Consider the following 139012-nt stretch of genomic DNA (forward strand, 5'->3'; position numbering starts at 1 on the left):
CAGCATTCTCCTGGAGAAGCTGGCAAATCGTGGCTTAGACAGACAGGTGCACTCTTTGCTGCGTAAAAAACTGGCTGGATGGCCGAGTCCAGAGAGTTCTGGTAAATGGAGTGAAATCCAGTTGGTGGCCGGTCACAAGCGGAGTCCCCCATGGCTCAGTTTTGGGGCCAGTCCTGTTTAATATCTCTACCAATTATCTGGATGAGGGGATTGAGTGCTCCCTCAGTAAGTTTGCAGATGACACCAAGTTGGGCGGGAGTGTCGATCTGCTCGAGGGTAGGAAGGCTCTGCAGAGGGATCTGGACAGGCTGGATCGATGGGCCCAGGCCAATTTTATGAGGTTCAACAAGGCCAAGTGCCGGGTCCTGCACTTGGGTCACAACAACCCCAGGCAACGCTACAGGCGTGGGGACGAGTGGCTGGAAAGCTGCCCTGCAGAAAAGGACCTGGGGGCTTGGTTGACAGCTGGTTGAATACAAGCAGGCAGTGTGCCCAGGTGGCCAAGAAGGCCAACAGCATCCTGGCCTGTATCAGAAATAGTGTGGCCATCAGGAGCAGGGAGGGGATCGTGCCCCTGTACTCGGCGCTGGTGAGGCCGCACCTCGAATCCTGTGTTCAGTTTTGGGCCCCTCACTACAAGAAGGACATTGAGGTGCTGGAGTGTGTCCAGAGAAGGGCGACGAAGCTGGTGAGGGGTCTGGAGCACAAGTCTGATGAGGAGCGGCTGAGGGAGCTGGGGTTGTTCAGCCTGGAGAAGAGGAGGCTGAGGGGAGACCTCATCGCTCTCTACAACTACCTGAAAGGGGGTTGCAGAGAGGTGGGTGTTGGTCTCTTCACCCAAGTGACAAGTGATAGGACAAGAGGAAATGGCCTCAAGATGCACCAGGGGAGGTTCAGACTGGATATTAGGAAAAATTTCTTTACTGAGAGAGTGGTGAAACACTGGAGCAGTCTGCCCAGGATGTTAGTGGAGTCACCATCCCTGGAGGTGTTCAAGGAGCGTGTGAACAAGGCATTGTGGGACATGGTTTAATGGGCATGGTGATGTTGGGTTGATGGTTGGACTTGATCTTACAGATCTTTTCCAACCATAGTGATTCTGTGATTCTGTGTGATTCTGTGATCTTCTGGGCTTTCTCTTGAACATGGGTCTGAGTCCATGGCAGCCTCCACCCAAGCAGGGACTCCACCGGGGTTTGCTCCTGTACCCATGGGCTGCCTACCTGGCCCTAGGAGTCTGCCAGCACAGGTTATTTACAGGAGAGCAGCCCATTGTTTCAGGGTTGCAGGAGCAAGAGAAAATGCTCACTTTCGTTGTGACCGCCCACCTTCTACGACAATTAGTACTGCAGTAATGACAATAGTAAGGGTGAGCTTCTTATAGTGCTTGAGTGATCTTTAGTGGAGACAGGCTTGATGACAGCAACCTCAAGATGTCTGAAATACCACAGGGATCCTCTAATGGGATTCAGGAATGCCTTTATCCTCATTTACTGGCTACAAGTGGAAAGACATATGATTTTAATTTTAGCTAGCTCTCCACCATTTCAGAAAGATATTTACAAAAGTATAAACAGACAGAACAGCTCTGCAGAACAACAGCTCATTGAAGTACCCCACAGCATAAAGAAACCAAAATGCCACAACATAGGATCTACCAAATAACACTTGATGGAATACACAAAACCAACCACAGAATGGTTTCGTGCTTAATACATGTGTTTTCATGTATTTTTTTCTGGCTGTGTAGGTGGATTTGTGCCTCTCCACCAAATAGCCAGTGGAAGGTAACTGCTGGACTAGGCAGCTACAAATCTTTTTTTAAAAAAAAAACATGTAAGCTGCTTTTCTTCTGATCATTTTGTTGAATCCTATAACAGGTATTTTTTTATTATTTATTTATTAATTAATTAATTTATTTATTTATTATCTTTCTTTTTCTTTTTCTGTTTTAACAGGTGTTCTTGGTTGCCGTGGGATTTGAGCAGCATTTGTTATACTGAAGGAAACAGATGAAATAATATTCACATTTCATGTGGCCAAAGAAATTATAGTATATGTTGAGGAAAGCGGCCCTACTATTGCAAACCTGAAGGTTTCCGAGTACAGTAACAATGAGAAGAGAAGTGGAAAGTAAATTAGTAGGATTAAGAGGAGGATCACAGTTTGGAACAAATTAGGCTTATTGCATTAGCAGAACAACTATGGTGATGTGTGAGGAGGCCTAGAGAAACCATCAAGGACAGTTTGGCATTGAAATAGCTCCTGGTGTTCAGAGCACCAAGGATACCAAATGCTTTGTACGTTAGTCCTGCTAGTCAGGGGTAAGGCATGGAAGGGACAGAGCCTAAGCCCCACTGGACATTTTACAGATTTTATCTAATTTTATTTTTTTAATTGGCTGTGTTTTGTCTATGTAGCCAAAACCTACAAAACCAACAAAGATTGCTTTTAAATAATGTGCTGAAAGTACTGGTAAGGTCCCTCGCTATAGGGGTTTCCAGCCTTTCAGTCATGGCTGTTGCATCTGACTGTGTAAATATGGTATGGCTTGCTTGTTAAGGGCTAAACTCTCTCGTTTTCTAAATAAATTCTAGATGCTCCAAACCTGACACTGCAGGAACCCAGAGCTTCAGGGAGAAGAGGATGCTCAGCCTGAAAGTTCATGCTGGAGTAGGACGGTATGGGATTTTGCCTCTGGCTGCTATCTTGTTGTTTGGAAAGACATTTAATTGTCCTTAAGCATTTTATTGTCAAGAATATCTTGAAACTGTGATGGGAGAAAAAGAACATAGCAGGAGGAAATCTGGTTCATGCATCCTTTCAGTAGCCCAGTGTTTTGTAAAAAAAAAAAAAAAGAAAATAGGGATAAGGGGTATTTATTGGTCTTGAATTGCAAAGAGCTCCTCTTCTATCCCCAAAGCCACCCTTGCCAGCACACAGTTCTTTCTTACCTCATGCATATACCTGGAAAGAAGAGGAAAAGAAGTATCTATCAACCCTTTGACACTCTTTCAGCAAAGTACCACTGCATCCCATCCCCGGCTTGGCCACTGCTGGAAAACATGACCTGACGCACGCTTGGTCACTGCACATTGTTGCAGAGGTCCTGAGTGTCCATGCAGCACCTAGAGAAGATGACACATGGATTGCACATGGAGAAGGTGCTCACCTACATCATGGACTTGTCAGGCAGGGCTTTTGAGACCCAGCACTCCTGCTCTTACCTGTGCGAGAGGGGCAGTGGTACTGCTCTAGTGCATGAGGGGTTGTGAGATGAGTGACATTACAGGCATAAAAGCACTCGGACCCTGTGGTGAGAGAGGTCACAGCACTTCAGACTGGTCAGCTGAGCTGAAAATCTTAAGGGAAATCTTGCCTTATAGAGACTAATAGGGATAAATACATGAACAGCTGCAATTTACTTAGATATGTAGAGTACCTAACATCATATCCCTACCTAAAAAGCAGGGGACAAAGCAACGAAATACTCTTTGACATGTGACATCGCTTATTAGCTCAGAGTTGTAACTCCACAGGACACTCACTGTGTGAGTGTTGCTTATGTTTTTGTTTGAATGTAGAGATTGTGAATGTCCTGCCTTGTGCATACAGGTACACATGTGTGCATGCAGGAATCACAGAATCACTAAGGTTGGAAAAGACCTGTAAGATCATCAAGTCCAACCATGAAAAAAAAAAAAACCAAAAAAAACCACCAACCAAACCACACACCCACAAAAAACCAAAACCACCCACAAACCACAAAACACACCACAACCCACACCAAAAAACAACCCACCCACACCACACAGCACCATGCCCATCAAGCCACATCCTACAATGCCACATCCACACGCTCCTTGAATACCTCCAGAGAGGGTGACTCTACCACCTCCCTGGGCAACCTATTCCAATGTTTCACTACTCTCTCAGTAAAGAACTTTTTCCTAATATCCAGCCTAAACCTCCCCTGGCGCAACTTGAGGCCATTTCCTCTTGTCCTGTCACTTGTCACTTGGGAGAAGAGACCAACACCCACCTTTGATGGGCCATCAGGCCCCATAGACTTATGATGAATGTACTTGTGTTCCCATGAACACTGAGACTTCTCCAGCAGAGCTGGGGGGTCCCAGTCCACTCCCAGTAACCCCACTCAGCAGGCTGCATGTAAGTATAGCAGTGATGCCAGAGGGTTTGCTTCCTGGCAGTACTGAGTTACTTTCATTGCACATTTATGCAAATTTACCTTCCCAAAGTGCTACTGGAAAAGTCAACAGCGGTGTCAGGGGTTGTGTTAGCTTATGCTCTTTCAAAGCATTATTTGGCACAGCATAGCACTGAGCAGAGAGTTGCCTCGCTGAGCCCAATAGTACTGAATGTCGAACAGGAAAAGATAACTGAGGTTGACTGCATAGAGTTTTCTGTTTGCTATATTGGTAATGCTTCGGTCTAGATAATGGTCTATCTCAGCGATTAAATTGCTGTGTTAACTGAACACCAAACACTGCTAAAAAACCCAAAGACAAATGCATTTTAAGCTTTCACCATTCAAAAGTGTTGATTTTAGCCATAACAATCTGGTACTGAGTGAGACCATCAAATGAAGGCACAATCATCAGCAGCTCCAGAGACAGCTTTGCAGTGCTCATGATAATGGTTCACTGGATGCAGGGAGCTGACTGCAGAACAGGCTTCTGCAGCAGTTAATGGATGGATTGCCAAAGGAGAGCACTAGGTAAAGAGCAACAAAATTACATGGAGAAGTTGCTCCTTTAGGGTCCTCCCTCCGTGCCTGGTCACAAAGCTGCAGGGCATAGTACTGCCAGGATCCCTTCTGCTGGCTGTCCCTGAAAGTCACTCACTGAGTTCATTTGTCCAAGATAGGAGCCACCTGGATCTAGAAAATAGGAAACAATTACTTGTGCTGGCACAAATTTCCATTGTAACCATGGGAAAGTAACTCAAGTCTCAAAGCAGCAGTGTAGGATCTCCTAAGAGTGTAGGAGAATAAATCCACTACATGATTAGGTGCTGTAGCAGTGGAAACGCAAAGAAGTGAGAGTCGCAACCGGAATGGCCATCACTCGTAAGAACAATGCCACCAAAGTACAGCATGTCTGGATCAAAGTAAGGGTGAGCTGGAAAGCAAATGCCAATGTACTTTTAGGCATAGTAATCCCTGAAGTTGTCAACAAGAAAATTTAGAGAAGTTGTTCCATGCGTTATCGCCACAAGAGCAGTGTTTATGGATAAAGCAGTATGTTTACAGCTTAGTAAAGTAGAAGCTATACAGTGAGAATTAGACTGCAATTGGACAATGGACTTCAGGTGTACTAAGGACTGTGTCCATGAGGTTTCTTAGGGAGAAGATGAGGTTTATTGTTCCACAGGGAATGTAGATAGCACCCAGGAGGCTGAGGCTTGGAGACAGAGGAGTGAGAAGAGCTGCCCAGCTACGGCTAACCGCAGAACAAAATTCCATTGGTGAGGATAAGCACAAAACACAAAAATTGGTGTAAACATAAATCTATCCTTCCTAGGAAAAAAATGAGTAGCAAATTAAGTACAGCCACTTGTGGTAAGAGAAATCAATAATAGTTATTAGACAATGAAAAACCTCCTCCCATCTGGAAAAATATTCTTCTGCCCTCAGGCTCACTGCATGTTGAGCTTCTCACCAACAGGTACAGAGACACCTGTTTCCTTTCAGCAAAAGGGAAAGATACAGCTGTAAAAAGACTAGTTATCTTTCCTAATATCTAAAAGCTTCTAGGAATTTAATTACTAAGATTCTTTTCCTTCTGTATACAAAATTATATTTCCTGGCTATCTTTTCATTAAATGTCAGTATTCAGTAACTGTATTAATTCTCTTGTGTTCCCCAATTATCTTTTTCAGTAAAGGTCTCTCAAAATCAGTCCTTTAGAAGGAAATCACAGAATATTTTTGGGACAAGTGACAGTAGGTTTCTCAGTCAAATAATGAGGATGGCATTACTCAGGGTATGGCTGGACTTAAGACTAGTTTGCAGCTGGCAAATGTCGGGGCAGTAGAGCAACAACAAGTGTGTCACTGCAAAGCAGATCCAAAGTAAGTTTATGAGAGCAGCCACTAGATTTTGCAATGAAAAAATTACAGATTTTATTCCATACTGTACCTTTGGCTCTAGAACAAGCATAAATTTAGGAACAGAGCTCAGGAAGCAGCAATCAGCATGCCAGTCAGGAGACTGCACAGAAAGAGCTTAGGAGAGTAACTCTTAGATCTCACAATAACAAAATTAGGAACTATAGTAGGAAATCCATTTGAAATATTCAGCATTAAGTTCAACATTCTAGCAGAAAAGAGTGTGCCAAATAAATGTATTACAAAGCTGCTCAGTTTCAAGAAAGGAACTGCAGAAAATAAAGCAAACTGTAAAGCAAATTAAAACTTCTAAGGCAGAAAAAAAAATAAGAAGCCTACAAGCAGCCAGGGAGCTTTTAAAAAATACTGTTAGAAGCCAAAATAAATCGTGTGCCACGACTCAAAAAGAAAACAAAGCAAACCAAGCCCTTCATAGTTCACAGTCCATAGAAGTTAAGGAGCTTTCAAAAGGAAAACATAGTCATTTAAAAAACTGAAAGGTTCCTTAAATGGGAATGACAGGAAAGTTTCAAAAAGGGATTGGGGCAAATTCATGGATGACAGGTCTGTCAGTGGGCTCTGTAAGGCATAGGGAAGTGCTCTTGAACATCCCTGACACAAGCAGGTATGCTGGGGGAACAGCATAAGGGGAATGGACTGCAAAGTGGGGCCAGGCTTGCATGCTTTCCCCAACTATGCTGCTGTTCACCTAACGAAAAACTGGGTTAGGTGAACCACTGGCCTGAGCTGGTAGCATATTCCTTAAATTCTTATCCTAATTTAGGTTTAAGTTTTTGCTGTATTAAAACCTACTGAATGTCACTGAAAAAACAATGGGAAATAAGTAGAGATATTTTTCCATAGTAGAAGTGCATCCCTAGGAATAATGCTAAGTCTCACTCTGGTAACTAGTAAGGTTGGGGTGAGAAAATTTGTTCCTTAAAGCAAAAACTAAAGACAAATAGCAGCAATGGCATTTTGAGATGACCCCAAGCCCTACCCCAAAAAAATTTAGGACAGTAGATTTCTTTCCTAGAGTTTCTGAGAAACTTCTCATAGTTTTCTGTCCATGAATAAGGACAAGGGTTAAGATAAGAGTTATATTCAGTGAGGCTGAAGCAAGGGCATGTATTCACTGTGGCATTCTGAGCTGCCCTGAGTAAATTTAGGTCAACAGCTGTTTGTTTTGTTGGTGATAAAATTGGGAATATCATTTCATGGGTATCACTGAGGCAAGCCTGAGCCTAAACAAGGAGTTAGGGTCTCATGCTTGAGAAATGTTTGCCAGGGGAAAGCAGACTCCGGATTAATTTAGGAAAGGGACAATAGCCACAGGACTTCTCAGTGACAAAATTAGGAAAGCCTTCCCCATGAGGTTCCTAAATCTGCTCTTGACCCAAGGATAGGGTTACAGTAAGAGTGCAGTAAAACAGAAGTCTAAACTCTAAAGGTAAATTATGAGTGGGATTTGCAAGTGTAGGCCACAGTAAATGTAAGTCTCTGGCGTGAAGGTGCTTCAAGTAGTACAGTTAGAAACTTCATTCTGCAGGGTACTACTTCAACCCATGCAATGCTGAGTTTGGGATTAATTTTTTGATCTAGCACAGTGGGATCTAAGAGCTATGGCAGCAATGAGGAGCAAGAAGTGAATTCAGGACAGTAGGTTTTAGCTTCCAAGAGACAGAAAAACAAGTTCCACTGGGTATCACTGAGCTAAGTCTAAGTCTAGGGTTAGTCCAGGTACATCAAAGCAGAAGCAGAATAACAACAGTAAGGATGTCACAGGAAGGCAGACCTTCCCATTAAGGGTTAAGTTTAAGGGTTTGGGATGAGAGATAAAAGTGATCTATAGAGAAGAAATTACTCTGCCAAATTAATTTTGTTGGCTAGTCCTCAAACTACATTTAAAGTGCGTTGTTCTTGGTATCATAGGTTTGAATTTGAGTTTCCATCTGAGTTACAGAAAATTAAAGAAGGTATTCTAAGAAAGCCACAAGGTTAAGCTGTGGCAGCTTCCAGGATGGTGTATTTATGTCTGAGAATGAGATATTTGCCATGAGGGATCTGGGAAAGTGAAAACTCACAAAGCAGCAAAATTCTCTTTTTAAAAATATGTTTGGAACACATGGATTGCTGTGGAGCATCCCTGGACACATTACAAGGTTCCCATAAAGAAGTCCCCACACAGTTTCTCCAGGACTTGAAGCAGTACTTTTAAACTGCAGTCAGAGGGACGGCAGTACCTAACTCCACAAGGACAAACCTGACCTTAGTGAATTACATCCTTGATAGTGGGAAAATACTACACAGCTTCATAATGGAAGAAAATGGCATAATTCCCAAAAGACCTGGCTCTAGTATTTGCTTTAAGTTTCCTAAAGCTGTCTTCCCACTCCAAAGCAAATATAATTAAGATGGTTATGAAGTGTCTGCACACAATTTGCAGAGCAAAATGCTTTCAGTTGCCTCTGCCAATCTGTGACTGCAAACGGTTACCTTACCTTTACATTTAGCTAAGACTTGAAAGCTCCATTACACGTCTCTGCAAGCCAACCTTGTCATTTTTATAAGTGAAAAGAAAGGAAAACCAAGATATCTCTAACATTCGGTATAGTTGTAGGTATACTAGAGGACGGGAATGCTTAGAGATTCATCATTTACCTTCATGGTTTGTATGAGTAGAGATTACTGGCATCGTCATCTTTAAATAGAGGGAAGCCTGGACAGGCCACAGATTCCAGCATGCCATCTTTCATACAGCCTTCTATTTTGACCCAAAAGTTCTGGTTTAGGCTTTGCATTTCTTCTGTACTTGTTTCCCAATCTCTTCATTGCGGTGTGACTGCAACAACTTATTGAGATCCTTCTTGAAAGCACTGGTATCAAACATACAAAGACCATAACTTTCTACCGGATTTACATACTCTCAACAACTCTGCAAGCAATTATGTCCTTTACCATGTGATGCAGCAGGTTAAACCCCCAGATTTCTGAATTCCTGAAGCCCTTGTTTTCTCTCGTTGTTTCACTCCAGCAAAAAGTGGATGTTTTTGTCCCTTATCAATGTCAAGAAACTGACTCATTTTCTTTAACTAATGACTTTATTCGGCAAAATTCCATTTTTTTGTTGAAAATTATTCTCCTCTTGACTTGCACAGGGAATGTGAGTGGGATCATCACGGTAATTGTTTTCTTGGTGTTGAGGAAAAACTTCCATCTAAAGACTAGGATGGAGTGGCCGTATCTCCAATTTAAGGAAGCGTTTCCCTGACAGTTTACCCCTAGTATCCACTTGAGTCCAGACTAGTCCAAAGGGGGGTTGGTTTTGTAGAAGCTATTTGTGTTGAAAAAGTTTGTGCCATACACACAGGACAAGAGAATTTGAATTTAGCAGATTTTTATTTTCTAAAAAAACCCCTGGTTTTTTGCAAGGGTTTTTGCAAAAGCATCTGATGTGACTGGAACTCTGGCTATAAACTTTTAGGGTTAAATGCGGAACAAGGAAATATTCTAGACTATAGCAGTCATGAAACTGCTCAGTTGTGTATTGTGAGTGGGTATACTGGTGAGGCTGTTCATTTTCACACTAGGTTTTCTCAGCACTCTCTCTCTCTGAAGCATTTCTTAGATAGAGGCTGCAGTTATGTGCTCCTAGTGTACCTCAGACTCTGCAAGACTTTAAATTAATTTTAGAGGAAGAGGACCCAGGGAAATAGAGAGGGATTTGGACTTCTAGTAGGAAGAAGAAACTAAATGTACTCAAAGGAGAGACCTCCCATGCTGGAAATCTGGAATTCTCCCACGATTTTCTGAATCTTTTGAGTAACTTCAAGATGGGGATATGAAAACGGAGAAGGGAGTTGTTTCCACTAGGTAGGAGCACTTTGTGCTTCCAGCCAGATCAGACTTACAGAAAAGCCCAACAAGGAAGGATTTGTATGCATCATCCCTAACCCAATTCCACAGACTTAAAGGATCCATTAAGCATCTGGATGCTTTAGGGCTTTTTCAAACACAACTCAAATGTGTTGAAGCTGCAGATTACTCCAGGCCGTACATAAATCTGTGCTGAAGTCAGAGGGAAACCTGCTGCATGTGCAATTGCTCCATGTCCTCACTAAACTATGCGGCAGCGGAACATTAAATGGCATGAAAAGCACTTGTGGAACGGTGATTTGTTACACTCGTTACCTCTGACCTGCTCGTAATTCAGTGCTGAAGGCATACAGCTCACTCTACTCATGACCCTCCCATGTGGCACAAGTATTCTTTGCTCTGTGTTTTACTTACATGCATCTCTGATTTTCCCAGTGCTTCAAAAATGTTGATGAGATGCAAAATATCAGAATATCACAGTTCCTACAAGACATCTCGTCCCCTACCAAGGAATCAGACTGTGAAAATTATCCTATCCTTTCTTTGCTTGGAGTGTGGCTTTACTCTGAAACATGAAAAATGTCATGTCATCTCCATTCCTCCCTGTTCTGTTCCTGTTCTGAACTTAGAGTCACGTCTGGATGCTTTAGCGACAAAATTATAATTTTTTGTTGGCTTTCATTCTAGCCAGCACTCAAAAGCTATCTGGGGTAAGTGAGAAGGGGCCATCTTCAATTATTTTCTCTACTTTGCTGCACAATAGAAGTAGTGTACATTAGCCAACATTTTGTTACTTTGCTCATGAAATAATCAGATTCATACCAAAGTGACTGCATCATTGAGACAAACAATATCCAGAGTAACAGACTTCTAACTTTTTTGCGCATGAAAAAATTTGGGCTTGTTTTCCTCTTCTCACTTCTGAGAATACTGAGACAATTTTGGCTAATGCACACACTTTTTAAAATACTGTCCTTCTTAGCTGATGAAAGGAAGAAAAAGGGATGTCTTCTTTGCTGGAGGAAAATGACACATGTCATAAAGAAGGACGTGCAGCACTCTGCTGGGTAGAACAGTTCTTCATGCTAACAACTGGCAGCTTCTTCCTAACCTTCCCAGTTTCTGACTGAGTATAGAAAATATTGCTAAGACACTTGGGCAGTTTTCACATTTTCCTGGTGTCTTGGAATCCTATTTCAATTTAGGCATGGCACAAAGTTTTCTTGTGAAACTGTGTGGTGCAGAAGCAGCTGAGGTCATGTGAGTACATAAGAAATAGTTATGCATGCATGCAATAGGCAAAGCTTTGCTCTTTGAGCTGAAGATCAAGGAAAAAAGAAAGGAACAGCTTGCTTCTTCAAGCATGGAATGAGCCAGAGACATAAAATAATTCTGTGTACACTTTATGTTCAGTGCAGAGTCATGAGTGGCAAAGAGCGTGGACTCCTGTGGTGCTGTTTGCATGAAGAACAAGCAGAAGGTATCTTTACATGACTTTCACTTGCAATCTGGAAGGAGTTTTTGCTTTAAGAAAATGGGTATTGGAAGAAATAAGGAGAGGCTGAGTGATTCAGAGCATATTCTGTTCTAAACAAGAGTTTCCTTCCACTACTGACTGATTAAATACAATGGTTAAATATGGCAACCCAACTGCTTGGGGTTCTAAGGATTGCAAGGATTTAATTAAATTTGGGATAATCAGTTACACAACTGCAACATATAAGGGATAATTAGCCCTTGGCAAAAAGCAATGGACCAAAGCAGGAGTTCCCTTTCTCCCTCTGCTGTGTAAGCTTCCACAAAGTGACAAAACGACAAAACTCAAGGCCAAGGAAATGTTCATTAGAAAACTTGCTCGCCTTTCCTCGTGATACCGTGTTTGTCCCACTAAAGCCAATCTGTGGCTTATAGCTGTTGGCAATGCAAATAGTTGCAATGGCAGCTTTGCCTGTTGCTACAGCACCAGCAGAGCTTGCAGCCCTAGGCACGGCCCCACTATTCCTGCAAGCTCTGCTGTCTGTATCACAACAAGCTGACAGAGGGAAAATATCCACCACAGCAGAACCACCCCCCCTCCAAGTCCACATGTTCACCACGTGTTTTCCTGCCTCACCCTTTGAAGACTCTGCTGGGAGCATCTGTAAATGTTTCCTGTCCATATTGGAGGAGGCAGTGGAGTCTTGCACCCTTGAGTCAAACTCTGCAAACTCTGCAAGAATCTCAACCTGCTACTGACTTAGATCTCCAGTGGTAAGCAGCACCAGCAGAAGGGTTGAGATAACCCTTCCCCAAAACTATGGACCTTGTTACAAATGCCAGTGTGTTGATAAGGAGTTAACCACCCTGGTGCACTGAAGTGATTGCAAAATGAATATGAGATGAGCATCACACCCCAAATCTGTGCTGGGGAATTACCAAAAAATCACTCAGGAATGCCGCCTTGCAAAATGGGTGGGAAAAGGAGTGGGATGGATACAAAAGGAGTGCATCCATGCCAGCAGTGCTCTGTAGCCTAGCTGGCTGAGAGACAGTGACAGAGAGGCTGAAGAGCCACTGGAAAGGTATGGCAGCTCACCTCACAGTTGTTTGCAGTGAAGAAATCAGGGAGTTGTGTTTATGAGAGTGTCCTCCAGGAGAAGCAGCAGACTGACATTATTTCTGACAGAGCAATGCAGACAGCACAGTCAACTAACAATAGCTGCAATTTGAGTCTCATTTGGATCTGGTAATATTTTATAACAAGAAAATTAGCCTGCCACGTGAATAAGGAGGAGTTACAGGACTCCCCACAAAGGTAGCAACAGGGAGCGTGCTGCTGCCACGAGATAAATACATCCAGCCTGCTGTCAGGTGCCTAGAGAAAAAGAGGACAGCAAGGAGTAACTTGCATGTGTTATTCCGGTGGTGATCTGCCCCCAGCTTTTCTCAGAGGCCTTTCAAAGCATTCAGGAACTTAGTTCTGCACATGTGCAGTGCAGTCAATTTGAGGTTGCACAGTGGTGTATGCCCTTCAGGGAACTATTAGATGTGTTGAGCACATAAAATAGGTGTGATCACAGGTTACACCCATGGCTTAACAACTGTCTCCCATCACCTGGCCAGAAAGGCTGGAAATTTTACTATGTTATTTTTATATCTTCCAAAGAACCATCTATGTAGGGTGCATGTACTCTAAGCAGCTAACCTTTCTTTTTTTTTCTGAGAACTCCTTAGAACTTGGACACTGTGACACGTTGTGGCAATGAGCTGTACCTAGGAACATATGTAGTGTTAAAAGTGGAGAGGCAGTGTCTCCTTGTAAATGACACTCAGTGTGGGAACTTACCTTTTTAGCTTTGCTTTCTCCTTAACTGCTGATTCTGTCTCTTCTGAAGATGAGATCAGGTATCTGTCCTCCCTGGGAAAAATTCTTCTTACAGGTTTCTCCTACACACCTTCCTTTACTTGTGCCTCTGGGAGACTGCTATGTTAAGCTGAGTGAATACTGCAGATATCTTTCCTGTTCTTAATTTCACATCTTTCTTGTGGTTTCTGTTAGCTGTTACTGTACTAGTCAGGTAAAATTTTTATCTTCTTGATGTTGTCTGCTGAGAAGCCAGTTTTTAAGGATAATCTCTTTGGCATAACTGAATCTGAGCTTTGTTTGACCTGTTTTTTCTTTTTCAGGTGTTCTGCTTTTACTCCTCACTTCTTGGAGGTGGTGTTCAGCAGCATGTCAGCAATGAAGTCTCAGTCATCTCAGCAACTATTGCCAATCCACACTCACTAGGATTTGTATTGTCAGTGCACACATTCATGGTTTGCAGTGATTTCTTCAAGCTTTGAAAGCCAGTGATTTGTTTTGCATACACCTACAATGGGCTAAGTGGATGTATCTGGTCTACACACGGCTGAGCCTGTATCCAGACTGTTCCCAAAACTTTCCATCTGTTGCTCCTTTTACCCCATCGGGTGCAGCACTTGAAGAAAACTTTTCAGACTAAATACAGCTCATAACTCATTTCCAGACATGATTGTTCCTGTGATCACATTTTGGGGCATTCTGACAACAATTTTGTGTTTCCAGTGTGCCGGAGGGATCTTTTTTCTTTCTCAGGCATTGCTGCCGAGCTCTGCCATGATTCCTTTTAAGTGGTGGATGTCACATATCACTAGCATTACTGCTAAGACTTTTTGACTGCTGCTCTATTGTTTTTCATCTTCTCAATTGCAGTTTGTATTTCTGACATTTCTATTGGAGTGATATTAATGATATCTTGGCTAAGTTAACATCTTTCACTGGATGTTGTATTAAGGTGGAATTAACTGGAAGTCCTGTGCCTTTTACTTTTTTTTATCTTTTCTGTTTCATTCTACCCAAATCTGAGGATGTTTTCCACCTTTGCTTTCTATTGGCCCATTTCTTCTTTTGCAGATTGTCACTTGGCAGAAAGCTCTGCATTTCCCCACTTTACTGCAGTTTCTGCTTCAATCATTACATCTTCACTTACCTTTTTTGCATTGTTTTTCCCTGCTCTGACTGCTTCCTTGGGCACTTCCTCCCCACCCCCAGTTTTTCGCTAGCTTTGCAGGAGTTTTCATTGTGGTGTTTTTCTTTCCTGAGAAGTTTTCCACATCTCTCAGCTTCTCCCATTCTTGCTCACTGGGTCAATATCCAGTTGTTCCGCATGCAGGTTGAATTGCATTATCTCTGGATAATGTCAGTTATTCTTCCAGTGTGCCTTTTCCCCTTCCTCTCAAATCCATTCCTCAGTAAAGTAGGAGCTTCTCACAGGACTGTCTTTCTTTTCCAATACGTGCTCTGCCTTTTGTTACTGCATCTACTCTGCATTTTCCATGGAGTTTTCCCCCCAGTCTCTAAAGGTTTAGATTCTGTTTCAGAAGAAAAGTTGGAGTCATAAAGGTGTGTCTGTACTTTCAGTCTAAGGAGGTGGTTAGCGTGGCACAGATCTGGTAGCACCTCCTTCGTCACTGTGCCAAGCAGATTAAGTTAGTGCCCTTTATATTGTAGGAACAAGAAGGTATAACTCAGAATAAATCTGAATGTTGATACTTGAAGCATCTGATCAAGCATTTTCTATGGCTGTGTCCTGTGGAGACATTTTTGGAGGTTAATTTCAAACTGACCTGTGCAGGTGCAATCCTCACGCAGTCACAGCTGGCTGGTGTGCTACTCTCAGCCCCCTTCAGCTGTATTGTTCATTGCAGGAGCCTAGCTGCAGTGTTAGGTCAGCTCTCTTTACCATACAAAACTGCTTAAAATAAAATCACATATTTCTGAGAACTGACTGTTCCTTTTATTGTGACTGCAGGAATAACAGTGCAACATGATCTCCTTTGTCACAGAAATTATAATGCCTTCTGGCTGAAGGACAGGAGTTCTGTTTCTGCTTAATGGCTCCTCCTGCCAACTTTATTTGTGCTGAGTAGTGTCTTGCTTGGCAGATTCTGCTCTTGAAACCAAAAGAGGAACCTCAGAATGAGGAAGGGCAAAAGGATTGGTCCCACTGTTACGTATTTATTCCTAAAGCTTTTGCTCAAAGTGCTGGACAATGCGTGCAAACCTTAAAAAAAAAAAAAAAGAAAGAAAGAAAATTTAAAAAAAAAAACAACCACACCAGAAACCAGAAACCAGAGCATTAGGAAACTGTTCCATTAGGAACTCAGCAGGAAGGTTAAAAGTTTAAACAACTGAAAACCAGAGTAATAGACAACAGTTAGAGATTGTGGGGCAGATGCATATGTACAAAAATAGTAATGGAGTATGTTGTCAAAGACATAATACCTCTAGTTCAGCCGTACGTAGATAGGCATAGCTCCAGGGGAATAAACCAAACTTCACCCACTTAAACTCTGAATTCATCTTCCTGTGTGTTCGTACGCAGAATCTGGATTTGAGAAAGGAGGGATGTTACTTGTGCATGTTTGATATATATCAAACATAAAACCTTTGAGTTTCTTTTTTAAGGTGTATTTTTATTTCCTTTAACCAGAGAGAGCAAATTTTGCACAAGTCTAGTTTCTTCCTTCTGGCACTTGGGAGCTCCAGAGTCCTGTTTTCAATTCTTAGCTCTGACAGCAATTACATGCACGACTTTGAGCAAATCACTAAATCCCTCATTTCTTAAGAGGGAATATTACTGTTCCTTACCTCCCGCTCTCTGCAGGTCTTGCTTATTTAGATCGCAAACTACAGACACTATGAATTTCTGTTCTAACATATACATATCTGGCACAATACAGTCCTGATAAGCATGACCGGAGCCTGGGAAGTAGGAGTGAGAATAGGAGGTGCTGCTGCAGTAAAAATAATTTCCAGATCCACCGGTAAAGGACTAGGATGCGGTGAAGGGTAAGCAAGCAGGTGAGCAAGAGACAAGCGCTTGAGCAGACATGAGTCACAAGAGCTTTCATGCAACCTATTGCTCACTTCAGCACAAGGCAAGTGCTACACAGTTTAAAATTAAACAAAAGAGCAGAGATGTGCAGTTACTTCCTGGCGTTTTTTTCAACCTAGACACAAACCCTCTAACACTGCTATGGCTTGTTTTTATTTGTGCATTTATTTGTTGTAAAGGAAAAAGGGCTTTCCCACCCATGCTGATGATGCTCCATTCTGGCAAGGTCAGTACTAGTTGCTCCTGTCCTGTGCACACCTCTCAAAGCCGCAAGAAGGTGGTCTTGTCTGTAAACCACCCTGAAGAACTCATTACAGGCAATATTCAGTATGACAGAGATGTTTATCAGACTTAGCTTAGAAGTCTTTTACAAAGCCTAAACTGGCTGAACTGACTGGCATTATTAAGTAGACTCAGATGAAGAGACAAAGGAGGTCAGTGACTATATGTACTTTGAAAGGAAGAGGCACGACTAAGGAGGAGGAATATGTGTCCTTGTGTGTGCACATTTCTGCTTCAAGCAGTCACCTCAACCTTTGAATGCCAGCCTGCCTTTTTTCACTGAAATGCTCAGGTACACTAATCATGTATTGATCAAACATTAACGTCAAATCTAAAATCAGTCATGGCTACAGGACAAAACATGTCTTTTACTGCTGGCAGAAGAGATGGTTTTTTTTTTTTTGCAAATTTATGACATCACTGGCGACTCTAGTATTTACAAAAATGAAACTGAAATATGCTTGCTTTTAAAACATTCATCTTAGGGGAGGTTTTCAGGTACAGGGAAAAATTTTTAAAAAACAATACAACTCGTATGTGCTGCCCCCTTATTCTTGTAGCATATAGATGACTGTAAAATAGAGGCAGCCACAGTCCTTGGACTAAATGGAAATTTTGTCTGTTCTCCAGAAAACCTTGTTTGCAAGAGGAAACAATGAAACCCATGGGATACTACTGCAGAAAAAAGGCTTTTTATTATTATTTCATTATGCTAGGGTGTTTTTTTTGCAAAATTCAGTTTTCTTCCTGTCTTTATAAATCTCTGCTTCATAATCTCAGAACATTATACAGCCTTCCAAGATTTCTGCTGTATGGCCAGTCTTTTTGCTGTGTGTTATTCAATCAAACGCATCTCCTTAGCACTGTTGTTCTGAATGGTGGCAGCCAAACTAACTATGGTGGAGTTAGAAGAGGGTTTGATAACTGGGTTTGCATCGTTGGTGTTCCTGATCCCCAGTTCTAAGCTATCCGTATCCCACATGCTCTGTGGAAAAGAGGAGGAGGGACGTTTAAAGTTAGGCTGTTTTCAGATTTGCTGCAGGGTAGAAGAGGGACTTTATGAGTTACAGCTGTGCTTATTTGATGGTTTCCTGGCTTTTTACAGTTCTGCCGCCCGCAAGCCGTGAAGTCTGCCATTGCACAGCGGTGGGCGGAGCTTTTACAGCGCGGCTCCAAGCTGTGACTTGATCATTCTAAAATCCCGGCACAGGCTTTGTTTTGTTGTTGGAGATTGGCCTCCTTTTGTCACAGAAGCCCCTATTTCACCCCCTTGTTCTGCGCCCCTGCACCGCACGTACCGTCTTCTGCATTGCTGAAAGTCAGGCGTGACATTTCTACTGCCAGTTAGCAAAGTGAGGCAAGTCTCGTGGCCATGATGTCATCAAGGACCTCTAATTCATGTCTGTGACATTATGGCAGTGAAATGCAAGTTTACACAGAGCTTAAGTGAAACCAGGACAATGTCTGCATCAATAAGAGTGGGTAGCAAGGCTATTACGTGGTTAGTAGTAATGATACTCGATGCCAATATCCTTTGTATGTCATTTGAAAATGACTCAAACCCAGGAGTCACATGCTTCCAACAGCCCAAGATGTACGGGGTGGCAGTGTATCAACCCTATTTTTCTTGGGTTTTTTCAACTGTAACACTGGTGGGTTCCACTGAAAACTGATGTTTCACTCTGCTAGAGACTGCCAAAACCCGGTCTCTGCCCCAGGGAGTTTACAATCCTTGCTGGTGCTTTCACAAAGTTTTGCACTGATGCTTTCAAAGCATTTGAAAGGAGCATAGAAGTCATTCTAACTTTTTTTGACTGCAGAGATTAATTTCAGAGTTTTTCAAAGCTCCCCTCTGTACCCCACATTTTGAGGGACTCTGTTCTCAGTTTCACCCTCCTTGAAAGCTCTGACCCTGAGCTCCTCCAGAAATCCTGGGAGCTGGTCTGGATTGCAGCAGGTGCCCAGCTCACAGATGGACCACAAAGCTGCACATGCCACCTTCCTCCCCCAGTTCTCCTCCCTCAGCCTGGTGTCCATCACTCCTAGTTGATGGGAGTTTCGAAGGATGGTTATTTTTTAGAAGACAGATGCTTTTTTTACAGGCAACCCTCATCATCCACCTGAAGATAATCCTCCTCCAGATAAAATCCATGTGTGGGTAGAAGAGAAGCAGATTTCTTGTTCTTGGTAGTCTCTGGGAGGCAGAGTGGAAGCTAGAGTGGGACGGGAGACAGAGAGGCATATGCTCATCATGCCACGGAAGCTGAAAGGAGCTCTTCCTGCTCTGTACAGGGAGCATCCTTGCTCTGAGAGCAAATCTGCTATTTCTTATACCCAGAATCTTCTTGTACTTCCAGCAATGTAAAGCCAATAAATCTTTGGCATAACAAAGCCCAAGCTCCTGACTCAGTAGGAAGCAGAATGGGGAAGTCCTGCTGCCTTTTATTCTTAAACTTCACCCCAGGGAGCACGGGTATTTGTTCTGCTGAAAGAGCAGCGTGAGGAGGGTTGCAGTTTGAGGAGCAGCACTGCGCGCAATCCCTGCTTGACTGACTGACCAAAAGAGCATATGGAAACCACCCATCCATCCCAAGTCACAAGGAGTGCCTTCCTCCAGGCTTCCCGGGAATGTGCTAAAATACAAGGGTGTGTTCCTATTTTGAAGACTAGGGATTTTGTTGTGTCGCACTCTTTTGAAGTGCTAATGGGAGTCACAGGCAGAGCTACCCAGGTGTGCAGAAAGTGGTGAGGACCACTTCATGTAAAGGCGCTTAACTTATGTTAGCCCTTTCCTGACACTGAGAACATGATTTTGACCTCAACCATTAACTTGTCATTGCCTACACGACCTGTATATTTTGGGGCGCTAACTGATTTCTGGAGATCACAGAAGATACACGCATTGCTGTGTGAATGACTTTATGGAGGTCTTCTTGTTAGGTATTAGGTCTCCACAAAACATATTCTTTCACTTACTGCAGTAAATAAAAGCTTGGCTGAATCACACTAGGGGCGAAGAACAGGTCAGAGTTCAAAAGGCAAAAGAGATCAATAGGGTCCAGAAGTGTCTGGCTGAGAACATGTCCTCTAACGCAACAAATCTAAAAGCTATCCTAGCAAAGTTCATGAAGGTATAGTAAATCATGCTATTGAAAAGGCTTACTTATCACATTACACAGATTATTATTTAAAATGTAGAGACTATACATGATACCAGTCCTCTCATAAGTAGTTTTTCTAAGCATTTTGCCTCAGGATTTTTCAGATTTCTCACACAATAGGTAACTTCACTTACTCAGTCCTTACGGGACGACATAAACTCACCTTATCTGAGTTGCTAGAAGATTTGCTGCCATGCACCTGTGTTTACCCTCGGCTGGGAAGAACCCAGGGTGAGGAATGGATTTCACTTGGCTCATCTACCTGTTCATACCCTCAAATGTGCCAAAAGACGAAAGATTGATTCTTGGCCTTCACATAAAGGGAATCCTTCTCTCTCGTCCTTGCAATCTGGTGTTTTCAAACACATACTTTTTACTGTGTGTCAGAAAGTAAGATACACTGCTGGGATGACGGATCTGTGACCATAAAGCAAGTGCCTCAAAATGGTACCCGAAAGATTTTGTCTGAAAAGGAGTTGTATTTCTGGTCTTTTTCAGGCTATGAATCTTGTCCTGTAAATGCCAGCTGAATGGAAAGAGGCATAGTGACACTTCTGTTTCCAGTGATTCAAGCATTACGCCACCTGAGTCAGGAGTCATTTCTATGACCAAGAGGCTGTGTCAAACCCCTGGCTTAAGAAGTTCTTCCCGACTAGCATCAACTCTATGGTCTTTGGCAGAAAACAGTCCAGACAGGCCAGATTTTTAAAGCCTCTACTTCAAGTAGCTTAAGTATGTGGCTGCAAGCATATGCAGTTCAGCGGTAAGGCTCCCAGTGTATGAAGTTGAACAGCCCTGCACCCTGACCTACTTCTTCCTGCTCAACCTCAACATTTTACAACTTTCATGAGAGTTTTTGCTGAGAAGAAGAAAAACATATAGTTTCAATGTATCCATGTAGGCTGTAGGTGCTAAAGACCAAACTTCTGGTCAAGCATTTTAATACTGTGTTTTTTCTAACTCCACCTTCCTGTAGGGCAAATGCTTCTGCAGTTCCCATTAACCTTCACAGGGTGCACAGACCTACCTCAAAGAAAGAAAAAGTCGTTTTCAGACCTCATGCCCAGCTGGTGAGATGGAGACTGAATTTTGGCTCAGGGTCTTCTACGAACAGGTTCCAGGACAATTTGAACAGATCAGTCTCAGGTGGTGTGCTTATAGTTTTCCTGTTGCCGCTTATTAGGTTGCATCCACCTAATGATATATTTAAATGGTGTATGTTCCTTTTCATTACCTATACTATCAAATAATTTAAAAAACCACATTTTTTTAGAATTACCATTATTCAACAGATTTTAAGCTCAAACACCCAATTGCAGGTCAGTCTCCTAACTCCTATGGAGAAAAAGTTAGTGCCTATTTTAATCACTCACTGTTGAATTTCCAGTTACTAATTCAGTCCTCAGACTGGTGGGTATCTTCCTCTATTCTACAGTCTTGAATAGTAGTAGTAGGCAAAACCATACAGCATGGCCTGTTTCTAATTACACTCTCATGTTTCCTCCTAATGAACAAAAAATCTCCATTCTGTGCATTGCCTGTTAACCTCTGGAAAGGTCAGTGCCTCGCTCCTGTAATGCAGCACACTTTTTTCCATTCCATTTAACACAGTTATTGCTTTCTGGAAGGCAGGATGTTTCTTGCCCAGGCAGATGCAGAATCAGGCTGGCCCTTCTCATTCAACTTGTGTATCTGGAGGCTCAGGGAAAAGTAATTAAGTCTGACCTTAAGTGTAGTACTTGCCTCAGATGTTGCTTTAGCCACGCGTCCTTCGTGTGCAAAATAGACGACTGATAAAGCATGTTTTCCGTAAAAAGCATCTACACAGTCGTGGCTTAAAGATCTGGTGGTAGAGCAAGGACTTGAATTCAGATATTGCTAGTCCTGAACAACCTGATATCCATTACCTCCATCAACAAAACTATGGGAATCAGCAACCCATATTCTTCTGCCTACCAGAGAGCAAAGGTGAGCTTTCTCTTCTTTCTGTCATGGGCCAAAAACCCCAGTTTTGTGAAATTTCAACCAATTTAATTTACTGCTGATTAACAAACTTCTAGTTACTCATTCTGCTATTGAGAAATAAAAACAAGTAAACAAACACTTAGAGAAACATCGCAGCTTTGCTCCTGACAGCTTTCTTCCTCCCTTTTTGCTCTCTTTGCCGCGCTCACTCAGCCCCTTCAGTCATGCTGCAGGTGGCACAGGGGACTGGGTTGATGCATTGTTGTTTCTTTACTTTTGCTCTTTTCGTTTCTGATTCCACTGCCCCGGCATGGGGTCCTCCATGGGCTGCTGTCCCCTCAGAGCTGTACACCCTCCTGAGTTTCTTCCCTGCCCCTGCTCAGGTGACTCTTTGCTCTGCCTCCTGGGAGGATTTGTGCTCCTGAAAACAAAAATTAAAAATGAAAATCTGATGTGGCCCCACGTTTGTTTTATGGCACAGCTCAACAGCCAGAACTGGAGCTACTTCTGGTGTCTCTCGGTGCTGAGGAGGTCACCATCAGGGCAAGCACGTCTCCAGAGACTTACCGTGGAAATTACCAGGCCTCCCTCTGCACTTCAGACACCCTCTTCCTACTAAAAGAAATGAGCACTGGGCATCCAGAAATCTTTGAAAACCACGGTCTGAGCCAGCCAACTTCTGGCAGCTGCTCAAAAAAACAGATGTGACATCAGGGAAGGTGTGATCATCTGTTAAAAATATGGGGTTAGACTTCCCTCAGGTTTAAAGTGGCTCTAGCTGATGAGGTCAAGGGGTCTGTTCCCCCACTCCACTGGCATTAAACAAATAGCTCTCTGCTTGTTTTTCATTGTAGCCCTTACTCTGCTGGCCCTGGGAAGGCAGCAAAAAGGAACTACAAGAACATTTGCAAACAAATACTGCAAATACTATGTGTGGGTTTGTAAACATGAGCGGTGATTCAACCCTAAATGGCAACAGATAGTAGCAGGCAACCAGGCCTTCAATTATTAACGAACAGGGCTGAGCTGACCCCAAGCCTTTACTCCATGCTTGCGTGAGGCAGAGCAGGGGCATTTCACCGAGTGTGCAGCATCAGCCTGACCGGAGAGCGGTGTTGTGGCAGGCAGACAGCAGAGCACTCGCACGGGTGCAGCCGCTGGGTTTCTGGATTACGTGGGCTTTGCTCCCATGGAGGTGAGCAAAGCCTTGAGATGTGTCCATCACCCCGGCTCGCCCTCCCTTGCTGGGGAACTGGATCCAAACATACATAGAATAGCTTGGGTTGCAAGGCACCTTTAAAAGTCAGCTAGTCCAACCCCCCTGCAATGAGCACGACATCTTCAAGCAAATCAGGTTGCTCAGAGCCCCGTCTGTTTCCATCTGAGATGCCCCAATGTCCTGTCCCCCGGTTCCAGAAAGACATGGGAGGGTTTCCCACAGCTCCCCTGTGCACCTGACGCCTGCGGGCCGAGTCTCAGACCCCCCACAGTGTTCCAGGTGAAACGAGGAACAAGATGGTGGGGTGAATCCCATCCTTACAGCCTGGTTTCCAGGCTGGAGGTCAGCCCCTGCCTTTTGTATCCCTGAGGCAGAATGCTGAAGTCCAGGAGGAGCAAACCACAGGAAAAACCTGTGTTCTGCTGAGTGAAAAGGGGTGCCTAGAAAAAAGGGCTGCCAGCCCTGCTATGTGGTATCCCTGCCCCTCCCCATCCCAGCTTGCCTTTGTACTCCTGCATTCATGCTAAGGAGGGTGAACACCAAATTCTCCCTCTGCCACCTGACCTCTGCTTCTTTCTCGGTGTGGCCCTGCCGCAAAAAGCTGTATCGGAGATAACTAATCTCTACCAACACCAGGGGAGGTTTGTGGGAGCTAGGTGAAAAAGGGGGCACAGGGGCCTGGGGGAAGAGAAGAAAGCAGAGCGTGTCTTCAAGGGTCTTGTGAGCAGTCTGCATCCATGCTCCTCTACTTCCCTTCTTTTTCCCTCTGTTTTCTTTATTTTATTTTACTTTATTTTTAGCTTGATTAATAAGTAAAACCTTCAAAGAACTGAAATGGAAGTAAAAGAAGAAATAAGAGACCTGGCTTCACTGCTGTCACTAGGGATTGGAGCCCTCCAGCATCTCAAAGGTAGGTGTACAGCAGAAGCCCAGCTTTGGTAGGAAGCCTTTGCTTGCTGCTAACCTAATATTTAGGATTTTTTTTTTTTTTTTCTTCTTCCAGGTTCCCTGTCCACAAGTTCTGTTCACACATGGGGATCAGAGATGAGCCGCAGAGGACAGAGATGTCTGTGACCTAACTACACCAGGTCTACCTGTGACAAAGGGTGGCTGCAGAACCACAGTGGAGATGCAGCCAGTGTTGGAGTTGAGTTTTGGAGCTGAGAGTGAGTTTACAGAGGAGGTGTAATGAACGTGCCTGTGGTGACATACATGAGAAGTGGATTCTAGACTGCTCATTAATTAAATGTGGAGAGTGGGAAGATTATTGTAATAGGGATTATGTTTAATGAAGGAGGGGTGTGCTCTGGGGGAAGAGTGTATCTCCCAGTGCCTGACATTATTCCTGTATTTTCACATATCTGGAAGGAATTTCTCCCTGTATACAAACTCCTGTGATTTTTTTGTCCTGCTTATTCATCACTGGTTAACCCCATTGACTCTAACGGAGTGTCACCTGGAATGAATTTTCCTGTGCCTTAGAAGAATATATTATGTGTGGGTCCTGCATACATTATTTCAACGGCAGCACTAAGAAAACAGCATGAAATATATTCATCAGCCTGACTGCCAGAGGTGTTGCACACCTGCAGGTCCCATTTAAGGCCAGTGGAAAGTAAGAGTCTGAGAGGCATCTCCTCTTTTGCATTCTGAGGACTGAATAATTTATCGGGAGGTTATTGAAGGATTTTAGTGGTGCAATCAAATCATTATAAGCAAAAAGCTACAAAATCAAAATCAGAACAATGAAAGCATCAGTTCATTAATGGAACAGTTCCAGCCATCTGGCATTCATATGTTCTGCATTGGGGCTGTTATTATGCAGACATAAATGACCCAATCTTACCTTCAAGCAAGAGTTTTCATTAACTAAATATATCCAAATTCTTTACCATTCAGCTGATATTACAGGTCCTATCCTGTGTTTTGGAAGGCGCTTTTTTTCAGTTTTGCTCGGTTGAAGCTTCAGCCCCACCCCACTTCTCCTTTGGGCACATCTGTGTTCCCCATCCCACTGTGGACACAGCACCTCTTGGAAAAGTCCTCGTCATTCATGGTGCCAAAGCTCTGGAAGAGAGAGAAGGGGCAAACTATTTCAGTGAAAATAACACTTAGACACTAATGATAAATACTGTCGCTTGAACAAAATGCAATTCTCATGTAGAACTGAGTTTTTCACTTGCCATTGTTTAATTTTTCAAATGATAGTTCTAGTAACTCTTCAAAGATCTGACATTTAAACAGACCAAACTGTTGTGCAAAGTTATATACAGTACAGAGGCACCCATCAGACTTTTTCCGAGCATTTTTTCTTTATCCTGTAAAGGAGTAGGGCATTCAATTTATTGGTGGGAAAATATCATCCAGTTCCAGGTGAAAGGGCACAGACAGGATAAATTATGTATTTTAGATGCTGTCTGTTAGCTAACGATCTCTGTTGGGGCAAGATTTTACATTCGCTGGACCTCGCAGCTAGAGCCAGAGGCTCAGGTTCCGAAGAGGTGTGTCAAAGCAGTGCACCCACCAGCTGCCGCTGTGCTTGCTGGGGGTAAAGCTCTCCCTTGACTCCCTGTATCCTCATGAAAAGGGAGATTTCAGTCCTTTCATGGAAGAGTGGGGCCCTATGATTGATTAAGAGAGAAATCGGAACAACACTCACTGTCCAGGCTTCCCTCAACAACCTACAAAGAAATGCTGTTTCTTAGAGAATCTGGAAAACAAAATGCTGACCGAGTAGCAGTGTCCTGGCAGCTACTCAGGCTTTTAGGCATCTTGCGTAAATGCACAGCTTCCCCGCAACACTGTCGGTGACCCAGCCCCAGGCTCCAGCCCGGGCGCACCTCGGAGCTGAAGGACAGATGCCACGTGGGGCTGTTCAGCGCTGCCGCCCTTCCACCGGAGACACACATCCTCAGGCTCCCCCCACCGCTTTCCCTGCATGTAAGCTGCAGCCATCCCCATCTCTGTCCTTACCCCAAAACTCATAGCTCCCCCTCTCTGTTTCACCTCCCCCACAGAGGTGAAGTCAGCTTCCCAGCCTCACCTCCTAAAAGGCAGCCTCCTGCCCCCCTGCCCCACCAAACAAGCACCGTATGCTTCACACAGCCACCAGCTCTTGTGTGCTCCAGCACCTGATGCTACGTGGGTTGTAAGATTAACAGTAAAGCTGAGGCTTATGGTCCTGTATGAGTTATTACTGGATTTGCCAGTAACGCATTGAACTCCTTTGCATCTCTGACTATAACTCGCCTGAAGCATCTTACAAACCCTGGTGCAACCATCTCAAGGGCTACATGGACAGTGCAAGCACCAGGACAAATCCAAAGCCCCTTTCACAAAAAGCCAACGCGTTGGTCACTCAGACAGATGCTGCCCTCGTTGCTGGCATTAGGCTGCTCTAAACAGCCTGACCTGACCCAGATCTTGCCATGGAGACCTTGGGGAACAACCATCTCCTCTGCTTTTGCTGGTACATCCCTAATCTCAATATGCTCAGGCACCCTTGGGCACCCACTTTTCCTTCAATCATGGCCTTGCAGTCCTGCTGTTAGGGACTGAGCGTGGGCAGAAAGCCATGAAAAGCCAAAACTTGGTTTGCAGGAGCAGTACGGTCATGTTAGCTTTTCAGCAACCAGCTACGCTGCAGAAGGATTAGGATGAGCTCAGGTCCAAGCAGTGTGAGGCCGAGCCAGGGAGAGAGAGCCTCTGCATGGAAAAAGCTGCTTTCTGCCTTGAGAGCTTTCCAGGTTTCGGAGGAGTTCATGGTTTGTAGGACGTGGTGTGCTGCTGCTGTAAATACATAGCAGGAGGCCAGAGGAGACTGAACGAGGGCAGAAGCACTGCAATGGACCAAAGATGCCGTGGCTTTACAAATAGGGCTGCTTTCTTTCTGTGGGACTTCTGATGTGTCTGAAGTTGCTCCAGAGAACAGCGTGTTTTCCGACTGTGGGTCATGCACAGATTCCTCTGCATCCTGTTCTGAACAGATTCCCTACACGTGAGCACTGGGCTTCAGATAGTCCATATATAACAAATGAGCAAAAAGTCAAACTCCAGAGAGCACTTTATTCTGCATGTGTTGCTGGAGCTGTTCTTCATAACATAACATGTGCTTTAGCAATGCATTATGGATGGTGGTGTTTTAGGAAATTAGAACATACTTAAAAGCTGATCAATACAAAGGTACACTGAAAATATTTTTCAAGTTCTCTAAATATTCCTATCTCAGATAATGCTGAAGTTTGACATTTTCTCCCCACTAAGATACTATTAATTGTGGTCTCATCTACCACTTCCTTCAAAGCTTCCACTGCACTGAAAGATTCGGCACATTTCCAATCCAAAATGAAATTATCCATTGTTAAAAGAACACCACAGTATGCTGCATAGAGAAGCGACAGAGTGAAAAGACATCTTAACTGTAAATGCCCTGAATTTTTATTTTTTGATTAAAAACACCAGAGGTACTTTCCAGGCCCAGACTGAAGAGGAATTAGATGTCTAACTTTTCTGGGTCTGTATGACTAATCTTGCAGACACTCAGCTGAAACCGTATGAACGCTGAGAATTAAATATAAATATATCAATGTGTGTACATGTTAAGCATGTTTAAGATTTGAATCGATTCACAAAATTGAGCACATGGAACTTACGTGGTTTGTTCTGGAAACAGACGTTTTTCCAGGCTGAAGGATGTGAAAACTACTTCCCTATCTAATGCGATTCAGTACATCTGTGTGTGATTACACAAACACGTTTCAGACCGCGGAGCAGCACAGCCAAGTCTCATAGAAGTTACATTCATTAAACTTTGTCGGACCACGTGATCTCCCCTGGACCTCCAATATTTGCCTGTTTCTAAGATTTACTGAAGATTCCCTATATTTTCTAGTTAGAGCAAGAGTGGAGGACTGAGAATTAATTATATTAGCCTTGAATAAATGACAAGTCACTGTTTCAGGGCTGAGCAAGCATGTCTGAAGTCACTAGCAAATCAAAGCAACTGAACAAACATCGCTGCTTTAACTACATTGGTTCACTGAAGGTGGACTCAGAAATACTTTTTTTTTTACTGTGTGTCATCGTTTTGCCTCCATATAATTCCATCTCATGCACAGATCAGCCTTTCCCCGTGAGTACAGGACTGCTATTTTCCTTCAAGCGTCAGTAGCTAGAATCACTGCTGAGAAGGTCGTAACCAGCAAATCTGAGTAACCATACTAGGTGAGACGTTTTTATGGAGGCTAAGCAGTGGTAATTCCCAATTTGCAGATGCAGTAGCTCTTCCCACCAAGCACCTTCATACCTGCACTGTCCCACTGAAACATGTTCCTGCATTCTTGGGGTGGTAGGTCTCTGAAAAATTCCTCAGAAAACACAAGGAGTACTGTAAAAGAGCTTGGTCTTTCATTATGGGCTTTTGTACTGCTGGAGGCATTGCTGGCTTGTATAGCTGTAAGTAATCTCTCTAGAAATATCTTTACAGGGGTGCAGGAACGCCTAACCATTTCAGCCGCTGAACACTAAGTGCTGTGCAGCATACAGTGTCTTTTCACTTGATGCATGCACATGCAAAAGTGGCCTCTAGATGCTACTGTAATGCAACTAAATCAGACCATTTCACAGTAAAAACTGATGGCGGGGTAGAGGGGGAGAGAAGAAGTAATTTGAACCTGGTTTTGTATAGTAAAGTAACTCTTCTAAGTCTGGAAAAGTATCCATTGTGCAACCCTGCCCCTTTCCAGCTATAAGGGCTTGCTGACCCTAGAGTCTGATTTTTCCTATAACTGGGGCTCACAAACGGTTCTTGCCGACATCGGCAGGAGGTCCAAACACTTTCGCAGGAGGAGGAGTCCTGTTGCTCCAGAAACATCTGCACACCGCCGCCGAGCAGCCTTCGCCCCGAAACCCCACAGCCCTCCCTCTAGGTAGCGTTGGCGACCGGCCGAGCTCTGCTCTGAAGAGCCGGCCACTGCGAGCCCCGCGGCCGGGAGGAGAGCGGGGATGCCGGCGCTCCCTGCGCGCCGCCCCGCTCCCCGCCTTCCCCCGCCGGGGGCCGCCGGCGGGGCAGGAGCGGGGTCCGGCGGGGCGGGGCGGGGCGGCGCGGGGCGCACCTGGGCCCCCGCCCGGCGGAGGCGGGCGGAGCGGGGGCGGAGGGAGCCCGTCCCTCCCCCCCATCCATCCCTCCCTCTGTGCGCGCCGGCGGCGGCGGCGCCGCGCTCCGTCCAGCCGCGCCCGCGCAGCCCCGCGCAGCCCCCGCAGGTAAGCGCCCCGCGGCGGGCCCGGGGAGCGGAGCGGAGCGGAGCGGGGCGGGGGGTCCCGCCGTGCCCGCTCGGGAGAAGGTGCCCGCGTCCCCTTCCCCGCGGGCTCCGCGTCCATGGCGCCTTTTTTCCTCCTCTTTTTGGGTGTTTTCTCTAGTATTTCTGAAACTGGCGCTAACTTCCGCGGGTGTGCGAGTACTGTAGGGAGGAGGCGCGCGTTTGCCAGCGGCAGGGTCCGGCAAAGGACTCGTTAGAGTTGGGCTTTAATGGGCCGTTGGCGTCGGGTCAGGCTGCTGTTTCTGCCGGACTAACATCTCTGAGGTTGGCCTGGAATAAGTAATGGACACTTGTTTGATTAAGGGACACTAACAGTACTGCCATTGTTCGCTTACTTACGGCCTGTCCTGATTTTCTTCCTTCCTTCCCCCGTTAAGTCTCTTCGGATTTATTTCTACCAAATTAAGGCAGTGGAAAAAGTCCTAGCTAAAAAAATGGTTGCCACCTCTCTCTCCTGACTTCCTCAGTCCTTTGGACGAAGAGCCTGCTAAAGTCAGACGGGAGCTGTATCCGTGTATCCATGGTGTTGACAAAGGTAAAGGACAGGGAGAGGATGAATGACAAGCACGAGGGTACGGATAGAGAAAGACCTGGAGGGTGGGGAGCAGGAGGGAAACTTTAGGACAAAAGCCGTTAGCAAACTGAAGTGAGAAGAGAGAGGTGGAACCAGAGGGACCAATTTTCTTCCTCTTGCTCCTTTCTGCATGTTCTTTTTAAATAGTTCCACAACGGGACACCACCCTCCCTCCCCCCCCCCCCCCCCCCCCCCAAAAAAAAGCTTCTTCCTAGGAAATGTGTGAAAAGTTTTCTGTATAGCGCTTCATCAGAAAAATGTTTGAATGTCTGAACTTCTTTTTCTTGTGGATTTCTCTGTGAAACAAGCTTACACTTTTCTGATTTCAGTTGTCGGTGAATAAATTAGAAGCTGCTCAAATCCTTCCCCCTCCCTTTTTTTTTTTTTAGTTCCTTCTTTGCTGCAATTTTTTTGAAGATTCAAGGCAAAATAGCTTGTGGGACCCTCTGTAGGCAACCTGTGTTCCCAAAGTGTTGGGGAATTGGGGTAGCTGTAGTCTTTTACTACTGACAACTGCTGCAACTCTATCTTTTCAAAGAAAGCCTCTTGCATGCTAAGTCAGGTTTGGTGTGTTGTACCATTTGGTCTAAAATGAGTCACTCTCAGGTCTGAGAGTCATGTTTCAATTTGGCAGCCAGGACTGTGTGCCGTGCAGCCTGTTACTCTTGTGCGAGGATGGGGTATGCTGCAGTACTAAAATAGTACGTGTTGGCAATTTCAGCAGTGGACTGAAGCGGTACTCTGTGCACAGGCGTAAGTGAAGTTCTGTCCTGCGGCTTGCTAATACTGGCTGTAGGCGTGCCGTATGTTTCTCCTTAACTGATATGTGCTTGGACTTACAAAGCAACTTGATAGGCCTGTGTTTTACTGTTGTTTTTATTAAATATTAACTACACAAAATCAAATGCTGTCTTTCTCAGAAAAGATTGACACTGTCTCATCCTGTGCAGTTGTACATGAGCTATGGTTGTTCTGTCTTTTCAGCTGCAAATAACTAAGGAAATGTTATTTAGGAATACTGGGAAATACGTTTCACGCTCAGTATGATTTTGTACTTATCACTCCCTATTACAGGTTGCATAGTTAGACCCTTGGCTGCTATAAACCTTGTTCTGAGAAGTTACCGGTAACAGTGCTGGTTGGAGAGACGAAAATACTGACCGGTGTCTGCTTTCTTTTCCTCCCCTCTTCAAAATAAATATTGAGGGTGGAAAGGTTAAACAGCTTCTGAGACAAAACATATGGGAAATGCAAAATTGAAGTAACGCTACACTGTGTACCCAGCTATAATATGTGAACTAAACGTGTGAGTAACAATCTTATCACTGTGTGCAAAGATACTTACGGCTGCGTAGTTTTCATCAGTAACTCTGGCAGACTGTAACTAAAATATAATGTGGGGAATCCGGGGTGGGGAGGGGGTGTTGAAGAAAGTGTTTTGCTCTGGAGCTGAAACTTAGATAGGACTTACGTAGGGTTGGCTTTCACGTTGCGTGACGAGCCTTTAATAACACCTTAATGAATAGTTAATAGTTTCTTAGTAGCCTCTCCGTATTGAGCTTGCTTTCTCCGACATCCAGAGGTTTAAACCGAAAGGCAAGTGTTTTTTCTGAGTAGCTTTTGTCTTTGGGAGACCACCACCATCTTACCTTTGAGTACCCAGCAGTTTTGTGCATTAGCTCTCAGAGGTAAGCTGCCTCCTCCAGATGTCTGAGGAGCTGGCTTGGAGCACCTCTAGGTGGTGACCAGCCAGCACTTGCTGGGCGCTCTTACCGTGTCCTCTTCTGTGGATGTGGCTTCTTTATTGTATGGGCGCAGGGGAAAACCCAGTGCAGCCCTGTCGCCGACAGGGATGGATGGGGAGCTCTCACAGCCATTACTCATGGTCTTGGTGATGGTCCAAGGACACCTAGCAGAATCTGAGAGCGGGAACAGGTTGTACTGCGAGGCTGTGGTCCTTTTTGTTATCATTTCTCCCCCCACCCCCCCCTATTGGAATTTGCTACATTTGTGGGATTTCCTCCCTTTCATAAAGAAAAGTGCATGTAATATAAGGGACACTTAAATTCATTTTAAATCCATCTAAAAGGGTTATTTGAACTGCAACTGCTACAGGAAATACTAGGGAAAAGAAGCATATGACTGTTTTACTGAAAGGAGGATAGAGCAAACAATATTTGATCCCTTCAGTGTCTTTAGTTTGTGGATTAGTTCTTTATATGTAGTGTATTTCACTGCTTCTTCCTTCACAATGGGTTACCATTTTTTTTTAACAGTTTAGTAGTAGGAAAAGAAAAGGAAACAAACTTCTAAAAAAGTAAGCAGTGTGGTTGTAAAAAAATAAACAAAAACACAGAAGTTATCAAAACACAATGCTAATAGCTGAAAAACTATTTGCACTCTTCTTCTTTTTTCTTTTTTTTTTTAATTCCTCTGTCCTTTTCTTTAAGGTTGCTTTCCCTTCAGGTAAGGTCCCTATCTGAAGTCTTAGGATTTAATGATAATTTGAAGGGAGAACACTGCCCACTGCTCTCCAGAAAGGTCTGATCATAAGGGACTTGAGGTGGTAATGGCTTGAACTGGTGGTGATTATGTAGCATCCCATGTATATTTCTGGCTTTGCTTTTCTGTGTGTCGCGAGATGATACTGCAGAAATGTGACACTCCTCAGTGGTGCAGCATTAGGGGTGAGGTTACCCATTTTGTGTTTTCCATGAGTTTCCTTCATAGCTAACTCAGAAGCTTAAGGCTTCGTCCATGGCCCGTAGATGTCAATGGTAAAATCCGTATTGGCATTGAACAGCTTTGGATCAGGCACAAGGCTGATGTGTTGCTTTGACAGAAATAGAAAATTATTCCCAGGGCAGACAAAAGCATTATCAAGGGAATAAGAGCTGTTGTTCTGCTTACATTTCAGGGGACTTGAATTTTGGGTTTCTTCATTCATCTTCCAAGCTTAGTTGCTTTAAAACAAGTAAAAGCATTGCCTGTGCATTCTCACACCTTCATTGCCATACTGAAGCAAATGACAGTGAACATCTGAAGCAGGACTGGTGCCTTGTTTTGGTTTTTTTTAATGAGGCTAGAGGAGATTTCTGAGAAGTGCCTGCCTTTGTGTATCCAGATGTCTCCTTCTCTCATCCATTGCTGTTTCTTGTCTGCCTGACACTCTTCCCCCACACCCGATCTGATTAACAGCACACCTGGCTTGCAAAGTCTTGGTCATTGTTTGGCTGAAGGTTGCACTCTGGGATCAGTTTCTATTTTTTAATGATTGGTGCCTCTTATTCTTGAAAATGTAGTTTCTATTTCTGCAACATTTAGCACCGGTAAGGAAAAGAGCCTATTTAGTGCCAGTTTAGGTAGTGTATGTGTGTCTGTATCCCACATGGCAATTCCATGATTACTGCATTTCTCTAACGAGCTCTTGAAAAAGACCTTTTGAGATGGTTAAGGCATTGCATTTCTGTATAGAGGAACAATAGCCTTGCCCAGATCAGTGCAAAGTCTCCAGAATTTCCTGACAGGCACAGCCTGGACTAGTTTGTTAAACACATTTTTCTCAGTCCTACATCTACTGCTCCTTCTTGACCCACATAATGTAGGCAATTATGTTAGTGCACATAAACGGGTAAGCATTGGCACATTTACCCCAGGGTAGAGAAGCATTTCTTCTTAAAAAGAAAGTGACCCTTCTTCCTCTGCTTCTGGCAGACGAGAACAGCCACAGACTCGCATGGCCGCTGTGGTTCAAGGAGCCTGGGTAAGGCACGTGGTGCCCCTGCCAGCAGCACTGCTGGGGGGGCAAACCATGTCCCTCCTCCTTCAGGCCACTCCTGGGATGAAGAGCCTGGATGGTGTCCTGGGCTGGGGCGTGTGGAGAGTGCTTTGCTTTCCGAACACCTTGAAGATTATTGCTGGTGGAGTTGGATGATGGCCTGGCTGTTGTTCCTGCTGGGGAAATGGGAGGTAAATGTTGCCCCTCACTGTTTCTCACCCACGGATCACATCGTGGTCTGCTGCTGAGGTGGTGGTAAATAGCATGGATTGATGGCAGAAGAAATGCTTCCAGTTGCAAAAGTGGGAAGGCTGCATCTCTTTTAGGAGGAAACATGTTTTGGGGGCACAGGTACTGTATTGGTGAGAACTGCATTACAGTTTTGTGCCAACTGCATTATTTTTATTTTAAATTACTTTAACTTGAGAGGCATTGGAACTGCTTTGTTTTTTTTGGCTTCCACGTGGCATACTCTAGATAAAATATGGAGGTGCTTTTACCTTCTATTTAAAAGTATAAAGGTGCCAAGCATGCGAGCCTAATATTATCTTTCTGCTTTTGCTTCTGACTGTGAATAGTAGGCAGATATCTCCTGAAGCGGATTTTTGAAACTGCTGGAAAAAGTGCTGATGAGTTTGATAGTTGTATATGATGAACTTCAACTCTCTGTAATATGCCACCATAAGGCCTACACACCATTTAGCCTTTTCTTTAGGAATTTACACGCCACAGTGACCTAATGAGTCGGGTGAATTTCACAGGCACTCTCTAGACAGTACATCGATTTCTTTGCCAGCTAGAAAATGTATTGCATACTGCAGTGCTTGCAGGAGCAAGCAAAAAAGCATTGGATTGACATCAAAGGCAAGCTCTTTCTGTACAAAATGCTGGAGATCTTAAGAGTGGTAAAAATCTGGCAAAGGAAATGCATACTGTTTTTCATTGTAAGCCCCTTTCCCTCCCTCCTCCCCCTCTTTTCAGGGCATGTATGTCAAACAGAAAATGGTGCCAGTACATTATTTATGGGAGCAGTTTGCAGAGACTTTTCTTAGAAGTTCTTTGTCCATTTGGGGATGATCGTTTTCAGCCTAGATGGAAAAATGTATGAATAACTAAAGCAGTATCCTTTTTTTAATTGTGACAAGTTAGCTGCATCTCTGTTTAATGCAAAAAAGTGTTGGATGAGTATTGAATGTTTACTGCATAGAGAAATTTGTATCTTCTTTGGATGGGTGGGTGATTATTGAAGAACACTGTGCTTAACACGAACTCCAGCAAAGACTTACTGGTATCTGAGAAGTCAAGGGAGATGCTGTGCGGGTCACGTCTATTTGTTAGGTGGTTATACTTCAGGTTGGTGCTTGCAGGCAAGGAGAAAGACGGCTCACCTCTCAGGAGGAGATAGCTACATACCTTGCAGGCATGGCAAGTGTTGTTTTGTCTGTTGCAACGGGGCATTGGTAAAGGGTCCATAGCCACTGGATTTCACTAAATGTTTAGTCACAGATAATGCAATCTGCTTTTGACCCATCATGGACATCAGACCTGCAGGACGGTGTCCCGAAGCCTTCAGCCACTGCTGGTGATGGAGCGAGAGAACCGGGGTGGTGTTAGGTAGCTGCAGTGTGTGAAGGGCAACGTGCCTTCCCCTTTCCTTCCCATCCCCAGCCAGGCTGCAGGTGTCAGCAGGATGCTGGTGCAGAAGAAAGCCCAAGTTTGCTTGCTGCTCATTTCTGAATCGGCTTTGCCGGCAGTGAGCGAGGTGGAAAGGCTGATCCGGGCCCCAGGGATGCCACCGGTGTGGCGGTCGCTGTCTCTTCAGCTTTCTGCACAGCAGCCTGGTGGGTGGTGAGCATCTCCGCTCTCCTGCTGCCTTGGGGCAAGGAGAAGCAAATTGTCGAGCAGCAGCATCAGCTACAGCTGCTGGCCCTCAAATGGCTGGCAGAAGTCCTCCTTGGTGAAGGATGGGGGTTAATATCTCAAGCTGTGTCAGGAGGAGGTCACCTTGCCCCTAGAAGGGGCACTGGCACTTTCCTTGCACTGAGGGGGACTGTGGTGGTAGTTACTGTGGTCAAGACATGGTATTCCTTCAGTTCCTGGGCCCGTATCAGGTGCTCACTGACTTTCTTGGTGGGATCCCTTAAGGTGGATCACAAGATTTTAGCAACACTTAATCAATGATTAGTTTAATATTTGCAGAGTGAGTTAATAGAATTTACTACAATCACAACAGTGGCTTGATTACAGATTTGGAATTTTAGTATTATACTTGCTATGCAGTACTCAGATTGATTCACATATGCACGCACACAGACACAAAGATAAACGTGTATGTACAAAGGTATACCTGCTAAAAATTCCCCTTGAGTTCCGTGAAATAGTCACTTCAAATGTCTCAGCATTTCCCAACGGATGAGGGTTGAGCCTTGAGGAGGAAAGGGCTTCAGCCCCGGTCCTGTCACCAGCTTTCAGCAGCAGTCATCCGAATTTCACAAGCTGGAGAGTTCACGAACTCTGAGAGGCGTCCCACTCGGAGGGGGATGCTGGTCACAGCCCGCTGCAGTCCAGGAGAGCTCTCAAAGGGTTTCGCTTGGGACCACTGTTTATAGCTTTGTAAGATGATTGGCTTTAGCCATCAGCAAATTATTGGAATTTCAGTAACAATGATGTTGTTCCACTTGGGCTACAATCCAGATAAGGAATGTTCCAGAGCTGTCAGGGGATGATTGATTATTCCATTATTCTGGCTCTCATTACCCGCCTCGGCCAGGTAACAGGAGTGCTCGGTATGGTCAGTGCTGCTCCCCACCTTAGCCATGCCAGAGCTCCTGGTCTGGTCAAGGGGTGCTTAACCGCCCAACTCATTGCACGAAGACCAAGGCTTAGTTGGAATTCCTGAGATCGCAGAGCGGCCCGGCGGGGTGGGGGGGAAGGAATGCACCACCAGTTTTCTTGTGGTTACTGTGTTTTTTCCAATCCCTTATTGTGCAGCTGTGATGTCACTTCTTGGGTCCTTGCACCTTGAAGATTTTGTCGATATTTTACAATTTTCAGTTACTTGTAACCAAATATGAAGTAGTAGCAAAGGCTGGTGGAGGGGGGTGTTTGCTTTTCTACCCAGACGTTTCTGGGCGCATTCATTGACACTCCAGTTAGAAGTGAATTATGTACTTCTTGTGCAGTTGCTGTTTCCATGCCTATTGTGACAAGTATTTTTTCAGCTATTTTCTGTAGAGACTGGGTCAGTAGCTTTACAAGATATGTACAGTCCTGAGATGAGCTGCGGTAGAAATATGTTGCTTTGATGTAGTAATGAAGCTGTAATGTAGGATGTAAAGGGGCAATTTGGCCACTTTGCCTCAGGTTGTCCTTATAGGATTAAACTTTGTAGTACATTTCTGTAGTTGCCTGCTAGTTTTGAACATTTATAACTAATTATTGACATGCAAAAGCGTTTGGGAAATTGGTAGGGGAATGTGCAATAGACCAGAATAGATTCAGACTGATGATGATGAGCCTGTAAATCCCAAAGGAGAGTGCTGCACAGTAAATTCTGTATTGATACTGCGTTGCATGTCACTGACTATTGCACTTGGAAGATGTCTTTGCAAATGTGTACACAGCTCTGCTGAAGTATCTGATTGGCAAATTATTGGTACAGGAGAATAACTTGAATGTTCCCTGGGTCCAGGCTGAGAACGTCCCCGTACACTACTGTCTTGTCAGGAGGAGCCAGCCAAGCTACTAAGAGCATGTTGTCCTATATGGCTCGGTAACACCTAGGACCTGCTAGCAGTCACGTTTGAGCATGTGATTACCATCAGCATAAGCATTAGATTCGGTCGAGGAGTGAAGCCTTGGCTTTTGGTGAAGGATTCTTCGGGGCGTTCAGCTGTTCCTATCCACATGTCCCCCCCACTTACTGCTACGCTCTTGCAGACACAAGGCCAGTGCTCCAACAGGGTCACTGCTCCCTCGTTCCTCTTGTCAAGGAAACAGGCTTCACCAATTGTTTTCCTGAGATGTTGCAATGGGGTAACCAACTTCAGGCAAACTGATGTCTGGATAGGTACCCGATGTTCAAGGAATACCATCTTGAATGTGATGTGTTGTAGTTGAAAGATACCATTATAAATGCCTATGGAGTTTAGTGGTCTTTTGCTTGCTGTCCCTCCCAAAATGTGGCAGACGTGGACAGCAATGCTGCGGAGAGGAGCCAAGGGTGCCTTTGACCTGCCCTGAGCGCGGTTGTGCGCAGGGCTTTGAGAGCTGTCCTGATGTGGCTGGCAATGCATCAGGTTCACTTTGCTCCTCCTAAAGCTTTGGATGGACCTGATGAAAACTTCGCCTCAGAGCAGTCCATCTCCCCATATGGAAACCTTGCAAACTAGAGAAGACTTTTCTGAATTCATCTGCTTGCTCCCCTAGTCTTCCAGCTTCTTGTTTACGGCAGTTGCAGTGTCCTATTTCAAACACCCCGTGCAAGTGAGACTGGAAGCTGACTGAGACGTCAGGGTATTACTGTGATCACGGCAATTCTGGTAACTAGTGAATAGACTTAAAACAGGTCTCTAGAATTAATGCAATTTTGCAAACAGTTGATAGGAATAGCATAGCTTAGTGCCTGGTTCTCCAAGAAGTACGGTATGTTTCTGTTCCCTGCCTTGGGTTGCTTACGTTTCACAAGCAAAAGCATCTTAAGAGGTTCAGCCTAGAGGAAAAAAATGCAGGGAGAGATGTGCATGCCAATGACAACCTGATGACAGGAGGGAATTACATGATTGTCGAACACATAAATGCCTTAAAACTAATACGGCTGAACAAACACTTCTGCCATGGTCCTGCATATTTCTGTCCTTAGCATCTCCTCCACAAAGTTTCTTACAAACAGAAGCCCGTTGCCCAGATTTTAATGACAAAGTTCTTTGTTGAGAGACTTGTTTACTGCTTTTTGAGTTCTCCTCTCTAAATTTTTCTAAATATGCCGTGAAGACTCTGTGAAGGGACTCTTGGTATGATTCTTGTGGGAAAGATGTTGCTTTTTCCTTCAGGACAGTGGCACAAAGCTGCGGGAAGGACTTCGGCGTTGAAGCCACGCCCTGGTCCTTCGTGCTTTGCTTTCACAGGCATGTGGAAAAGGAGGGAGAGAAAATACTGACTTTCCTTGGAGCTACCAAGATGAGGTGACATTTCTGTGTCAGTAGCAAACTCGAACGCGAGGCTGCTGTGCATCTGCCTTCTGTAATTGTGCCAGATGTCATCCCGTGCCTCGTATCTCCCCCTGACCGTTCCGCTTGTGGTTTGATTAACTTCCCCCCTGAGACCCTGCAGTGGGGACTCTTGCTGGTGTAAGCTGCGTCTCCACTAGAGGGGGATGCCAGTATAGCTACACTGGGAAACTTTGAGGATTTGGTTACTTACATTGCTTTACTCGTCAGGGCTGGCAGTGTTGCCTGTTGGGTTAAGTGGAGCATCTTTGGAAGGAGGCTGCTGCGGGACCAAAGGCAGACGAGACCCAGCAGTGGCCTTACGCAGGGGCTGACCGAGTAACAGACATTGGGTTTCTCCAAAACGGAGTCAATTCTGCCAGCACGCCGTGATGCGTGTTTGTGTAAGGTTGGCTGACCTAGAGAGCAGCGGGAGAGGCCGAAAATCAGACCCAGCATGCCTAAGTGGGCTTTGTCAGGGATCAGAGGAGCTCTGCATGGGCCTTTAGCTTTGGTGTCGTGGACACAGCTGGTGCGTTGTGATTGTGGGATGCCTAAAAAAATCTGGTTTGTGGGTGGATTTCAGTACGTTCTCCTTTTGTGGCCTGGATCCCTTGGATGACTTAGTTTATTTGTGTAGTCACAAAAAAAGAGTCTAAGTGGTTCCTGAGTAATGCTTTATGGCTTATGCTTTTGTTGCAAACTGTCTTAAGGAGGCTTTGAAGTGTGTGTGTGTGTAATGCTTGTACCCATGATAACATGCACCAAGTTCCAAGGTGAGAGTTTGAGGCAAACTACTATTTAGTTTTGTTTTTCTTTTTCCTTTAAGAATAATCCATTGCTATTCAGTTGCACTCTTCTCCAACAGGATTGCTTTTTCTTCTTTCTTGCTCTTTAAAAGATGTGCAAAAGGAGTGTATCTGAAAAGTGGTGAGACGGACTAGATAGCGCTTGGACACTAACTTTTCTGTCACCGTATGTATTAGAAGATTTTTTGTTGTTCTGTTTTTCCAATGACTGCATTCTGCCTCCTGGCTTTTCATTTTCCTCTTGAATTCTTGGTACTCCTAAATATTCTGATTGAAATATTTATTGTTTCTGTTGGGCGGTATGTATGCTGAGGACCTAGTCAGTAATCACTGAAGTATGGTGTGAATTTACAACAACCTACCTAATTCATGTGACCTCTCGTATGCACTAAAAGCTTGTCTGCTAAACACAACTCAGAGTTAATCCAAGTCAATTCTTAAAGTGAGTTAGTCAAGCTGCGTGCTAATCCTCTGTGTTTACCTGCTTATTCAGATAGGCAGCAAGCTAAGTTGCATTAAACTTCACTTGATAATTGAGAGGGGAAGGGTCAGAGGGAAAGGTGATGAAATCTTGGTGTTTTCTTCGTCTATCTCCTTTCAGCGCATATTTCAGAACTGCTTTGCATTTATAAATCTTGAATTCATGGAATGATCAGCATGAGCTACCTGAGGCCAAAAGCCAGTACTCTGCTGCAGCTCTGTGCTAAGCATCCCTGACAGTTGCTGCTGCTCCCAGGATATTTTCGGGAGTGTGTTATACTACCTGATCATCCCTGAAAGTTGTTCCTCAAAAACACCAGCTGGTTGAGTTGGGATGCTGTAGACGGTGGGGAATACGGTGCAGACTGTGGGGATAAGGAAGCCCTTTCGATCTCTGCCAAGATACTAGTAACCAGCCCCGATTTTACAGCATGGACTCACAAATTCTGGGTGTATTGTCCCAAGCACACCAGAGACTCGCATGGTGGGCAAGAAGTAATTACCTTTCATTTGTCAACATTAGGATTTTTGTTGTCTTGAGCTACTGGGTTTGCTCCCCCTCCATCGTGGCAAGATCAAAGGTAGGATCTTATTTCTGGGTCACTGCTGTCCATCAGATAAGTTTGTTTGTGGCCTTGGGAAAAAGCAGTGACGTGAGAATAGGGAATTTAAACCCTGTCATTAAGATAATTCTTTCTTATTGTCAATTCTAAATTCTTTCAAACTTCATTCAGCTTAACTATGCAAAATACAGCACTGCAGAAATTGCCTGGAGAGCAGTCAGTTGAACTGATGCAGATGTTACAAAAATATTTCTGAAGCAGCATGACTGTTATTTCTAGTTTGAGGGGCTGATAAACAGTTACTGTGTCTGCATTGGTGCTGGCCTGAACCACGTTAAGCTGATGCCTTGCGGTCTTTAATGTACTTTTTTTGTGCGGGGTGGTTGGCAAATTTCTATTTCAGACAAACTTAATTAAACTCCTGTTTGCACACCATTGGTCGGGGTCCATGTAGGTCTATACTAGGATGGTACGCTTGTAATTTGGGGTTTGGGGTTTGGCTTGCTTAGTTGTGGACTTCTTGGCTTCAGCATTTCTAGATTATTGTATTTTGTGGTGGTTCATTCTGACTGAAGATTGAACATCTGTTTTGTGGATGCGGGGCGGGGGGGGGGGGGGAGGGGGGAGAAGTATTTGCTTTAACGCTGGCCCCCCTCAAAGCTGTTTAGAGAATTGTGACATTCCATTATCATCCAGATGTTTTTTATCTAGTGAAAAGGATATTGCCTGAATGTTTAAATACAAACTTGTTTCAGAATACTGCCAGCATACTACTACTTTTCTGAGTTTTCAACAAAAGGTGGACCATGTCAGGTAGAGTTAGGAAATGGAGTCTCTGTTGCTGATCCGTGGAAGTGTTGAATTGTATCACTTTGTTTTTTCTTCTTGGAAATAAATAATAAATGTCTGTTTGCAAGTTGTTGAGATGATAAGTTCTTGCTGCTTTTCCCGCTGAGGAGTGATAGCTGCAGAAAAGCATCCTGATATCTTTTATGGTGATTTATACAAGTGACTTCATTAAAGAAGACAATAGTAGGCAATGATTAGTAAGCAAAACAGTGATGAGAATGCACTGGGAGTTAAATTCTGTCAACTACCAGTGTGAGGCAATGCCTCCGTCTTGGCTCTGTGTTGTGAAAACTGCTTCTTGCAATCCCAGTGTTCAGAATAATTTTAATGAGCTGCTTCTTGCTTAGTTTTTTTATAACGGAGGAAGACAAAAGCATGCACCATACTTGCTTCTTTTACACACATCATGCACGCACAATGCTGGCAACAGTTAATGATGCATCTTAAATTATGAGCTATCCATGGTGACTTTGAACTTTTCTCCCTGTTTTCTCCCTGTTCAAATTTAATGTCTGTCAGTAGAAAGAAATCATTTTAAGAGAGTTCCAGAAACTGTCTTGAAATGACTTATTTTAGAAGTATTCGGTACTTCAGAAGTCATTACGATGAAAGTGCAGATTATGAAAACATTGTCATATGACAGCAGCTTCCTTGTGGTTGTGCTATGAGAGACCATCCACATTGTAGTTAACTTGTTTACATAAGCCTGAGCAGATTGTCGTTATTTTCCAGCAGTCTGTGTCTAGCTGTTTTTTCCCCCTCTTTATTTTCTGGTGATTCTTTCTTGAAGTTTAGAGTAGTGAGATAGTGTTGAAATTAGATGATGGCATGAATTATTGCTCAGGAGTCTTCCTAGTTCACTTTGCTTTTACTTGAAACAGAGAAATTAGACATTCACTTTCAGGGATATCTTACTGTTCTGGCACTCACTAATTCAAAAAACCCAGTGGAGCTGCTCCTGCAGTTGTTTCTTGAAGCTGCTGCTGTGGTTAGTACAGCTGCTTTAAAGCAATTTGTGTGTGTGTTTGGTTTGGTTATTTTATCTTACGCTGACTGGATCATTCTGTTGAAGAAGCTCCTAATACATCTGAAGAAACATGCATGTACCAGCCAGCACGCCTTGCATTAAGGCAGATGTTCACCCATTCCCCCAAGTGAGAGTGGGAAGAGGTTCTCTGGCCTTAATGAGTGGCAAAGCAACGATCATCTCTAAGCAACCCTTAACAAGCAAGCATTAATGGAGGTCACTAGGAGAAGCTACATTCCTGATAGATAATAACTGAAATAAGTCTAGAGATTCTGGATGGTAATGGGAAGGCAACCTGACGTGTTGGCTTTAAAGGGGGAACTGCAGGAAAATGGGAAAACTGAGGAAGGCATGCAGAATTTTTTGGACTTTTCAGACAAAGCTCAGAAGAAGCTTTTCAGAGAAGTAGGAGGCTTCAAGAGAAGATCAAGTATCATTTTGGATTTGAAAAACACCGAGAAAATGCTGCTCAAGAGATGGGTGTGGAATAGATACAATATGGAAATAATCATGAAAGAAGGTTGAGCAAGCGAGAGAATTGCACTGGATCTTGAAAACTGACCTAGGTCAGGGAAGTACAGACAGGATTCTTAAAAAGGACAACTACACAAACTAAATGGAAGTTTTGTCTGACGGTAAATAAGATTTCAAGTCCCGCAGTGTGTAGCAGAGAGAGAAACAGTATCCTGTGTTTAACAGGGAAAAGGAGCATGATTCAATTGTGGGCAGCACAGTAGTGGCACTTTTAGCAAAAATGTTGAGATTTTAATAGAAAATTATGAGTGCCTCTTGATTATTCTTTCACGGTTTTTATCTCATCTGAGCAGTATGCAGAGAACCCTGGTGTGCTGCTGCATGCCTTGTGGATTAGCCTGCTGCTAGTGTGAGTCCAGTTTGTACCGTAATTGGCATGACTTAGGGTGAGTGTGTTCATGATTTCACATGTTACAATGCCAAATACTATGGGTTTGTCCTTTCAAAATGTGTTTTCTATTTATTAGTAAAATGTGGCATTTTCTTCTGATAGCAGAAGTTGGAATAGTAAAGATACAAATCCCCTAGAATATCCTGAGGGAAAGGAGTTAATTGTTTTGGACACAGAAGACTAGAAAGGCCAAGAAAAATCTTTTTTATTTTTAATCAGATACGGCAATGTTTAGTTTCCTGCCTTCATGATGGGATATTTATGTGCCTTAGAAAAGACCTTTTAAGTGAACATCTTGCTACCACTGACACAGAGAAGGGAAGATGTTTGTTATTTTCCCTTCAAGATGTACTTGATCATTTCCATTAATCTGAAAAGAAGTGTCACGATGGGCTAAACGAGAATCCGTTCTGCTTCCATCAATGCTGTAATGTCGTCTCTTCAAATACCTTTTGCCAGGAGTAACCAACGATGGGATATCACATGGGTATGTGTTGCAGAAAGAATGGTGTCGGGGCTTTCCGACTGCAGCAGAGTTGGACCTCTGCAAATGCTTGAGGAAGTGGGAGTCCTCCTGCCTTCCTTGCCTGCCATTGAGGTCAACAACAAAATGCATTTGACCTTCATGGGCACAGGATCAGACTCTTAGTTTGCCAGAATAAACAACCAACCAAACAAAAAAAACGAAACCCCAAAACCAAAACAATAAAAACCACAACCCCAAGACAAAAACAATTCCAAAAAGAATGCACAGCTTGTAATTTTGGGAGTAATATACTCGCCGAAGAGCCTTCACGGTGGCCACAGTAAAATATCTGAAGGTCCCTTCTGGGGATAAACATCAGAGCAGGTAAAGGAGAAAGGCAGACATGCATAGGTTAATTACAGATGCTTGAACTGTCTGCCCTTTGGTAGAACCCAGTGCATAACTGTGGTCAGCCTGCTTTTGTCGTCCTCAAAAGGGGTATGAGACAGGGTGACAGGCAAGATAGAACAGCATATGGAAAAGATTTCACTGCAAGATAAATGCTTCAGGGTAGTGTACTATCTACCAAATTTTTTGCATGGAAAATTTGTAAATAGAGATTTTTTCTTTTATATATTCAGATAGATCTTCTGCTTTGGGGGGGATGGGCAGGGCTCTGATCTTGCCCCAGTGGGATGACTGGGAATATTTCCTGACCCATGTGTTCTCTGTGAGAGCAGGTGATTTCTTGTAGGGAGTGCCACTGCACAGCGGTACTATTTTATTGTTGTAAATTAGTTCAGTGCGTGGTAAATGAATAAGGTGACAGATTGTCTCCTTAATTTTGCAGTGGGGAAGAAAGGACAATTCCACACAACGCTGCCTCTGCAGAGTTCATGAAGCTGTTTAGCTTGGCGAAAGAGGCTCCACCTGACACATCTTTGCTTACCTCCTTGCAGGCTGTGTTCTGTCATGGGAAGATTTAGCAGCAGTTTTGTAGTACTCATGTTATTAATTATTGAGGCCAGGACAATGATCTTTCCCTGATTAGCCACAGAGCTCCTATTCAAAAAGGTTTGACTGATGTAATTTTTTTTTTTAAACACTGGCTGTGCTGTGAATGCAAATGACGTAGATTTGAGATCCTCTGTTGATCATTGTGTTGTGGAAGAATCCTGCAGAATGCACAAGCAATTTTTGTAATTTGTGTCAAAATAATTTTCTTTCTAGCCTCAGATTACTGCTGAAAACTTCAAAATTTCATCTTTTTTCCTTACCTAAGGAAGGCTAACAGCTGTATTGTGCTCCTGAAAGTGAAGACTGAGGCAGTGGAAACTGTAAGTCTCTTCTAGCTTCAGGAAGTTGCAAACTTCCCTGGAGCACCTTTTAAAAAGTCTTTGAGGTGTACATGTGTGAGTTGGCTGAAGGTAGAAGGGAAAGTAGGGAAGATGAGTTCCTTTTTTTTTTTTTTTTTTTTGCTTTAGTAATACACTTTTGGACTTCTGCGTTTTTATTTGATCTCATTAAGTTAGCTGTCTTGTTCCTGATTATTTTTTTTTGTAAGATGCTTTTCAGGTGGCTGGGCAAGTTGAGGTTAAATTTCCCAAAGTGGTGTTTGTTATTATTTTGTTTTGGTTTGGCTTAAGTATTGGCTGAATACTCTGGCCAGCTGTTGCTGTTCTCAGTAAAGCAACCTGCAAGGTGATACACAGCTAAATGTGCTGTTGTCCTGCTTTTGATGCTCTTAGTGGCTAAGAGGTGGTTGTTGTGTTACGTGGAATGCATGCGTTGGCTGACAAAATGCAATCAAAGCAGGCATCATACAAACATAGAAGCAGATGCATTATTTACATGGGCCCATAGCAATAATAAAATCCCTGATTCTGTGGGGTATCTTTGTGACACTGGATCACTTCCAAGACAATTGTTGAGGACATTGTAGCTCTGGAGTTGCAGCAGCTGTAGTGCAGACAGTACCTGTTAGAGCTGAACTTGGGAAAGTTTTTGTCCTTCTGCTTTTTTGGTTGTCGAAGTCACAAGTGCTCGAATTGTGGGTTTTTAAAAAAAAAAACAAAACAAAACAAAACAAAAAAAAAACCAACCAAACAAAAAAACCCCAAAAAATCAAAACCCACAATGAAAAAAGCCAGAAAGCAGGTGATGCGCACAGGGTAAAAGAAGGATGTTTTTCAACATTCAGAAGAAGGGATCTCCACTCTTGTGATCCAATTTGTTGGGGTATTCGTGTTCTTTTACCCTGGTCTCCAGAGGTTTTGAGGCCGGCCAGGCAGCACGCTGGAGATCAGATAGCAGGTAGTGAGGGTACTTGCTGTCCAGAGGTCTTGCGGGAGGCTGTTCTCCTGCTCTCTCCCAGTGCTTAGGCAGGAGGCTGTCTCAGCCTACCTCGCTGCCAACCCTTTTGCAGATGTTTGTAAGCCTTTGCCATCTCACGGTGCATCCAGTAAATGCAGCTCTGCTAGTGCTCCTGCAGCTCCATGCATTGGGATGCGGCCCCTGACTTGTTGGATGCAGTATTACGAAATCTCATTGCGCTACCGTATAGCCAAACAGTGATGGCAGGAGAGAGGGACTAATACTGACCTATTCTGGTTTTTGCATCAACCAGCTCAACTGTCCATTGTAGTTGCCAGTTTATTTATTATTAACAAGTCATTTGTTGATGACAGTGAAACATTTAAAACACTGCATTATTCTTGTTGCATGTCTCCCTCCCTTTTAAGCCTTAATGATATCTTATTTAGCCAGTTTTTTTGTTGTTCATCTGTTGTATCAGGTTGGAAAATTATCCGTGGTTTGTTAAATAATTGCTGTGGAAATGTTTGTGCGCAAACAGTGCGTTACTTCACCAATAACGGAAGTTCTGTGAGCAGGAATTATCTGGATAGAAATTGATGCTGTTGGATTAACCCACTCAGCCTGCGAAAGAAAAGGTCTGATCTCTTAAACAATATCTGTAAAGAACTGACATTTAATGTCAAAGTGAATTAACCATTGATTACTGCAAAGAAATTACTAGGTCATTTCTCGACAGGGATTTGATGGAAAAATGTTTCTGGATATGGACTGATTTCCACTTGTGGTTGGGGCTAATGTGTGTCCTGTGTTTTGGGGATGAGGTATTATTTATGTAAGCATCTTTTACTCTGTATAGTTATTGCCTGTCCTGGTGCATGTGAAAAATGATTTTTTGCCCCTGTGTGATGTGCTGATGTAACAGCAGCATGGAAAATTCACCTTGTTTCCTGTGAGGATCTCAATTTCTTCTGCAGAAGTGAATGAGTAGCTCAGTTTTGTTGCATCTTCAGTCTATCATTGATCTTTCTTCTCAGACTGAAAAATCTGGCCAGTTTCTTAGGGCTGGTTGTAACCTGGGTGGCACTCACTCTTGCCAGTGGGAAAGCTCAGAGACAATCAAGTACCCAGTTTTGCTCTGGGTTTTGGGGTTGTTTGGTGGGGTTTTTTTTGGTTGTTTGTGGGGTTTTTTGCAGTATTTGCAAGGTAGAGATTTCCTATTGTGTCTGAACCTTTCCATATGGTAGCAAATTCCAGTAAAACCTATTTTTCTAGACAGTGAAGTTGGACTCAAGAGATGTCTGGCTTTACTGGTGGAGGCTGTTTCCAGGGGGGTGATGGTACAGCCAGCACTGGAAACGGAGCAACGTTGTCCCTTCCCTCTGGCACTCCCCTCCCAGACTTCCACGACCCCTCGGTAAAACCTCACAAATCCATTTTCACAGTGAATTTCTTCATTCTTATGAAGAGCTTCCAAACGGGCAAGATGCTGTAGCTCCGTAGCTCTTTAAAGCAGTCTGTCCAGTCACTGGAAGCAACAGACAGGAAGGTTTTGGGAGGAGGCACGTTGGTATAACTGTTCTTCTGTGGGACAACGGAGGGTAGTGTTGCATGCGCTGTAATAACAGGTGTAACTTGTGCAGTTTGTTGGTAGCTGGTCTGACCACATGCTGAATAGCTGCAACTGCTTCCTTCTATAAGGATGCATAGGAACAGTGGTACAACCCAGTCAGTGCTTGCATCAGACCCTGTGACATCAGAAATAGATAATTGGCTTCCATGCTATTACTGACAAAATAATTTCCAACTCCAGCAGTGTGATTTCAGATTCACTGCTACTAAACCTGTTTAATCAGTACCATATACCAGATCTATTCCGATACTTACTGTTATAGTAATAGATAGTGGATGCGACAACAGCCTTTATGTTGCTTTCTGGAGAGGGATGTCAGATGAAAGAGCCAGGCTGATACCAACCAAGCTCCAGAGTACACACATTTTACTGTGCAAATCCAAATACACACACTGTCAATAAAGTTTGACAGGGACAGTTAATTTTATGCTAGCTTCCTAACTGTACTGATGCATCTGCTGAGGAAAGAGAAGGGGAGGTCTCTTTTCTGAGACATCAGAAATTTGATGGAGAGACAGTAGGGAAAGAGGCTCATTAAGTGGAAGAAGACTTGTTGCTGTTGTTCAGAAGGACTTTAAGGCAAGAGTACAACAATGGGCCACACCATCTGCCTGGAAATTGCCTCTTTTACTTACTTTCTGCTTTTGTCCAATACTGAATCACAGCTATTAGCTTATAGCAGCTCTTTTAATTGCTGAGCAAGTTAATGCAGGGCGCAGGAAGTTATCTTCATTTGTAGGCAAAACACACCCTGGAACAGAGAGAGAAGGCAGAATTGGGAAGAAATATGGATTGTAGAGATCATAACCACTTAAATTAGTTCTGCTTCTTCTTGTGCTTTGGTGGGTCATCCAGTAAAGTTTCACATGCCTTATGCAGCTCGTTCTGCAAATTTATTTGTCATAGTACACCACGAACAATACTCACTTCAAGATTCAGCTGGTCCTGAGGTGACAGGACAGGGAGCTGCATCTGGCTTTTCCCCTCATTTTAACCAGTAGAGAACTGAATAATGTGAAAAAAATGGACTGCTGTGTTTATGCAAAGGCTTGCTGAAACTAACTGTTTCAGAGGAGTTTGGATTGCCTTACAAGAATTTCAGGGAGACCAAGAGCTGCTTATCTGCATTTCTGCAGTGTGGTTTGCCCCTTGCCACTCTGCTGAGACTGTCGTTTTGTAGTTGGTGGTACCTCTGCTCGTTTATGGAATCACATTGACACATCCTGGGGGGGTGCAGGGGGGTAGGATTTTTTTTATTAATTGCTTTAACATATATGTCAAGAGAAATTTCAGTGTTTGAAGAGTCACTATTAAATAACTTTTTCAGAACAGTTTTAAGCTAGTGAATTGCATTTGTATAAGTGAATCTGTACATCTACTGTTCAAAGTGACGACATCAGTGGTGGTGAAGGCTTTACCTAAAATAAGGATTCAAAAGAGGTAATATCTTTCTGTTAGGAAGAAGAACTAATGCTCTGTAACTTGCAAAAGAAAATCCAAGTTTTTGCAGTAGTTCCTAGCAATCACTATAGTAAAGGAAGGAGTAACAGGAAGGCTGCTTCTCTTTTCTTAGAAGCATGAAATTGAAACCATTTTTTCTGCCTTTCATGTTTATTTTCTTATATGCTAGAAAGTGTAACCGTAGTTGTTCTTCTATTAACCAAGTGGTTACTGGAAAGTGGAAAAACACCTCCATGAGTCCGTAGCAGTTAACTAAAAATTTGTGTTATCACCATCACCTTAACAAGTGTTAAAATGAAGCGGTAGAGAGGTCAAGTCATTGCTGTTGCTCTTGCCTGGATGGCATTCGTTTGCCTTTTTGCCTTGTAAGGACTGCCATGGTGGGGTCATGCTTTTGTTTGTGTATTGAACAAACTAATATTACAAGCAGTGGTTGTTTGATGAAGGAGGCTGCTGGAGGTGAGTGATGCCAAATGATTACTTTTGGATGGCAGGACTTCATATGCCGCATGAAATTTGGAATCTCTCTGAAGTGGTATCTGGAAGTGGGACCCTTATGTGAGATCTTTTTTCTTACTTTCTTGCCTTCTTACATGTTGTTCAAATGTTGGGGGGTTTGTTTTGTTTTTTTCATGATGGGTTTACGGGTCCTATCATCTGGGATCAATTAGGACTTAAAACTGTCCTCTGAGAAAATGTAAGTTAGGCTTTTATTCTCTAGAGGTGTGCAGGGAGGGTAGCTTTGTTTAGCTAGGTCACACTTAAGAGCTTCAAGGTCATACCAAATCAGCATCTTCAGAGTCTTGTATTCCAGAAACTTGGAAGTCTGTGAAGTCAAGCTGTGGTACCAAAAGATGCTCTGATAGGGGTGCAGGAAACCAAAGCTGAAAGACAGCAACAATGCAGGACATCTGAAACTGTCTGACACAGGAGAGAGCCACTGATTTTGAAAACCCAGTTTGCCTTTCAGTCCCAGCACCTTACTCTAGCAGAGGCACTGTGTATTTGTGGGCACAGCTGAGATACGCAGTGATGCAGAAGTTGTTGGTATTGTTGTATCACTCCTAAATTGCAGATAGCTTGTACGGTGCAAGAAACTGGGGGGGGGGGGGGGATAAGGGTAAAAATTTTTGTCATCGTAATGTATTTTCCGGAAGCATTTCCTTCAAGATGATGTTTTTGTGATACATGATTGCATTTCTCCTAACTACTCCAAGTAACAACAAAACTGCATGGTTCCTCTTTTCTGTGGTCTCAGACAGCTGATCCAGAAATCATGATGCTTAATCATAGCATGTTGGAGAGCAGCATGTTTTGTTTGGTGAGGATGCGTTCCTGCTCCGCATGTTACACACTACTCTGCCGAGCGTCAGTTGATTTTTTTTTTAATTTTTTTTTCCTCAGTTAACCAAAACCACAACGTGTTACCATAATGGCTTTCTAAATGTTGTAGTTTATAGTGAAACATAATTTCTTAGAGATGAATCAGCTTCACAGTGAATAAAAAATTCTATAATCTTCATTTTACTTATTTTAGATACAGATTCAATGTATTTCCCCGGTTTGCAATTCTCTAGATGCACTCAGTAGAGACAGCAACATCTGTCAAAAGGAGAGTATGTAGAGTGGCATTCCCCTGCGACACATGCAATTCCAGTGTTAGGGAATGATATGTGTGAATCTGCTTCAAAACTTGGGGTTTTTTTCAATGCTTTGTCATGCAGCAAGCTATCAAAATCTCATTAGTAAGAAGGCACTCCTGTGCTTTTGTGTTTCAGACTTTCTTTATAATAGAGATTACATTTTCTGTCATAATGCCCTTTAGCAAAGTTCATTTGAGGATCCTGTTCCCTCTGTTTGCAGTTCTTGAAAAACATGGAGCTGCACCCTGAACTCACACGGGTATTAAGTTAGGAGCCACCTTTGTTCGCTTGAATGGAGTTAGTCTGCTTTGGAACTGCTGTGAAAGCACAGTCCCCTCTGCACTTCATTATTGCTGAAGGAGACGAGGCAGGTCGGGAGCCGGGGAAGAGTCCTTTTGTACAGTCCAACCTATTTTCAGCTGGAATGCTTTTAGGAGCCTAACCGGTTGGCAGGAAGTCTTAATCATTGTGTACGTCGTGCTGAGGAGGTTGAGAAGTAAGGTATATGCAGAAGAGCCTTCCTTTTCCTAGCCAAATTGAGGGATCAGCGCAATACAAGCAACGCAAATGCAGCTAGGTGCAGAAGGGGAAATGTGAAATGGTCATAGGCTTAGGAATTTTTTACTAATCGTCTGTTTTCTATTTCTTGGAGATGGTGAAAAATGACTATGGGCATATTTCTCCTCTCATTTGCGTTAAAGTTCTCATTGGATTTTATGGGGTTAATCTTTTTCTGACATTTGTGTTCTACCTGGAGTACACAAAGCTAGCTAAAGGCTGAACAGGCTTAAGATTTTTTTTTTTTCCTTAGTTTTTCTCTTCCACTCTGTGATGCTCCCTAGTAAAAATTATCATTTTCTCTCCTTTTTATATGTGGCAAACAGGATTCTAAGCATACCTCTGGTTTCGGTCTAGTCTTCCCTAAAGGCTGTTTCATATGCAATGTTTTCCCCATCTTCATTATCCAACAGCAGCAGCGTGTCAGGATTAAGAGAATAGAATAAATTTTAAAACAAACTGACAATGAGCTGTTGTAAAGTAGGCACAGTGACACTGCTGCTCTTAAGCATGTTTTGAGAAGAACAAAAACAAAGGTCTTATGAGATCTTATTTAAGTTACATTTGTGACAGCTCACAAGTCAGTGACAAAATGTGCTAATTGAGGATCTTGAGGCTGTTGACCAAGTTTTACTGAAAATCATTATCTTCTTGGTCAAATAGCAAAGTTTCCCTAAGTCAGAAAAGCAGTAATTTCAAGTTCACCCTGTTTCCTTCATCTGTCATGCACAGTGGAAAAAAACAGTGAATTTCAGAAAACAGGCAAAATACTGTTTTTGAAAAGAAAACAGGAAGCCTGAAGGATGGTTAGCTCAGTTCTTTGACTTCCAGTGAAGGCTTTCTTGGAGGAATGCTAGATCTTCATTTTCTGTCCTCTCCATGAGTGTAGTAATAGAAATTTGGAGCACGGATTGGAAAGAATGAAAGGTTACTAGCAAGAAATGAGTAGGAAAGAATAGGGGTCACTGGAAAGCTATATAAAGATGGAAAAAGTGATCCAAGAGCTTGGAAGATGAGACAGCTACATGTGACGTAAGGCATGTGGGGATGTGTTGAAATGTGAGGCAGGCATTTCAAGATGATGCTTTTTAAGAAGGAGGAATAATTTCCACAGTGGCGTGCAAAGGCTGAGTTTAAATGAACAACAGAAAAAAAAAAAAAGACATAACTTTCCTACAGCACTTACCTGTTCTTTCTTGGCTTGGTATGTAAGTCTTGCCTTTGAAAAAATGAACCGGAGGCCAGGAAAGTTACTAGCATTGTCTGTATGACTACACCATTGTCTCAGTTTGAAAAATACTAGTTAAGTTTGGGGTCATTTTTGGAAGATTTGTTGGACGCTGAATACACTTAGCATGAGTGGTTTTCTGCTGTGACTTACAGAATAGGAAGTGGTAGATACAGAGAGCAATATGTGTCTCTCCAAAATCCTTTCTGTGGTGGCTAATTTGTGGGTTGTGTTGTATATGTCTGGACTGATTGGGAAAAAACCTGCAGTAGACTTCATCTGGAATTTCTAAATGGGCTTAATTTCTTGACCATTTACAGTTTTCACCCCTTTTGTTTGGTTTTCTTTGCACACAAAAATAGAAACATACGCAGAAGGTGATCTAACCTTGATAAACATGATAGTTATGGAAATAACTTCATTCTGTTGGATCATCTGATCAAACTTTACACGGCAGTTCAGTATATTCACCTACAGCAAATCTGTGCCTATCTGGAAAAAGAAAAAAAAATATGGTTAAAATAAGTCAAGGATAAGGATGTCATAATGTTTAACTTATTTTTCTTAACACAGAAGAAAAGTGCATGTGATCACCGAACTATAAAATAATAGTTGTTGAGGAAATAAATGTGTCTTAAATTCCAGCAAGTAGTTCTACGAGTAGTCTTCTGTGAGGGCATTTTTTTCTTTTGGTGTGGAAAAAAAACCCCAAACAACCCAACATTAACACTATTCCAATGCTCTGTAGGTGACCATCTTTCCTTGCAAATGAGTAAATGTTCTGTACATTAGCCTCCTTGCTGTATTTATTTTGTGTGAATTCTAGTTTCTGTGGTCGAGTGAATTGTTGTGCTGTTCTGGACCAAACTCCAGTGTGCCCTTTGAAACTTCTCCTGCAAATCTGTTGTGAATGATCGTGTAAGCAAGTCGGGTTGTGCAAACTCACAGGCTGGTTTTGCAGCAGTCGAGGGGCTTGGGTGTTGACTGCATACCCAGTTCTTGTTACTCTCAACAATTTTTTTTCCTTCCTACTAGGAGCAAATGTCAGCATGACTAGGGTCTGAGGAAGTGCTTCTGTGTTCCTACCAAGGGTTTGCGAGTACAGAGGAAGGGTGCAAGGACAGCTGGGACATTCTGAGCTACCATGGATATCCCCACCGATTTGGTGCCGTCCTCCATGATGTCCCAACCTGAGGTGATTGAGGTGAGTAGACCACGATGAAACTCCGGCAGCTGAACTGACTGAACCTCTTTCTTATTTCCTCATTGAATCCTAGCTTTTTCTCCGGTCTCACTTCTGAGTCATCGAGGGAATTTTTCCTGAAACATTGTATTAAAGACACTCATCATTTGCTAAGAATATTGTTATCCTTTGAGATATGACATTGCTGTGTTATACTACTATTTGTAGAACAAAATATATGGCAAAATATTATCTTCACTCCACGTAGTTGGTCCCTGCACTACGGTTTGATTTTTACTGTGCCTAATGAATACAAAGTAGAACAAGGTCATAATGTGGTTCAGTTAGGATACCACCACAGGAAATTTCAGGTTCATTGTTCTTATCAGAAAAGCTAAAGTTTTAAGCCAAAAGCAGTGATAAAATTAATAATATACTTACAATTACTAACACACTAATCTGGCTTTCATGAATCAAAGAGTGTGTTTCAGACTTTATATTTATAAATACCTAAGTGATTTCTTCAGTTCTATGTATTGAACACCAAGTACTTGTGTTTTCTGGTGATGTAAGTATTACAAACAGAAAAGGAGATGTTCACATCATTCAAGATTTCATCTCAGAAAAGCATTTTCAAAGTCCCATTGACTTCATAGAGACCTAAGTGTCTGTTGCAACTTAAAACTTTCAAGGATGTGTATTTTACTGAAGAGGGCACCACAATTGATTAAGGTAGATGTGAGAAAATTGGAGATCTAACGTTTATTTTGCTTTGTTGTTGTTGTTCTTGTTTGCTGGGGGTTGTTTGGCTCAGGAGACTACAGCTCTCAGCAATATGCACTGAGAAATGCAGTAGTTCAGAGATCCCTGGACCCTGCAAAGTTACAAAAACCATGTCTATTAATGGGTGGTGATCAGAAACGAGCTGAATCGGAAATCTGCTTTGGAGAAACTTCTTTGTGCTCCTCTTCCTTCTCCATTTCAAACTGAGAACTAGTATATTTCAGAAGTATTTTTGTTGCTTTTCAAGTCTCTGTCCCTGTTAGGGCCAGAGAAGGATTTTGTGTCTTTACAGCAGAACAGAATGCCTGGTAGGAGGTGGATGCTGTATGCTTGCGTCCTAGTCTGCCTGGCTGCTGCTGGACTCTTCTCCCTTTCTGGAGAAAGGCTCCCCCAGGCCATCTCCTTGCATGCTCTGAAAGGCACTTGCACCCCTGTCTCCGTGGGTTCTCTCTTCAGAACCTTCTTTATGTTTGAGAAACTTGTGTATCTAAGGCTTACTGTTCAGGATAAATGCCTTCTCGAAGGGAAAATAAGGTCAACTGTGGTGCAAGAATGAGTGGAAGAAAAGCTCTCGCTTGTAAAGGACTTGATGATCAGCATAGTCACCATTCTCTTGTACTTATGGGTGCACGTCCTGTGTCTGCAGGGAGTTTCTGCTGAATAAATCCTGCCCTCGACTTGCATCGCTAGACCAAAGACTAGAGGTGGATGATTCTGGTCAGTGAGTGGTAATCCAGGCAGCTCTCCCTCCACACTTGGGTTTTAGATACTGTGCTTCAATGAGATTTGACTTGGGAGCCAGAAAAAATTGGCAACAGGAAGCAAAGGAAAGACTGGTATCTCAGTGTGGGAGATTATGGTAGAAAAATATCATTCTTTCAACCTCATTTTGTAAAATGGACTCAAATTTATATCTGTATGGGCAGACTGACATGCATGCATGAATTCCCAGAGATTTCAGTAAACCATTGTGGACCTGATGGTTGATACAAGGCCGCAATCCTATGTAAAGAAGTAATAGCTCCAAACAATCAGCTGGGACCCATGTGTCTGTTTCTGAGGGTAAGGAAGAGCTTTTTAACAGGAAAGGACGTCACGAGACATGTAGCTAAAGAGAAGAATCCTTAGGTGGATGTATTGAAGTAAAGCACTTTTCATACTGGGACTGCCTTTGACATTTGTGTTGACATACACAATGAATTTTGGATATAGTTTAGAAAAGTATATTCATTAAAGCACCTTTTTTTTTCTGGAGGACACTATTTTGCCTTTTAAGATTAAGCAGATGCCACAGTGTGCTGCAGAACACATTTAGAGACTAATGTTTTAAGGAAGGATTTTTTTTTTAACTTGGAAGTAGCCTTGCATGCCTTCTGCATGAGCTAGATGGCATCTCAGTTACAAAAAAGTGGTTTGCTACTTTACTTTAAACTTTCTTTGTCTTTAATCTTTTATCTTTAAGCTTTCCTTTAGCATTGCCAGGATAGTTGGTTTCCTGCACTTTCGGTCAATTTAGTCTTATACAAATAGGTATTTATTTCTACACATGTATTTCTATGTACGTATATACATCTCAGTGATAACTATTCCTCTGCCTATCATCAGTCCTTTAACTGCACAGGGCAAACAATAATAGACTCTTATTTACCACGAAGGAGAATCCCAGAGACCTCAGCAGGACCTTTTACAATCTGAAGCCCACTCTGACAAGTTTTTGCTTGGGCTTGAATCCTACAGATGCTTGTGGTGGCACCACAGTAAGGGAAGGTTCTGCTAATTTAATTGGAAATGGTATCTTTCTCAAGATTTGTCTTCTGAGTCAGGTAACAAAAGATTCACATTTTGGGAAGGTTTTTGAAAGTCACTTTCCTGATACCAGGTGTGAAATTGTTGTTAGCATTTTAAAATGTTCTCATGGCTAGTGTGTCAACATAGGAAATGCTTTTGGTGCTCTCTACAACCCTCTTCTGAAGGAACAGCTTTTCCACAGTCATGTCTCTTCATACCCTCCCTATGCACTGACCTGTCCAAAGCTCTCTGCTCCCATCTTCTTTCCGTCCTGCAGCATCCTGTTACCAGCCGTAAGGAGTGGTGATTGAGAATACAGATTTGAGGCATCTTGGTCATGTTTAAATGAGAAGGGTAAGTAAAGTGTCAGGGTAGTTTAGCTATCCATAGCTGAAATTTGGAATAGAAAATAGTTCTGGGACACCATTCAGAGTATGTCAGAGAAGTCAATGAAACAAAAAATTTCCAGAATGTGCTTTCAGTTTTTGGCAACGGGGTTTTATTGTAAGGCAGAATTTAGTGATTTCAGATTAGATAAGCCATTCCGCTCCTAAATAGAGAGAAACAAAATGTAACAGAACTTCTTAATTTTTAAGTTGGGGATATTTTGTGGCACATGTGATGACTTCATACCTCAGCTATGTATAAGCAAAATCATATCATAGAAACCTGATTAGTCTGATAATGCAGTAAGCAGAAAGTTAAGTAATCCTGTAAGAAGCATTTAGCATCCCAGAGGGCTTTGCTGTTTGCAAAGAGGAAACATAACAAGTGGTGATCTAAACTGATTAATGTACTCTGTGGAGTGATTAGTATCTTCTCTCTTTGTGAATGGCATGAGATGAATTCTGCAGTAAAAGCTTTGAAGAAGAAATGGTTTGAGCTTCAGTTGCTTAATGAACCAGGGACTTCCAACAGTGCTTCAGAAATGCTTAAAACAAGAAAACAACAAAAATTCATCATTCTGTCTTTGCTCTTGCCAGCAGTGGATCCTACCAGCCAAATACTAGAAGTAAATGAGTATATTTAAATAACTGCCTTGCAGCTGTTCCAAAGAGAAATCCAGAGCAGTTTCCATTATAGTGGCTTTTCATGGCTGTGCAGTTACCAGAGCCAAAAAACACTTCTCCCACTCTGTGCCATTGAATACTTCTCTATTTTCATGCCTTTTTGTTTGAATTAGACTGGAAGAGATTTAAACTATCCTTGTCACAGAATGGTCATCCTCAGTAGTTTTTTCCTCTGCTTGAGAACAGACTCCTGTGGGGTGGCGCAGCTGTTGTCACCCCTTTCCCCAACAAAGCCCAATACGATTTGTATTTTGGATTTGGTGCCCAAATTTCTGCAGCCAACAAACGTGCTTATTTTTTTTTCTCCCCTTCTACGTGAGTAAACAAATTAACCTCTTTACCAAAACAGACCCCTGGTGGTGGTAAATAAGGTAAACGAGAGAACAAAAGGAAATAGACTGGAAGAAGCAATTTGTGATTAGAGGTGTAGCCACACAGTTACAGGCATCATTGGGGAAACCTGACTATCAGTATGCTTTTTTTGTTCTTATACTAGATGAGATTAGCAGGGGTTCAAAATACATCTCCATTTTGTTCAAAGTAGACCAGTACTGCCTTATAAGTAGCTGCTCAGTACTGTATGAACAAGTTTCTGATAGAGAACCTGTTGTTGCCAGAGCCCTGAGAGAGAAAGATTTTTCTGTATTCTGCTTATATATTTCACAAAGCAGTGCCTCAAAGCAAAAGAAACCCAAACTGCCTGATGTATATTTCAAGAAAAAAATGTATTTGCTGTGGTAAACACAGGATAGTCATCTTATTTCCATTTGGAAATCTCAATTTCCATCCCAAAATGAAATTTGCTATGGTCATTAACATAATTTTGAAGAAGCATTTTGCTTGTAGGCTAAACTCTCCCAAGTGCTCACTTTGCTGGTTTGCTTTGTGAGGAGTGATGAAAGGTGTGCCCTGGAGATGGAAGTAGCCCCAATAGCCTACATAATTTTTTCAGCACAAAAGGCCAGTCTTTCAGCTGCTGGAGCCAAGAATTAATTCCCAGTTTGGCTTACTGAGCACCAAACTGGGCCCAAAGGATGCGTGTTGCAATTCCCTATGCATGGAAACTCACTTAGGATGTGAGAGGTGTAGAGTATTTTTTTTTTTTCCCCTCCCATTTCTTCCACCCTGATGGCTTCTAAACTGACACAGATAGAGGACTGTGTGCTGCACCTCTCTCCAGAAAGCTCTTCATGGGGCTGGGGTCTTTGTAGAATGTCTGTCATGTGATGCACTCATCGTGCACAGCAGCCTGCAGGGACTTGCAGGAGCTCAGATATCTGGCTACGATGTTCAGGTTGAGGATAAGGTACGTAGGCAACCAGGGAGTGAACTGGGTGAGATGTAGAGAAGCCTAGTCTGCATCATGATCCAGACTTTTTTTGAAGGTATAAGAGGTGGCGTATTTCAGTCACTAAATTAGCTGATGGAATATAATTGCCTTCCTATGTCTCCCACGAAGCCAGGAGTTGTTGAGTCTATCCCCTTGTTTGGCTAATGTTTGTGAAGCTCAGCTTGTCATGAAAGCTCCACCAGAAAAAAATGAAGCTTGAAAAGCGTTGCAGAAACCCTTTCTGTACTCTGTATGGGACATTTGGGCTCAGCTACCCAATTTGGGCTCAACATGCCCAATCACGTCTCTCCTACTGGCAAAGCCAGTTAGCTTATTTTTGCAATACCTCCACATTGCAGTGGCAGCCTCCCTTTGAGGGGAGCTTGGAAGGCTGAGATGGGGCAGCAGAAAAGTGCTGTGTGGTCTGGGAACAAATCTTTGGTAATTGGTGTTTAAGCCATCCTAGCAACATAAGGGGGGATGTGATAATGTAGAACTATGCCCCAATTCAAACAGTCTTCATTTCCTCCTCAACTGGAAAACATTCATGAGAACGTGTAGGTAGTGCTTGCAAGGGATGCAGCTCATCTAAAAACGCTGGATCTGTGGAAAAGGAGCAACAATACAGCAGTGTCTGAATTATTGGGTAGGTTGCTAGAGGGATGAGTTCACTCTCTGTCTTTCCCCGGGTATTTTTTCCAGTTCTAGCTTTTTAATTTCCTAAACATCCTTTTGCTTGCAGAATTCTGCAGTGAAACAGACTCCGTGTGTGTGTGCGGCAGTTCCTGTCTGCAGCAGTAGAAAGTGCAAGAAGTTGAAACCACAGAGCTGGCGATCTGGGGGCCAGTTGGGCCAGCTCAGTATGGTCCTGACCATCACTGCTCTTCACTAATGCTCTTGTGTTTGAACAGTGGATTGCATGGCTCCTGGTTTATCTATCCTGAAAAGCTGTAGGGCTGAGTTGAGGTATTTCAGACCTGATAGTGACCCTGGCATCTTCTAGAAGAAAGGCATTTTTAGAGTTTGCTGGACTTCCTGCTCTCACCCACTCCTTTTTTAGCCCACAGAAGCTATTTTTGAACTTGCTTTTGTAGTACCCGACAATGAAGAAGCACTAAGGAAGGTCAACACCCTCCCTGGTTTTATAGTCAATCTGTGGAGGTCGTAATCATAGTTTCCAACAGGATCTGTGTCACTTGTGAATTATACCTTCCTCAGTAGAAGTAAAATTTGGTTCTTTTTCCAGTGTTGCTGGTGACTGGTCTCTTTGGTACGCTGAGTATCTAGATATGTCTGGTTACCCTTTTCAGGTATAAACTGTAGGATACAGAGCACTTCTCAGTTCAGTTTCTAGTAGTTGGGACATTTGTTAGCTCTGAGACTCTGTAGTAATACAGTCTACTAGAAAAGCATCCTTAAAAATATTGGATATGCTAGCTATTGCCACGCTATCCGTAAGTAACTTTATCATGTTATCACAGAGTTAAAGGAATCCCATTGCAAAGAGTAATTTCCTCGTGTCTTTTCAGCTATGTGAAAGGCAAAAATGAGTCTAGTCAAATGAAGAAGTGGCCTGCTGTGACTGAACCACCACATCTTAACATACAAGTTTTTCTTTAAGTCTGCCAAACGATTACTTTTGGGAAATGCAATTCTGAAAAGGGTATGTGAGGAGCTGTTGTATCTTGATGATAGGGTTTCATACTTTCATTGTGCAGATGAAATTATATCTGTACATAAGGCATAGTAGGCATAAGGCTATAATGAATCAGGAGCCTTGTCTTCAGACTTCTTGATTTTTCAACTTAAATTTTGGGTAAATGCCTCCTCAACTTCTGCTTTTATCTTTAAAGGAAACACTGTCTTTTCCCCTTTGTTTTTAAAGCTATTGTTTCTTTTGTTTTCTGTAGTTTGAACAACAGTTTGTGCTTTTCATTAGGTAATGGAGAAATTTTTTTTGCAAATTGGAATTTTTTCTCATCTGTTACAACTTTACTTTCGTAAAACCCATGGTTTTAGAGTTGTGGGTTGAGAAAGTATTTACATATTGGATCAATTATTCCTATACTTACTTGCTTATGCTTATTTTAAAGATACTTTTAATTGATACCCTTATTTGGGGATTTTGAAGTTGACGGTTCCCCGAAGTTTTTCAGCTCTAGCATTCCTGGTATGTTGGTAAACTTCAGAGTATTTAGCTAAACTGAAAGCAGTGCTACTGCTTTTCCATTCACTGCTGCAGTAAATGTAGAGCTTTGAGACACCTATTGCTGTTTTGGAGTCCTAGTCTACCACTCACAATTCTGCATTTCCTCTGAAATATTTTCTGGATTTCTGGGCAGCACTGAGAATGATAAATATTGATTTTGGGATCCAAGGGTAGCCACCTCAGAATTAGAAGCTCATCCTGTATAGAATGAGTCTCCTCCAAGTCTCGCAGACTTCAAGGAGACTGCATGCATGTTGCATGACTTGTGAAAAATTGAGGTCTCTGGCTTGTACTTGGCATTTCGCTGTATGCAGAATTGTCATCTTCCTCGGAGTTCCTTGCCAAATAAATTGCTTTTCATCTCCTCTGTGTTCTGGGTAAGAAAACAGCAGCATGTCAAGGTTAATTCAGCAAAGGGAAAAAAAGAGGAGCAGACTGTGTTTGGAGAACTAGGGGTTAAAATATCCAAGAAAACTCTTAAAAATATGGAATCATTTTTGTGGCTTCCAAGTTTTAAAAGCTCTGTAAAAGTCAGACCTTAGTATTCTAAGAATGTTCAGCTCTGTTTCTCTCGGCGAGAAGTAAATGCATCTGTGCCTGCTGAGGGGTGGTCCTTCTCTTTTTTCTTTTTTTGTCTTTTTTGTTAGGTGGACTGAGGAAGTCTGCAAACTCTGGGATTGCAGTGGGTTTTGTAAACTGATCGTTTGGCCCTCAGGCACCTTGTGCTAACTAATGCTTCATTTAGACAGTATCAATCAGCGATGTTTGAAAACTTTTTGGTGTTTGTTTTCCACCCTGAGCATCTCTCCATGCACAGCCCTCACCAGGTGGGCTGTCACTCACCACCGAGCATCCAGAGCTCCCCTCTAACCTTCCCACTCCAGGCAGCTGGTGCCTTTTCCACTCTGGTCTCTTCCCCAAGTGGGGAAGAGGGTTAATGGGCTGCTCACCCAAGAACATGCCATGGACAAGCTGCTCCATGCCTTGGATCCAAATCCTCACCCCACTCTTTAAGCTGTGATGGGGGGGGGGGGGCTGCAGCAAGATGAATCAAGCATGAAACACTGGAAAGCTGCTTGTGTGGGTTCTTCTTCCCAGCCTCCCCACTGTCACCCCCGTGCCATGGTCCCATACCACCAGAGGTGAGGTGCCCAGGGGACAGGTACAGCAGATAGTGGTTGGAAAGGCCAGTGCCAAGTTGTTGTTCTGGCCACGGGATGACTAGGTGTTGTCTGTAGAAGCAGAGTGAGTTTTATTTATTAAGTCCTGGTGCCAAATTTCCTGGTCTGCGTGTACTGTGTTGTGGCTGTAACTACGTCTCGTGATCTTAAGAGATTTAACTCCATGTACTCAGGATTTTCTTGTTCTTTGGTGTGGGACAGCTGTGTCTTGAGTATTAAATCAGCCTCACGTGGTTAGAGGAGGCTTTGCTTTTAGCCTGCTATTGCTCCATTTTGCTTTATCTGTCTTGTTGGTTTATAATTCGGACGTTTTCTTTTTCTACACAGATGTGTCCTAGAGGTTTAGTTAATGTGGGCAATTTGCAGCTCAGTTTGTTTTAAACTTCTGTTGAGATATACTAAATGGATGAGGTAAATCTCAGGGCAGTGCACATCTGGCTTACCCAGGCAATGAAACACACTGAGTGGAAACTTCAGGAAATTAAAATATAAACTTCCCTGCCCCTTTTCCTGCAGGGGCAGGAGAGGGGATGGGTCTGCCTGCTTGCATATGCCATTATGGTATGTTAACACTTTCGGTACTCAGAGATACGTTATATTTCCCTCCTGCTTGAGCCTTTCCAGTCAGATAGCAGCATCACAGGTAAATGTGATGCCTTGGGATTTCTATGTTTGTGACCTGGGAAGTCAAAACCTTCCTGTAAGATACACGCTGGCACCCAAGAAAGCTGATCGTCTGGAATTGCCCTGTTTGAACTTTTGTCAGCAAACTGTCATTACTTCTGCTCTTCTTTCCCTTGGGACTGAAAAGACTGCTTTTAAAGGAGATCCCAGGTTTTAGATTAGTATGCCCTACAAACAAAACTCCTCCAAAATCCCTTATGCGAACAGAGTGCTCTGTTCCTGTGTCTTCAAAACGAGAGAAGAAGCCAGCGAGTCTCATGCTGTTCCTCCAGGATTACTCAAGTGCTGTCATGCTTTTAAACTTAACAAGTCTGACTCTGCAGTGTTTTACATACTCTTAAGAGTGTTGCATACATTCAGCGCTGGCTTAGCATTTTGTGAGTGAGACAAATGCACAGCACTTACCAGTGCATGTCACAGTGAGTTTTTTTAATCGTATCTTGTTTCAGATTTCATATGAAAAGGCTGGGGAGGATATTACAAAATCGGGGGGAAATTTGCATTCTAAGCCCATGTACAAAACAAAGCCAAAAAAAAGGAAAAAAAGTGATATTTGCCACGTTTTAAATTTCTGAATTAAAATATGTGTTCTGCCAGGCATAGCTGGCCTCTCTCCACAGGAGCAACAGCGGAGCAGGGATTGTTACATCAGGACAGCAGCCATCTTAAAGAAAAATTTAGATCAACAAATATATAGACAAAGAGAGAATTTATTCAGGATCACAAAACTCCACTAGATCCTGGAGTTCTGACCTCCTCTGTAATTCAGACTGTAAGACTGCATCCAGATATTTCTACAAAGAGCAAAAAACCAGGGCATTCACATTATTAATGCAGATGTTGGCAAGCTTTTATAAGGGCCACTAATTCATTCGTATGACTTCCTCTCTCCCTCAAGGGTTCTTATGCTTGACCTGTTATTACCACACGGTCTTTAACCAAAGAATTAAAGCCAGATGTCTTGTAGCTAGGTCTCCCTTTGTTAAGTCTCCCTTATAAATCGCTTTTTCTATGCCACAGAGAGATCCTACATGAGAACTTTTTAAAATTCTTAAATAATTAAGGCTGAAAGGTTTCTAACCGAAGAGTTGATGTATCCTAGAGGAACAATAAAAGTTTATAGTCACTGTGCTGAGAAATACAGTTTACTCTAGCTTTTTATTATCCTGGGTCTGCAAATGTTCCTGATCGATGTTTAGGTCAGAGGTAAAATCATTCTAAAAAGGCCTTTTTCTTTAACACAAATTTTAATGTCATGTAATGCATTTGGGATATAAGTGGAAAGTTTTGTGTGTTGCTTTATTGGAATTAGCTTAATTGTGTTGACAAACAGAGGGAAATGAAAGGAAACAGAAATAGCTTTGTGTAATTCTAAGAAAATCTTCATCCGATACTATTTTCACTTGAGTCCAATTACTAATTCTGTTTCCGAATTCTGTATATTTCTGGTTTCAACATGAAGGTTAGGTTAGCTGTAGCATTTCCTGCAGAATGGCTGGAGCTGTCCAAAACATGGGGTTTGTTTGCATGTTTTAACAGGAAGAAATCCTTGTCTTTTAGTGTTGTTGATCTGTTCTTTGGTTGGGCTTATTACCTAGCTTCTTGCTAAAACTGCCTCTCTTTTTGTAAAAATTAAAGTTTAGTTAGTAGAGTTTCACAGCAATGAAAGTAGGGTGTCAGAGCCAGCTCTCCTGAGTGTCTTTAGAAAGAGACTTTTTTGACATGTTTTTTGTTTTGATTTTTTTAATTATTATTTTTACATCCTCATTGTTAAGCCATGCTAAACAAGGAACCAGTGTGTTATTCAGGGGGGTTTCTTTTTCTACGGTTTGCCTTTTGGGAATTGCACCTTGAGTAATTGATTATAACTGAGGAAGGAAACTCATTAAGAATTTTCTTGTTTGCCAACAGTTTTATGCAAAGCTTCTACATTCTGGTGGAGTCTGGGTCTTGTTTGTTGCAAGCTGTGCTCAGCTGAGTACTCTGCAAGGAAAATTAATCATGTACTACCTGATATAGCCATAACAATACTTAATGCAAGAGATAAGGTTTGATGCTTTTAACACTAGTTAAGTCAAATACTGCTTTTCTGATTTCTTGCCTCACTCCTATTTCAAATTGGAATAAGCCAGTTCAGGTGAGTTATACTTAAAAGCATGGTGTATTTCAAACCCTGTTTAGAAACGTGACTGATGGGAAAAGAAGAATGCTCATAGAAATACAGTGGCATGCTCTTTTATTGTTTATAAATGCGCTTAATGCCACACAGCCACCCCAGTCTTAGCGCATATTGATAAACTTAACTTAGGGTGTTCTTCCCAGTTTTTAAGACAGGACAAGAACGAGTGCCCCTGATGGAGACCTGAATGAGTGAAAACTTTTTCACTTTGAGTGAAAAAATGTAATCCACTTTTCCTCTTTTTTAAGGAGCTCTTCTTTTAATACTGCTACAGCCAAACAATAGTTTTATGCACTAATAATGTAAATAAGGTGTCCTGTAACAGAGTTAACTTTTCTTAATTATGAATTGCATGCCCTTCTCTCTAAGTGAATTTTTCAGCAGGTCTGCTTGGCCAGAAGCTCGTTTGCTATGCAATTTACACTAGGGCAGAAATCATGCTAGCCCCCACAGCAGATGGAAGCATTTCTGGTTGTTTCTAATCTGGTTGCTGTTACTAGACTACTCAGAGCAATTGTTTGCGAGTTCTGGAATGCCATTTGGTCTGAAAAAATAAATTTGTTCTCAAGCGTGTTCCCTTCCTGTCCCCCTCCCCGCTCTCTGTGCATGTCTTGTCCATGGAGGCAATCATATGTTTTCAGTTCTGATGTCATTCTTTTTTTTTCCCCCCTCTCTTTTTTCCCCTCTTCTTTCAGTCCACAGCCATGAGCGAACCACAGTGCTACTACAATGAAACCATCGCCTTCTTTTATAACCGAAGTGGAAAATATCTAGCCACTGAATGGAACACTGTCAGCAAGCTTGTAATGGGACTGGGGATTACCGTTTGCATCTTCATAATGCTGGCTAACCTTTTGGTTATGGTGGCTATTTATGTCAACCGCCGATTCCACTTTCCTATTTATTACTTAATGGCCAACTTGGCCGCTGCGGACTTTTTTGCAGGGCTGGCCTACTTTTACTTAATGTTCAACACAGGACCCAACACTAGAAGATTGACTGTAAGCACCTGGCTTCTCCGTCAGGGTCTCATTGACACTAGCCTGACAGCCTCTGTAGCCAATTTGTTGGCCATTGCTATTGAGCGGCACATTACAGTTTTCCGAATGCAGCTACATACTCGGATGAGCAACCGGCGAGTGGTGGTCGTAATTGTTGTTATCTGGACTATGGCCATCGTCATGGGCGCCATACCAAGTGTCGGATGGAACTGTATTTGTGATATCACTCACTGCTCCAACATGGCACCGCTCTATAGTGACTCCTACCTGGTCTTCTGGGCTATTTTCAACCTGGTCACTTTTGTGGTCATGGTGGTCCTATATGCTCATATCTTTGGGTATGTCCGCCAAAGGACTATGAGAATGTCCAGACACAGTTCTGGACCCCGCAGGAATCGGGACACCATGATGAGCCTCCTGAAGACTGTGGTCATTGTGCTTGGTAAGTGCTTACTTTGCCTCCCCTGTTCTCCCCGCTCTGTTTCTTATGAGGTGATTTCAGTAATGCATGTCCAGCTTCTGGGAGGTCAGCAGCATTTGGAAGATGCTAGAAGAGGTGGAGGCAAGAAGAACCCCCAGCATCCATTACTGTGTTGGGACTATCAAGCTTAGTTATGGAAGTGGGTATCAGAGGCTTGGTCACTCAGCCCTGTAACATGAAACTGATGAAAATCCAGGACCTCCAGAAGTAGGGTTTTTTGCCGCAATGCAGGTTTAAAACCTGTTGTAGCAGCCTATCCTCTGCAGTGTTCGCCCTTTTGTCTTTGAAGATGCCAAATGGCTGCAACCTTGAAATAGTACAGGGAAGGCTCAGTCTTCCACTGAAGTTCCTCTGGTCTCTCCTTTTTGCCACTCAAAAGGTGTTGAGTGTATTCAGGCAGCACTCCCATGTCTGGAGAACAATGAGGGGCTACAGGCTATTGATGAAAAGATTTTTTGCATGTTAAGCGGGACTGCATATACCGTTCGCTCAGGTCTATAATGTTTGGCACATCTGAGTATCTGCCAATTTGCTAATACAGAAAAGTAGCATGTGAGGCACTGGTGCGCTTCAGCATACTGCTCAGGAGGTTCCTAAGCATGAGGGCTTGGAAAACAGGGAAACATCAGGCAAATATCGTGACACACTTCGGAGTCAGAAGGTTCCTGTCTTTTTGTGTGTGGCTGTATTTGGATTTTTGTCTGGGGCTCTCAGTTTCCTTATGCAAAAGCACAGCCTGGATACTGGGTACCATTCCCTGGTGATTTTCTTTGCAGTTTGTTCTGCTTTGTTGCTGCGGATGAGAGTGAGCTGCAGGCAGGAATGGTGCCAATTGTCTCCTCCTTGTCGCAATCTGTGTTCCCACCCACGAGGTCCCCCAGCACAGCGCACAGGTCTCTTGGGATCCTAGTACCCTGTTGCATTGTACAGTTGCCCTAGTAGTCCACAAATGCAACTGCACACAGTCTGCAAAGCCCAAAATTTAGCCCCAGTTCTAGCTTTGACAACCTGATTTCCATGGCTTTCCACCGTGACTTGTGCTTTCTAGCAGTTACTGTCTGCACAAACAAGGCAGAACAGTTGCAGAGATTTGTTGTGAGTCACTCTGTCAACTCATATGTTAGTTTAAGAATGTACGTTTTGCTCTCTAACCTACTGATTAGCTTTGTAACCAGAATATGAACTGTGTAGTTGACTAACCTGTTCAGCCACTGATAAGTTGTATTCTTACGTGTCCTGCTCTTATCTTCAGGGAAAGAATCTCTGAGCCTTGCGAGGGAGGCCGTGGTGGTGGGTAAAACCTCTCCTGACTGCCTGGTGGTTTGGAAATCTGGTCCCTCCCCACCTCTGTGGTCCTCCTCACAGAAGGCAAGATGAGGTTAAGAACACAAAGAAAATTCAAGTTTTGCAGTCATCTCTTTAGGAAATAGATCCTTGTTTTCCCTCCTGAATGAATTGCTGTTCATACAGCAGTGGAGTATTTCCTGTGAGGTGAGAGACTGGCTCAGACTTAAAAAAAAAAGAAAAAAAAAAAAAAAAGGTGGGAAATAGTAAGCGTTTCTACCAGTGCAATGCAGAGTTGTAGGAATAAATAAGTAGTCACTGAATAAATAGCACGTGGCAGCTAATCCCAAGCATGTATGGGACTAGAGGTGTGTATGCAGTTAGAAGGGTAGATAGTGACTGCACCCTCCTCTCTTCTCCTATGAGAAGAGGTTACAGGGAAGATGTACAGGCCATCCAGTGTGGCCACAACAGTAGAGGTGTACAAGGAGCATAAAGTAGCTCTTTTTTTTTTCCTCCCTCTAATAAGTACCTTATTTTTTCTAGGCACTATTCTGGAAACAGTGGAACAACTCCAGAGGCTAGGTAGCATTAGCGAAACTGAAGGGGACTCAAGTTTAGCTGCTGATGTAGTTCAGTAATATGTCTGATTCCTTATTGGGGCTATTTGGAGTAAGATTTTTTTCAGGACTGCGGGTAGCACATGTTGAAGTTTTCTTCAAAATTCAAGCAGGACTTCATTAATTACTGGTACAGTTACATTAATTCAGTGTTGTGCACACGCTCTGCTTTACCACCTCTTCTAATCTGCATAAAACGCCATTTACAGAGAAAGATAATGTATAAATCTGTTGGAAGAAAACAAAGGCACTCCCAGGCTGTGACACTCTTCACCCTGTATTTGGATGTCCCTCTTCCCTATTATTTTGAAAAAAAACAAAACAACCCTTTTCAAAGTGGTGGTGTTTCTTTGGTTGAAGGAGGTCAGTCATAGGGCTATAGTGTAAAGAAGCAGCAATGCTTTCACCTCCCTATCACCTGTGAGACACAGCTGCAAGATGAAAATGGCTGGGAAACAGCTGTGGGTTTGTTTGGTGGGGTTTTTTTTTACTAATAATTAAAAAAAAGAATAGCCTGAAGCCAAGAGTCAGGCATGGGGGTAACCACAGAGACTTTTGGGAAGTTAAATGTTCATACATCAGGGTGTTAAGCAGACTGCCAGCTGAACCATGAGAAAAGTTCCTTAGCTGCCATCAGCTGCAGAGTGCTGTCCCATATTATAGAATTTGCCCTTCCAAGGGAGGATTGTTTTGCAGTTCTAAAGAAAAAAAAAGTAAGCATCGCTTCGACACGCTGGTTAGGCTATGTCTCAGTTTGGAGTAGATGGTGCAGTCAGCCTGTTGATCAGGTGGGTATCCTGGTGCTCTGGCACTGCTTGCAGTCTGCTGGCAAGTCTGGCTTAAAATTTTCACAAGCAGATTTAATTTCAAGTGTCGTACTTCCTGAGTGCCTTCTTGCAAAGGTAGTCCATGCATAGTGCTGCAAGTTTATTTGCTTCAGCTTAGGGAAAGGCAGAAAAGGTGGGTGACTTAGGCTGCCTGGAGCGACTTGCCGAACGCTTATCTCATGCTATCTGGCTTTTTCTGCATCAGTGAACCTCGGTAACACAGAGGAAAAGACACCCTACCTTTCTTAATGGTGCAGATCAGGGTAATACATTGCTGTTTGAGGCAGAAACCAACTTTTTGCTGGAGGTGGAGAGGGGAAAGGAAGCATTTCAGTTTATTCTTAAGATCCTTCTCCCTCCTCTCCTGCCCCACAGCTGAGAGGGGAAGGGAGCTGGTGTGTGTCAGCCCACTTAACCAGGAGAAGGCAATTCATTTTGGAGGAGAGGGAGGGTGCCTTGGGAACCAAGGAAAAACAGAGCTGGGAGTCTGAGTAAACCTATGAGCATTGGCAGAGGGAGGCAAACCAGTCCTCGTCTTAGGATCTTTGTTAAAATGCTGCTCAGCCGTAAGTAACCCCCTTGTGATTTGGGCGGCAATGAACTGTTCGTTTGACTTTTAAACTCCCATAAACGGGTCTTCCTGAAGCCGTCTTGCTGGCTGCACTCCCAGGCAAAGCCCTGCTGCTGCAAGCAAAAGATCATCTTTTCCCCTGTCCCCATCCATGCTACATTTTGGGGGACAGGAGGGGGAGGGAATTAACACAAGAGCTTCTTGTTTGTTAGCTGCCTAACACTGCCTGCCCTCCTTGCGCCTTGCTGCCTTGCTCCAAGAGGAGAAGAGCCGCCCCGAAGGAGGTGCAGCCCTCCCGGCGGCGATGCTGTCAGCGTGCGTGGGGCGGACGCCAGCCGCCTCTGACAAGAGGGTGATTGTGTGGGGAGGGCTACGGCTGCTTGACGCGCTGGCTGGAGCGGTCGGGATCTGGCACACTGCGTCATCCCACAGAGCGGGTGCGATGCTGAACCCTAGGAACAAGTCAAAAGCAGAGAACAGATTTTTTTTTTTCCCCTTTTCATGCCCTTTTGTTGTTTTTTTTCCTTGAGTAAAATATTTTAAACAGAAGGAAGTGATTTCATAGTCGAGCCCTTTTTTCTTTTAACAAGGCTGCTTTTGAAATCTTTCGAAAGTAACACGAAATATAAAGCTTTTTCTCTAAAGCTTGCCTTTCCTTTGCCCAGGGTCTAAGGCAGGACTGATCTGTGTACCGCACATAGCCATAAAATCGGGTCTGGTTTGGCTTGCAGCTCAATGACACTTTGCCTTTCACCACCACCACGTCTTAGGTTTAAATGAGCAATCAAGGGAACAGGCAGAAACCTAGCTGATAGAACAGCTGGAAGTTGGCATCCTCTCTTCCATCCTCCACGTTTTCTTATCTTATGTTTCAGCACAAAACTAAACTGTTTTTCTAGCGGAGGTCGTAGTTAGACTCTGAATGCATTTGGCTGGGCCAAATGCAGGTTTGGCCCAAAAATGGATAACAATAGCTAACTACTGTTTTAAGAGGCAGTGAAAGCGCTGAAAAAGGATTTTGGAGCTCAGGGCTGAAAAAACTAGCTCTGCTGTGTATTTTCATGGCCTGGAGTAAGTCATGAAAGGCTAGGGTCTTTTAGGGGTTCTTTTGTACCTGCATTTGTAGATAACTACCAGCTTAGATCATTACTGTTGGAAAGTTAGCCTGTATATTCCTCTGCCTAAATGCTGATTAAACACCCATCCTTAATTTGTCAGCTCTTGCTTTTACAATGTGAGTATCTCTTTCCTATATGTCCATACACGTCTTTGGGCAGTCTTCTCCTTTTAGAAGTTACTGTGAGATGATGATGATACTGAGATTTTTATAACTGAATTTTAAATAATAATAGCAACAACCCTTCTTACGTATTTTATCAGTCCTGCCAATCAGCCTTCTGTGTTGGGCGAGTTCTTAATAGTGTTTGGCCAAAATTAGGCATGCCTGTTGAGCCGAGCACCACAGCCAGCCCTCAGGACATAGGGAGAGCAAACAATGAATTCATAATTGCTTACCCTTTATGTTCCTGGGAACTAAAAAGACACTTAAGCCTTTCCCACCTGTAAGACCATCCACTTTGTTTGGAGGAATGTGGTTTATTCTGTAAGATTTGGAAACTAATGTGGGCACAGATAAAAAAGTGAAGGTTCTTTTTGTATAAACTGTTGATTTAAAGGAGTCTCGCTGTGTTTGAAGACAGTCCCTTACTTATTAGCACGAAGCAATAAATGCAAGGAAAACATCTGGAAGTTCAGCATAAACATCTGGAAGGTTGGAACTGCTCAGCAACAGCTTTTTCCTGCTGTCTCTTTCTGCCGCAGTTATGAATTGCAGGAGAGACTTCTTTTTGTACTTACGTAGCTTTTCTTTCACAACTAGGTACCAAATGGGGATGGAAAGCACAAATAACGATGGTAATGCACTTCAGTGTCAACATAGGCTGTAGCCAGACAGTTAAAGCAAATAAAGTGCATTATTGATAACTTTAACCTTCCTGGGTGATTGATATGCAGAATTTCATTCCAATATCAAAAACATGAAGTTCTGCGGAGGCACATTTTTTAAAAGATGTTTTCAATATCTACACTGCCTCTTCTGTCATACAGTCTCCATCTTTTCCTGCTTCCTCCCCTCATGCAGTAAGAGCATGTGATTTTCAGTAGAAAATCAAAATTACTGTGGAATAGTGCTACAACTGGAATGACAGCACCCTGTGCTTTGCCAGAGGCATGTCTTTATTTCCATGCCTCTCATGCAGTGTTGGATGGTTAACTGGCATGGCCTGTCTTCATCAGCCCCTAAATTGTAAGGTTTTGACCTACCTAAGCTTTATTAACTATATTTCAGCAGTTACCAAGTAAGTGGTCTTGGGCCCAGACGAAGATGATCTTGTCTAGACAGAGCTTGGTTACGGCATCGTTTGAACTTTGGCAGACCTTCCCTGCCCATGGAAAGTTATTCTGGTGGCCCAAAGCAAAAATCAGCCCTGGTAGCACAATTCAACTCATAAGAGGATCTTTTGGAGAGCCCAGGGTTTAGTTCTGAGCCCTGTGACTAGAAGATGACAACTTCACCTACTCATCTACTCCTTGAGGAGTCCTGCTGGCGTGAAGGGAGCAGAGTTCTTCAGCAGCGTTTTGCCTGAGATGACTGAAAATGAGGATGTTGCCTTAGCTTGGAGATGTCCTTCCACAAGGTAGCGGTGGCCCCATTTGCAGAAAAGCAGCATCCAGTTGGGTATTTTTGCTTGACATTACTACATTTCCCTTAGAGAGCTGGGCTGGGCAGTGAGATCAGGCTGGTGTTCAGACGAGAGCAGCACATTTCACAGCTGCTTCTCTGGAAGTGGGGGAGTGTGAAGCCATAAATACTGGGTTACCCTGTGGCCAGCACGGGGGGCTCCTTCAGAGTCACCAACCCTGCCTGACCCCTGCGTCACAGTAATGTCGCTTGTGTATTGATTTAGTCCTGACGGAAAAACAGGGCAATAAACTCTGGAACTGGCACTGGCAATAGAAGTCTGAGCATCAATGACTTTCTGTTCTAGTGCACAGGGTGCAGTTATGTGCAGTCCCAGTGTTTTTAGATAAGTATATTTTAAAAGTGCATAAACTGTGAATTTAACCCACAGTCGAGTAAACTGGGAAATTGTGGCTGATGACCATAGTCTAAATGGAGCGCTCCTCATAGAGTTTATAAGATTAATTCTTATTACCATTGTATAGAGAGGGAGGGTTTATAGTAAGTGCTTTCAGAGCTGCAGTGTGACAGCAATACTCTCAAACTGTAGCTGTATCATCAAGTATTTGCATGAAGAAGTGAAATCTTCATTGAAAGTATTCTATAAGATTATTTTTTTTTATAGCATACCTTATCCTACAGGACTTTTGATGGCTTGGACTTCTTTCTCTTTTCCTAGTGGAAGACCTTAAGAATAGTTGCAGTTGCTCCTCTGAAGCTTCCTTGGAGGAAAATAACACATATAGTTTGGGGTGGGTGGGGCTTCCAGGGCTTGCTGTTACTACTTGTAATGTATTATCTTTCTTAATGCATCTTCATGACATTTTAGTATTTACTTAAAAAGTGTACATTCAGCTTGCAAATAGGTGAAGTGGAATGGAAGTCTTCGTATTATTGCTTATTTTTGTTAGAAGAGTTCATTGTGAAATCATTCAGATTTAGTAACAAAAAATAGAATTTTCATCATGTCTGTTATCCATAATGCGTAGACTAATATTTTTATGTTCATACATGTAAATGTCCATATTCCTATTTTCTTGATAAATATAGCTCGATTACTACATTAGACAGATCTAGTACTGTTTTATAAAAGGAAGGCAAATTTTCACAAAGAACCATTAAAAATCAGTTAGTTACATTTCATCAGCGAACTGGGTTTTTGCTTTCAGTTAAAATAATGGAGGCATGAAAACTTGCTAAGGATCTAAGCCGTAATCTGTACGGAATTATGCAGTGATTGGAGTGTGTCTTAAATTTAAGACCCTTTGGACTTGCATAGGATGTTTCTTGCTGGCTTGTTTTTTTTCATGCTGCTAATAAAAGCAATACTATGTGTGCTCTCTGACACTTAATCAGTCTCTAAATCTCACTCACTGATCATTTTAATTGCCATTTATAGTCCTGCAAATGAATTCCAGCTGATCTTTTTGAATTTTGTCTAGTAGCCCCAAACGATATCTCTTCCCAGTACTGCTTGGCTGGCAAGGATATTGAAAGGAAAAACAATAAGGAAGCACAGCATCTGGACATTACACTGTGGTCAGTTCGTTTGTGTGATAAACTCCCTAAGTAGTTTTCTTTTTCAAAACAAGCCTGTGCAAGCTCTCCTTGCTGAAGCAGAACTTACTGGTGCCTTGGATCCAGGCAGCTCTTTCTCTGAACCCAGAGCCTGGTTGGGTGTGTTGGGAATCTCGTTCTAAATGTTTTGCGTAATTTCTTCATTGACTCTCCCAATTAAAGTTATTGCATCCCCAGCTAAAGCCAATACATCCCTAGTAACTGTCTTGTCTCTAAAGTATTCCAGGTATCCCTGTGTAATTCATTGCTTCAGCCTGGGGAAACCATTTGGAAGTTCCCCCTTCAGTTAAGAATAGGTATTATTTATTTTCATTTGGGATCGTTTGAAACTGTGCTTTGAGGAACTTCCATCATTTCCCAAGGCAGGAATGTAGGTTTTTTTATTTTATTTTTGAAGGGGGAAAATCTCTCTAGTAAATCCATTCCTTTACATGTGATGGAAATGTGGCCGTGTTTAATAAGTGTCTTTCCCCTGACTTCAGTATAATTTATTACCTTTTCAGGGAAGAAATAAATTTAAAGGGCAAAGGAAAGCTCTCTGCGTTGTTCCAAGAATGGCTAGAGAGGGATAAACCTTGAGTAGTTCTTGGTTTGTACTCATGTTCAGCTTTTGATTTAAAAAAAAAAAAAAAAAATTAAAAAAAATTGCTTGCACAGGTTGTTTCTTGTTTCCAAAAGGCTTCTAAAAATGAATTGCAATGGCAAAAGTAAGTATTCTTCTCAACAAGGCCAAGAGAATTGGTTTTTATTTTTCTTTATGAATAATAGGATTTGGAAATCACATCCTTATCCCCAAGCAATAGAATCCAACCTTTTCTGTCAGATCCAGGTGAAATAACACACTGCTGGCTAAGGAGTGAAATTCACGTAGTGAAAATCCACGCTAAACCAAAATGAATTAGTACCATATCTCGCTCTGCCATCTGATTCCACTTAGCCATGCTACATCCACAAGTGAGCACTCATCAACCTGGGCTTCTCCAAAATGGTGGAGATGGGGACTTGTTGTGGGACATTTGCTCTGACCTAGAGGTCTTGGTAAACTTTGAGGAAGAGTTGACGGCAGAAGGTAGAAATTGTTACCAAGGAAAAAATTTGAAAGTTGGTGCGTGCAGGAAGACTTACATGTAAAATGTCAGCACCTGACCAAGACCTACTGATCTCGAGCTTTTTCAGCTGAATTTTTTGGAACTGAAGATGGCAATCCATGCTTTAGAAGAGGCAACAATAACGCTTTTACAAAGTGGCTGCTTGCAAGGTAACATTTTTGTGCTCTAGAAAGCACATGGGGAGTTTGATTCTAAATGTTTTGCTTAATTTCTTCACTGACTCACTGGGTTAAATTTCTTGCATCCTCAGCGAAAACGGATACATTCTTGGTAACTGTTAAAGCAAAGCATTTGCAGTCTGAAAGATCTGGGGTAATGTCCATGTCCGGCCACTGGCTTGTGTTTTCACCTTTGAGATACCTGTCATCCTTCCCGTGTTTCAGCAAAAACTACTCGGATGTGAAGCCGAACTTACAGCTAGACCTCAGTTGGCGAAATTACTTGAACAAAAATGCCAGCTGTTAACTTGTCGCATTGCAAAACTGCATTCAGTGAGGCACTGAACAATCATTTGTTTCCACCAGTGGAAAACATTGAGAACAAGAGACTGTTTTGTGGGAGAGGAGGAGTGGTGCTCCTTCTTGTGTGTTGCTTCATGGCACGAGAGTAGTGTGAGTAAGTATTCTGGGTTGTCTCTTTTTCTGGGATAATCCGGGAAAACAGAAGAATAGAATCTGAAATTCCAAATTATTTTTGCCTTTATAGTTTCAATGTCACTATGGCTCTTAACATCAAAACACAAAGCTATTGCCAGTGAAAAAGCTTGCTGAGACATCTGAGTTACAGCAGCTGGTCAGTGGGCTGGGAAATGGTCGGCAGTGAGTGACAGCCTGCAGACAACAGCCTTTCAGCCTCCCTCCTTCTAGTCTCAGCATGGAAAGCATGTTCAAGGAAAAGGCTTAGATTGTGTATTTTTTTTAATAAATGTATTTTGAACCTGAACGTGAAAGAAAAATGTGATACGGAGCTCTTCTGGTTCTGGCTTTATTAGCGTAACATCTGCCTATTTTCTTATTTCATACAGCTGGGGATGCTGTTGCTGAGCTCACAGGTGCACTGCTTATTTTTTTCTTTTTCCTTTTGGACAAAGGTCGTCTTTTTTTTTCTCTGTTTTTCTTTTTTTTTTTTCTTTTTTTTAACTTTTTTTCAGCCCGTCCACGAGTAAGTTTCTGTCACACGCTTACACATTTGATGCCCCTCTAAAGCTGAGAGCAAAACAGCAACAGAAAATCCCCATGCTTTGTGCAGTTCTCATTCAGGAAACCTTCATGCCACCCTTCCACTTTGCTCAGCCTAAAAAAGTTTCTGAAGTTCACTTTCTTCATATCCACATGGAGAACACTGGTACTACGTTCAAGTGTGCTTCTTGTGTATATGGCAGGTCCACTGGCGGACACATAACCTTACCCATCCCTGCCTGGAGAGCAGGTAGAAGGACACAGAGCTTGTATGGAAGGTCATGAGACTTGAAAAGCTGTGACATCATTTGTTAAGTCTGAAGCATTTTTTTTTCTGTGCTGAAGTGTTGTCTGTCAGTCTGTGCTGCTTAATGAAGTACTGGAGCAAGGGGAATTACCGCAAGTGAAAATACTTGGTTTCCAGGCCCACCGGTGAACAGGAGGTGTTTGAATGCCCAGGGATGAGTGCTTTGAAGCTTCTGGGCAGGGAGACCTGAAGTTCTGCATCTGGGGAAGCGAGAACTTGGTCTGTAAAACTGTCCCAGTCATAGCTGCCACAGGGCTGGCCGTCTGCTGCTGCGGGCTGATTTTAGGAGAGCAGCCTCTGTGTGTTGCAGTAGGCTGAAATAGTAATTCCTTGATGTTAGCACTAAAAGCCTCTGAGGTTATTTAAAAAAAAAAAAAAGTTCAGATAAGTTTGAGGGGAGAGAGAGCACTTCTGTTACATTTCTTCATGTTGGAATAAAAACTCTGCTTGGGTCTTTATGCTTTAATAAAGTACGTGGTATCTGAGTACAAATTTGCTAATAGAAGCATAGATATGCAAGGACAGTTAAGATATTTAAAATACCTTCCTTCATGAAAGAAGTCATCATCTGCTGAAGAAGAGGGAGGGAATTTAGCTGTTAGAAGCTGGAAAAGCTGCTAAGCTCCTGCATTTGTCGTCTTTTCATGGAAGTTGTTTCCTCTGACCCTGGACTCAGTACCTTCCTTGTTTTCCTAAAAGCAGTTTTGGGAGCTGTTTCCCATCTTCTGATATTGATGTAACCTCAGAAAGAACTTGTTCTGACATATGGCATTGATAATTCTCATCTCCCCTTGTTTGAGGTTGCTTCTAAGTGCCCACTTTTTACTTCTCTAGAAGTACAAGGAGTAACATAGGGGTGAATTTACCAAGCACAAGCTGTGTATATAAAGAGAAGGAAAAAAAGCTGTGTAAATCTATTGCATGTTTGTAGAATGGTTGCCACTTTCTTCCATTAAACCAACTAAAATTGAAAACTGTAGTTTCAAATGGAAAACCAAAGGAAATTTAGAATATATTAAATGGGTTTAGATATGTAACGGGATTTCCTTGATGATGTGTTGGACTTTTTTTAAGTTGGTTACTTTCATGAATTATCAAAATAAACATATTTGATGACGCATTTTCTACCATAACTTCATCCTGCTTATGTAAGAGAAAAGAGTGCAGTGGAAACTGTGCTCACTCTTCCTAACTTGGAGCGGTTGTACTACCACCCCAAAACAGGCTGGGGTACCACGCCAGGGACCCGGCGTCACCGGCCAGTCTCCCGTGTGACATGCTCCCCCTCACAGCCCACCTGCTTTGGTGCTGATGCTCTTGCACGTTAATTTTGGTTAGCTCCCACAAATTGGGAGGAAAAACTTCTACGTAATTACAAAAAAAAAGGTTTCATTTCAAAGCTTGAACAGATGAGGAACAGGCTGGTTTTTTATTTGTCTCTTCAGCTGGCATGCAGAGTGAGGAGTGAAGAATCTGGCGAATAACCGTATTAAAAAGTCAATCATGTTGTGCCTATTAATCAGCAGCTGGTGCTACAAGATCTACTTTTGATAAAGGCGGGTTACAATTAAACATTTACTAGCATAGCCATGAGTTTGGGTATGAAATTTAAGCAATGAGGTATCTACTTTCAGGTTACAACCGTTTAATGGGGAAATAAATCTCTTTCAATACATAGTAAGAAACTGTCAACACTAAGTGATGTGTAAAACAGCCCCTTGCTCTCAGTTAATTAGCAAAGGGGCTACAAAGAGTCATTTAACTCCAGGCTGTGAAGAGCCTCACGGATGGGGAAAGGCACAGGCTGAAGGAGTAAAGTCATGTCTTCTCTGCAAACAGAAGCGCGTAACAACTCCCGTCTGCTCGTACCACGCTGTAAAAAGCAGGGTGGGAATGGTGTGGGGTGTTTCTAACCTCTGCTTGCACAGGTCAAAACAGAAATTTGCAATAGAAATACTGTTTGTCTTGAGCTGGCAGACCTGCAAAGCGTGCCTGCAGCGTTTGATGTTCAAAGTCGTGTCAGCAAGGCACACCGTTGTGTTCTGCTTCCTCCTCTGGAGGCAAATGGTGAAATGGAGTTCAGTGCTGACCATTTCATTTTCCAGGCCTTTGCCACGCATGTGCCCAAGCAAAAAAAAAAGTCAGGATTGCGTGGAAGCCAAAGAATATGAAGGCCGGGACTGCCCTTCCACCCTATAAAAAGTAGTGTATTTTTAGTTTTCAATGGATGATTTCTGAAGTCATGTCAACGCAGAGAGATATTTGGCTCTTTAATTTCTGAATCAAAAGTCTCTGCTCTGTCTGGGTTTCCTGCTGTTATCCAGTCTCCCCAGCAGCTCTTTCCTTTACATGCTGCTGCACACAAAAGTAACTGCTCTGTCTTTCTTGGAGTTCTCATTTGAACTACCTTTTGAGTTTCCAAACACATATTAACAGTTTGCAGCTTCAAAACTTTGCCTTTCCTGCTCCCTGGAGGAGTGGCGGAGCGCGTCCGAGGAGACCAAGCTATTCTTCTACTTTAAGGCAAGAGGTGGACGTCGTCTCTTGTGATCCTGCTGACATCCTCAGGTGTTTCAGTCTCATTCTCCATGTGAGACTGAGAAATTTCTGTCTTCTTTTCTACCAGTGAAGGAGATGGAGAGGTTATGATCTGCATTTAAATAGTTCAGTTAAGCCTTCATTTTTGTAGCTACTGCTTCACTTCAAGCATATGGTTTGTCAGCTAGATATGGAGTGTTTTTATATAATTTCAAAATAGCAAAAGGCTTGCTTGGTCAGCTGCTCTTCTGCTGTAGGCTCTCGAGCACGTGCCGTAGTAAAGCCACAACCTTCATTTGGTAACTGCGCTAGCCACAAATCGAACTTTTAAGTTACTTCAGTTCCAGGTGTGAGTGTTGAAAACAGAAGGAGGTTTGCATTGAGATGGATGTACCTTTCAGGGCCGTGGAAGATACTTTTTGAAGAAGGTCTTCAACCTGACTTGCCAGAAATGTACTGAAATATAGGTTGTGCTGCTAGAAGCCGCACAGATGCTGGTGGGTTACTGAAAGGGTTTCCCATATTAAGGTGCAGGGTGGATGTGGTGGGGTGGTGCAGAAGCTTTACAGGCTGCAAAAACCTCAAAACTGTAAGGTTGACAGTAGCAGGAAGGAAGGACTTATATTCAGGCAAGATGAATAGGTAAATTAGTTGTATTTTGTTTCAGAGGCTGACTACCCATAAGGTTAATTTGAAGCATGCGGTTGCAAACTGTTTACTTCTTTTTTTCTCCTCTATGCCTGTTCATACCAAGCGGCATTTAGAAAACTGAAGAATCATTTCCCAAGAAAATGTGCTGACTAAAATACTTGTTCCGAAGCCGACGAGTCAATAATTCATATTAGAGAAAAGGAGATGTTCCTCACTGTTAGGTGAGAGTGGAAGAGATGCAGTACCTTGGTCACTGAAGCCGATACATTGTGAAATAGAGAAGAAGTTGGCATTTCTGATAATGTTTGGCATAGTTTCTGGAACTTGTATGAGTGTTCCATGAAGATTTATGAATTTATTTCAACAAAGCATCTTTTGGAAGTATCTTTTGTAGTATACAATAGTGGAATGTATTCATTGTTCCTTAAAGAGATCACAATTTTTTTTATTACTATTTCAATGTATGTGCTTGTTAAGTAACGCAGCGAAATGGGAAATGAAGCAAATTGGCTTTTCGCTTGCTCTGCTTTTGTTCTGGTGACAGAATATAGGGTGATCTGCAGGATCTAACTCTGAAGACATGAAGATATGGGGGTTTCTTCCTTTTTCTTCCTCGGGCACACTACGGGCTTAATGAGATCTGTGTTGAAAAAGCCTGTCAGCCCCAGGTGGGGAGAGAAGATGCAGACTCCCCAGGAGAGCTGTTAATCCAGCAGCTGGCTCTGGTCCCTCATCCCTAGGTTTCACAGGGGATCCTGCCCACACCATTCCCATCCCCAGGGAAGGTGCTCGCCTCCGCACCGCGGGGACAGGAGCCGCACGAAATGGCCACCTGCAAAAACTCCCTCTCCTGCTTGGCCCCTCGTATCGTTCTGCATGTCCCTGTTGTGCGTTTTTGCGTTCTGCAACTCGTTTCCTAGAAAGCCCGTGCCCTGGGTTGAAGCAATGTTGTGGGACATGGGGGTAGGGGGTGCGGAGGGATCATCATCACTTGCTGCTTGCTTGCTGCCTGATGCTCAGCCTGTGGACAGGCTTTGCCTTCCAGTTGCATTTTGGGTTTACTCTCCTTCAACAAGGAGAGAGTAGTATCAGAGTGTTATAGCTATAGCTTAATTTCCTTCCTATGGTTGTCACACTGAAAAAAAAAAAAGGTAAAGGGAATGCATACTGATTAACAGGCTGTATAGCTTCTGTAGACCATGGGGATTAAAAATGGTCCTGCGCTGAGGATAATCAGCATCTAATCCTTGGCTGTTTAGCCAGTGTTCTGCATGAAATGAGTTGTGCTGGTTTCTGTCTTTCCAGCAGAAGGGCTTCTCTTGGCTCAGTCTAGAGCGAGGAGCGACCAATTTAAATAAACAAACAAAGCGAAGTAATTAACTGGAAATAATTAACGTAGCATTCTTTAGATGAACACTTCAGCTTTCAGTCTATCAATCCATCAAATACGCAAGTGCTGCGTTCACCGTGTGCTGCTGTGTGGTGGTGTTAAAGAGCAGAAGGCTTTCAGATATGCAGCGCTTGCCTTGCTTGCCCCATCAAGTAAGCGTGAGAGGTGTGTATAAAGCCACATGCATTCAAGAAATGTGACCTCTTAAGCACATTCCAGACAACACAGTAGTGATTGATGCTGTTTCCCGTGAGATTTTCCTTTTATTTAAATTTTTTTGGTTCTTCCCCCACCCTCCCTCTCCCCTCCCTCTGTTCCCGTCTCTCCACTCCCTTTCTGTATTTATAACTTTATCTCTGTGGCCTTGCCCCGTTCAGCTGGCAGGCAGGAGCAGCACCTCTGAGAGCCAGCTCAGGCACCATGACGTACATGGGAGTATGTTGTGGGGCCATCGCAGCCCGGACCGCCCTGTCCCGCAGCACCGGTGGCCTCGTCTTGGGTGCCTCTGAGCTGGACCGGGCTGCTGGGCTCTCCTGGCTTGTGGCGCGGCAGAGAAAAGCGGTTCCAGGCCTATTTTGAGAAAACAAAGTGTAGTCACCTTCCTGCAAACCTCTGTCATAGGCAAAAATATCCAGCGTATAGAGCTTTAGTCCTGGAAGAAGAGCAAATTATTTTTTTTTCCTGAGTTTTTGGAACAAGGATGCGAAATGGAAGAAGCGTTCGTTGCATTTTTACCCTGCCAGTGGCAATACCGTGTTTTTTCCAGTGTGCATTAAAAATGCATGTATTTAAACCATAAGAGTGGATCTAATCAAACTGTTATAGGTAACGTGCATTGAGGATTTAACCTCTTACATTTCTTTTATGGATATGGACACTGATTTTACAAGCAAACGTTTTAATTAACAGGAAGCCCTTGATTCACTATGCTTTTGCTGAATTGTCTGCGTATTTTTTCTACTTTTTGAAATGTTTCAGGGTTTGGGGTTTTTTTGCTGAAATTGCCTGTTTCATACCCTGCAGCCCATCTGCAAGTTGCTTACATTCAGAAGAAATTCTGAATTCCCTAGAAACTTTGAGTTGCTAAGAATTAAAAATAAATAATTAATTAAATAAAAATCCCCTGTTTATTTTGGATATGGGACTTTAAAATTTTTCCCTTGGAAGCTTTAGAAAATAGTATGATTAAATATTCACCATTGAGCCCTACTGTTGATTTATCTCTCTGACTGAAGGAGAGAACTACCTCGGTGGGAGGGGTATCGAGCACCTTGCTGCAGAGCTGGGTAGGCTCTGGGTTTGCTTCCCAGCTTCCCTGGCTGGGCACGTCCAAGGGAGCAGGGCACAGGGGTGCGACAGAGCCCGCTGCCCTTGGCCACTGGCTGGCAAAGGTCTTTTTACTGTTGCTGCTGAGATTTCGGAAGGCTTTGGGGGTTTGTTGCCTTGAGTAGCCCTCTCTGGGTCCAGTGGAGCCCACAGACACTGAGCAGGGCTGGGGCAGGTCCTCCTGCATGGCAGTGGTTAGAGGTGGAGAGGATACATTTTCTTCCCAGCTCCCCAAAATTTTGCTTGTTCTAGGAAGTCTATAATCCATCCTCAGTGCTCTGGGAAACTCAACACCAAAAAGATACTTTTTAATAAATTATTTTATATTATTTTAACCTGGTTGCCACATACTTCCAGTTCCTAAGCTCAGGACCTCGTTGAGCATCAATAATTGAAAAAGTAGATTGCACAGAGATAATGGCCAGTCAAGGCTTGATCCAGAAAGAAATTGCGCCTGTTTGAGTATTTCCCTTCGGGAGGGATGTTCAGCCACAGATGTAGCAATTTTCCAGGATACAGTGCATATGACAGTGCCTCAAATTTCTAACATCTCCTTCTCCATTTAAAACGAATGGAGAGAGCTGGATCCAGACCTGGCTGAAGCACAAGTTCTGCATTTGGCTCTGTTAACGCCAGGATTTCACTGCGAACGTTGGTGAAATCTTAGCAGGGACATGAACCAGATTTTAAAACCTGGCCTTGACCTTAAAAAAAAGGTGATGAAATGTATTAAAACTCTGAGCATGATCCATTCATAAGCTTTGTACCATAGGCCCTTCACGCTGAAACAATGTGTTTTTCTCCTAAAAGTTTTAGGAGTGGTCTCCTGCATCCAGAGGCTAACTATCAAGAGTTACCCTTGACTCGTACAGTAGAGGGAATCTTTGCAAAGATGTCTCCATTGCATATTGCACTGTTGAGTGCAGATCTCCCAAAAAATAATAAAAATTACTAAAGAAAATATTATACTTGCCAGAGGTTTTATTAGAGAAGCTTTGACATCCTTCTTTTCATTTGAAGTTTAAGTTCACTGCCTCTTTTTGCTGCTGTTGCTTTCAAACAGGGAAGAGAATGTCTGCTGGATGCAGCAATTTCATTGAGCCTCTCTTCAGTTGTGTGTAAGAAAGCAGAAACCACAACAAACAAAAAAGTCAGCACAAGCAGAAGGCTTGTGATACTGTTTTAAAGAGTTAAGTTTTGTTGTTTTAAGAAGTAGTCTTAGTACAGTGCATAGAAAAGTCACTAGTATCCTGATATAATTGCCTGTAAAGCTGCACATATGCGATTTTGCAGGCAAAATTTTGCAATAGTGATACGGTGGAGTTCTGCCTCTGCTGAAATCTGTGATAAGAAGAGATATATGTCGACACATCTTGAAACCATCTCCTCCACTTCCGTGACATGGACTGACCACTTTCAAAAAAAAAAAAAGAAAAGTCCACATGCTTGGAAGCTTGGAAGTGTATTTTCTTTGTTTAAACACCTCTATCTTTCATGCCCCAGGAAAATAAAATGCAAAGTGCTTGGAAAAGACAGGCACATTGCCAACATTTTAAAGAGCTGTGAGAGAAGAGCTGCTAGGCTAGCGATAGGTTCGGAAACTTCCTGTACCAGCATGAGAGATATCAGTAACAGAAACATCTGGAAATATTTAATTATTTGGTAGCTCACTTCACGTATGAATTGTTCTTTAATTTAGATGGAGAGGACTTGTATTAGATTATTTTCATCATTTGAGATTAAAGGGCGTGTATGCATATTGCAAACTGTGGGCTTCGTGTGAGGTTTTTCCAGGGGGTTCCCTCATTGCTGTGACCACAGCTGCCCTCTTCATGGCAGTGTCAGCTCTGGCTCCAGGACTTGCTTAGAGTTCATGAGCCCTCAAGAGCTGATAAACGTGCCTTTGGTCTGCACGCGATGCATTGGCAGGAACTGCCTCCAGTTGTGTCCTGTCCCTGAGTTATTACACAAGTTTGAGCAAAAAACCCAATGGCATAGGTGGTAGGTATGCACTGGGTAGATGAGCCCTCCAATTCTGGTCATAGCAGTTGCCTCTGAACCCCAACAGATGTCTGGGGTAGAGAATTTGGGTTGGGGCTTCGGTCACTGGCAATGCCATGATAGGAGCGTTATAGAGGGTGGCCATGACTCTCCCTGGGGGACCACTGTGAACTGCTTGGCCCTTTTCTCTGAGGAAGCTACAAGTGGAGGCTGCTCTGGCTCCTTCTCCTCGTCCCTCCAGGGCATCTTCCAGCAAGAACTCCCAGAGGGTCCCATCACTTCCCTTGGCATGGAGGTGCACCGGTGTTTTTGCTTTCACCACTCCTCAAAACAAACAAAAAAAAAACCAAAACAGTTAGATGTCGTGGAAGCCAGGCAACACAAACACAATGCCACAGTGGCATTAAATAATTTCTAGCCCTGTGACAACAACATGTTTTTGAAAAGCCACGCGGTGCTAAATAAGCCAGAGAAAGACATCAGTACCATTCCTTAATTCATACTCCTTTCCTTCTCCCTGCTTCATGTGTTGCAGATTGCTTTAAGTATGACTGTTCCCAGAAAAATTACCTAAGAATTGTGGCAAGGAAGGGTTTTGTCAGCACGTTTGTGCTGCTGGTTATTTCGCACAGGAAGGAGACATCTCATGCTCTTGTGATGCTGGCTTAATACGAAAACTTTCCATAGTGTCACGAAATTCAGAAAGCGCAGCTAGGGAGAAGGATGGAGAGGTGGCAGGTCACGTATGGCCCTCTTCTGTTGTAAACAACTTTTGGGGTTGTCTCTTTTCATCTGTTTTACACATGTCTCGACAGAACATTTCTGGGGAAAAGATTAAGTTTTAAGTTGCATCTGTAAATGTTTACATCTGTCTGTTGCAGTGATGTGCAATGCTCTTACAGGCATTGGTATGCCTTCCTCTGCCTTTCCTTTCCCTGTGTTCATTGTACTGTATGTGGTCATCTTGCTGCTTATCTCAAAGCCTCCTGACAGTGCATACTGCATTTTGCAGACAAACTCCTTCCCTTGCTTTTTGATGTGTTTGCTCTTGCCTGCATCCTGCACCATCTACTGTGAATGACTGAATTTTCCACTCAAAATGCTTGCATTGCAGCAACATTCAAGCTCAGATCTGCTGCTAGCAGCAGTGTTTGACAGCCACGGCTGAACCCTTGGAGATCTCTGCATTCAGCCCTCTCCCATCAACCCTGAACTCCTGCCCAAAGTGACCGTGTGAATACATGTATTATTCTGTGATGCAGAATAAGGAGAAGGAGATGGGGAACATCCAGGCTGTGGATCAGTTACAGGCACCTTTCTTTTCTTCTTTTTTTTTCTTTTATGAATGTGATATAGGAAATTGCACGAACATACAGAGCCTCGATGCCACTGGACAGTCACAGTGATGGGCACCAGTAGCAGGCTTTAATCTCAAGTGAACTTCCCAGGCCAATTCAGAGACAAAACAAGAGCCAGCACTGTCAGAGAGGGAATGATGCTGTTTATGACTTGCTGGGGCAAAACTCTCCTGGTTTTGGGAGGCTAAGAGGGGAAGCAGGGACCAGCGGTGCTGCTGCACCTCCCCGTTCTTGCTCATTCCCTTCCCCAGGCACGCACAGCTCGGATTTTGCAAAACCCCCATGGTTCGGGCACTGATGTGGGCTTGTCCGGCTATGGGTCAGGCAGGAGGAGAGCAAACTCTGCACATAAGCCGTGTCAATAAGGGAGAAGGGCAGCTGAATTGCAACCCAGAACAACATCCCGTGCAGCGGAGCCCGGAGCTCACCAACCCAAGCAGCTCAGGTGGGATCCCAGCACTGCGGGCTTTGCAAAGCGCTCAGACAGCTTCAGGCATAAGATCAGCCAAGCACTGATGAAATTAGCAGGGAGCGAAGACTCCGTCCTGCCCAAACCACGTTACCTGCCCTGCACCCGCAGCTGTGTTCAGCCTCATCGCGTACGCCAACGCTGCATCTTTAAAAGCGTTAGAGCTGGTGAAACTTGCATGTGCCTTCTCTGATAAATGCTGTTTAAGGCAGGAGTGTAGTCAATGTTAAATACAAACAGTCAGAGTTTTCAGAAAAATATGTGCTGGAAATTCCTTGGAATCACCAAACTTGCAGTAGGTCAGTCTGGAAAACCTGCCTGGTTGTTATGCACATAGATAGAGCATGAATGAACATAGTTACAATATTAGGGTTCGGATGGCAGGACAGCAGAGAGAGCACTGGTGCCAGTAAAAACGCTGTGGCATCACCAGGTGACTAAGGAAGCTGAATGATGATTAATTTTGAAGGAGGTACAAGTGGGCTGATCCCTTGTTCCTTGTCTCTCCAAGATGGTACCAGAGACACAAAATCCATGCTCTTCTCCTCCCCTCATAGTTGGCAGAACAGCCAGTAAGAACCCGGCAGATCTGAAGCTTGTTGTGCTGGTTGGTTTGGCTCTTTATTATTTGAGACACAGCTGTGATCAATCCCCAGGCTACAAAGCCTGCCTATTAAAGACAAGCAGCTAGAAGCATGGACTTTTCGTACAGCACCGAAATGGCCTCTCTGCCTGGCTGCATTCATCCCTAATTTTGCTAGCCTGGTTTTGTTATGGCCACTGCTCTGACCTCTGCAGAAAAACGGTGAGAAGGCAGCAAGTATCACCAGGAGCTTTAAATGGAGGCCATCAAAGGCTGATCTGAGTTTGCATCAGGGCTTCTCCTTTATGCACTTCCCCTAGACACTGCTGCTGTGTTGGAGTTTACCTCAATGTTGCCTCAATATTCCTTTCATTGTTAAAACATTTTAAAAGAAAATGAGGTCAGCTCTGATTGGCTTCCTTCAATGTGTTGCTGAATAGTTAAGGGGTTTTACTCTTTTCTGAAGAAGAAAAAAAGCTGTGTATTTCATTTAGAGCAGCAGAGGTACTTGGAAGCAATTACTTTGCTGAGTAGAAGGATTTTGCAAGCCATTTGCTTACAACGTACTAATTGCTTTTTTGCCTTTTTTTTTTTTTAACCCAAAAATTCCTCAGTGGAGGGCCTTTTGCTTCAAAGCTCTCAGTTTATCTCACGCAGCCTCCTGCGTGCTTTAGGTGCAAGCTCACAAATACCTGCTAAAAAAACCTGCAGAAGTCTTGCGAATTCATATATCAGCGTGTCTGTCCCAAAATAATCTGACTTAATTCAGCACTGCTCACAATAGTTTAAAACATCTGAATGATCCTGCAGGCACTGTTTTGGGTGCGTGCTGGAGGAGGAGTGCTCAGAGTAGGTGCTGTACTGATGCGGCATTGCAGTACCAGGTACTTTCTGCAACCTCAGGTCCCACCTCCGGGACACGTGCTGGTACCATTGAGCAATACCGGTGGGCACAGCCTGTCTGCTTGGTGCTGCAGGTTTTTCGAACATGGAGCAATCCAGAAGCTGGCAGCAGGAATTTGCCTTTTTTAATCATCGTGGCCCTGTTTTACCCCTTCTGCTAGTCCATCGATTTGCTGCCTCCTCAGCCCCATAGCTGAGCTGCAGACCTCTGCAGCTGCTGAAGGTAATCCAGCTGGAAATTGCCTTTATGGTTTGGTAGAAGTCTTGGTCCTTCAGTTCCTCTTCCATTGGGGAATAACAGCTGATGTTACGCTAGTTAAGTTTTCTATTTTGCAACCTGTATCCATGATTGCAACCCCGTATTGTTTAAAGCAGAAGGATGCAATACAGTAGATGGCCTAGACAGACTAAGATCTTCTTTTAAGGACTGATAACCTTGCAGAAACTTCTGTGGTTTTCCACAGAGTGAGTATGGAGTAACCTTTTGTTCTTCTTTCAGAGGCCTGCTTTCAATGCAGCTGTACCATTTGCCACTGTTTGTTTTTACAACTGCTTCTGGTAGTCAGTGGAGTGACAATTTCTTTGACGGCTGGCTCCCTGCTTATATGCTCTCCCCTTTCTTTGAGCAGACATCCCAACCCTGCATCTAGAACAGAGTTCCCACGGAGTGATCAGAGCAGTGTGCCAGGCAGATGTGGCTGGTGGGCATTGCGTGCGGGATCAGTTGGAGGGGATTAGATGGATCTAAGGGCCGTTCAGAGCATGCAGAACAAATTAGGCTTGCTTTTTGGATGCCACTGCTTTGTCATTCTCTGCATGCAGTCTCAGGCTTTCCAAGTGTGAAGCAAATACCTTCTGCCTCTGGCAGCCATTGGTGTGGCCTGCACTGTACATAGCTGATCTGCCACATCTGATCAAACTGTTACTAGCGGATATTTTAAAAAATAATGTACTTCCCTGCTGTACATAATGGTGATGTGAAGTATTACTAGATCGGTTTGGTCTGCATCTCAGAGAATTGTTTAAAACGTCTTTTGTATTTTGAAAACGTCTAGATGGTTTTGTTTTCATCTGCTGAAGATTTTACATTGAATGGCATTTAAATCCCTTATCCCCTGAAGACTGAAGTCCCTGGCAAGCAGAGAGTGCTAAAAGGGAAGAATTTTCAAGTTCTTGCCCTGCAGAAGCAGCACAGTCCCCAGCAGGTCCGTGGGGAGCGCTTGCATGAGCAGGGCCACGAGCTCTGCCCTCGCGGCAGCTTGCCTTCTCTGTGAGAGGCGAGCTGGCTTCAGCCTTAGTCTGAAAACAGGTGACAGTAGAAAATAATTACTGTCGTCTTTGGCAGTCTCATTAGAGAGGCTAAGAGTGCAGTGGGAACAGAGACGGCTCTTTCATGCCCAGCAGCAGAAGACCCAGGACAAAGCCAAGCTGCAGTCAACGCATGCTATAGAGAAAGCAGCAATGTTAACACCTCTTCCTTGCTTGCTTGGTAGGTAGGGGCTGGCTTTAAATGACCTTTGTCTGGCACTTCTCATGAACACCCCCGAAAGAGATGAAGGTGCCTGGGAAGCAGCCCAGTTTTGGTATTGGAAGTATTTCAGTATTCTGCTGCAATACAATTGCTCTTTCATGAGTAGGTGAGAGTAAGTGAACTGAAAGAGAAGACTTAGTGCTTTTTTTCTTTTTCTTCATTATTATTGTTCCTTTTTATCATAGCCAAAATCTACAGTCTTTTAAGGGGACACTGGAACAAACAGTGTGCTGGAGGTCAAAGGAGTCACATCCTCAGAAACATGCAGATTGAGCAACCTTCAAAATAGTATGATAGTGCTCTTTTTTGTGGTTTCAGAGGCTATTTATATAGAAATCTTTAAGCCGCAGTGACGCAGGATGTGGTGCTAACACAGCAGTTGAAAGGCAAGTGCTATTCTTGGACGTTTTTAGGTGCCATACTTTGCTTAGCAGGGGTTAAATTTAGAACAGGAGAGCAGACTGCCAAAGGTAGTGCGCTGTTCCCAAAAAGCAACTGAAACACACCAGGATCAGTTCAGTATGCCGAATCAAACTCATGTCTTCGATAAATGCATGAAATGTGGGGAAACTCGGTCATAGTCAGAGGACACATTGCTCATCTAACCCAGAAGCAGTTTTAATGGCTAACCCTTTGAATGGATGAGACTGGGATTCCCTCGTTTGTAGTGATGAGGGTGTCTAATCTAGTCTGAATTTTTCCCTTGCTTTGGTTTTTGACTGCTTGTCCTGACCTAATGACATAAAACAGAACTGTGCAAAGCATCGCTCCCCCCGATAGCTGCATTCCCAAGATTTTTCACAGGTGTGTATTGGTGAGAGAAAGGACTAGCTGAAGATGCACCTTTTTTTCCCCAGTATAATGCATGATTTGACAATGAGATTCTTGAAGCTATGAGTTGAAATAAAGGCTGAATTTTATCAATGCTGTCTTCTGTGTTTGCCTGAAGACTGTAAAGGAACATAATTCTGTAATGGTAAATACAAAGGAAATCACAGAGAAGCTGCCACTGGAAGCCAGATATTTACCACCAGCAATGAAACATTTCCAGACTTGTTCACTGTATTTCCCATTTTAAGTGTAGGAAATACTGTCATTACCGCAGTAAAATTATATGCTGCAGGATGGTAAACACCCTTCTGACAGGGAAAAAAGTACCTACTGTACACTGTTGCAGTGCTTCTTTCTGCATGGTAATATTTTTAATGAATCCAGAGACTGGCTTCATAGAAGTTGGTAAAATACTAATCTTTCGCTCTCCCTGACACCTAAGATGTAAGTTACAGTATAATGGCATCTCATCCAGATAGGGAAAATCAGATGTTCCAAGGGAGGTCAGAGGCATCTGTGAGAAGCAAGAGGTAGCTGCATCCCTTTAAACCATGTCTCATCTTCAGTGTAGAAACATAGACCAAAAGCTGTACTTTCTGCCCAAGTTATTAACCTCATCTAGACAGGTTTAAACAAGGACGTATAGAATTAAGTGCTAAAACCTGGAATTTACGTCTGTGATAAGCCATCAGTATATACTTACCAAAAGCAAATTCTTCACTCAGTGCTTCTCTTGTCAAGTGCAATGCTGTGTCTGTCTGCTATCACGAGGCTTTATCCTCCCTCTGTTTTATCATTGCTATTTGTAGACACCTGTCTGGTAGTCTGATAGCCTGAGCCGTGTCTGTATGGCTTTAACACTGCTTGGGTGGTGAGGTGTACAGGTGACTTACTATAGCACTGTTGTTCATGTAGTCTGTCCAAGGCTGCTTCTGCTTTAAGGCAGTATTTTGATTTGTTAACATTCAGATGAAGAGTAGAGGGTCTTTCTGGGGAGGAGACTATCCTAACATATCCAAAAGACAGACTGATTTTCCAGGAAGATTTATTCTGGAGTGACATCCCCTTAACCAAGAGGGCTTTTCCTCTCTTGTCCTCTCCAGAGCTCATGCCCTTCATTTTCCCAGAGGAGCACAGCTGTCATGGCAGATTCTGCTTCTTAAAACTGTTTTGTGTAACCGGTCTTAACGCAATTCCCTCAAGGGGTGTCTACCACAGCTTAAACAGCTAGGTTTAATCAAATAAATTGCAGTATGGATATATAAAAATAAAAGTACGCACAGTTTTCTTGCAGTTGAGGTAGAACAGTCATTTTAAGTATCTCTACCTTTTTGTAACACTTTCTCCTATTCATAGTCTGATACTAGCATGGGAGAAACAAATTTTATTCCTATTAAGGAAGCAGATAGAGGCTAATATTTTTCTTCTAATATGATTAGTTTCATCTTATGTAAGAATCAAAGCAGTCCTTTGCATATTAAACTGCATCCACCCATGCTTCATTTGGAAACTTGTGTTGCAACTGGAGCTTATCCAAACATAATACCAGTAACACTCAATGTCCTTAACAACAAAAGAAAATACAATTAAACAATCTCTTGTACGAAAGTTGTCTGAAATCTGCTAAACAAACTATTGTTTGAGTGTAACATTGTGACCATCCCTGGGAAAGTACCAGAGTACCACAGGGGATATATAGATTTCCAAAGGAAAAGTGGGCAAAACAGGGTTTTTTCAACTTGGCCGTGAATGATTTTTCTGTGATTGAAAACTGCAGGTACTAGAGAAGCGGTGAAACACCCAGGTCCCAAGCACACTAAATATACCTCGCGGAGGCAGGCAGAACAGAGTCCGGTCTGTGAGCCCTGCCTGCAGGGTGCCAGCTGTCCCACTCCTGCCTCAGATGACCTCTTGCCATGAGCCTTCACGTTTGCATAGGCACGTTCACGTTGCCACCAGACCTGGTCACCTCCAGCTGCCCCACATCCGGGACCTGAAAGACTCACCCAGACCCCTAGGACAGGGTCCTCTTGCCATTTTGGGGGTGGGTCTGTCCCCCACCCGGCACCTCAAGTCACGACCATGAGCAGTCAGTGCCCGTACAGAGGACCCTGGCTGAGTTTGGACTAAGGGATGCAAGTGGGATGCCAGGTATGGACTGAAAGGCAGCTTCTTGCTTCTAGCATTCCCCAGACATCTGTTGCCTGCTTTTCTTTGTCCTGTGTCACCATGACCCAGGGACACCAGTACCATGAGCCTCAGGAGCCTCTTCTCAGCTGGGCTTTTGTGCTCCTTTTCCAGCCAAGCTACCGCTGCTGATTTGGGACTGTAGGAGCATTTGTGTCCATAATAGAGCATAAAGGCTCATTTAGCATGCCTGAAAGTTGAAAAAGATACCAAAATTTCCTCTGTGTGTCAGGTTTTTGGCAACAGCGAAACTCCACAGGGACTACTGTTTGTCTTTACACAGAGATAAATACTCAGATTGCTTTGGCAACAGCCAGGCTTTTATTCAGAGATTAGCTTCACATATCTTTATGAATTTAGAAATCAGTTGGAATCCTGACCATTGGCATTTAATGATTTCCTGTTTTTGTCTAAAATGCTTTTTATAGATAAAAGGCTTACTTTCTTCTTTTGCAGGGGGCAGTGGGGGGAGTACCGTCTCTTTCCTACAGTCACTAGATAAGTAAGTGGCAAATTCCATTTTTCCTTAGCAACCTTTTGTTTTGAGGGACTCAAATGGATGTGGATAAATTGCCATGAGCTCAAGCTTTTGGTTCTCTTTTTGGAATGTGGACTGCACATGCCATCTTCACAAGGTGTTCTTTAAGACTACAATAAGCATACATTTGAAACAAGGCGGTATTCGAACACCTTTGGTTTGCAGGTGTCAGTTGAAAAACAGTCCTCATCTCCTCCATTTGCATTAGCACTTGATTTCTCCTTCAGAGACATCAGCCAAGGAATACTTGAGGGCGGCTGGATCAGCTGGCTGGAGACCAGCGAATTCATTTTGCAGGACTGGAAGCAGCAGGCAGATGACACCAAGCAAGCGTTAACCTGGGCTAGAGTTTAATGAGCCCCCATGAAATGCACCGGTCAGTTCTGATGGCTTGCTTCTGCCCATGTCTCATTTTCTCTGCAGTTTGTTTTGTTTTGTTATTGGTCCTTCCCTGGCTTTTCTGTCTGCTGCTGTTTCAAACTTCAAAAGCTTCAGATGCTACAGAGATACTCGAAGGCTTGGAGACCCACGCAGTATCTGAAACATCTGCAGCTGGTGCCAGGCTCTGTGGAAAGTCCACCCAGCGTCCAGGTGGGAAGACACGCAGGAGACGGGACCTCCAGAAGGAAAGCCAGGAGGCCGAGTGTCAGCATACCCTGCCTCCAGCACCTGGCAGCAAGCACTCAGGGGCGGCGGGTGCGAAGGACTGCAGAGATTGAGCTCATGAGGACTCCCACAGCTGCCATTTGCGAGTCCTACTGAGAGAAACCAGCTCTTCATTACCTCTGGTCTGGGCTTGCAAACTGAAGCAGGAAGAGAAGACCAAAGGTGTCAGCCACCCCAAGAAATGGGAAGGTGTGATGGCTGTCGATGCAGCCCCACCGACCACAGGCGTTTTCTGTCTGAGCATCTTCATGCTCGGAGATGGCAGTCGTGCGGCTAGTGGTGCCAATGGGGTGTTGGCTAATGGTTGTTGTCGGCACCCTGTGGAAGACCACAGTGGGTCAGGTGTATCTTCAGTTGGCCCTACATGCAGCAGGTGTAGATGCAGAAGTGTGTCTGGTTTAAAAGGAGGACTTTGACCTAAAGATTTCACTGAGGAATTTGTAAGAGTGAGTATTCAAATGATACATTGCCAGGAGCAATGTGGTGATGTGAGCGTTGGAAGAGAACAGGGAGAGCAGAGGCCAGCCTCGAGTCAGGATGCCAGCAGGAGTATCAGTTGTGGTCAAGACTGCATGTCCATTTAGGAAGAGTTTTTTACTTCATTTTATTTTTTCTGAAATGAAAGAAGGTGATGAGAGTTAAAGAGATGAACAGGTGAAATACTAAATATTAAGGCCCAGATGGGGCGATGCTAACATACACTAGAACTTCACTGTTTGTGGGCAAGGCATGCTGCGCCTCCCAGCCCAGCTAGAGCACAGGCAGAGCCCCAAGGAAGCTTTCATGTTAAGTCATTAGCACAATTTAAACCGGATAAATGCTTCAAGAGGGAAGCAGCCAGGTCCCTCAGAGAGGGGGTGATTTGTTGACAAAGATAGCCATGCCTTAAACACCAAATTAATTCTATGCACAGGAGTTCATCTGAAGACAGATGTTTGAAGCAGACACATACTGTATTCCTCCTGGAGAGGGGAAATAAATTTTGGAGCAAGACATGATTTCTGTGTTCCTACATGATCCAGCTGTTATTTTGTGCAAAGTCTCACCAAACTTAACAGCTCGAAATCCCAGAACAGGATTCAGGAAGAGGTTGGAGTGTGCATGTGCGTATAGCTGTGGACAAGGCAGGAAATCAGGGAATGGATGCAGTACTCACAGAAACAGTTTATTTAAAAATCCCTTTGCAAACTATGGGTGCAGTAGACTGAAAAATCTGGCAAACCTGTCAACTTTTCATGTGGAGTTCAGATACCTGGAAAAGCTGAGGCCAGGGTTTTATCTATAATCTGCACGTTCAGAGCTGTTCACATCATGGGAGACTAGAACGGGGTTCCCCAGGGATGGGGCAAGTACGGTGTTGTGAAAGGCTGGCTGATCGCTCATACCACCCCGGCTCCTCCCGTATACCCCCTAGTTGTGTAATTTTGCTGGGGTCCTCTTGCTCCAGATCATATTATGAGAACTACATGTAAGATACTGTTTCATAAATATGAATGTAGATTTTATTTAGCTTTGCTTTGTTTCTCATCTCCTATTTGCACTGCTGGAGACACCCTCTCCTTCCTTTCACACACAGCCCCACCAGAGAAATGTTTGGCTTGAAACCTAAAGGAGACGTTGTGTCAAAGTCTTACAGACACATGTCAGAGAAAGCAGCATTTTGCACTCAATCAGAAACTGCGGAAGGAGTGTGCTACAAATCTCTCACTCATTCAAAATTCATACAGCTTCCTTAAATAAAGACACCTTAAATAAACAAAGGGGGTTTGATACCACCCTTTTCAACAAGACCATTCTTACTGGCACGCTGCATGCTGCTCTCCCCTGCCTGGGGTATTTTTCAAGGACTGTCTTTCACTGTCATACTCCCCGAGCCTTTTGGAGTCTGTGGATGGAGAGGCAAGCCTTTCATATCTGAAGTTCTGCAGAATTTGCCAAATTTAGCATAGGATCATTTTACATTTGTTAATCCGGTCCATATGTGGTAGTCACATTTTATTTTTTCACATAAAAATTCCATGGGTGGAAGCAAACCTTACCCCAATGCTGACTATTTCCAGCAGAAACTACAAATAACAGCAACAACTGTGTTTTCATCCACCAAGAACTATAAGCTATATTGTAGTAACGTTGTGGCAAAATTGGGGAAAATTATGTCAGACTAGAATGAGAAGAATTACTCCTACACTATGTATGTTTACAGCCTGATAAATGATCTTCATGAATCTTTTGCATATATAATAATTCAGCATTCATTTTAGATTTCATTATCTAATATTTGTATCTGGGGAAGACACTACATAGCTGCAAATAAGCGCTGTTTCCTGCAGTACTTACCTCTATTCATGCTATGCACAAGATAAGATGCAGTATGATTAGGAGAGTTATTGATAGAGCTTACACATGGCTAGGGCATGAAGAAGTGCAGTTGTGTTGCATCTGATGAGCTTCCTCCTCAGCTAGCATAGCAAGTGGCTTTCCCTGCTGAGAGTGGGATTGTATCGGGACATGGAAAATGCCAGGCATTTCTGTAGCCCTTTTTGGCTATGGTTTTGTTAAATAAAACAAATCGTATCCCCATAGCATTCCTTTCAGCCTGCAGAAAGTGCAGCAAGACCCTGCTCCCTGTTGGTAACTGATAGCGATGTTCAGTGTCCTTTCCTCTCTTGGTCACCGTTGTCCCAGTGGAAGAGGTGGTGTGGCTGCCTGTCACAGGTGCCACTGAGAACAGGAGGGGGTTTGGAGAGGACAGCGGGTGGTCAAGGGGAGGTGGGCAACAGTGGCAGAACGTACATGTCCCTGCAGTTCAGCTGGAGTGGGTCTCTTCTGTCTTTGATATCGTAGTGCCTTATCCTGTTTCTGTGATCTTAACAAAACTGCAAACACAAGCGAGATATTTTTCCCCCCTTCTCTCCGCTCACTCCCCAAAAGAGGCCCTTTCCATATTTTTCCCTTCCATACGGACTTCTCTGTGTGAGGAATTTCCAGGGTGAGTGTGAGACCATGCCAGAAAACAGTAAAGTCAGGGTCAACACCCAGGATGGGTGGAAGATGACCCATGAAAGGGACACAATATGGTTAAGCAGCAGAAAAGGGGTGTTTCAGAATAGGTGTGCGTTGACAAGAGCTGCATCCCACCAGAGCCTCCGAGGGACGGGGGTATGTGACTTGGCAGGAGCAGAAGCACTTCTTTTATTTTGCTGTTGCGAGTTAGAGGAAAATAAATGTTCATGGAATAAACGCAGACTTACACTGTCCAAGGCAAAAGGAAAAACGAAAAAAAAAGTGCTGCTTAGGAAATGCTTCGCCTGCTAACCTGAGAAGTTTTACGAGTAGCCATCCAGTCTGGTCACTGGGAGGTGGCCGTGTGTGGGTCCTTGGTGTCCCGGCTGAGTGTTGGAGGCTGAAATTGCATCCTTGACCGGCTGCCCACCCCTGGGGTGGCACAGGGACACCGCAGCCCCGGGGAGCTGCCGGGAGGGGGATGGCAGGCAAGCCTTGGGGTGCTCTTCAATGCCACCCCCTGCCAAGGCCGGCCCCGAGCAGTCCCAGGGGCCGGGTGCCAGCGTGCCTCCAGCATGTTGTTTGTGAACTTCTTACATCCTCCCCAGAGCGCAGCCTAACACAAAAATATACTGCAGTTGATCAGTGTCCTGCTAAAACAAGGCTCGTTTTCCATCTGCAGCAACAATAAAACGATTTCATCTGCAGCCCTAGGATAAAACTGGACCAAATGTTCTTGCCTTGCATGTAGCGGGATGGTCGCTTGGAAGTCACTTCCCCAAGCCTGGGTGTCTGCCTTTTGGCTCGTTGAAAAACAAAAGAAAGCTCCACAAGACAAACTGACACTGTTTTTCCCCCCCTCTTTAACCTCTTTTCCACTAACCATGTCAGATCCTCCGGGTATGTCTGCTTCTCAGAAGGGGGGCTCTTACTTGCTTTGGTTCTTACCAAGTTTTTGTAAATACAGGCATCAATTTAAGACAGGAAAAGAAGTCATCCTGAATGGTCAGTGCTTAGTGATAAACTAAACCAGCAGGCATGCTTGACAGCAGTAGCACAGAGGTGATCTGTCATTCAAGTACAGCCTTGAATTAATACTTCTGTGTTTTAAGAGGCTGTTTCTGTCATATCCTTTTTTCCTAATTTATCTTTCTGTACTGTCTGCAGTTTTTTGTGTTGATTTTGCAAACATTCCTGAGAGGACCAAGGACCTAGTAATGAGTGACTAGTTAGTCAGTGTTTATTCTCATGTAGCTTGTTTCTTTTATGCTGCTGGTTTTTGGAATTGTTTTCTCTTCTGTTTTTCTAGTCATTCATTTTTCTGTGATTTATCATGGTTGGTTTCATATGCCTACTGCCCACAACAGTTTTTACTCTATTGCAATCAAATCTTGCTGTGAGGGCATGCCACACTTACCCAGGAGTTTCCAAGCATGCACCTACCATGGAAATACAATCTGCACTGGTGCCCCCGACAAGGGTTCAAGACAGATGTGATGTAGTCATATCATGGTCATTGGAAAGCCCCCAGTGGACTTCTGCCACAGCACAGCAAGACAGACTATGCATGAGGAGTTGGGAGTTTCAGCCCTGGGTGAGAGGTATCACACAGCAACAGAAGATGAAATTAGTGTCATGTCTGCTTTGTTGTAACTCAGATTTCCTGCTGTAAAATGTGCTTCTCAGTCTATAGGGACCCTTCCCCTCTTGTCTCCTTAAATCTTTTTAAAAGCTGCAGTGCCATTTCTCTGGTTCCCTCAGGCTTTCCTATCTTATGGCTAGCCACTCAACCCTCAGCCTGATGGCCATTTCTTCCTCACCGGTCCCTTCCTTGCCAGACCCGCAGGGCAGACTTTGGCCATGCACCATAGGGATGTTCCTCCTGCTGCAATTAAACAGCTTGGTCAGCTTTGTGCAGTGCCAGCGCCTCTAAGGACTGCCCAGCTTGGAGGTATGACCCCAAGGCACTATCTGTCCGGGAAACAGTGCTCTTCAGCCTCCCAAGGACATGGCATCTGTGATTTTATTCATGCATGTTGGGCTCTCCTAGTGCCATGGCATGACAATGATAGATCCACCAAGATGAGCAGATTTGATTCACCGAATGCAATAGATCATTGTAACGTGGGTTTGACTGAGTTTGTAAAATGTTAAGATGCACCTGGAAATTGCTCACACTGTACTTTGGGCTTCTCTCAGTTCTATTCCTGAGCAGAAAAATACATCAGGATTTTGGTGTATGCCTAAGGCTTTTCAGTATATGGCAGCAGGAAGCTTTTGGATCTCTTTGTTTTATTAGATGTGATATTTTTAGATCATAATTCTTGGTGAAATCAATGCACAACAGATTTCTGGAAGCGGAAGAATTTAACCTCACTTTTAGCTTAGTATCACTTTACTTTGACAAATATTCCAAGTAAGAAGTAGAAAAAATAAATTTCAAGCCTTCATTTTCCTTCCAGGGAAAGAAGTCTGAAGTAATAGGAGCCTGACATTTTTATGTTCCTTGCATAGTACCTAACTCAAAAATGCCCTTACCGTGAGTGATGCTTTCCAGTATTTTCCAGGGTACTGACAGTTAAATAACAAGTGAGAAAACCCAAGGCATTGTTTGTCACCATTTGCAAGCACTTAACTTAATAAGCCACAGGAGCCATTAGCATGGTGGGAAGTTTTGCTAGGAAAATCCCAGAGGCTAAAGTAAACCAAAACCCACTAGACTGAATGGGGCTGACTTCAATGGCTTTTACTTCCCAATAACAAATGAGCCGTCTGTTCAGAAGCTTGAAGCTAGCCCTGTTTGCACAAAGGTGGGGTCCTGGATGCTGTGTGCTCTGCTGCTGCCACCGCTGCCGCACAGAGAAAACAGGTTGGAAAGTCAGCCTGGCCTGCAGCTGGGGACAGGGCAGCGGACAGCCCACGTTTAGCCAAGCGGGTCTGGAGCTGGGCAGCGTCAGTTTCTTCTCTCGACACCCTGGCTGCCAGCACGTCATTGACCCAGCTCCCAGCCTGGCGTGAGCAGCAGGGTGGCAACTTGCAGAATAATGACTTCCTTTTGCTTCCAGAGCTGGGTGGGAAGGTGACTCTTTGTTTTTATCTTTCTTCAGTGTAGCATGAGCTGCACAGAGCATTTCGTTGCTTGCTCAATCGCAGTCCACTTTTTCTTGACTGCAACCATGTCAAGCCTCAGCATGTAGGTTGTTGGACCGATTTGAGATACTGAGGAGCCCAGAGAGGCTCAGAAACTCCACCTGAGACCAGTATTCAGTGCAGTGGGCTGCATGTGGAATTTTGTCAAAGACTTTGGGGCTTCCTCAGGGGCAAATGCCTACCTGCCTTACTATACTGCTTCTTGCTGTTGCTGCTTTTAACATACCTAAAAACGATAGCAAAGAATGTTCTGTTTGACATACTGAGTTTCTCAACAACAGATTTGAAAAAAAAAAAAACACCAAAAAAATGTCTGGAAAATTGGAAGCTTTCAATTGCAACTTTGAACAACACGAGGAGAGCTTTTCTGTCAGCTCCATTGTTCCCACACTGGACTTCTCTGCTACAGGCCTGGTGAGGATGCTGTCATCGTCTTTTGTCCTTGACTATAGATCCCATGACTTGCAGTGTTCCCGTCTCTGATGTTGTTCTCCCGAGGCAGCCTGTAATGAAGAAAATACATGCTCAAGCTGGAACAAAGTCCACTGCTGCCTCACTAGCTAGGAGGTTGAACACAACACGCATAGTTTCGGCAGCGAGTGGTTGAATTTGAAAGATTGTCTTGGTTTCTGCAGAAACCGGCTCAGCAGAGCTGCTCTGTGCAGAGGGCAGCCTCTGTATCAATGTGGACAATCCTGCAAATAAAAAGGTGCAGTTTACTACTCTTCTGGGAACTGGTACAAGGAACAAAAGACCGTAGTCCTTTGCATGGGTTTCAAGTACTCTTTTCTAGGACTTCTGGAATCCGAAAGAGCTGCAGACAAAAGCTATGAAGTGGATTCATGTATTTGATGCCACCTCGGCGTGGGATAGTTTCATCCCTTTTCTGTAAAATTGCTGCCAGCCCCTAACAAAGTCATTTGGCCAAAGACATTGGTGCTTTGTACTGGCAGCTGGCAGTTTGCCTCCCAGCTACTTTACTTTTGCAAGCTTTGTTGGTCAGCAAAGTGATAGGCATTGAGTGGCACTGTGGCACCATCAGCTGCAAGCAAGCTCAGTTTAGGGATGCTTTTTGGTGTGTAGAAAGCCTGTGTGTGGTTGCCTGGTTGGCAACCAATGTCTGTAGCCCGGCACACCCCGCGTGTTTGCAAAGCCCTTCAGGAAACATTCTTCTGTTTGATCTAGGTGGGTTTGGTATCCAGACGGAAAGGTGTCTGCACAGCCTACAGCCACCACTGCCCAAGCTGGAAATAGCCGGCACCTTCTTGGCAGGCATGCCAAAAAGGCTGCGTGCTGCAGAGACTGACTGTAGTCAGCTGCTAGGCCAGCAGAGAGCATCACTGCAGAAAAAAATGGAGGCAGGACGTTAACAAATAAACACCCCAGTGACAGGAGAACCTGCTTGAGAACTGTGCTCAGCGGGTAGTGCTGGGAAGCCGTTATTGCCTCTGCCTGTGCTAAGCCTGCCCACTGATGATAAGACCTCGGTTTCCACCCCAGCCAAGCATGTCAGCCTGGAAAACCTCAGGAGCACTGTCTTTGTTCTGACATGATTGGTGTGTAAGGGCTTCCCCAGCGGTGCTTGTATTTAAAACCTCTTCGACCTTGCAGGGAGTTAGCATCTTCGTTTAACTTGGTACTCCCAATAAAGTGCAAGGCGTTTGATTTCATTTCTGCACTGAACTCCGAATTTTGTTCCAGGCTTTATCCCTCTCAGAGCTTTGCAAAGCAGAGAAAGGAGGGGGAAGCATTTTAATCAGGGTAAGGCTCTTTGGCATTTACACTATTGAAGCCTGAGGAGCCTCTGAATTTCTGTTGAATAGAGCCCTAAGAAAAGAAGTAGATCTGTTGAAGGGCGACATTTCAGTGCAAGAAGGATGTGTGTTTAGGACTTTCCATTACATAATGGGGCCGAAATGGATTAACAAGACCCAGGCTTTCTTTTTCTTGAGAATTGCTGCCTGCACCACTCTTTTTCTATTACTGATGCTTCAGTCACAGCACTCGCAGAAAGGTTTTCTTTGTTGTTATTAGTTTGAGAAGAAAATTGCAGCATTGTTTCTCCTGATCAAGAGATTGATTAGTCAGAGGTCTCTAGCTGAAGGGAGAAAATGTTCCCCATTATCAACTTTAAATGCAAATGTATTTGCCAAGCAGAGAATGTTTCAGATGGTGAGTGTGGGGGGGAATGCCTTGCTCTTTTGATGTGCTGCCCATAACCATTTACAGATCTTTGAAAGGCGGCCCTCTCATCAGGTCAGTGAAGAAATAGTGTGGGAACGATACTCTTGAATGAGAAAATTAACCATTGCTGCTTCCAGTTGGATGGTTCTCATAGCGTCTTGACGAGTAATGGTGCATTAGTATATTTGTGGGTTTTGTTGTGTTTTGTCTGCTCTTTCTCTTCCTAGGTGCTTTCATAATCTGCTGGACCCCAGGATTAGTCTTGCTGCTCCTTGATGTTTGCTGTCCCCAGTGCAACGTCCTGGCCTATGAAAAATTTTTCCTGCTCCTGGCAGAGTTCAACTCCGCCATGAACCCCATCATCTACTCTTACCGGGACAAGGAGATGAGCGCGACCTTCAAGCAGATCCTCTGCTGCCAGCGCAGCGAGAGCGCCAACGGCCCCACTGAAGGCTCAGACCGGTCGGCGTCCTCACTTAACCACACCATCTTGGCTGGCGTCCACAGCAACGACCACTCGGTGGTGTAAAACCACCACCAGCCACGCGGCCGAGGCACAGCAGCGGGCTGTGCCGCGGAGCGGGGTGGGTGCATGGCCCCGGGGAAGGTAACCCACTCACAAGGTTTTCTCAAACACTAATGGACTACAAGCGCGTCTTTTCCAGGGAGCCCAGCACACTGGCGCGGTCCACCCCGTCCACAGGACTGGCTGTGCTGCAAGGCCTTTGATTTCTACTTTCAAAAAGTAGAAGGCAGATGCCTTGTGGCGGAGGTCGTCGGTAGCCCATGGAAAGCCTTGCTGAGACTTCGTCAGACTTCGCTGCGTCTTGGTGCCAGTCTGAATCAACTCTGATTAATTAAGCTTATACCTGCTTCACTGCATTTACATGTAGCCACTTAGTCTTTTTAAAAAGGGAGTAAAGGGGATAAAAGTATGCCTATCATTTAATAGACATGTAATATTTATCACCATCAGCATGCTTGTGATGAACATTTTCTCTGCAGGGAGTAAAACTGTGCTCTAGTCTTCGTATCCTTAGCCACACTGCCATAACTACAGTAAAAAAAAAAGTATTTTTTTCTAATACAGGCAACAGGAAGATGATGGAAACTGATTCTTCTTACCTTCATTACTGGTGTTAGAGAGCATGCATGTTCTGTGTGTATGCAGATTGTTTTAATTATGAAAAAAAAAAAAAGCTCGTTGTAAAGTCTGCAGGAAAGTAGAAAAGCATAGACTGTATTCCAGTGTTTGTTTAGATTATGAAATAAACAGTACTTTAGTCACAAGGTATTTAACATTCTTCTTTGAAGTGCGGTATGAAATGTGTAACATGCGAGGGGTCCCAAGTTTTTCATGGACAAGTTCTTAAAGTAGAACACATCCCTAAGGCTCTTAAAGGGCTACAGTCAGGTTGGTAGATTTGAAAAAAAAAAAAAAGTATTTATGGCATTGGAATGCTTTTCTTGTTCATGGCAGAAAGCAAAGGGATTTTTAACATGAAAAAAATGTATACATTTTTATGGAACCTTTCTTGTAACTGAAAACAAAACACCCTCTGCATTTTTGCACTGAGAAATACTTGTAGGGTATCTTTTACATGATGCACCCTTCATTTCAAAAGCAGTGGGCTACTAAAAACCAAGGTACAATTTTATTTTGTAAAGTCAAGACAACGTATGTAGTAGTCTATTGCAAATGACTGGACCGTGCTACGTATCATAGCCACACATGCACATTGTTATGAATAGCTAAGCTAACAGATGGATTTTTTCATATATGGCTATTTCGAAGAGAAATGCCAGTCATGAGAATCTCGGTTACTGAGAATCAGTGACATTAATCAAAACTCATTCACAGGGGTAAATGTGAGCAAAGATGGGATCTTGCTGATAAAAAACTTGGGACCTTTCTCTGGGAAACTGTGTGTTCTCCTAACAATGTAAAATATATCAACAGTAAATTCCTGGGGCCATTTTCCTCATTGTAATTTGCCTCTATAACAAACAAACAAAAAAAAAAAAAAATTTCAGAGGTGTAGCCGCCAATGTAACATACTGGAATGTAACATAAGGGACAATATTCTCCCATTTGGGCAGGGAAGAAATGGAGGGGAGATGGTCAGCTCAGCAAAAAGCAGAGTTTTTAACATCTCTTGCTTGAAAGAGATGCTTGGATTTTATGCTTCCAAGCATAAAATTGCTTGGAAAAGGCAGTTCCTTGCTGAGAGAGGGAAGAGCAGCAAGTGAGCAAAACGCGTCTCCACTGAATAAAGGGAAAGTTTTGCCACTGCTTTCAGTAAAACTGAAATTCACCTGTACTGTCAAGCCAAATTTGTGTGGACACTGTAGAAGATGGAGTGGGCAGAGGGGATAAAAGCAGCATTATCTGCCGGTTGACCAACGTATTGAATGTCACACTTGCTTTGGCCAAAACAGCTCTTTTTTCTGACTGTGTTTGAGAGCAAGTGAATGTAAAGGTTGATTTGTTTTTTATCCACATGACTGTACTGAGAAAGAGAAGAACAGGCAGTATGAACTTTTTCATTTAAAAGCATCTGCTTGCTAAGCCACTCATAAAATTTTCTTAGTGCCTGCATGATGTTTGAGCTAGTGCAGGTAAGCAGAAGAAAGGAGAGGGTACGAGTGCCTCCAAAAATGGGACATCTGACTGAAAACCAATTTCCTTTTCTCGAGAGTGCTCGGTGTTGCTTTCTTCCCTGGATCCAGGGAGAGCACTTTTTCCTGTCCCCAACTTCCCCACAAAAGGAGGACACCATAGACACTATTTTTCGGGGGGGTTACCCTTTCCAAGTGTCCTTTTTACTGCTGTTTGCATGCTTTTTATTGAATCTCTCCTGGATAGGGTGAGAGGGTGATGTTAAGAAATAGCAGCAAATCATTCACCCCAGCGTAGCGTGCTGAAAGTGTGGTGGTTTTGGAGAAGCTGCAGGTGAATAATTTTAAGCCAGGGGTACGATTGTTTATGACACACGGGTGGGTCCAGAGGCCCCTTGTGAAGACGGCTGCCCAAGGAGGCTTTTCTATTCTCATTGTCATTGCGACAGGTAGCAGTTGCTGCCTGGGTAGATCGATCAGCCCTTCTCCGAGGAGGCACTCGACAATTCAAGAAGCTGGACCTTTTGAACTCTTAACAGCAGTTAAATTTCAGTCGTGGGGTAGAGTAATCCGGGAGCACTTCTGGCAGCAGGTGGCTTTTTCTTCTAAAAGGTGAAGTGCAATGCTTTAGATCAAAGGCAACAGGATGCAAACGTTGCTTGTACGATTCCACTAGAGGAACTCACTGAGCATGTGGCTGCTGTTTAAAAATTTGATTAGTGCTTTGTTTTGTTGACATGATCTCCCTATATCCTTGAGAAATCTGATCTGTGGATTGAGTGTTTCTTTGCAAGCTAATGAAATTAAAGCTGCTGTGAGCAAAGAGAATAAAAACAAGAGCTTGGAATAGAAGGATTCATTTGCTCTCTTCTTTAGAGTGGTTCCCATGCCACTTGTTTTCGTCTCAGATTTTTTTTAAACTTTTGTTTCCCTGTTCAGATTTTCCAGCTTCATTGTGCAGTTGTAGAACTCACTTCTGCTATTTGAAAACATGGTGCAAAGTACTTAGGGAAAAAAAATTGCTCCACTTATTTTTACTTATCTCAAATCTTTCAAAAGGTTTTAGAAGACTTCTTAAAATACCAACGATCCTCCCACAGTCATTAAAATTCTTCTGTTGCTGGCTGCCTCTGGTCCAAGTAAATCCTCTTGAAGTTCAAATGTACTGGTGTTTGTTTCAGCAACTGTACCGGTGGGGAGTTGTGTATTAAAAGGAAAATGGTTGATGAAATCATTTGCAGGTCAAAGAAAATGTGTTTTTCCTACTTTGTTTTCTCAGTGGCACCACAAGTCTGAAAACTAATTGAAAAGATTGCCTTTGAATGAAGGATTATTAAGTAAAAATTTAACTCTCTGTTGCTGTCACATTTAGAGAGGCTGGGTGACCCATTGGTCCACAGAGCTGTTAATCACAGCATTTACATTAAAAGTTGAAAATACATTCTGTGTTTGACAGACGTTGCATTTCTTGTCAACCCCTTTTTTGCTCCATGTTTTCTGAGATCTCTTGGTAGCTTCAGGCTGGGTGCTAACTGGGATGCTCAAAGCTGGGCAGGTAACTGTCGCAAGGAGAAAGGGCAGGCCAACTGAGAGCTTTGTCAGTGATTCCTGAAACCAAGCATACCTGTCTGTCCGCAGTGCACCCTTAACAGGGTTTTTTTAATAGCTGCACCAAGATCCCCAATTGGTTTTTTAACTCTGTCTTTCCCAACTAGTCACAGCTGTGGCACTGCTTAAACAAGCTGGCAGCGAAGGCTTGGCGTAGGTTGCTTGGTGAAAAAGAAAGGGCGCAAGCTAAGCCTGGGTAACTTGGGTGTCACAGAATCACAGAATCATTAAGGTTGGAAAAGACCTGTAAGATCATCAAGTCCAACCATTAACCCAACACCACCATGCCCAATAAACCATGGCACGGCGGGACATGGTTTAGTGGGTGTGGTGGTGTTGGATTAATGATTGGACTTGATGAGGAAAGGACATATTTTTATATCCAGCATTTTAGTTCTGCTTCTCCTCCAAAGTAACTTTTCAGTATCAGCATAAATTTCGCCCCGTATGGCATTGCTCTGAGATGAAACTTTTCAGGTCACTCCAAGGAGCCTGTCTTTTGCTCTGTAACTCTGTGGTGGTCAGCGGGGGTTGGCCATGGCCAGCCTGGGTCCCAGAAGCAATCTGTCATGGGAAACTCAAGTGGGCTCTGCTTCTGAAGCAGGTTTTGTGGCTTCTTCTGACGTCTGCGTTGCCCCAGAATTATTCTACCAGATACCAAGCTTAACTACTGTAAAGCCAGCTGGGGTTCCTCTCTGCAACACTACCACCACCAGCTCCATTTGTTCTCACTGCAGTAGGTGTCCATGGACTAAAACTACCCTGCTTTTTCTGTGAAAGAAATAAAAGCCCACCCAGCAGATTGTTCTCTCCAGGTGGGATTAAAGAGGATGCCACCTGATGGAGAGGCTTCGATGCAGACACCTGTAGTCTGTCTTTCAATCACTGTGAATCAAGGTGATGCAAAGCAGAGCTGAAAAAGGCGTTTCTCTAGGGCGTCGTCTCCACCCCACGCTGAGGTGTGACACCATCCCTGTTGTACCTGTCATTCCTTTGGGTCCCTTCTGACCATGAGATGGGATGGAGCTGGCAGAGATCAGCCTTAGCGGACTGGCTCTTTTCCACCTGCTGCAGAAGTAACATAACTCAAATACAGGCTTTTCCTTTCTGGTCCTCTTAAGAGCTTTCCTGTTGAGCAATTTGCAATTGCAAGTCTTCCTATCATGTCCTTTCTGATCAGTTCTTGCCATTAGAAAACAGTCTGTGCTATACACTGATGTCTGTATGGAGGAGCTTTGCAACTGCAATCTTATTTGTTCAGCCGAATTGCACAGGCTTTACCGTTTACTTGGAAAGGCCACTTCTAATATGCACATAGCTTAAAGAGTATTAACTTTCACACCTGTTCAGCTGTACCTCCTCAAGAAAAAGTGCCCTTTTCTTTCCTCCCATTTTCTTAGGGGATTTTTCAAGAAGATATTCACCCAGCTCCAGTTTTCTAAGTCTATCAAGGAGAAAAAAAAAGGCTGATATAAAAAAAAAACAAAAACAAAACAAAACAAAACAAAACAAAAAAAAAAAAACCACCAAACAAAAAAAAACACCCAAGGATGTTAAACTATGCTGCTGTCTTCTGTGGTGTATGGAAATCCAGCCCGCTGATAAGCTGCCAGCATTTTAACAAGAGCCTCCATGAAATGTTCCCATTTGCCTGTGATAAACTTCTGATAACCAGAAGTGTATGTGGGAGACTCAGGAATCTGTTCATTTGTTTTCCTGTTTAAACAAAACCATGTTTATAACTCACAAGTATGGAGAGAGCCAGTGAGGTTTGGCAAACAATATTGCTATTAAGTGCACTTACTGTAAATGTTTAGAGGTTGTATCTAGTACAATAAAGTATTTCGCATGTGTAATATGGAGTGTGCGAGAAATACCCTTCATTGGGGGAACTAGTATTTTGGATGTGGAGGAGAATTATTCAAAAAGCGTGTCTGTGTGGAGGTAAGAGCTGGTCTGTTCCAGGAGATAGTATAGGGCTGAAACACAGAGACAATGAAGGGGTGGGTTATTTCAAGCAAATCACTTTATTAATCAGTTCTGTTCCTGATTCCTACCAGCCCTCCTTCCTTCCTTTCAAGTCCACAATAGCACCTTTTAACCTCAGACCTCCTCTTGTTGCTACATAGAAAAGTTTTCCTGCACAAACAAACCTGCTGCTTCTTTTCCCTCTCCCTCTTCTCTCCTGTCTCCCTCTCCCTTCTCCCTTTCCCTTCCTTTTTTTGCTGTGCATGGACATGTTTGTCCTAGAATGTGTCCCCAGTTTTGATTTAACCATAGAAGGTGATACATTGACTAAACCAAAGCTGGTTGGCATATATATAGAAATGAATGTGTCCACACAGATTTGCAAAGCCATAGGAAGGAGGAAGAACTGAAAAAAAAGTATTACTTCAATGCTGTTTGAGCATAGCTCGTTTAAGACTCTATGCTAATTCCTGTTTCACATTTTGAAGAAAAGAGGTCTTAGGTAAAGTGTTGATTAACCTCTTGCCTTTTGTTGGAGAAGCTAATCACTTATATACTGAGAGAAACCAAGTGTCTGCTTCAGCAAAATAACAGAAAATAAAGTTGGTGTTCCTAAGGTAAAACTGCAGTACTAATCACTCAGGGCATTATCAAGTGCAAAAGTATAAAAAGGGAAAAGTCTAATTTTTTCTTCTCCCCAAACCCTGGTGATTCATGACTAATGCCCTGGTGCAGGGCTTTCCATGACTTGGCATGTGTAATGTAAAGCAGTCCCACAGAGCTTCACTGCTGAACATAACGAGCAGAAAGCCAAAATACACAATTGCTAAATAAATCACACCTCTTGAAAACGGACTGCAATGCCTCTGGGATTTTTTGTTTTAAGCCCTGGATCACCATTTGCTGGCAAAGTCGGACTGTTTATATGGCGACCTGTTAACGTTAAATACACAACACGTGCAGCGACGCAGGACGCAGCCTCAGCACACAGTAGGCAGCACGCAGAGCAGGAGCTTGGAGAGCCAGCACGTTTGGGATGATGATGCCCAGAGCCCGTGACACACTCCCCAACATCACATGGGCCAACCCCCCTGTCCTGCTTCATGCCTTTTGAGATCTGCCCCTTCAGGCCAGGTGTGGCTGAGAGGACAGGACTGCTGCAGATGAGCTGGTCCCAGCAGGAGCAGATGCGAATCAGCCTCTTCCACTTTCGTGTAAAGCCTTCCTCTTCTTAGGCGCTTAGCATTTATGTGGTTATGGATCTGCTGCTCCCTCCTCTAGTCGTTGCACACTCAACCTCTTGCCAGACTTCCTTGTCACGCCTCCAAAGAGACCTTCCCGTTCTTCATTTGTGTTGCTTTTCTCTGCACCTCCTCCAGGTAGCCTCAACCGTCTCTGAATCAAGCTGCAAGGTGAATGCCAGGTGCTTTCCACCACAGATGCGGTTTCCTTGTAATTCCCTGGGGGATGAGGTGGGAGATAAATACAGTATGTAGGGAACAGAGAAGTGAAAAATTGTGGGGAGAGAGGGACAACACGGGAAAGAACCCCCTGCCTTCTGTGCGGGATTCGGTTTATGATCTTTTCAAAGGCTTTCTGGCAAGTTCAGGGAAGGATTTGGGGTTGTGGGGTTTTTTTCTCTTGGAACGAATAATGGCCTTTCCATGGCATTACCTTTTTTTTTTGTCTGATGGAAGCCTTTGTTGGTTTAGGTGCATTTCATTTATTAGGAGTTCAAAAGGCCAACTGAAACAAAGAGAAGCTTTCCCACTTCCCACCCACACTCAACACAAAATTAAACTTTTTATATAAATGGTGTTTTACCACTAAAAGATTGAAGGATGCTTCAAGGACTGACATAGGTTATTTTTTCTTCACTTCTCTGTTTTTCCAAGGTTCATGATATCTGGATATTTTAATGCTTGTTCTGCCACAGATTCTGAAGTTTGTACATTCTTCTTGTCCTCAAGTGTCTCTTTGCAATCCTGCTTTCTCAAAATATGTAAACACTCCTTAGTTCAAGGGAGTTACTCAAAAATGTGCCTGGTTTGAGCTAGTCCAGCTGCTATTTCCTTCCAGACCCCTCTCCTGTTTGCTTACAGTGAAGTCTGATTTTGAGCCACAACTAGATGCTAGCAAGTGACAATTATTTTGTTTAGAAATTCCTGAGTCAGGGGAGATGCCAACATCATATATATGTCCTTACAGCTAATGCAATATGCTGCAGGCAAGCTGGCTGCCCCTATGGCATTTCTTAAAGAGGCACATGAGGAAAACAGACTTTCCCGAGCTGGACTGGGTTCAGGGTTTGAAAAAGATGACTGACCTTTCTTTTGTTTTTGAAACATCATTCCTACATCTTTGCATGGACATGCTTAGGGGTGAGCTGTTGTTTAGTCTTCAGATCATCTGTCCTTTCTCCTGCCGTTCAGAGATATGCACACTCCTGTCCGTGGCCCTGCTCCCCCCAGCAGTGTCAGTGGAAACAGCGGTGGGACGAGGAGTGCTCGACCTGGGACAGGCGCAGGGGCAGAAGGAGGAGGGGGTCTGTCAAAGGGCTCAGGAACCGTCCGGCTCTGGCCAGCACAGGCTTGCACTGACACACTGCTGTCAGCAACATCCCATGGGCTCATGGACCCCAAGCTTGGCAGTGCTGACCACTCATTTTGGAAGTGGCCAACACACTGGGGAGGAGGAGGAGGAGGAGGAGGAGGAGGAGGAAGGTTCCCAGCCCATACCTGAGGAAGTGAAGGGTGAAATCATGCTCCTGCGGACATCTGCAAAAGTCTAATTTTTGGCATTACTTGTACTCGTGGCTCTTTTCCCTTTCCCACATCACTTACTTTAGCTCGGATGTCCAGGTGGAGACATTCTCTGGGAGCCTAAAGTACCCGGCGCGTGGGGGCCCAGCAGCAAACTGAGACTTTTCGGGTTGCTGGCCAAAGGGTTGTGCACTCACAAGCAGGGAGGGTGATGGTTCCAGACCTGGAAACAGTGACCTGGCATGCCCGTGCCCTCTTCACTCCTCGGCCAGGATAGAGAGAGAGAGGACTTGCATGTTTTAGGGAGGAAAGGTTGTTCTGAGACCTCAGGTGCAGGAGCTTGGTGGGGCCAGTGCAGGTGGGCTGGCGGCTATTCGGCGCACGCCTACAAGGGGAGGGCAGCCTTATGCCGGGGAAGGGGCAGCCGGGCTGGGGCACCTGGACACAACCACATCCAGCTCGTGCTGACCCACAGCAGCGGGGGAGCGCGCTGGAAATGGCAGGTGCCAGTGGTTCAGAAGCACCCGTCTTCCTTGCGGATTATCATTCCTCAAAAACACAGCGCAGGGGTAAAAAAAGAGAAAAAACCTGCAAATTTTCTAAAAAGTGGAAATCCTGCTTTTCAGTCCACGTGGCTAAATGCACAAGCCATCCATACCTGACCTACCAGAGGGAGCACACAGGAAAGTAAAGTGGGAAGTGGGGGCCCTGACTGTCAGATCTCTTTTCTCATCAGCGGGACACATGTTTGGTGTCTGTGCTGTGATGTCTATTTTGGTCCAGGAACACCAGGCATGTTTAATGACTTACTTATTCTAAGTGCAGAAATAAAACACAGTTGCGACACAGGCAATGATTTTGCTCAGAGAAATTCCATGAAAACTTGCAGGATTAGAAGACTTTCACTTAAAAGGGTATATTTTTTTAATTATTATTTTATATTTCTGTGCAGAAAACTGACAGACACTGGGCAGTGTTACTTTATTTTTTTCTAAGCAGTAATGAATCTGAGTAAGTGCTCCAAAATCCTGGAAAAACACAAAGAGAAGGAGAAATTATGATTTTTTTTTTTTTTTACCACCATCCATAGATGACAGCTTCCTTTTTTAAACAAACCATGTAAACCTAGCTGCTGTAGAAGGATTGCAGTTCTTGAAAACTGCCCTCACCAGCTTCTGAATCTGACCTGCGCCCAGGTGAGCTCAGGGAAGGGGACGTGGTCAGGGAGGTTTTGTTCACCCTCCCCAGTTTCTGCCCTGCCACAGCTGCAGTGGTGCAGAGGGATACAGAGACCAAAAGGGCTGTGGAGGGGAGGGGGCACCCCCACGTCTCTCTGCGGGGTGAAGTCAGCCCAGGCAGGTGACCGTGCCAGAGCAGCCTTCCCAGGAGCAGCAGCCACAGGTGAGCCACGCGGCCGTGTTGCAAGAAGGACATGGCAAAAATTGTTTACAAGTTGTGATATGAAATGGAGCGAGGCTGGACTACCCTCTTCCCTGCCTTTAGCATTTTGTAAAGAGGTAAAATCTCTGTTGGGATACAGCAGAACACCACTACATTGGGATGGAAGGAATGATCTGGTTATAATGAACCCATAATGTGGATTATAATGATTGCAGACCTGGCTCAGAGAGCAAGAACACAAATTTTGTCTGGGCCGAGACTTTAAGGGTTGTTGTCAGGAGATGTCAGCCACAGTGCTCCACAATGAACTCAGGATGGGCTCCTCGGCACTGACTTTAACTCATGCTCCATGGCTATAGCCCAGCCAAGAAGGACATGTCAAAGAACCTACATGGCTTTGATGATATGCGGGGGTCCTGCCAGGACTGTGGAAAAAATGAGAGTCTGATGGCCCCTCTGCCTTTCCAGTGGCTCCCAGCCAGTGGGCATTTCTGGCTTGCATTGCCTGGCCAGGAGGTTGAGCTGTGGCAGCAGAATCCATCCCACAGCAGATACTACCAGCAGGATGCGTGCATCCCTCACGTTGCAGCAGGGTTTGCGGTTTTCTTTCTCTCCAGCATTTGAATAGCATGTCAGAAGTTTCCTGCAGCACAGCTGTAGCCAAGCTAGCCATTTTATTTGTGAGCAGACACCAGGCAGCTGTGTAAGAAAAAGCACTTAAGTCATCTATGCAAAATTCAAGTTCCTGCTTTTTCTACCCATTTTTCAGTGCACAGTGGTATAAAAGAAAGCCTTGGTAGCGCAGATTTTTTTTTTTTTTTTAATGTTAGTGCTCTGTCCCTCTACTTGCAGGTATAGCATTTCCCCAAAGTATTTGTGTGGCTGAAGAAGCATAAAGTTTTGGTAGAATAATTTGCCTGAAAGTCAAAAGGACTTTTCTTCCCAAGTGCCCTAAGTCACTCACAAATATGGCTGCATTCATTTTGCTGAGTACAATGGAAGAGACACAGCTCTGCTTGCGTCAATATATCTGTACTACTCTACCATTGCTTGTGCCAGTCCGGGTTACTCTGGTTCAGGAACCAAAAGAAACTGCACTAGTAAAAGGCACCTTTGTTCCAGTGCCTTCTATTACTGTGTGAAGGTGCAACCGTTGAAGGAAAAACATCACATCCAGTCCAGCATGCAAGAGTGAATGTTTTCTGGTGTAGGCCATGGACTCCTAAGTAGCTCAGACACTTTCGAAAATATTACTCTTCATCCAAATAAAGTAAAAGAACAGCCAATATTCAGAGTAAGTGGCTTTGCTAGTAATGCTGCTCAAAGCAACCTCCCACATGCTTCCACCTTCAGTGAGTAACTCCATCACTGAAAAGTCTGGCGATGGTCCAAACAAAATAGTGTGTTTTTCATTAAGAGTGGAAAAAAATTACATGGTGTATAAATTTACTATGAAGCCATGTTGTTTGCTATGAACTAGCAGTGACATACGTGTGATTTTAATAAAGAAAACCATGATTTCATTAGTTAACACTGTGTGCAAGTCAAGCATACAATGAAAAACAAAGCAGATCCAGTCATTCATCAAAGAATTGTTCATCAATAAAGCTACATAAGCCTTTGCAATCACACCACCAGGCTGGGTGGGCTTCTGCCTCCTCCTTCCCTAACCGTCCCCAGCCCATTTGCGGTTGGATTTGCCCCCACAGCCGGCAGTGGAGCGCTGTGCTGAGCGGGGCTGTGGCTGTGGTCCCAGTGCATGCCCCTCTCCCGGCACCCACGCACAAGCCCACTGCACGATACGATGCAGCAGTCCGGTCACTGTGCCATTCCGTGCCTTCCCTTCTGGTCCTGCTTCTAACCCAGAGACCCAGGACGCAGTCAACAAATGCAGGGAGTACTCAAAGAGAGAGGTAATACCGCTAGCTGAGTAAAATGTTGTGCCAAGACTCCAGAGATAGAAACGATGCCTGGCTCTGCCACAGGCTGTCTATGACTAGAGAATTTCCCCTCAGTTCTAAAAACTTTTCATTTCAGTGAGGGGTAATAAGTTTATTCCCTCTGCTCCCTTTCCACCATGAATTTCACAGTATGGGGAATGCCTCTTTGTAATGTGTTTTTGCAGAACCCAGAGCAATAAATGAACATCTCTACGGGAGTGCATTTCCACCAGGAAATGAGGCCATTTCTGGTGCAGGACTCAAGAGTCCCTCAGTTGAGCAACTCAGTCACCCAGCTGACTCACTGTCAACTCAGGCGTGAGCTGGTTAGTAATGTACTTACCTCATTCTTTAGAGAAGAGTTTGGACAGGAAAACAGAAAGAGGGAATTACATCAGAATGCATTGGACACCAGAAACTAGTAATGAAGGAAGAAGGCAAAATATATGTTCGGTGATGATAAACCAAGAGGAGAAATGTAGAAAGAGGCAAATGTAATGGATTAAATGTAAAGTTGAAAAACTCCCTGTGGTTAAACTTTCCTGGACCACAGCTAGAAAACTAATGGGACTGCAAGGCTTGATTTTCTGCAGGACTGCAGATGAGGAAGCCATCAAAGGACCTGCTGAAAAGTAGGATTCTGAAGTAGTGTCCAGCAGGAAATGGCTGTATTTCCTGAAAGCCTGGAAGGCTCGCGTTAGTCAGCAGGTTTATCATTTAAGCAAACCCAGACTCTTACAGCTGCTGAGGAGCATTATGGAATATCAGCGGGACCATGTGGACTTGTGAAGTGCTGTTAAAGGTGTGCCTGTGGTGCTTGGGAGGAGAGAGGAGGGAATGGGCTCTGCCTGAAAAACAAGAAGCAGAGACATTCAGCTCCAAAATGTGACTACAGCACAGAGCAGCGTTTGTTAGAGCAGACTGACTTGACAACAAGAGATCCATTATGGAGGATCTTGGCTGGAACCTACAGCATCAAACTCACTAGCAGGTGAGATGGCTGTTGGATGGGAGCATGAATCCACAACACCCTATGAAAAAACATGACCGGACTTCTCCCTGGCCATTTTCCCTGGTTTTCTCTCCTGGGTTTACGGTCCTTTCACAAACGGTAATTCCCCAGGGGAAGCTAAGAGATTTCATTCATAAAGACCAAGATGAAATGTCTAATCCAGGGAGGAGAAGGGCTCCGGTGACCATGTCAAACTAACCCTCTGTCAGCCAGCTGCCAGCTCACTAAGGCTAGTTTCCATCAGAATTTATGCAGGATGGAGCCCAAGCCGTCCAGCTGCCAGCCCCTCTGTTTCCTGTTGTGTTGAGTTTAGTTGGGCTTATTTCTTTCCTGCCCTTTGTGATGGCTGGAAACGTGCTCCTGGTTTCCCTCACCAGAGCCAAGGCCACGGCCATAGCCATGATTTGCTGAAACAATCAGCCTGACACTCTTTTGCTGAATTTTGTTGTAACAATTGAGTTCAGCCAAGCTGAAGGAAAGTAGTAGAGTGGCTTAAAATCAGCCTCACAGCAGAGTGCTCATGTCTCTGTGTAGAGACAGAGGGAAAGGCAGCATGGATTTTTCCCCTGCAAGTACAAGCATAACTGAATGGGAATATGGCATCCAAGAGTGACAAGGTTGGTGCCATTGGAAGGGATTTGCTGCTAGAATAACTGAAGTTATGGGGTGCTAACCATCTCAGGGCATGTGCAAGCCTTCTCATTTAAGTTGTTTTGAAAAATCATTGAGTTCAGGGGTCTGCTGCCTTCTCCCAGGGTGCTAAAGGTGATGGGAAGGAAGTCCTGCTGACTTCAGAGAGGTTTGGATGGGAACATCCCTGCTGTGGATGGAAGCGTGAGTCTCAATGATGTCCCAGGGACTGAAACCAGCACGGGGCTTCCCACACTGCCCAGCAGCACGCCTCAGGGTGGGATGTTCAGGATGCTCAGGCTTCCAATACCAGCTCAGTCCTTGGCCATCTCCTTGGAGGCAGAAAAGAAAGCGCCACACCAGTGGTTTAACTGGAATGCACAGTGCCAACCATTTATGTCCATTTCATAAGAGCAGTTGTCCATTAGAGCAAACAAATGCTCTTCAGACAGGCCAGTGGCAATTCTTAGGAAGGAAACAGCATTTCTTTTTCATGAAGTCTCTGTCAGGTTTGCTGCAGTGTTCAATACACTGGTGGGAACTACTTCTGCAATAAGATCATGAACTCGTTTGCACAGATTGCAGGCTTACCCTGGGAAAATCAGTAGTTGCAGGTTAACAGCTTTAAATTCTTACTAAAATAGATCATTTAAGCTGTTTTCAGAATGACACGAGATGAAATACAGAAAGTGGTGTTACTGTCATCCATACAATCATGATATTGTCTCATTTCTCTGTAAATGCCAGATGATCCTGTTGCAATCAGAAAAGCAATTCCAGATGTATGCCTGTAAAACCAGCATCAAAACCTGGGCACTGCTTCTGCTCTTTTTTGAGTGGGAGCTAAACCTGCCTTTGATAATATGTAATCCCTGAAAACTCATGAAAATAAAAACAAAGGCTAAAGTCCATTTTAATATTCAGGTCAGGGGCAAAGTTTTCCTGTAATGTGGACTGGTATTCTCTGAGCTGACTCCGGAACAGCAAGTGATCAGGGCATGGAAGGCTACAAGTGTGACTGTGGGACACAATATTTGGGTGAGCATTGGCTTTGAACCTGGATTTCCTACTACCCTTATCGCTAGCCTCATAACACTTTTGCTTTTGCTTTTTTTTTAAGGTGAAGATCAAGTTCTTAGTTTGAGATCAAACTGATGCAATGGCTGAGATTTCCAAAGAAAAGCTTTCCACATTATTTTAAACACCTCAGATAGAATTAGCGCTAATGATGGGGAAAAAAATAAATCTTGTTCACAACCAGTAAGAATCCTAAAGTGACACTGCAAATGTGTTTCAGAGAAACATTCCCATCCAACTTCACCATCTCCTACAAACCTGCCACTACAATTTGTGGGCCATGCATGTCATATATGTTTCAGAGACATTTCAGAGTCAGGAGTAAGACAATTTTCCAGTTGTTGAAAAACTGGAGCTCTGAATTCAGGTAATGATCCACCCAGTGGGGGAAATGCCTGTTCCCTGGCACATTATCCTCCCTGGAGAAGCAAATGTAAATGCTTGGAAACTCAGCAACATGATGGCAACCTTGGCAAGAAACAGGGAAATTGTTGATATTATCAAAGGCAGGTTTCAGACTAAGTGGAGCAACCTGCTTTTCTTGCAGCTCCTTTTAAACACAGTGGACATTTGAAAACTCGTGTTCCTGGAATCTAACTACCAAAATGCATCTACCTTTCAATTTTTCAAAGGTGTTTCACTATCCATTGTTCTTCTCAGAATCAAAAAAAAGAGCTGAGGATAAAACTAATTACCATTTAGTTTGATATTTGCTGGTTTTACCTGCTGCCTAGCCAGATATACAGCTACAATAAATTTTAGACTGGTAGACAAAGTGATTTTCTTTAGGATACTTCTTTTTCATCAAATAAGTTGACACCCAAAAGAAAAGTGCAAAGGAGGAGGACAAGAAATATAGGTGCAGTGTTTGGCCGGTAAGTCCCTTCTTTACCTGTTCAAAAAAAAGCCTCCAATTTGGCTCTGCAGTGGGTTGTTCTCAGGAGGTGTTTGCAAAGTTTGTACATCTGCTGAGGGGTGACTCACTCCCTTGTGCAAAAATCCTCACTGCGTTGTGATGTTTACAATAAACACAGGTCACGGGATGGTGTGGAGAGTGGAAAGCTTAGGGAATGTATAGGAGACCCACTGAAGGATGCTTTTGGCATATGCTTTACGGCCAAAAGGAATGATCTTAAACAGCTGGGGAATTCTCACAGCTCCAGGCATGAAGACAGGGCTGCCTTTTGAAAATACCTAGAATTTTTGACCTCCGAGGATTATTTCTGGGAGTTCCAAGGCAGGGCCCAGTGTATCATCAGCCCTTACAAATCCCAGAAAGTGCCTCTCCCACATCCAGCTGCAGCAGGAGAGCTGAGGAGCCAGAGCTCCTCTCTGTCTGCTCGCTGTTAGCAAACTCTGAAGCAATAAATGGCAAACTCTGACAGAGCGAACAGAAATAACATAGTTGAATGAGGATGGGCTGCTGGAGGTCTTTCCAGAAATGATCCATCATACTTTAGCACAGACGCGTTAGGAGCGCTGACTGCATTTGCTATTGTTTTGTGAATGAGCTGATGTGGGAAGACTAGAACTGAGCTGAACAATGACTCTAGGAAAGGGATGGCATGATGACATTCACGATATGGAGAGGTGTTAACAGCAGGAAGGGAGACATTGTTGGAAAAAGGAAGTGCGGGGACTGTAAAGAGGAAATGGAAACTGAAATCAGAGCCCACATAGACAGAGAGTTTTCTGTCTGTCTGATCCAGGGAGTGGTGTCACAAGTGGTTTGAAAACTATTGCACACACTGTTTGCACCCAGGTAAATGTCTCTGTCATACAATTGTTTAAGACAACTTCCTCATGGTTCCAGAGGTGTCTTTTTCCATAGCATTTGGCACTACCCTGTCTCTTAAATTGATGCTAAAATTCATGGTGGCTTCAGAAAGAGAAGAGTTAGCCCAGCACTGCTCTGATTAGCTATAGCCAGAAAGAGAAGAGTTAGATTAGCCATTGTCTGATTAGCTATAGCCAGTGACATGCTATGACTCTGTAGGCTTCAGCGGTAGTCACAAAAGCCAGGATTTCACTAACGTAAATCCAAACAGCAGCAAAAATACTGTGCTGGACCTTGGTTTGCCAAAGAGGAACTGATGTCCCCTCAAAATCCTACTCAGAGACAGTCTTTCAGTGGAAGGTGACTACGTAGGTACAAGCAGCTTCAGCATGAGGGGACCAACCAGTGTCAAAGATCAATAGCTCCACAGTTTCTTGAAATCCATCATTCATCCTCCTGCTTCATGCATATCTCTCTTGCACTACTCTACTTTGTATGCCTCACTCCTAAATCTTGGTCATCTTTGAGCAAATCCTGTCCTGCTGGTTGTCTGTCAGTGCTGATCTTTTGGCAATGTACAAAGTCTTGACAGAGCCCCTTGAGTACAAACAATATGTTGAGACAAACATCCTGTTGGTAACCTCAGCTGATATGATAACTCACCTTAAAGTGTTGTTACATGTTAGTGTGTAACACTGCTAATAAACCTCTACTCCTAGCCAATTTGAAAACTATTTTGTGATCATTGTCTAGAGGAGATCATCCGAGCACCACATTATTTTTCAAAGGTTAAAAAAAAGAAAAAAGCTGTCAAATGGAAGAAAAAAGAAGCACCCAATACTGATTCTGCCTTCAGTTTGACTTTTCATGAATAATCACGGGGGTTGTCTCATTCACTGTATTTTCTAATGTTTTATGATACAGTAATCCCTTTCAGAATGCCACTTCTCAAGGTTTGACTGGAAAAAGAGCTTTTGGTGGCTAAAAGATAGTTAAAACCAGTAGCACTTGGAGAGCTGGGAGACTCATACATCAGTGTGGGTGACCTAGAGGCAGCATTTCCAGGAGCCATATGTGCTGCTGTTCACAGGTCTCCTGATGCCCCTGTGGGTGGAGATGTGGTACAGTTGGTTGGATGCTGTCCCCCCGGGGGACTGATCCCTCTGCCCAAGGAGGGGACCCCAGGACCACACCAGCTGGACCCCTCTTGCTCCAGCTCTGCCATGCCAGCGTCTGCAGCAAGTCTATGCCAGGAGGCTGTGGCTATACCAGTCTGCGCCATGCAGGAGAAACGAGAGAGTTTAAGGGTATAAGGCTAAAGATCCAACCCTTTCTGCAAGCCATAAACACAAAGACTGACATGCAAAAGCACGGAAACAGCATGTCAGCCGTGTTTCCCTAGGAGCAATGCTAGTTTCCACTACAGGAGAGGAAAACAGCAAAACCAGTACAAAGACCTTTTTTTGTTTTTTTTAAAAGTATCATTCATTGGCTACTATGGGATAGAAATAGCTTTTAATTCCTATGCTGACACAACGCAAACACCAGTGGTCAGAAAATGCTTGTAATCCCAAATGAAACCTGAGGTACCGGCAGACTAAAGAGGGGAAAGGCAGGTCCTGAGGCACATGAGAGGAAAAAAGAAGCATCAATGCAGCAAGGAGAAAATGTCACCATCTTCCACTGAGAAGTCCTTGCACCCCAGAGGGGCCCAAAGCACTTTACAGACCACGTGCCTGGATGCCATCCCCCCAGGATGGTGATGACTGCAGACCTTGGGAGGAACAGAACAAACCTCGTGTGTTGGTGCAGGAGGATCTCTTCATCCACAGCTGTCATCTCTCTGTGGTGAAACGGGAATCTGGAAATCCATAAACATTGTATATCTTAGCTCTGTGTCCAGAACAGGCAGATTAATCTACTAGTCTATCTTCTAAATTATCTTAAAGTGAATCAAAACATGTGTTTCTGAGGAAACTGTGCAAAGTACTGTAGGCACGCGAGCAGTGCAGTAGAAAGCTGTCCCGGGATTTGGGGCTGCTTGCCTTAACAAGTCTCTTCCCACAGCTGGAAAATCCATATTTCAGCAATGTGACGACCAAGGGACTACTGGAAATTTTTGTGGGGTGGATTCTTGAAAGAAGGGGTGTTAATAAGTGACCTTTTCTCCCTTAGAAGTCTAGAGGTGATCTGGAAAAATCTAACTGCTTGGAAAAAACCCAAGGCAGCTAAAGGGTAGCTTGACCATTGTAGATACAAAGTGTCCTCCTTAAAAACAGAGGTGAATTCCTCATTTTCCACCAGCTGGAGATGCTGATTCCTTCAGCTCTGTTGACACATAACAGGGCCCTTCTCTCTCCACCTCACCTTCTCCTCATCTCTCTTCAACCGTGCTCCTCAACTCCCAAGCGCTTCTTGACTCAGTGATGCTCTGCCAGTCAGTTCTGCTCCCTGTTGCATTACCTGCTTTGACCAATGCTCCTCCAGGGTTCTTTCTATTAGCAGATTTCTTCCATTTCTGGGTCACACCATCTGCAAGAGCAGGATCTGAAGATGAAACAATACCCAACATTCCTATCTTTCCGAACGTTCACTTAAGGTACACCTCTCTCCATTTTAAGCTCACTTCTCAGTCTTGTGAAAGAAGCCCTCAACTGTAGCTCTGGATGTCCCAAGCATAATTCCTTGGGAACATCCAGTCTCAGCATCTCTTTGTGTCCAAGTGCCAGGAGAAGAGCAGAAGCAGTTTGCACAATCCAGGAAGAAACACATCTGCAGAAGGTTGACTTCTGATGGCAGCTCTCAACAAGTTAGCTGCACTTGTCTACCTGAAAATGTGTTTATATTGTTATCTTGCTCTCTCCCCTCTCGCCCTGCCCTCTTGTTTCCCCAACCTGTTGCATGTTGTCGTACATGTGGGGCAAAAATATCCTCTTTCCTGCATGCTTCTGCAGCACCTAGCACCTTAAAGTCCTAACTTTACAGAGAGCCCCTGGGCACCACCAAGAATTGTGCAACAAATTTAGACCTGTTGCATTATGGTCAAGGCATATGTTTTGAGGATTTGCTCCAGCAGGAAGAAATAAAAGTTTGGAGTTTGCACATGTGTACTGGCCATAGCAAAATTACACTTTTTTTTTTCCTAAATGAGCCCACCCTGTAGAACGAAATATCTGGGAGGCTCTGGTCTGCCTATCCTTGCATGTTAAAGCGAGGGAAGAAGTCTGCTGTCAGAGAAATGGCATGCTAAACTCATGAGCTGCATACTTGGTGGTGTGGAGTGTCGTGTATGAAGTTCTGTCTCAATCTGTTGCTAAGCCCTTTAAAATGCTTTTGGACAAATACACAGTTACTCCGCCAAGGACACTGATTCAATTATAAAACTGTCTATTGGATCAGTGAATATATGAATCAGGCAAGATGTTTTCTGATGCTCTCTGGATTCCACAACTTGAAATTATCTTGCTGGAAAAAACAAAGTCAGGACTGTGGGGAGCAGTTAACATGAGTTCGAGAAGATATATGATAGGTGTGTATTTCCTGGTCTTTTTTTTCCCCCTTTTTTCACAGCGCTCTGTTCATTTTGTTCGTGCACATCAGAATTTCTTCCTTTTCTATTCCATAAGATTTCCTCTTCTGTAGCTGTGTACCATTAACAAAGAAGCAGCAGCAGAAGAGCTGTGTAAATGGTAATATAAATATCTTCCCATTTATCAGACTCGTTTGACCTGGTCATCTGTGGCAGCCAGTTGTACTGGTTTTAGTGGGACTGAATGGGCAGGTAAGTGTGACCTGGGCGAGGAGTCCCGGCTTGTCCCTGTTAGATGTATGGAGTCACTCCTGCAGTCCCAGGAAGAAGAACAGTGGCTGTGTGCACACAGGGACTGTTCAAATAATATGGAAAGTTTGGGGGTTACTTCATACAATTCATTCAAGACTATTCCCAGCCCACTTCCTATCAGTAGTCTGGTTAATGAATCAAAACTCTTTTAGCTGGCAATGGTTTTCCATGAAACGGTTCTGGGAGGAATTTTTGGCTAGTCACAGAGGCCTTTTAGTCAGAAATAAATTTTCCAAGTGAAGAACTGGTATGGGTATTTTATCACATTGCAGTGGTACAACGATATGCAAAGATGAAGAACTGTTCCCGAAATGACTCTAAAGAAGGGAAAAAACCAGAATGACCCCATACCAAGTCACTCCTTACAGCCACATGCCTTGAAATTAAAACTTTAGAAAAACATTAGCAGGTTTAGTAATGTCGCCCATTACTTTTAATAAAAAACTGCTACAGGGCTACAACCACAAGTCCTACAAATCAGCACAGCCCCATCAAAGTCACTTTTCAATTTCTCTAACCTAAGGTACTATCCTGCAGAGAATTACAGGAAAGGACGGTCATCTTATCCTATGTCATCCTAGTGACATAGGTCCATTCTGCAGGACACTTTGAATACCTATCCAGACAGGAAGGGCACCATGCACTGCAGAACAGCTTCAATCATAACTTGCATGTTCTGCTGGAAAAGGTTTATTATAGGTTAATGCAAGATTTTAAATGTTTCATGCCTGATGTGTGTCACGGTGGATTTCAAGTAACTCTGAAATAACTGATGGTTAGAGGCAACTCATTGCCCTTTGGACTCCTTAAAAATTGATTGCCAGCCACTAAGTCATTCTATTAAGCACCCATTAACAACCTTTTGTAAGTTACTTGTATATAAACCTCAATGAAAACTATGACCTACATTTAATTTCTAAACCTTCTTAATCTGAAAAACTTCCTGTTTTGCAGCAAGCAATGGCTCTCTCTACTTACTTGGAGCTCACGGCACAATGCACTGATTTTAAAGGAGCTGTTCTCCAAGGAAAATACAACTTACACTGATCAAGGAAGGTAAAATCTATCTCACAACCCCTGTTATTCTAAAAGAGGAAATTTTTTCCATAAAGAAGGGGGAAAATGGCCACATATTCATGGGGAGATAGCAAGCAGGAGATGTTTTCAGCCAGTTGCAATGCAGAAGACAGAGCCAGGATGGGTGAGGCACTGTGCCTGCCAGGCATTGAGGCAGGAGCAGATACACACTCCTCCAGATGACAAAACCACCTGCCCTGCCCCTGGAAAATGCATCTGCACTCTGACTAACTCATTAAACCTACCCTGCCTTGTCATTACTCCTCTGCAGTAAAGTAAAAGCAGCCTGTCCATCTTCGCAGAAGGAAAGAGCATAAAAGAAGGCAACAGTGTAGTTTTAATAGCTTGGCTCAAGAAGCTAGGAAAAACCCCAGCGCACAATTAGGAAATCAGATTTTCTGCACATCAGTTTAGAGTATTAGAAAACACTCCGTGGAAAGCTCATGAAGAGGTGTTGGGAGATAAACTAGTTTCCCTCTTTTTCTACACACCTCTGGGTGCACTACAACTTTTTAAGAACTAACCATCTTGAATTAGCACCGCAGAGCACCAAGGATGTCGCTGGCTCGGGAGGACCTTCAGAGACCCACTGTGGCAAGGGAGGAGTTAATAGCAAAGGCTGGCACGGGGGCTGCAGTTTGGGAGGAGAGGTGTGCTTGGGGCTCTTCGGGGAGCAAAAAAGAGGTGGTTTTTTGCTCTGACTCATCTTGTGTTCAACTGTAGGCTGAAGAGAGGAGCTCCTGGTTTGTTACGTTGCTTTTTCTCAGCTGAAATTCCTCTTTGGAAAGGCGTTGGGATTTTTTCCCCTTCTGCTTCCTACTCCTTTGTTTACAGTCCCTTGCCTGAAAGCCCAGGAGCACTGGGTGGGGGCATTGCTGAGGAATGGTCCCACAGTTGCACAGTGTGGTTTGTCTCAAGTTCAGCATGAGGCATGGTGCATTTTTTTGCAGCTGCACCCTGCCTTTCATCCACTCTCTGCTCACGGACCCCTCCACTGCGTGTCACTCGTGATCCACAGCTGGGCAGTCTCTGCATCCAGACCTTGAAAAACGAGCCTCTGGCATGCTGGCTTCACACTGTCCCTGCCCGCTTCCCTCAGCCCAAAATGGGCACGTGTCACCCTTCAGTCTTCACGGCTTTCTAACGCACCAGCACCTGGAAATCGTGGAGATACATGAGACCGTCAGCTTCCACGCTGGGTTTTGATAGCCTTTTTTGTTTCCAGTTGGATTTGTCTCAGCAAAGCTTTTCAGGGCTTGGAGAACTTGGAAATGGTAGTGCCTTCTCTCCCCTCTTCCCCTGTATATGCTGCTCCATCCAAATGCATCTAAATCATCAGGCAAAGTATGCAGCCTGGCATGACTTATGTTTTGTGAAAGCTGGGATTTGGCGAACGAGCCACTTTCTAAGTCTTTTGGGTGGAGATCTAGCTGGCACCATGGTTGAATGCCATGCGCTAGCATGTTTTCTCTTGCTGTCACAAATTGAAGTACACCAGCAAAAGCAACAGGAGGAAAACTGAAGAGGAGAAAAAAAAGCTTTGTACAGGCGAAGCCAAGGAGTATGAAGCACCAGGCTGCCCAGGTCAGATGATCCAGCCCTTGCATGTGATCTGCTTGTAATAAAATAAACAGAGCTCCTGAGCCCTTAGCCATGTTGCAGAGCCCGGTGGAACAGCACAGCCCTGCCATTTGGCTTTTCAGCATCTTTCTGCTGCATTAATTTTCCGTATCTTGCCTCTCCTTGCTTTTATCTCTGGATTTCGCTTTCCCTCTCTCGTTTCATTTTTGCATTGTGCATGAGAAAGCGCAGTGCAAGGCAAAGCGAGGCTGCAGAGCGATGGCTCTGGCTCATTCCCACGCAGGCTTGGTGCAACACAGCCAGGCGGCAATAAAGCTGCTGGCTTTCGTGGGGGGAGATATGCGTATCATTTTTTTTTTTCTTGGAAAACATGTGGTAAGTTCCTGCGTGGAGTTTGCCAATTGTGAAGTTTCCCAAGCTGCTTAATACATTCATCTTATTATTTTGTAACACAGTCTTCAAAAACTGTCCCTGGCTGGCTTTGCTGACTCCCCTGTCATTTAAGTTAGACCTTCTGGATAATGGATGTCTGTGTTTTTTGCCACTGAAAGACAGAGCAGGGATCCATTTGTTAGTTGGATCATTGCGTTATTTTGCCCTTAGGCAAGAGACAGAGAAGGGAGAAAGGAAGATATTAGTTTGCATGTGTGCACAGACTTTCAATCATTTTCCATTTTCACCAGGAACGTATCCTGCTATTTTTCACCCATCTTGGTGCTCCGGCCATAGATTTGCCTGTTCCCACTTGGCAAAGATAAGACACTTTCTTTTTTAAGAGGCAACAGGATTGGGCCCAATGCCCTTAAAGTCAGGTCTGGACCAGTCCCTTTTGCTGAAATAAGGACTCTTCTGGCACTGCACCAATATTTTCAGCTCCTCCAGGTCTGCACTATGTTCAGGATCAAAAACAGTCAGTTTCTTCTTTATTAATTTCTTAATTTTCTAGGCTTGCTTATGAATAAGACTAGAAATTGGTGGAATGAAACAATCGGAGAGAGTAACTTTCTGTGGTATTCCTAGCTTGCATGAAGCCAGAAATCACACACACACCAGGGGTCAAGCACAGTCATTTCTGTACATTTCCGGAAATAACAAAGTTTCAACTCTTCACGGTTATCTGCAGTAGTCCTAACAATTTCTTTCATACCTGCTGCTTTTTACATTTTGTTTCATTTTAACACAGTTGGTCAATATAAACCCAGCAATTTAAGTTGGTTTTGAGTGTGTGACCTTGTTACATCTTTTAAAATAATTTAGGGTATTAAAGTTTGACGTGAACTTAGTATTATTTCTCATTCACTTAATCTTCTGACAATCTCCTATGCTTTTCCTGTTCTGTCCCAAAGTAGTTATGTCGACTGTTTTTTGGATCTTTGGCAACCTCTTTCTCCAGTATTTTGTGACTTCATATTGATGGCTGCTCTGACATGACTCTTTGTGTGTGATGAATCATTGTGTAACAGTAGATGCATACCATGATACATTCAAGAACCGAGTGAGGGAATACATGGAGATATTGAAAATCTGTGGTGTGAAACTCAGCATTAAAACCCTGCAGTGTGCAACTGCATCTGTGGTTAAATGTCAGAGGTTTGATGTGGGAGCACAGCTTCTGAGCAACAAAGACGATGCTTGTTACACACAATATTTTTGGAAGACCCAAGATTGAATGCATTGCTTTGGTATCAAAGCTTAGCAGTAATTTTAGACTCTAACATCCACAAGTCATGACATTGCATTAAAAGCCATGAATAGTTAAAAACAATACTTTTAAGGCACTTTTGCCCACTGGTTGTCCCTCTTCCAGGTATTCTAGTATTTTTCCAGCATTTTCCTATCAGCTACAGGAAAGTTCAGAGCTCATGTCTGGACTCAGACAAATGCTGGCATCTATCCCACAGGTATCTGGGATGCAGACATTAAGACTTAAACACCAGTATTTGCTGGATTTGTAATCTGAAGTCACATGAACTGGGAGCCTTGTGTTAGAAACGCGATGGGGAGGTTACTTTGAGTTGCTTTTCCACCTGCTCCGTGCTCTACCCCAAGTAATCCCTGCTTACTCAGACCCCCTGTAGTCTGCAGAGAGCTACGTGGTCACGTTGTGCAAGCTGCCTTGAAAACCCCAGTCTGTGTTTTTAAACTGAGTTCATTGCACTATCCTGCATCAATGGCATCTCTGTCGTACTCTGCAGAGTCAGATAGAAGAATCTCCCTGACCCAACTCATACCTTCGCAGACTTGTTTATGGACAGACGATCTTTGCCCTTGCATTGCTGGGGGTTGTTATGGAGCAGCAAAGAGGGTTCTCCAAAAGCACTGGCTTGGGGCAACCTCACTCTGCAGCTTGCAGATAGGGCATTTATTACTATTTTCTTAAGGTAATAGCAGCAAAGCTTTACAATTTGCAGTTAACAGCATCGCCAAATCTTTCTTCTCTTCTCCTTGGAGGCATGCCCATAGCTTGCAGTAGTGTGTGGTCCTGAACACTGTGAGAGGTGGAGAGGTGTCTATTACTTTTGAAGAATATTTTTTGACCTCTGGCCTCTGAGAAAATGCTTTCTTCAGGACCTGGACACCAAAGCAGTAACACTACAGAAGTGGATAAACTGAAGGAGACTCTTGTTGAGCATGGAGGTGGCTGACTTATTGTTGCTCCTTGGGATTTATTTTGGCTCAGCCCAGGCTCAATCCTCCAACGTCCTGAACATCTCCTGCCAGGGACTGGGCCTTGTTTTGTTTTCAGCTGACCACAATGTTTTGCAGAACTCCTGGAAAATTTCCCCCCCAAAATATTGTTTAATTGTTTATCTGCAAGCCTCCCTTGGCCAGCGGCTAGGGAGCTGAGGAACGGAGGACGTCCAGGGCTGCAAACATGAGCAACTCAGCAGCCAAAGCTTTGTAACAGCTTCCATCTTCTGTGGCATGAAACACTGTATGTGTTCCCCTACAGGAGATGTGCTTCCTCTGTACAAAAGACATTGTCCCCATTGTTTGAGGCATGTCATGTCTCAAAGGCGGTGACCCTCCTCTTACATCACAGCCACCACTTGGCCACATGTGAGACTGCCAAGCAAGGATTGCAAGGCCTTGTTCTTCTTGTGGTGGTGCCTGCAGGAACTCCAGTGCTTTATGTGTTGGGCAGGAAGAGGTACTTCTTTTTTGCACTAAATAATGCAGGAAGATCTTGTCTTTGTTTGTAGGTGAGAGTTTCTCTCCCACCTGTAGCAGGAGCTGAGCTGGAAATGTCTATGGCATCTTCAATGAAAAAAAGGAGTTGGGAAGAACTTGACCAGTTACATGTGAATGATAGGGTCGTCTGGGGGCATACATCTTCCCGAGTTTTTGCCTGCTGACAAAGTGGAACACTGTATAAACTGACATACACTCAGGTGATGACCTGTAATGGAAACATGTTTCAGAAACACAGGACATAATTTAGGAGATCATATTTCTTAAACATACCCTACAGTGCCTTTATACTCCGTAGATACCATTTAATTAAGGGAAAAGCACCGCCTGAAGACCAGTTATTTTCTGGTTTTTATTCTGTTTTGGGAAGTCAGTGCAAGTTACTGATGCAGAAAGGAGTAAGGCTTGAGTGACACCAGGTTGTCCTCTAAGGACTCTTACAAGGCTTGAGTGACACCAGGTTGTCCTCTAAGGACTCTTACCTCTACCCTGTCTTTCTTAAGTCCTTTAATAAAACCAACGTGGTACAAATACAGCCTTAAATAGGCTATGTATTGCAGTTCCTGACACTTGCTGTGTCCTGTGAAAGTTTTAAGTTCACCCTACAGCAGGCATTCCTCCTCCAGAGAGTGGGCAGGGAACCATTTGCAAAGTCCAGGGACATGATATTGCCAACAGGTTCACAGTCCCGCTGCTTCACTGCGGGGAAAGCGGAGGAGATCTGGCCGAAGGCTGCACTTCCTGGCAGTGCTCGGGAACCAAATGGGCAGAAAGCCACATTTCAGCTCCCATTTTCTATTAAAGAGAATAGCTTGATCCCTCACACACTGAGCTATTCCTATGGGGTGCTGGAGCAAATTCCCAGCTCTGCAGAAGCCGGTGGGGAAAGCCCTCCCAGCTTCCCTGGTGCCGGGGTGTCACAGCAGTCCCTGCAAAGGTCAGCTTCAACCAGGGAGTTAAGGCTCTGTAATGCTCCAGCAAAGCATCTAAGCACATGGCTGAAATTAAACATGCATTTCTGTGTTTTGCTGAATAGGGAAGGGCGGTGGAATTGAGGCCATTGATAAGGAAAAGGTGATATTTTGAAGTGTAATATAAAGGTCAGGTTAAGTCATTGAGTTATACAGCTTTTTCTTTGCTTTAATTACACGTTATTGACACAAACATGAGCATGCATTTCAAAAGCCTCTAATCCCAGATAATCTCAGTAATTTCAGTTTTGCCCTGCTTGTTTTGTCGTAGGGCCTGACACAGTAGTGAAATTAGGCCGCTTCTCTTCAAGGCGGTGCCTATCTTGCTTACAGGTATTTCTTATTTTTGCAAAGTATCTGTTGTGTTCACCATGGGTCTTCAGAACTTTTCTCAGGCATCTAGTTTTATCCTTCATACATCTAGTCTTATATTTCTCTGCCTCTGCAAGAACACTGCAAATGCAGAAGACACTGGAAAGAGACCTACTGTTCTACACTTCAAAAGACTGACTCTCCACCACAAAAATGGTGGTATTTTTTTTCTCTGTCCCCAGCAAAGAAAGAGTACCACTCTAGTGAGTCCTTGCATACCATGGCATTGATTTTTGTAAAACATTTTCAGCTTTTTTATCATAACTTAATTATTTTCCATTATTTTTTCCACTTTTAAATTCATCTCCAGTTATCGAATTTCTAGTTCATTAGTCCCCACCATTCATATTATATAGTATGAGGCAAATCAAGAGCTGTGAAAAGGATGTGCTGGAGTCTGTCTCATCGTTCAGCATCCTTTGTTTTCCTCCTGAAGACGCCTGACCTCCCACAGAACAAAGTCATTAGCAGTCTCTATAATTTACTGCCAGATCAGAGCAAGCAGACTATGCACACAGCTTTTGAAAGGAAGATTTCAGTGGAGAAGCGAGGGGCTGACATGCCCTCAGCACTGATGTCCAGGCTGGAGGGACTGATGCCATGGGAGGTGGGGTACTGCATGCCATCACTCCAGCTGTGTTAGGACTCAGCCTTTGCAGACGCTCGCCTGTGCAGCGTCTGGTAGGACAACAGAGCTGCTGGTGCCAGGCTTTTTATGAGTTGCCACGGGGTGGACAGCATGGGCAGGATCAGGTACGTTATTGGCATCTTTGGCAAAAATCTCTTGTATCAGCTGCCTCCGTTCTTGTTGCATCGGAGACCCTGGAGACCCTGGGCATCTCCCTTACCTCATCTCGCTGGACATCAGAGTCTCTTGTGTGATCAGTGGTGCAACGAGCGTGTGCATCGCTCTTCACTCACAACAGGCTGGGAAGAGGCAGTGTGGTAAAGCTTCACAGATTCTCCAGGGTGGATGCGGCAGTATAAATTAAGCAGGACTCAGGATTTTCAGCCTCTGCTGGCAGGGTCCCTTTGTTTCCAGCACACCTTAAAAGGTCTCCCAACTCCTTGAGTTTCTGTCCCTTGCAAGAGCCACCAGGAAACTTAACAAAGCTGCTTCTATTCCCTCCTTGTAATGTAACTGACAGCTGAGAGCCAAAACAACCAGCAAAAAGAGTGGGACTTGAAAGTCTTTCTACATAGAACCGAAAATGTGCAGAAGTACTGACCAAAACACTTCTTGAACATAAGCCATGGCTTAAGACACGTAGTTAAGCTACAAAGTGAGTGCCTAGTGGATAACATACACCAAGAGCCTGCCGCTCTCATGCCTTTATTGCATGACTCCCATGCCCAGACTTGACTGGGATCACAGTTCCATTAAGCTGAGTGCTGGAAAAACACAGAGTAAGAGGCAGCCTCTCTCCATGAGATCTTGCCTTCAAGACCTGATACCACGATTAAATCTATGTGGCTAGAGCCTTGTGTGCGCCAGGGTTACACCTGGAGCATTGCGTAAGGGAAGGTGCCCCAAAATAGGTCAGCCAGAACAAGGCCTAAGCCAATGCCATGTGCTGGGCCAAAAGGCACGTTAAGGAAGAAGGAGGAGAAGGGAAACAACTGGAAATGGAGCAATGGACCTTAGCTCTGTGCATTATCCACAGGCCTCAGGCTTTTCAGTGTCTGACAAAGCTGTGGACTTCTGACCAAACCAGGAGCTCCAAGTCCCTCTCCATCCGGGTCACTGGGCTTCCTGCAGACCAGTCCAGCCCATACTCCCAGACCTTTGGGTTTGGCTGATGTCTCATGTGGATTGGATCAGGGAAAATAAGATGATCCGTGGCAATCCTCTCATTTCCTCATATGCTGGAGTCTCTCACCTAACCACTGTAGCTTAGCTTTTCTTTTCCTTTCTAACCCTTGGATTACTGATGTGAAGTACTCTTGTTCAAAACACTGCGCCAAGCCTTGAGATCTTTTACCACATAGTCATTTAAAAAAAAAAACACAACCAAATTTCTTCTTTTTAACACTAAACTTCTACTAAAAAATCCGTGACCTCTTAAAAAAAAAAATTCCATTTAAATTTTGAGGTGGGCATTACTTTTTCCAAGGGCCTATCCTGCAAGTGTGCAAGTTGGCGCCTTCAGTCAAGGACAGGATCCAGCTTGCAGCAGCAAATTTCTGGTTCTGCAAAGGCCAGCGTAACATTCAGAAGCTTGATTTAGTGCCTGCAGATGTCACCCAGCCACAGAGAGCTCCAAGGGAGGTTAGGAGCAAGCCCTTGCCCAGAGACATAAGCATCTTGCCATTAAGTCACTGGACTGCCTTACCAGGAGGAGGGCAAGAGCAGCATTTGTCCCTGCAGATGCTCGGCATGGCCGTGTCTCCTCATTAGGAAGCAGGGCAGTGAGTCAGGACACTGGGTTGAGCTTTGCGTCTCTCCCATTGGCACTGGCCTGAGTGGGGCCGGGGCTGTGTAACCTGGGACTCTGGGTGATGGTTAAGCTGATGTATTCAGGCTTGATTTCCTACAACACATGAGGGTGTGGGGAGAAGTTATTCAGTCCCTCTAAAAAAGAGGCGTGCTTAAATATGGATTGAAAAAGGCAGTCTCAAGGGTCACATTTTGAGCAGTGTTGGATTTTGCAGCCCTCCTCCAATGTATGCTGTTGCTTTATTTGTGAAGCAGATGGAGAGAAACTGCTTTCCTTACACTCATAAATGATTTTGCTGGGTAATTACCAGACTAGATTAGTCAGGCATGCTGAAGCCCCATCTCCCATCTTTTGATCAGAACTGTCTTGCTAACAGCTCTGCATCCCAGTAACTGACAATCTTGTGAATATTTATGAGCCAATTGCCTGCCCTGAAAAGCAATGGCTGTTGTTTCTAAGAGCCCCCAGATGCTGCATGTGGCCTGAGCCTGCACAAGTTGGCAGACTTTGCTTCAAGCTTGTGAGCACGTACACAAACACACAAAATGTGCTGATGAAGAAAACCATGGTCCAGAAACAAAGCATGAAACGAAAGGTGTAAACCTTTACAGTTCCCCTCCTGGAAGTGGTATCAGCTAGCCGAGAGTCAGTTTTGTCTCCCTCACAGGGTGTGCAAGGAGAACTGAACTGAAGGAACTGGCAAATGACCTTCAGTCAGCTCCTACCTCATGACTTTTGCTTTTCTGGCTCTTCTGATTTCATTCTCCTCCCAGAAAAATATGCTGTACTGTCTTTTCCCTTGTGGCAGCATAGTCTGGGGCTGTGATTTGAGTGTGCATCATATTTTGGCAGACCAGCATCCCCTAAAGTATAGACACACACCCCTGCCAAGACATCCAACCTCCACAAACCTGTTGTCACTTTCCCGGCCCTTTACTCTTTACGTCTGTGTAGGTCTCTCTCGTGTGGCCCCCTGCTCCACTGCATAAGCAATGGAGCTCAGCAGTTATAGCTCCTCTTGTTTGGATTTTTTTCTTTTTTTTTTTTTTTTTTTTTTTTTGTTGGGAGAAACTTATTTCTTCCTGGCATTTCTTAATCCCATGTGGAGGGCCACGGGTGATTTCTGTTTGGTCTTTTTTTCCCCTCCATGAGTTTCTAACTTTCTGTGCTTCCAGCTGAAAAAGATGCAACCTGTAGCTTTATATGCAGCCCAGAGCTAGTGACTACTTGTGTCTCAGCTTCCACAAACCTCAACGCTACTGAGTGCAATGCTTAGCCTTATCTTGTCCTCAGTTTGCTGTTGCAATGAGAGGAGGGAGGAGAGCAAAGCAGCCTGGCTCAAAGAGGCATTAAGTCATTTGAGTTATTGTCTTGTTTTCTCAGGATCTGAAGGGAGGACAGGGGAGAAGGTCTCTGTTAGTCAGGAGTGTGAAAATTTTGGGCAATCAGTGTGAGAGTTGGTAAGTTGATTCCTCCCACCCGTCTTCTCTTTCCTTTGAACAAATAACAGTGAATCAGAGATAGCACAAAGATGCCCAGCCAGGAGCACTGTCTGTTAGTGATGATGCAACCTGTGTGGTCTAAACGACTTCCAAGTCTGCAGCAATATTAATTTTGTCCACTATTCATCAAACAGCACTGCTTTGTGCCCCAGGACACCTGCAGAAATCCGTTACTTCTTTGTCAGAAAAAGCCAGAGGCCAGCCAGTTCCAACAGCCAGTTAAGTGATATACGTAGGAATGAAAGCAAGCAACAGGGATCCTCACACTCTGCCTCCAAGACAGTTTCCCAAATACTCTTTTAGCACACACTCAGTCTGATTTAGTATAGTACCTCCGAGGAAGAAGTTGGTTCGTTCCTGGAAGAAGGAGCCCATAAAAGGGCCTGTTTCTTAGTGAAATAACTTCTCCCAGAAAGGTTCAGGCACATTTATTGTCTTGCATCCCCAAGGACGCCAACACCAGGGAAAAACAGCCTTCGTGGCACTCCTCATTTTTTTCTGAATGGTTGGGTTTGTGTTTAACTTAACTACAGTTTGCTGTGGATTGTAACCATCTCCCAAGTGAGGTCAATGGGAATTGTTCAACTGACTTGAATGAAAGCTGGATCAGACCCAATTACGCTACGTATAATAGTTTTATATAGTTTTAATGACAGCTACCCTATTTTTGTTTGTATTTTACCCAAGACTGTGGGAAGTAAAAAAAAAAAAAAAAAACCCAAAAAACAAGCAGGAGCAGGGTGAGGAACATGGCTGAGCATGTTTCAGAGAGCTATCCTGTTTGGTAATAGGGTTCCTAGTCAGATGTTTATGGGCAAGTCTCTGTGTCAAACACTGAACTTTTGTGCTCAGAAAGGGATAAACCACACACACCCCTATGGCAAGCTCTGTTAAATATTCTCACCTATTGGCTCCACAGGAGTAGCTCTCAGCAGCTCATACAAAATACACAACAGGGATTAATTACTAGCTTGATCCCAACCCATTCACAAGAGCAGTAGAGGGTTTCTCTTTGCTCACTAGCAGACAGACTATCCCATTTTGTATGAGCCTCAAATAATGAGTTGCCTGTGGTGGGTCTCGCAAAATTTCCATTATGCTACTGTGGGTGTATGTTTGATGCCCCTGTTTGGACAGAATTAGGAAAATGGTTTTTAGACAAATCCATGCTTCACTGAATATTGCTGGGCAACTCACTATGGCCCTAAGGCCACCCATGTGCTTGTTCAGGCTAGAGTTGTGCTAGGTAAAAGCAAGGGTAAAGTATCTCAGTGGCCCCAGCACCCTTTGTCTGCCAGGTCTCCCATGTGGCCGGCACTGTCCCTTTAGTTGTCCTAGGACCGGCCTTCAATTAAGTCCTGGGACTGATGGTTTCCGTGATTAGAGCCATGGGTTACAGTTTCCCATTCCCACCACTGCAGCTTTAGGTGACAACTACCTGACCTAGAATGAGGTGGTTTATGTCTCCTTGTTTTTCCCACTTGCTCTCCTGCCGCAGTGATGAACAGTGTATCACGAGCATTAGGGAGGCAGGGGACATCCAATGCCCCACTGTCATTTTGACTTGGGAGCCTCACAGCATGAATTCACTCTGGTGTAGGTGGCAGATGGCAGCGTTTTGACCATATGGAAACAGACATTTGATTTTAAAGGAGGCAAACCTCATCATAGGAAGGGCACTTCCCCAGAGCTCACTGTAACCTATTAATTCAGCCAGGAAGTGGATGCCAGGAGGCTATTCCTTGTAAAAGTACCTCCGAGGCAAGAAGAAAGGGGAAAGAGTAAGAGAGAAAATTTTCCTTGTCCCCCAGGAAGATGTTCCAGGAGCAGCATTGGGCTATTTGGATTCCCAGCTTGCCGGAAATTACTATATCTGGAATTTGCCAAACTGTTTGGATCCGAGCATAAATTTGTCGCCAGGAGATCTCTAATTACATGCGGGAAGCTGCCAGGGGAGGTCAGGTAGAGGTCACTCTTATATAAAACCAGCACGAATATGCAGCGACTCAAAAAGCTGCGTTATGTGATCAAAACTGTCCAGATTCACATCAGCATAGATGTTATAAATCTTTGCCTTGCATAACCACTGACATTACGAAAACCTCACTGTCAACAGTGAGGGTGGCATTTTCAAGCATGCTCTGAGCAAGCCAAATTCTCCTGCTAGTGCCAAAATCAAGGGAAGTTCAACTCCAAGGGCCAGCAAGAAGCACTGACTATGCAAGGGAAGGGTGAAGGATGAGTGTCATACTTCTGCCCCTCTTTTCCTTCCCCAGGAAATGGAGCGGGTCAGGAAGTGACCCCAGCTGTATCCCACCATGCCTGGTACTTGGTAACAGCATCAACACGGTTGCTGCTGCTCAGCAAGGACAAATTGTGTTCCTCAGGAGGACAGAAAAGCCATCCCAGATGTAGTCACACCCGTTCTGGGGTGCCTCACGAATGTCATCCTGCAGTATCACAGTACCGCTGCAAGGCGGATTTGCAGCAGAATGGTTTCACTACAAAAATGATGTGCCCACAAGCCATCCTCCTTCCTACCACTCATCCAAGCATTGAGCCCAAAACGAACAGGAAGCTTCTGAAATGTGGGGACATCTGTGCCGGTGCTGAGGTTCACGTCCTTGCCGGGGCAGTGAGTTCTGGGATTGCCGGTTTTCTTGGCTGTGGGTGCAGCTGCCTGCCGATCCAGGGAGCCATCTGCGGATGAATCACGGATTTCCTTGGAAAAAGGCCTGCCCAGGGGAGTCGAGGCAGCCAGCTGCTTAGGTCAACGGTTTCAGGGTTTGGAACTGAAAGAATGGCAGGTGGCCACAATCATTTGAAGCAGGGGAATGATAGCTGGTACTGACTGAATGGGAAGAGTGCTTGCTAAGAAATGCCACTGCTGATGCCCTGTCGGTGTTTTACAAGTAATGGCATTGCCAAATATGCAGGAAGAAAACTACTTGATCCTGAAATGTCGGCATACCAAATCAGTTCTGCACAGGGGCAGCCTTAGGGACACAGCCAGACTCCAGAAACCAGTGGGGTGTGCATTCGGCTTCCAGCACATGTTTCCCCATGGCTGGCTCAGAAGCGAGGGCTCCAAATGCATGTTTTCTTGATTTTAACTTGGAAAATGGTTGTGTGCAATCCCAGCCGGCACAGTGGGATCACAGGGTCGGAGCCCCCCATTGCAGTACAGGTGCTACATGGGCAGCTGTAGGGCTTCAGACCTGGCCTCTAACAGTTGCCTTTGCAGAGGAGCTTGGCCTCTTGCTCTGGACATGGCACTGCAGGACATGGTTTAGGGGGCATGGTGGTGTTGGGTTGATGGTTGGACTTGATGATCTTAAAGGTCTTTCCAACCTTAGTGATTCTGTGATTCTAGTCTATTTTTCATTATACCTCACAGTTATTTTCTTTCAATTTTTAGTACTGTTGCATCTTTGTCAGCTGGAAACATCGTGAAGTCTTCAAAAGTCATTGACACAAGTCAGTGGGTAGCAACACTTCAAGTTACACAGGAAGAGTTTTTCTGATCCCCTTGGCCTTGCAGATCCACACAAGGCATTTTCCCATTGAAGGGTGCTCAGAAATTGGTTTGGCAGGTCTTATAGCATTATCCAAGAGACACTAAAACACTGAACAGGAAAACAGAAAGTTAAAATTTTTTTATCCAATTCCATGCCTTGTGACAAGCTCAGACCAACCAAATATCCTTCAGGTAGGAGACATCCATGATCTGAGCCCAGATTTTACAATCCAGGCACTTTTGCAGATTAATCTCACAATAGAAGTGACAAATCAGGCATCGGAAGGTCAGGCATTTGGTATCCTGACTCCAACTGTTGCCAGCAGATATTCTAAGAAAACCACCAGATCAGGTCACAGCTACATCCATAAAGTTTTTTGACCTGTGTTCCTCTAAAAGCTTCTAGAAAACAGCACTGTAAAGCATTGAAACCATCATTTTAATGAAAATTGGCAGGCCTCCCCTGTGTGAATTTGTGCAATCCATTCTTTTTTCTTTAAATTTGTTCATACTTTTGGCATCTGCAGCCTCCTGTGCGTGTAATTGTGCCCTGTGTAAGAATTTTTGCTTCCTTGTTGTTAAGTTCATTGGATGCCCCTTCATTCCGGTGTTGGGAGAAGCAGTGAATAATTATCAGCCCCACTAAACTCTGAGTAAAGTTAGAAGGATTGCCAGTGATGCCAGAGATGATCTCAGAGTCCCAAAAGGATGAACTGTGCATATTTTTTATTGTAGACAGAGATACTTTTATCTCATGTGTAAGATTTTAATCTAACATTTTATCTCAAGTTATTTTTAAAATCTTCTTCCTAACAGATAATCCTTTGTCTGGAGTGGCATAAAAGGGCAAATGTGTAGTAGCAGCTACTTGACTGTATGGTAGCTGTCCAAGAAAAATATTTGTGCAAGTCTTGCTGAGTCAGGGTATGTTTCCAAATAGGCAGTGTGTCCCTTTCATTGACAGGATTTCTCTCATGCAAGCAAAATCCAATACTCTGTTGCCCTGTACACTCAGGGGAAGAGTGCACCTCATCTGCAAAAGAGACAGCAACCCTGTTCAGCACAGTGTGTAAGTATGACAGTGTCATGTCTGTATGTGGTGTGTTACACAGTAAAATAGATTGGCCAAAAACTTTATTGTTTTGTCTAGACAGGTGCCACCTGGTGCCCAGACAGTATTTCACAATTTTTCACGTCCTAGATTAATGAGAGGACAGATCATTAGCATGCTTCGCTATTGACTTGAAGATCTCACATACAAGACATACCGATACCAAGTCATCTTGTCCATTTCCCTGCCAGTCCACAACTGTTGGACTGTGATGTGCTACTGATGCCAAGTTATAAATCAGGCCAGTTTCTCTTGAAATGGAGCCGAGCAGCAGCCTAGCGGCTCGCAGATCCTCTTAGCAAACCTCATCGGGGCGAGTAGTGACACCCAAACGCAAGTGGCT

General features: G+C 43.8%; 1 protein-coding gene across 1 annotated transcript; it reads left to right on the plus strand.

Moving 5' to 3' along the window:
- The first annotated feature begins 29265 nt into the window (after window positions 1-29265).
- LPAR1 (lysophosphatidic acid receptor 1) lies at window positions 29266-106282 on the plus strand. Its single transcript, XM_059833839.1, has 4 exons — window positions 29266-29291; window positions 53897-54065; window positions 65964-66711; window positions 102501-106282. Exons 2-4 carry the CDS (start codon window positions 54006-54008, stop codon window positions 102800-102802), a joined length of 1110 nt encoding a protein of 369 aa, XP_059689822.1. The 5' UTR covers window positions 29266-29291; window positions 53897-54005; the 3' UTR covers window positions 102803-106282.
- The last annotated feature ends 32730 nt before the right edge of the window (window positions 106283-139012 follow it).

Source organism: Gavia stellata, chromosome Z, assembly GCF_030936135.1.
Source record: "Gavia stellata isolate bGavSte3 chromosome Z, bGavSte3.hap2, whole genome shotgun sequence".
Classification (NCBI taxonomy): domain Eukaryota; kingdom Metazoa; phylum Chordata; class Aves; order Gaviiformes; family Gaviidae; genus Gavia; species Gavia stellata.

Bases quoted from the DNA above. Each gene is read 5' to 3' on its own strand.
- LPAR1 (XM_059833839.1), top strand. From the start codon at position 54,006: ATGGATATCCCCACCGATTTGGTGCCGTCCTCCATGATGTCCCAACCT. The intron at 54,066-65,963 runs GTGAGTAGACCA...CTCTTCTTTCAG, and splicing joins CCCAACCTGAGGTGATTGAG to TCCACAGCCATGAGCGAACC. The intron at 66,712-102,500 runs GTAAGTGCTTAC...TTCTCTTCCTAG, and splicing joins GACTGTGGTCATTGTGCTTG to GTGCTTTCATAATCTGCTGG.